The 144,179-nt window shown below is 48.5% G+C and overlaps 2 protein-coding genes across 2 annotated transcripts; both read left to right on the top strand.

Moving 5' to 3' along the window:
• Positions 1-65,808: 65,808 nt before the first annotated feature.
• FPGT (fucose-1-phosphate guanylyltransferase) lies at positions 65,809-84,307 on the top strand (the record flags this gene model as incomplete). Its single annotated transcript, XM_080623228.1, has 9 exons — positions 65,809-65,955; positions 66,936-66,984; positions 67,185-67,316; positions 70,620-70,709; positions 78,310-78,445; positions 79,109-79,533; positions 79,666-79,833; positions 80,988-81,080; positions 82,033-84,307. The coding sequence occupies 9 exons, from the start codon at positions 65,809-65,811 to the stop codon at positions 83,475-83,477; spliced, it is 2,685 nt and encodes an 894-aa protein (XP_080479354.1). The 3' UTR covers positions 83,478-84,307.
• Positions 84,308-89,606: 5,299 nt separating this feature from the next.
• On the top strand, positions 89,607-133,889 carry TNNI3K (TNNI3 interacting kinase; the record flags this gene model as incomplete). The annotated part of the gene is made up of 25 exons (XM_080624063.1): positions 89,607-89,646; positions 90,251-90,359; positions 94,011-94,096; positions 95,596-95,693; positions 99,377-99,487; positions 106,368-106,466; positions 107,817-107,955; positions 110,149-110,293; positions 110,381-110,485; positions 110,974-111,068; positions 111,714-111,863; positions 112,805-112,891; positions 113,962-114,018; positions 115,005-115,097; positions 115,226-115,283; positions 115,394-115,588; positions 115,944-116,048; positions 122,775-122,827; positions 124,246-124,298; positions 126,018-126,150; positions 126,715-126,824; positions 129,392-129,451; positions 130,793-130,962; positions 131,481-131,560; positions 133,813-133,889. The coding sequence occupies 25 exons, from the start codon at positions 89,607-89,609 to the stop codon at positions 133,887-133,889; spliced, it is 2,508 nt and encodes an 835-aa protein (XP_080480189.1).
• Positions 133,890-144,179: the final 10,290 nt, after the last annotated feature.

Raw genomic sequence — 144,179 nt, 5'->3', positions numbered from 1 at the left:
AACTAGCCAAAGGGGTATTCCATACCACAGCACGTCATGCTTGGGAGACGGTACTGGGAAGGGGCCAATCACTGCTCAGGTCTGCCTGGGTATCGGTCAGCGGGTGGTGAGCAATTGTATTGGGCATCACTTACCTGTCTGGGGTTTTATTTCTTTCTCTACCTCTCCATTTCATTACTATTACTACTATTATTATTACTACTATTATTACTATGATTATTATTAGTATTATTTATTTTATTTCAATTATTAAACTATTCTTATCTTAAAGCATGTGTTTTACCTTTTTCTGATTCTCCTCTCCATCCCACTGAGCAGGAAGAGAGGGAGCCAGAAACACTGGCTCCTTAGTACCAAGTACTGCCTGGTACTTGGTTGCCAGCTGAGGTTAAACCACGGCATTTACAAACCAGCAGATTAACTAGAGATCATTAATTTATTACAATTGCAGGCTTGTTCTAAGCCATACGCTTTGTCTAATCCTACCTCAGGCACTGGCAGTACTCTTCACTCCAGGTGATCTTTCCAACAAGGGGTTTTTGCCTTTTATATGTTGAATATCTTAATTGGAGTCTAAGTACTCAGTTTAAGAAAACCAGTTAAATTTGTGACCCAGGTTTCCTTGGCAGCCCAGACCTCAGGTCACTGAGAATTGTCTGTTCCTGGAGGGTTTTAAGTTCTTAAAACCCCCACAAACAAACAAAACCAAAGCAGCAAATCGCTTGTTAACTGGTGGTGGGATGGAAGGGAAAGAGCTTCCCCAGCTCTCAGGCAACTTAAAAGTCAATGGAGATGCTGACCTAGAGCCTCTGTCCCTGCTAAGCACGGCTTGACACCAGTGTAGCATTCTCCAAGGACTGCTGCTGCATAGACCAGCCTTAGAAGAGTCTGAGTGTTACACACACACAATATAAGGGACTTCTCATTAAGAGAAGAGGCTTCTGCCTTCAGGCAGCCTCCCCAAGAGCAATACCAGACACGAGACCAAAAGCTTTCCATGCATTTTGTTTCCTTCATGAAGTCTGTATCTTTGAGTCACTTCCTGCCCGATGTTAGATCCCACCAGGCTATACATCAGCAAAGCCTTTCCCACACACTCCTCCTGACTGTGGCAGGGGCTGGGACTCCATTGGCATCTGTCACCCCATGGTGTGATGGCATTAACAGCCGTTCATGCGCAGTAGGAAGGGATATTCTCACAGCCTGAGATCCAGCGTTTCCCGAGGAAATCCCACAAGACCAGAGTTATGAATGCTGTGTCAATGAATCAAGCGAGATGCAAATTGAAACGTAAGATTTTCCCCTGTAATGGACAATAAAAATTCAATGCGTAGCAGTTGATACAAAGTATATAAATATGTTTTCAAATAAGTACAGCAGCTATAAAATCAGGAATCAGGAAGTCGTAATGCATCTCAGCACAGTACTGATGAGCCCATTTTTTTGGCACATATGAAATAGCTAGTGCATTTTAATTCCTTATAAATAACAGATAACAGCTTGAGAGGCATTCTTCATGCAATCCATTTTTACAACTGTCTTCTTCACTTGATGCTTCCATGACATTGGGGTTGGGAGGAGAGGGTATATTCTGCATTCTTTCCTGCTTTCCTCTTCTTTGCTCCTTTATAATGTGACTATCATTAAGTAAAAATAAGACAAGGGCAACAGTTTAGTGCCAGCTGACTGATGTGGCCAGAGATCCTGTCATTAGGAGCTCTTCTGCAACTCATTTCATTTCTCTGTGCTCCATAACTCTGCTGTTGCTTTCTAATCATCGCTCCCACTAGGTGTTTTTTGCCTATTGAGGCAGCCACTAAACGAGCTGAGAATTAGATCTGTGTTACATCAGCAGTGGGCACTGCAGATATTGCCAACACGTTCAAAGAGAAATTCAAATGAAACAAGAAGAACATCTTCCCTATGCCAGGAGCTGATCCTGATCCTGCAGTGTAGTGCCTGAACAGTGTTACAGGAGGAAGAGATGGGTTTTGTCACCAACTGAAATAAGATTACTGTCAGTCTGTAATTTCATTTTTCTTTGTTCTAGGAGGTTGACTGAGCTGGAAGAGAATGGGTACTGCATCATGGCAACACTTTCAGCCTCTAAAATGTAGAAGTCTTGCTTGTCAAGAAATTACATTTATGCATATAAGGAAGGCCAGCAAAAACAACCACTGATGCTCCGCTGATGGAGGCAGTCTGAGTTCTTCCTGCAGGCACCATGTACAGTGCCAGTGAAAAGCACGTTCTGCACCTCCTGATCCTGTGGCTGTTTCAGAGGGAGCTGAACACGAGGTGCCTCTGAGCAGCCTGACGTGGGTCTGGAGGGTCTGGAGGGAGGTGGAAGCAGCAGCCACCTGTCTTTTCCCACAGGAATCTGGTACCATAATAACTAAACCAGGTCTCCGGTCAAGTGCCTCATCTCACCTGGGTGGGCTCCTCCTTCGCCAGCAGCAGTGACCCCCACGTACCAGAGCAGTTGCTGCATCACCTCTCACCATTGGTGTGTATCATCCCTTCTGCCCGCTCTGGTGTAACCATGTCTTTCAGAGAGGTCATGCTCCTGCAGACACCTTGTCTGTCACCTCTCCGTAGCCTGAGGAGCAGGAATACGTGGCTACAGCTGACACCTGGAGCACAGTCAGCAGCACGTGGAACAAAAAGCAGTAGAGATGTGCAGCACTGTGCACCTTGGGCTGGAAACAGCCTCTCCCCTGCACCCTGCTGCAGGACCAGCACCGGCCCTAGACCCATCCTGCAGCCAACACCATGGCCCCAGATGGGGACTTCTGGAGCCAGGCTTTGCCAAGACTCCATGCAGACCCTTGGTCACTGCTTATTAAGCCTGAAAACAATTAGCTTGCCCCTCTTTCTTAGAGGGGAATGCACTGCATCAGCAAGGGAAATGCAAAGTGACAGCAACCCAACAGAAACAAGATATGTCTGCAGTATCAGTCACAGTCATGAGAGGTGTGTTTGCTGTGGAGCATTGTGTGTAGCAGTGGAGGGTTCTGTGTAGCTGTGGAGGGTTCTGTGTAGCAGTGGAGGGTTCTGTGTAGCTGTGGAGGGTTCTGTGTAGCAGTGAAGGGTTCTGCGTAGCTGCTGCATGGAAAATGAAGGATGGAAGAATGTGTATTAAAAAGCCGAGTGACACAGCATAAGGGAGACATGCAAGATTCCTCTTTCTTTTCTTTTTTTTCCCCCAGGGAATTGTTTGCTCTGTGACAAAGGCCACCTTGTAGTGCTGAGATTGATCTCTTGTAATGCCAGGATTGATCCTCCATCCCTGTATTGCAGTAGAGAGATAAAGGGTGTGAGATGTGCAGGACCTGGGCTTAACCTTCCTTCCAGCCACCACTGCAGCATTTATGGGTGTCCACCCTAATTTGGCACAGAGCTTGTGCAAAAACTGAACAATCGTACCAAAGTACCATGCTCACAGGGAAGAGCTTCTGCCTAAGAGCTCATCTCAGTCTCCCCTCTGGCAGGTTAAAGCCATCGCCCCTTGGCCTTTTCCCTACAGGCCCTTGTCCCTTCACCATTCCCCTCACGCTGTCCTTCCTCTCCCCATTTGGTGCTCTCTGAGGACTGGAGCCAGGACTATCTTCCTCCCCTCCAGCCTCGGCATCCCCCTCCCTGGCCAGCAGAGCCCTCCACAGTTACTCCTTCACCCAGGAGCTTGTTTTCCCAAGCCTCAGTACATGGCAGCTGGGCAGTGGCTGCAGGTCTGCTCCAAGGGCTGATGGTGTCCGTTTGCAGTGACCGAGGAGCTGAGGGCTGCAGGCAGGAGACACAGCACTCGGGGTGTGCACTCCAGGAACAACCTGCTCCCCGCCACCCTTCTCTGCTCCTCCACACTCCCCCGGGTGCTCTCCGTCCTGCCGTTGCCAGCTGAATGCATGCCCGTGCTCTGTTACTGTGGTTCTGGGAAGCCGTAAACGCTGCAAAGCAAAATCTCTGCAAATATTTGCTTTCCTGTTTAATGAATTCCCTTCAGCTGTGTTTACCCTTGCTTGAATTCCTGTTCTCCAAACACTCCTGCATGAAAGCACCACAAATAGGACTGCAGGCTGGCGCGGGGTTTAAAACAGGAATTCCCTCCCCATTCCACGTGCAGCCCTGCCCCAGCCATGCGTCTCTCCGCTCCCACAACACTTGGGGTTCCGGCTGCACAGGAGTGACCAGTCCCACTGCAAACTGCATCTCCCTCAGACTGGGCTCCTCTGAGCACTCGTGCTTGTCACTGAGGGTCACAGCATCTCCCCAACACGGACTAACCCATGAGGGCACTTAATTATACAGATAACATATTTCCTGTCACAACTAATCAGACTCTGTGTTACAGAAGCATCTCTTCTGAAGTGAGAGGTTAAACACATCCTTTGTGTGAATGATGATGTGCAGCTGCAGAGGGCAAAGCTGTCACAAGTGGGGGTTATTCCCACTCCAGGACCCCTTTTTTAAAGGGAGGATTAAACCAAACCACTGACATTCCCAACCCCACAAGTGCAAAAGAATATATTTTGTGTGTGGATTTGTAAGAAAGGGCAAAACAGAATTCATTGGACTTCAGCATATTCTGCAAGGGTGTCATGGTTTAAACCCAATCAGCCATAAACCAGCCACACAGTCTCTCCTTTTTCACACTCCTCCCCTTTTCTTCCCCTCGCTCCCAGAGGGATGGGAAGGAGAATCAAAAGAATGCAACTCCCATGGGTTGAGATAAGAACAGTTTAGTAGCTAAGGTATAACACAAACCACTGCTGCTACCACCAATAATAATGATAAAGGAAATAACAAGGGAAGAGACTACAACACCTCATGGCCCGTTGACCGATACCTCATCCCCACCCAGCAGTGCACTCGCCCTTCCAGGCAAACTCTCAGTTACATCCTGGGCATGACATGCTATGGTATGGAATACCTCTTTGGCTAGTTTGGATCAGGTGTCCTGTCCCTGCTTCCTCCCGGCTTCTCCTCCTCCCTGGCAGAGCATGAGACTCACAAAGTCCTTGGTCAGGGTAAACATTCTGACCAGCAACTGAACACATCGGTGTTATCAGTACTGTCCCCAGGCCGAAAGTCAAAAACACAGCACTGCACCAGCTACTAAGAAGGCGAAAAAGTGACTGCTGCTGCTGAGCCCAGGACAAAGGGCCTGTAGGGACAGGACAAGGGGAATGGCTTTAACCTGCCAAAGAGGAGATTGAGATGAGCTCTTATGCAGAAGCTCTTCCCTGTGAGGGTGGTGAGGTGCTGGCAATTGGAATGCAGTGGGGAAAATCACAGCTGAACCCTGGATCATGGTGTGTGCATCCCTGCTACAGAAGAAGAGCAGACCTGGAGCCATGGGACACTGAAAGCTGCTTTTGGAGCTCTCATGCTGTATGTCAACTGAATTGCAGGGAGCCTGTACACCAGCAGCTGAAGGGAAATATAATTCCTGCTTGTGAGAGGAGGGAAAGAAGCATTTTACATTGGCAAGGACTGTTCTCAGTATGGAATAACCCTTGTGTTCCCACAGCAATCCTGCCATGAATTCTGAGCCATTGGTCCCCTGTGGTCACACAGATGCAAGCAATGGATGACACAATGGAGAGCAATGAGTGATAGAGAACCCAGGGGATCCTTCACTGGTACCTGATGGCAAAGGGTACGCACCAAGGGCACTTTCCTTTCCAGAAGCTCAGGTGCAGAGGATGAATTTCTCAGCCAGTTTCACTTCTGCATGAGCGTGGAACAGCCTGATTTCACTGGGATCAGCCAAGGTGCTGACTGCTCATAGGAATTTGTTACTCCATACAAATGGAGAAGGAATGCATTTGGGAGACCTTGCACAGACACAGGGTGAGCCTGCACTGAAAGGCAGGATGGGATGAGTAGAAAACGTTCCCAGCCCGCAGCTCTAATGGCTAATTAAAACAGATTCAGAGAAGCACCAACACATTTACAACGTGTGTATGTGCCAGACATGACAGAGTGCTCGGGAGAGCGCTGCAGATATTTACATGCATTCTCCCCTTCACACGGGTGATGTTTGCAGCACTCGAGGCTTAAAACTTTGAGGTTTAGGGGGAAGGGAGATTGCAAATCTGTCTTTGTTGCCAGCTGTGCCTTCCTGGCTGCTCACCTCGGAGACAGTGTGAACAGCCACGGCTGCTTGGTGCTGCAGTGCTGCAGGCACTGTACATCGGTCCTGCATCACCACGGGCTGACCTACTGGGGGGGAGAAAGGACTTTCTAGGTTATCAGTCCCAGTAAAAGCTTCAGTTCTGTTATAAACTCTGAACTGGTGACTAATCTGATGGGGAAGTACCAACCAGCACAGACGAGAGGCTGATGGCTGAATACAGCCTCCTGACTCAGGTCTGTCCTGTTCCCACCCAAGGACATCAGCTTTCAAAATATACATTACATTTGTACCTCTGTAGTTGTATGTCAGGTGTAACCCCAGCTGGCAACTAAGTACCAGGCACCAGCTCACTCACACCGCTTCACAGTGGGATGGAGGAGAGAATCAGAAGAAGGTAAAATACATGGGTTGGGATAAGAACGGTACAATAATTGAAGTGAAACATTATTATTATTATTATTATTATTATTGCTACCATTATGATTATTAAAAGAAAAATAACAAAAAAAAAGAGAAATAAAAAATAAATAACAGTGATGCAGTGATGCCCAGTGCAACTGCTCAGCACCCGCTGACCGATCCCCAGACAGACCCAAGCAGCGATTGGTCCCTTCCAGGTGACTTCCCGCAGTTTCTATACTGGGCATGATGTGCTGTAGGATGGAATACCCCTTCAGCTAGTTCAGGTCAGGTGTCCTGGCTCTGCTTCCTCCCGGTTTCCTGTGCCCCTCCTTCACTGGCAGAGCATGAGACTGAAAAGTTCTTGATCAGGGTAAGCGCTACTGAGCAGCAACTGAAACATCAGTGCATTATCAGTGTTATCCTCAGACTGAAGGCCAAACCCAGCCCTGCACCAGCTAGTGGGAAGAGAATTAACTCTGCTGCAGCTGAACCCAGGGCACTGTAAGAACAGGAATGATAAGAAGTGCATAGCTTCACTTGCCTGTGGAGCAGGAATTTTATAACCTGTAAAAAAAAGGCCATTGCCCACAGAAGCTGATGTCAGGCAAGTCCACGGGCAGGATGGTGGATCTCAGTTCTGCAGCTGATCCAGTGTCATTGTGCCTATCCAGAGTGTCCCCACAGCCCTGGCTCGTGGCCACCACCACCCAGTCTCTTCTCCATGCTGCCGCTGGTGACAGGCACATTACTGAGGTGGTGACAGGCACGTTGCTGAGGTGCTCACAGCAGGGTCCCGCTGACCCCACTGCGCACACTAAGCTGGCTGCAGGAGGCTGCTTCCAGCAGAACACATCCCTGTCCTCTGCTTCATCTTACCTCCAACCAGCTCTCACTGTGCAAACCCATGCTCCCAATCTCCTGTTTTCCCGTTAATTCCCACAGCATCAGCACGTTGGCAATTCAATTAACCAATTATTTAATGTGTTTGCTTCCTTTAAAATATCCCCACTAATAATCATTAGCTCTGCTGTTATAAAAGATGCCAGACTCTATTTCAATTATTATTACTTTTAAAGCACAAATGACGTTTTTAATATCCTCCTGGATGCTTATTACCGTAGGAAATTGCCACAGGAGTCCAGTAACTTGTCCTACTGTGACTGGTATTTATATTCTCCTCATTCCTTCCCTAGGCTCACTGAGCGCTTACCCAGCAGCAATCACATATGATCAGGGATGTTAACCTGCACCCGTTCTACCCCATTACAAGGCAATGACAAGAACAAGACTTTTCTGCAGGACTAAATTTGTGACACACTGCAAAAAACAATGTAAGAAATAATGTATGATGGCAGACAGCAATGGAGCTGTTCAGTACAGACAGATGGGCATCCGGAGCTGATCCCTGCTTCCCTGAGCTCTGACCCTGCTTTCCATGGCACCTGGCAGGAAATAACCCAGTACTTGGCATTCACAAACACCTGAGAACCTGCTACAGGGGCAGGAATTACTTTGCATGTGCAGAAGCAGAGGGCTTGCAAGGCAAAGGCCTTTGGCATTGTGGAGTCTGAGCAACAATGGGGCCCTGGGGCAATGCAGCATCAGTGAGAGGCTCAGGTTCCAGCTCCCATGTCCATGTGACTCATCCCCACTCTCAGAGAGGCAGAGAAGTCCGGGTTGTCCACCCTGAGCATCCCTGTATTGGACAGGAAGCAAGAAAAATGCACTTTCAGATACTGATTTGAATTACACCTTGAAATGTCTTTCCTTTTTGGGCAGAGGGACTGCGAGGCGATTGCTCTCTGGAAAGCTGGAGTATGGATCCGCACCTAATAGCCTCTTTAGTTACCCTTTAGTTTCTGGATTTATCCAGAAATGGACCTTCACAGTGCACTGAGGAGAGGAGCAGAGAGCAGCCTGCCCCCTCTCTTTGCTCTTTCAGGCCAATGCTGAATGCAAGTTTTGGTGATTTTGCCCAAAATTCTGTTTTACCCAATTAGCAGAGAATCACAGAGTCGTGTTTGAATTGGAAGGGAGCTTAAAGCTCATTGAGCTGCAACCCCTGCCATGGGCAGGGACACCTTCCACTGGAGCAGCTTGCTCCAAGCCCCTGTGTCCAACCTGGCCTTGAACACTGCCAGGGATGGGGCAGCCACAGCTTCTCTGGGCACCCTGTGCCAGGGCCTCAGCACCCTCACAGGGAAGAGCTTCTGCCTAAGAGCTCATCTCAGTCTCCCCATTAACATTTCATAGGAAAACCAGGCCAACAACATGTGAATCATGAAGCTGCTGATGTCCTCAGGTACATGTCTGCCTCCACCTCAAATTAGTACTACTCAGGCCACACTGGTGTTTAACATGGATAGGTTCAATGAAGGTGACTGGCTCCAGCCTCTGCCTGTACCATGCTCACCATGCTGCACCGTGGGCAGCCAGATGCAAGTTTGCCAAGCCAGGACCATGAGGCTCATCCGTGGTGCCCATCAATGCCCTGTGTTTTCTCCAGGGGTGTTGAGCTTGAGAAATAAACACTGAAAGGACAAGAGGAACTTGGATCCTGTTGAAACAACAGCCTTTCATTAAGTCAGTGGCACAAACCTGCCTTGCTCCACTGGCTTCCCCCAGCAAACATGAGACCAGGTCGGTGGAGTAGGAAGTGTCCCCCCCTCTCTCAGTTAAACCACACTGAAATCTGGATCTGTCAGATGTTGGTCCAGTCAGAGCATCCCCTCAGGTCAGGAACTAAAACCAGAATCCACCACCACGTTAGGGATAAATGTACAAAAATGTCACACTGAAGATAGGCATTGGAAAGCCTCACAGAAAAAAAGTATCTTTTAGTCCCTGCTTTGCCTGGGCAATGGGTGGAAGATTGGATGCTCAGTGCTCGGACTGGAATTCTTTCTGTGAAGTGAAAAGAGTGGAGCTCAGTGCTTGTGTTATTGTTGCACTGCTCAGCCCAACTTCTGACTTCACCACCCAAACTGCTTTCTAAGGACCTGATCCAAGGCTTGCTGAAATAAACAGGGGTTTTCCCATTCACTGCAGTGGACTCTGGATGGAGCCCTGCCTCTTGCAGGGGCTGCTGCCAACAACCATTGCTGTAAAGGGACTGGGTCATGTTAGGAATTGCTTCAGTAACCTTCTCAGGCTGAACCTCAAAGAGCAGCGCATGAAGGAGATGGTTTTACACAGTTTTAATCATAAGTCCCAGTACATCTGACCTGAGAGTAACATTCTCTCACCCACATCCGTCACAGCCCCATCACTGCAGCACAAGCTCACACCAGTCTTGGCTCCCTCCTGACCTCTTGCAGCTCTGGCTGCCCCAGGTTAGCTGCAGCATCTCCCTACACAGGCTGTGAGAGACATCCAGAAGGATAAATACTGAGATTCCCATGGGGCTGCTCCCTATCTGGGACTCCTGAGGGGTGAGTGCTCTTCCCATCACTCCACAGTCTCCACTCTCCCAAATGGCTCCGGTACACAGAATACACACACTACTCCTATTGTCTACCCGAAATAACTAATGATTTATTCACTTTCCACCAGCATTTGCTGAGCCTGCTTTTCAAACACAGTCCTGCTTGCAGGGTCCATGACCGGCTGCTGCACATCAAAAAGAGTCAAACCATTGTGGAGTTGAGCTCAATAATTAAACAAGTGAGACAGCATTAAAAGAAAAGAATTTCAAGTGAACCTGGCCTAGATTCAGCATCAGAATATCGATTTGAAAGCACAAGACCAAACCCTGTGTCCTACAAGGCCTTACAGCCATCAAGATGCATCTCTGAGTCCCTGCAGAGGAGATCAGCTTTCTACTTAAACTTTGTCACATCCTCCTCACAGGAGATCCACTTTTAACTTGGAGATGTCTCTGACTTCCCCTGTAAATTACTGCAGCTGCACAGGGGAAAAGGAGCAATTGCAATGCCAGACCTGGGCAGTCTGAAGAACTGCATCCAATGCTGACAAATAGGTCACTCTTCTCCCTGCATCAGTGGGGCACATTCAGTAATCAAAGCTAATTGTGCAGATAAACAGATGCCAGGATGCTTGTCTGTCCATGGGATGTGCCAGCAGACTTGTGTGATCAGCCTCACAGACTGCAGCCTGACCTCCTCCTCTTTCCCTTGCATGGCACTTGTTGGCAGTAACCAGCATCAGTCTGGATTCCAGAGTTATGTACTTACTAAATCAAACCTGCTGATCTCGGTGAATTGGCTTTAATAGCTCTCTTTCTCAACATCCTTAGGAATAAGGTTGCACCTGCCTAAGTAGTACTGGAGCTGCTTCCAGAGGAGAAAGGCCTCTTGCAGGGAACCAGAAATGTGCTCTTACTGACAGAGCCAGAGGCAGTGGAGGAACAGAAGGAGGAACATGGCTGCGTCCATTCCCTCCAGTCTGCAAATCCTACTGGGTTTTCCTCCAGAGAAACAGCGGCAACTTCCAGCCAGACCTGGAGTTCCATCGGTGAATTCACAGTGAATTCAATAGTGAAATCATAGCGAAGTCCTTCCCTGTGATGAACTGGATGAGCTTTAAGGTCCCTTCCAACCCAAAGCAGTCTGTGGTTCTGTAATTGATCTGAACCTCACCACAACGCACAGGGCACATGGTAACTGCATCAGTCTCTCAGGAATGAGGCTGAACAGGATTGGCCAGAGAAAGCAAAACAGCCAGCTCCGATAGAAGTGTATTCTACCCTGTAAATATTTATATATCAATACACCAGAGCATTAAAGGGAACATGAAACTCCCTGGACAATGGGGGCAATATTTTAAACACTTCCAAATGAATGAGAACTAATAATGATCTAAAGCTTCCTCCTGCCTGTTGAAATCTCCTATTTTCTGGGGCACACATCCCATGTGGATTTCTCTTACCTATCAAATGCATTTATCAGGAAACTGGTTCCTTGGCAGGAACCACTCCAATTTACCAGCTCCAGGTTTGGGGAATTTCCCCCTCTATGTTGGGAAGGCGGCTGCCTCAGAGTAGGGAAAAGGCCATGGAGGAGAGGAATCCAGGACTGATGAATCCCATGGGGAATCACTGACATTCACAGCACAGCTGTGCAGGGCCTGGATTTACTCTCTGGGACCCAAGAAGCTACTTCATCAATGAGTACATTGATCAAGCCTTTGCTAACAGCAGTCCCCAACATGATATGTGCTTTTCTGGTGAATGTACTGCAGTATTGTCCTGCATGGCAAACAGGCCCTCCGCTCTGCACCATCCTCACACATAAACAACCTCAGCCTCATCTCCTTTTATCCCTCAGTTATAGCTGCAATGTTTTGCTGTGGGAGCATGACTGTGATTCCCTTCGGCTCAGCTCATAACTGCTTCAGACCCGCTTGCATTTCTGCTGCCCCTCAAAGGGCGAGCAGGGAGGAGCTCAAACAGGCTGGCTGCAGCGGCTGTTTCTAGTGCCTTTATTCTGCTAATGGCTGCTCTGGTTTATGCCTCATGAATCCCCTTGTTCTGCACCATCTCCCCAAAGACAGCTCCAGGTGCTGGCAGCCAAAAAGCCACAACTGAAAACAGCCACCAGTGCTGATGCTTTGCACCACCACCACCACTCAGCCACCCTACCTTCCATCAGACGCCTCCTTCGTGGGCTTATCCCAGTGCAGATTAGCTGAAATCTCCCCAGAAAGCACTTCATCTGTCCCCTAAAACTGGGGATAAACAGCACCTTTTCCAAAGGGATCTGGCTAACCTGTTCTGTACAGCCTTCACCTAGAAGATGCCAGTGCCATGGGGATAAATCAATAGGAAGACCACAGCTTCACCAGCTCAGCCTGCCAGGCACCCTGCCTTGGTGTGGTTTAGACCCAATAGTAACTAAGTACCACCCAGACACTCACTCATCCCCTTCCTTCCCTATTCCCTGGACAGGACAGGGAGGAGAATCAGAAGAATGTAAAATCCATGGGTTGAGATGAGAACAGTGTAATACCTAGAATAAAGTACAATACAATACTAATACTAATAACAATAAGAGAAATAACAAGGAGAGATACAAAACTAAAGGAATTGAAGAAGAGGGAAGTTTCAAGATATGCGCCTTTGATTCCCATCCCTCTGACAGGTTTGCATCAGCAGCATCCCGTTTCCAGCACTACCAGTGAACTCTGCACCTTGAGTGCACCCTCAGCATGTGCCTCGCAGGGAACAGGGAGCGGGAAAATCAGGGAGCTGGTTTTCAGCATCTTCATGCCTACAGAGAGATTAAACCAACCAAAAGCAATTCCAAGCCCTTAGCTGTCACTATCTCCAGGAAAAGCTGTTTGTGTGGCGAGCCCAAGCAGTCACCACTCCTCACACTGTGTCCTTCTGCTGCTCGCTTAAACGAAGAGCAGTGGTTTGATCCGGTTTGCAACAGGATAGTTAGCCTTACAGACATAATGCTTGCAGAGTTCAAACGCTTGTCCTCCAGCTGTACTTCTTAGATTTATCATTCCAAAAGCAGCTGATTGTGGTCTCTGCTGAAGCTCAGGATCTGGGGGTTTGGGCTTGATGATGGTATTCAAAACCTTATCAAAACACAGGCACGCAGAAAGCTGCAGTGCATGTTTCATAGAATCACAGCCTGGTTTGGGATGGAAGGGACTTCAAAGCTCATCCAGCTCCAACCCCTGCCACAGGCAGGGACACCTTCCACTAGAGCAGCTTGCTCAAAGCCCCTGTGTCCAACCTGACCTGGAACACTGTTGCCATAGGACCCCGTGTTGTCCATTATAATCCTCCTCTTGCAGATGCAGCCCACTGCAGTGTGCTTCTTTCCAAACACAGGAAGGTTAGCTTGACTTTAAGGTTTATTTCCCAATTGACTAACCAATTGACTAAAGGAGCTCTCCCTGTGCACGCTGACTGCTGTTGCTGGGCTTTAGGAGCAGGGAAGGCTCTGCTCAGGCTGCAGTGAAACAGTAACTTATTTGTTTTAGTCTCTTAAAATGTCAGGATTTAACACAGCTTCAGCCTCAGCTCTGCTGTGGTGGTGCAAGGGCTCCATAACTGTGTGCTGACTTTGTGACAGCCCTGGCATGACCCACCTGTGAGGACACAGTGTCTGTCCCAGCACCAGGACCGGTGCTCATGGTGCTGCTGCACCCCTCAGGATCCAAATGAGCTTCTCTCAGAGCTGAACAACAGCAGTGGGATGGAGCCTTTCAAGACGCACAACTGCATTTCTATGCTGCTCTGTTCAGTTCAGTTTTAGAACCAGGCACAACCTGTGCACTCGAAGGGGTAAAACAACACAGTAAATGAAGTCAGGTTAGCCCTAAACCACCTGCGTTCTCTGACACTGCTGCTGCTGGCAGTGAGAGTGCAGCTCCCTCCCGGTGCTGGCACAGCAGCACAGGTCACCACATCTGCCCCTGTGGCAGGAGTGTCCTGGGTTCAGCTGTAGCAGAGTTAATTCTCTTCCCAGTTGTTGTGGTTTAAGCCCAGGCTGTAAATTAGAACAATGCAGTCTACTTCCACCCCCCACCCTTTCTTCCCCCCCACTCCTGGAGGGATGAGGAGGAGAATTGAAATAATACAACTCCCACGGGTTGAGATAAGGACAGTTTAGTAACTAAGGTATAACACAAATCACTGCTGCTACCACCAATAATAATAATGATAAGGGAAATAACAAGGGAAGAGAATACAACCGCTCACCACCCGCCAACCAATACCTCACCCCCACCCAGCAGTGATCTAGCCCTTACGGGTAACTCCCAGTTACATCCCCGGGCATGACGTGCTGTGGTATGGAATACCTCTTTGGCTAGTTTGGGTCAGGTGTCCTGTCTCTGCTTCCTCCCGGCTTCTCCTCCTCCCTGGCAGAGCATGAGACTCACAAAGTCCTTGCTCAGGGTAAACATTCTGACCAGCAACTGAAAACATCGGCTTTATCAGTATTATTCCCAGGCTAAAAGTCAAAACCACAGCACTGCACCAGCTACTAAGAAGGAGAAAAAGTGACTGCTGCTGCTGAACCCAGGACACCAGTATCTGGTGCAGAGCTGGGTTTGGGCTTTAATCTGAGAGTAATGCTGGTAACGCACTGATGGTTTAGTTGTTGTTCAGTAGCACTTACCTCAATCAAGGACTTTCCAGTCCCATGCTCTGCAGTGAGGAGGGGCACAAGAAGCCCCTGCAGAGCCAGGACACCTGACCTGAACTAGCCAAAGGGGTATTCCATACCACAGCACATCATGCCCAGTATAGAAACTGGGGGGAGTCACCTGGAAAGGACTGATCGCTGCTCGGGTCGGGCTGGGGATCGGTCAGCAGGTGCTGAGCAATTGTATTGAGTATCACTCGGGTTTTCTGAGCTTTCATTCCTCCTTTTCTGTTGTTCCCTATTATTATTATTATCAGCATTGTTATTGCTGGTATTGTTATTATCATTACATTTTACTTAATTTCAGTTATTAAACTGTTCTTATCTCAACCCTCAGGTTTTACATGCTGCTGATTCTTCTCTCCATCCCACAGGGGGAGATGAAAGCAGGGAGTGAACAAGCTGCTCCATGATACTTAATTGCTGCTGGGTTTAAACCATGACATGGAGCTGCAGAATCCACAACCCCAGCACATGGTGTATCCCTGTGAGAAGGGACAGAACCCGAGCACAGACCAGCCAGGGCCCCACAAATGTTTCCTGCCTCCAGGGCAACTCAGGAGAACTGACTCTGACTTTATTGCAGTCTCAGTGGTACTGCTTTTATGGCCTTTCCTGCCCTGCAGAACATCAGGGGAGTAATCCTCACCATTACACAACACTGCTTGGACACCCGGAATATTCCGGTCATACTGGAATAGCAATGCCTGGGATTCCATTATCCTGCATAGAAGGTGATATTACACATTCCAAAGCAGCTGTCCCTGATGAGGGTGTTCGGGGCTGCGGTGCACCAGGTTACACCAAAGTTGGTGTCTGCCTCTGACAGGGCAGAGATCCCTGGGTTTGAAGTCCTCCCTGGGAAAACACAGTTTCTGTTGGGTTTGTTTGCTGTTGGGTTTGGTTTCCATTGGGTTTGTTTTCCGTGGGGTTTGTTTGCCATTGGGATTGTTTTTGTTGGGTTCCTGCACTGCCACAGGCAGCTCCCTGCGCTGTTGGGCTGCTGGGCAGTGTTGGAACCGCCCTTTGATTTCATTTAACGTCAGCCTTACAGTGCATTACCTTGACTGAACCTGAACAGACATTTCTCTATACGTTCACCAGCTTATTTCTTTCTACAAAATTATAGCAATTTGGGTTATAGTAATTTACTGTGTTGGGAGTTCTATGTGTGTCTCAGATGCAAGCTCTGGCTTTATCTGTGCCTACTGGGTTTTGCTTTTTTAACTCAAGCAGGGACCATTAGCCCTACCTTACCCTTAGTTCAAGCAAGCAGCTGCTTTCCAGAGCAAACAACAGTGTTTTGCCCAGGTTTATTTCCTGCACAAGCCAACATAAACAGCAATTACTCCTGAAAGCCAGGCACTTGCTTGTATTTGTATGTGAAAGCGATGGCTGTTTGCTTTGTTCCGGCCACAGGACAGCTCCCTGGAAAGGCAGAGCTCTGGAAGGATTGACAGCAAACACATGGAAAGGTGCTACAGCAGCAAGGGAGAGACCCTGTGCATGAGCATCCAGAGCAGTAAAGCTTGGAGAAAGCAGAAGCCTCAACAGATGTTTGTTAACCTGAAGCAGAAGTGCAGCAGCTTCCAGCCTGCATAAGCCATGCTTGCCCTCCTCTAGCTTTGATCCAGCTATAATCTAACAAATAAAACATCAAAATTGCTCCGCAGGTATTGCACTGATGTACTCATGAGCAAGTGAGGATGCACAAGATGTAGTCATCATAGCTTTGAGGTCTTACAGGTCATACCTAACATCTATCCCCATTCCTACACTATAAATGCCAATAATTTGGGAACAGTTTAGCCAGCTTATCATAGAATCATAGAATAGTTAGGGTTGGAAAGGACCTTAAGATCAGCCAGTTCCAACCCCCTGCCATGGGCAGGGACATCTCACACTAAACCATGGCACCCAAGGCTCTGTCCAACCTGGCCTTGAACACTGCCAGGGATGGAGCACTCACAGCCTCCCTGGGCAACCCATTCCAGTGCCTCACCACCCTCACAGTAAAGAATTTCTTCCTTAGATCCAATCTAAACTTCCCCTGTTTCAGTTTGAACCCGTTACCCCTTGTCCTGTCACTACAGTCCCTGATGAAGAGTCCCTCCCCAGCATCCTTGTAGGCCCCCTTCAGATACTGGAAGCTGCTCTGAGGTCTCCACGCAGCCTTCTCTTCTCCAGGCTGAACAGCCCCAACTTTCTCAGCCTGTCTCCATACAGGAGGTGCTCCAGTCCCCTGATCATCCTCGTGGCCTCCTCTGGATTTGTTCCAACAGTTCCATGTCCTTTTTATGTTGAGGACACCAGAACTGCACACAATGCTCCAAGTGAGGTCTCACGAGAGCAGAGCAGAGGGGCAGGATCACCTCCTTCGACCTGCTGGTCACACTCCTCTTGATGCAGCCCAGGACACGGTTGCTTTCTGGGCTGCGAGCACACACTGCAGCCGGCTCATGTTCATTTTCTCATCGACCAGCACCCCCAAGTCCTTCTCTGCAGGGCTGCTCTGAATCTCTTCTCTGCCCAACCTGTAGCTGTGCCTGGGATTGCTCCGACCCAGGTGTAGGACCTTGCACTTGGCATGGTTAAACTTCATAAGGTTGGCATCAGCCCACCTCACAAGCGTGTCGAAGTCCCTCTGGATGGCATCCCTTCCCTCCAGCGTATCAACCGAACCACACAGCTTGGTGTCATCGGCAAACTTGCTGAGGGCACACTCAATCCCACTGTCCATGTCACCGACAAAGATGTTGAACAAGACCGGTCCCAACACTGATCCCTGAGGGACACCACTCGTTACCGGTCTCCAGCCGGACATCGAGCCATTGACCACAGCCCTTTGCGTGCGGCCATCCAGCCAGTTCTTCAGCAGAACTGGAGAGAATGAAGGGCTGGGGACAAAGGAGCCTTAACAAACCACAGAGCTGGCAAAGCTGGTGGAGTCAGAGGTTAGTTCTGCTCCTTCATTTGCTATAGCAATGGGGACATCCACGGCAGTGCCTGCGATGTCGCATGATTTTCCTCCCCTTTTTTCCCCTGTAACCTCTCAGATGGCCTGGAAGTCTGTCAGCATCTCCTAATAGACTCCTGTTAGGAAAATGCCTTCCTGGGAAGCAACTAGAGATGAGGATCTTCCACTCAGGCAAAAACAAAACTGGAATGGGCTTTCTCTGGCATAAAGCAGTTGGCCATGCAGTTAGTCAGAAAGAGATTCTGTTCCTGTTGATTGTTTGAGCAGGCGAAGGAGAATCCGGTGAATGCTTTTTTGTATTCCAAACATTTTGAACAGCAAATTCCAAGCATTTCAAACAGCAGTTCATAACGCTGGAGCAACGGGAGAGGGACATTCATGGACACTGCTGAGCCTGTGGCAGAGGAGCTGCTGGTGGCTGTGAGCACATGGAAGTTCATAACTGCACAGGATCTGGACATTATTTTTAATGGAAATGACTGCCTAAATTGTGGTTTATGGAGATATTTATTGGCAGCAATTATTTCAACGGAGAAATAAAGTGGGTAAATTTGGTTCTTCAGAAAACGTGCACTGATTTGCAGCGCTAATAAACACAGACACCAAGTAGCACCTCAAGTGCAATCTGAAATCCCTTCTTCCATTTTTCATTCTCATTGGTTTGACAGACTTCAGAACCCTAATCTGCAGTATTGTGGTAAATCATGTTATAAATCACCTCTGCCTGATACTCATTTCATAAAGACTCAGATAGACAGGAGGGCTTGTGATCAGCTCGAAATCAAGGGAAAGAAAGACAAAAAATAAAGTCCTTAAAGCCAGATTTTCAGGAGATCAAATTAACTGTCTGAATTGGAAAAAACACTTGAAAAATGCTTGAGGTTGACTTGGAATGAAGTATTCACTGCTGTCAGCAAAGTTAAATACACCTTCTGTAACAGAAATGTGGGAAATGTCTAAAGAAAACATGTTTGAAAGAAGAAAGAGTCTGAAGAGAAGTTCTGAGACTGCCTGGATTTGTGCACTGCGCACTTGACAGACTATTGACGATGAACACGTTATTTTGGTTAAAACTTTTTGTTCTTTTAAAGCTGAAAATTACAAGTTGGAAATCGTTATCCACCTCCACTGTGGGATTTGCAGTGGAATTACCGAGCTTTGTGCAGTCATGGAATCACAGAATCCCAGACTGGTTCGGGTTGAAATGGACCTTAAAGCTCCTCCAGCTCCAACCCCTGCCACGGGCAGGGACACCTTCCACTGGAGCAGCTTGCTCCAAGCCCCTGTGTCCAACCTGGCCTTGAGCACTGCCAGGGATGGGGCAGCCACAGCTTCTCTGGGCACCCTGGGCCAGCGCCTCAGCACCCTCACAGGGAAGAGCTTCTGCCTAAGAGCTCATCTCAGTCTCCCCTCTGGCAGGTTCAAGCCATTCCCCTTGGCCTGTCCCCATAGACCCTTGTCCAAAGCCCCTCTCAATTTTTGGGAATGGGTCTTCCTTTCTTGGGCTGCAAGCACACACTGAAGCCAGGTCATGGGCAGCTTCTCCCCAGCCAGCACTCCCAAGTCCTTCTCCTCAGGACTGCTCTCCATCCCTGTATTGATACTGGGGGTCATCAGTACAAAAAAGTGAGCTGAAACATTAGAAGCGGCACAGAGAACACCTACAAGAACAGCTTGCATCTGGAAGCCTTCTTGGAGTAAAACATTTGAGAAGACCAATTGACACAGGTCTGATTCAGTGTTGATGACCTGGAGCTGGTCTTTGACCTGCACTGGTAAATAGAAGTGTCTCCTGCCTTCTCTTACCATCAGAACTGACACAGAAGTAACCCTGGACACTGTGAAGGTTCCAGCCCTGCCACCAGCCCAGCTGCTCAATAGGCACCACAGGGTCTCAAATGGATCATTAATGGGAACGCGATGTGTTTCACACTTCAATAATAAAACAGTGTAAAAAGGAGCTGAACTCTTCTGTTCCACAGGCACTTAAGGAGCTTAGAGGAAATTAAGGGATATTATAAAAATATGAATGATAAAGCAGGAAACACTAAAGGATTTTTCCTCCATTATGTCCCACAATTACTTTAATTCCCCTCTAAAGACAAGGGGCTTAGTGCGATTCCAGTAAATCACCAAGGAGTGTTTGTAGGGAGCACCAAAGCGGGGGCTCTTCTAACTCTCTAGAAAACAATTCCAAGCCCAGCATGGACTCCTGCTACCCTTGGGCTGGTGGCGATGCCATCAAAGGATGGTCACCAGCATCTGCACACCCGAGACACCAGAAACACAAACTCACCCTGGTCAGAAGCTCTTGTCTCAATCCATGTAGCACCATTGTGGGACAAAGGCACAAAATTAGATGTGTTTCTCCTCCGATTCATACCTTCCCATTTCCTACACATTAAAGGCCATTGTTTAATTCTGTACACAGGAGAAATTCAGCATCTAAAAGGAGAGTGTTGAAGAGAAACGCATGCAACAGGAAGGTCTTGAATCTATTAACTAAAATACCAGTATAAAATCCCAGCCTGGTTTGTGTCGGAAGAGACCTTAGAGCCATGGGCAGGGACACCTTCCACTAGAGCAGGTTGCTCCAAGCCCCGTCCAACCTGGCCTTGAACACTGCCAGGGATGGTATAAAACTATAAACATCTTCTTTTAACAACAACAGCTCTCAGTGCTCCCATGCAGGACAGGTATCACAGGAGCACCATATCCTCACCAAAGAGCTTGCCTGTATTGAGAATAAAACCAAAAGGCACCAACCTTGGTGGGAGCTGGGACTGTTCCCCAGGGCCCGCAGGATTCCAGGTGCTCCAGACCTGGAAGACACTAAACAGCCCCAGGGCAGGGCTCAGGCATGTGTGTGCAAAGCAAAGTATTGCCTCAGTGTTGCCTCCTGTGACTAATGGGAGAAATAAGCCCGTGCTGTAGATTCCCAGTTGGAAATTTATTTCCAAGTAAACGGTAAGAGAAACTTGTGACTCTGGACTCATCAGGATGTGCTGATCTGGCAGCCTCGATAATGAAGATTAATTTCTGAGCACGTCAAAACATTTATGAAGAGGAGTCAAAGCACTAAAAAATGCACAGTGATTCCTTGGGTGCCCAGACTGGAGTTCAGGCGAGTGTCCCATCTGGAAGATTTACTTTCATTTCAGTTTCAATTATAAGATTTTATTCTTCCCATTAATTCCGACTGTCATGTGAAATCCAAAGATTTGTCGTAGTAAGACTCAATTGTGGTGGGAAATGGAAGCTTCTCTACTGTTTGCTGTATGCAAGATATGAGGAGGAAGCTCTTCCCTGTGAGGGTGCTGAGGCGCTGGCACAGGGTGCCCAGAGAAGCTGTGGCTGCCCCATCCCTGGCAGTGTTCAAGGCCAGGTTGGACACAGGGGCTTGGAGCAAGCTGCTCCAGTGGAAGGTGTCCCTGCCCGCGGCAGGGGTTGGAGCTGGATGAGCTTTAAGGGCCCTTACAACCTGAACCATTCCAGGATTCTATGATTCTAAGAAGGGCATATTTTTAGCTTTAAAGCAATGGTAAAAGTAGCAAATATTATGCAAAGATGGGTAGAAATTGTAAAAATACTGCTCTCTCTATATATATCAGTTAATGTGTTTGATTTAGATAAAATTCCGCTCACATTGCTGACAGTTTTCTACTACCTTTAAATCCACTTTTAGTTGCTGCTGTGGCTGGATTCCTGCTCACCTCACCTCGCTGTTCCATGCCAGCAGTGGCCTATCTGGCCAATCTGGGCATAAGGACTACACACACCAGAGGGTGCCCAAAGCAAGCTGTGCCATAATCTACCTTTGCACTCTCTCATCCTCCTCTCTAGGCTCCTGAAGTCATTGTCAATGCAGAGCTAAATGAACTCCAAAGCCTTAGAAGCCAAAAAATAAGAGAAGGAATCAGAAAGTGGAGCCCCTTTCAAGTGCAGACATAAACAAAAGATAACTCCAGACTCAGCTCCCTGCAAGAAACTTTGAGATAAGATCCATCTTTCCCTCTATTCCCTTGCCCAGCACCAAAATACACACTTCAGTTTTCACCTTACCTCCACAAGAATGCAGAATTGGGGGGATAATGCTTTACAAACATGAGCTCATCCAAGAGAAGGATGATTGCCAGGCTACAGATGTTGTATGGGGATGGAAGCACCAAACCACAGGCAAACCCCTGCCCCAAGCTGGGCACATGCCTGCTGTTGCTTGTCCACCATTGCCACTGATGGAGAGCCTGCCCAGGGTTGTCCATCAGCAGCACTGATGGGAGCCCACCCGGGGTTGCTTGGGGAAGCCCTGGATACAGGGAGGTTGGACACAGGGAGTAATAACCACATGCAGTGGATTAGAGAAACATGAAATCTGAAGCTGAAGTTCTGCTGTTTATTATATTGGTTATTCTCTGAAGGCAGATGGAAAATCTAGACAACCAATAGGGCCACATGCCTCTGACATTGCCAAGAGAATATGAGAATCTGTGCGGTTTCATCCTCTGCAGATGAACAATGAATTTCTTCCTTTGTAGCTCAATTGCCTTTGTGGTAATTATCACTGAGCTGCGCTGCAGCCGCGGCAGGAATCCCTCTATCGACCAGGGCTGCCTTTGCACAAACCTAACTACAACAGAGATTCCTCCTGAATTCACAGTCAGAACCTGACGTTTTCATTCCCTTGGGAGCTCAGGGGGGTTTTGATGGTGCTTTTATGGGGTTAATCTGCAGCTCAGGATGGATTACACCAGGGCATGGTAACAAACAACACTACCTGTTATCAGAGGTCACAGGCTATGTTTGGGATTGACAGGCTGAGTGCTCAGCAGCGCTCATGGCTGTACCCCCACAAGTGTAAGGACTGTACTGCATTTGTACCACCACCTTGACAAACCTCGTTCCGGCTCCTCCTGGCCACAGCACGAATGACTTGTTGCAGTCAATGCCTCTCATTGCTCCCAGTTTGATTCCCTGGGGAAGTGCCTGTTTCTCAGGGACAAAGCTGGACCTGCCCTTGGTTGCTCTGTTTCGCATCCTCACTGTGGGTCCCTTCCTGCTGGACAAGACCAGCCGTCAGGTTACTTCCACACAGGAAACCTGGGCAATTATCACAGAATCACAGCATCCCAGACTGCTTTGGGTTGGAAGGGACCTTAAAGCTCATCCAGTTCCAACCCCTGCCGCGGGCAGGGACACCTTCCACTGGAGCAGCTTGCTCCAAGCCCCTGTGTCCAACCTGCCCTTGAACACTGCCAGGGATGGGGCAGCCACAGCTTCTCTGGGCACCCTGGGCCAGCGCCTCAGCACCCTCACAGGGAAGAGCTTCTGCCTAAGAGCTCATCTCAGTCTCTCCTCTGGCAGGTTCAAGCCATTCCCCTTGGCCTGTCCCTACAGGCCCTTGTCCAAAGTCAGTTGTGTCAATAACAGTTTTAATCCAACAAATCATGAGCCTCCCCTCACACCACCACGGACGAAACCACCCGTGATGCTCCTGTAGGCAAAGATCTTTATGGACCCACATCCACAACTCACACACACAAGAACTGCCCCATTGTCGTGGTTTAAGCCCAGGCCATAAATTAGACCCACGCAGTCTGCTTCCCCCCCCTTTCTTCCCCCCACTCCTGGAGGGACAGGGAGGAGAATCGAAAGAATGTAACTCCCACTTGTTGAGATAAGAACAGTCCAGTAACTAAGGTATAACACAAATCACTGCTGCTATCACCAATAATAATGATGATAAGGGAAACAATAAGGGAAGAGAATACAACACCTCACGACCCCTCGACCTATACCTCGCCCCCACCCAGCAGTGATCTGTCCCTTCCGGGTAACTCTCAGTTCCATCCTGGCCATGACGTGCTGTGGTATGGAATACCTCTTTGGCTAATTTGGGTCAGGTGTCCTGTCCCTGCTTCCTCCCGGCTTCCCCTCCTCCCTGGCAGAGCATGAGACTCACAAAGTCCTTGGTCAGGGTAAACATTGGTTTTATCAGTGCTGCTCCCAGGCCGAAAGTCAAAACCACAGCGCTGCACCAGCAACTAAGGAGGAGAAAAAGTGACTGCTGCTGCTGAACCCAGGACACCCATGTGCTGCCAAACCAAACATAAAAAAGCAAACTGCTATTAAGCTGTGGACTCAAACAAAATCTTAAACTTTTAAGGTATTTGCAGCAACATAAACCTCTTCTGCAAGTGCAGGGTTTTTCCATGCTTTTTGTCCTGTTGTATAGGAGATTCTGCTTCACTAGGAAAACAAACATCCAGCAGAACGCACCCATTCAGTCGCTACTGGCAAAGCACATTCCAGGGGCAGTTTTAAAGCCTACACCAGGGCTTTTTTGTTCTTAAGGAGCACTGTGAGGTGTTAAACCCCCGAACAGTTGATTCCTGCAGTGCCAGGCAGCCCCCGCCAGCCAGCCCAGCTCTGGAACAGGGGTTTTAACAAAGTCATCAGTTCTGGGTTTGCCACTGGAGATGTGGTTCTGAGACCAGCACACACACACACCGGGTTACACAAACACTCAGAATTTCATATCTACATGGCAACCGGCTTATTGTATTTACATGAACATCTGCTGCAGGTTCACTAAAATCTTAAAAACAGATGGACACGAAGGAAGAGCGAGCCATTAACAAAGCTATATGTTGATTAAACCAGCATGTGGTTAATTTTAATGATTACTGATCTTTACTGGGGTCCATAAGGCTTCTCAAAAGCAAATCCACTTTAGATGCTGTGCTGGTGAGCCGCAGAGCCAGGAACCAGAGCTGCTCACCATGTGCTGCAGGGCCACAGTGGCCATCAGCTGCCAGCACCCTCAGCTCATCCACGGATCAGGGCCTGGTCCTGCTCCCAGAGACATTAAGTGGGGCAAGTAATCTTGGGTCCACAGCCAGGAAGGGCTGTTGTGAGCATCCATTGTGTCTTGGACATAGGACTTTCCAGGGTTCTTCCCTGTGAGGGTGCTGAGGCGCTGGCACAGGGTGCCCAGAGAAGCTGTGGCTGCCCCATCCCTGGCAGTGTTCAAGGCCAGGTTGGACACAGGGGCTTGGAGCAAGCTGCTCCAGTGGAAGGGGTCCCTGCCCGTGGCAGGGGTTGGGACTGGATGAGCTCTAAGGTCCCTTCCAACACAAACCAGTCTGTGGTTCTATGATTCTATGAACAGTTTCCCTCCAAGTACAGCATCCTTTCAGGAAACCAAAACCCAATCTCCACTAAGACGTTTCAGCAACAAGGAGTCAGCCAGCAGTTCTGGAAGGATGCTCCAGCTGCCAAATTCTCCCCACCATCCAAAAAACATACATATATCTCAGCTTCCAGCTTCAGATTCACTTACAGCCCTGTGCACCAACTTGAAAAGTTTTCCTGCTATCAAGCTTCTGCTCTTCATGTTCATACTCACAGGCTGAGAGCAAACCATGCCTTGTGCATCTCATTCCTAAATTCAGCAGACTGGCTCCTTCCAGCCTCTTGATGCCCAGCTTCTCCCAGCCCTGATCCCTCTGCTATCCATCACCATTCACCACCCCTCTGTGTGTCCCTCTTCCCCCGCACATCCATCACAGCCCAGGTCAGGGTATCAGCATTCTCCTCATCCACTGCACTTGCCTCTCATGGAACAATAAAGTCAGTATTATCTCCTGGCCCTATTTTGCACCCCCACAAGATGATTGACACTAATTGGAACACATTGTAAATAATTATTCATTAATCAAGTCTCATATCACCATGCTGCTGCTGTGCCTGGGATCAGTGATGTACTGACAGGCCTGGGCTTACTCGCAGGGCCCTGAGCAGTCCCCTGGTATAAGAACACATCTGTGCTCCTCCTGCTCCTGCCTGCACAGAGCCTTGCCCCTCTCAGCCATCACTTGACCACTTCTTCAGGGCCAGTTCCACTGGTGAGGAAAAAACAGCAGGAAGATGCTTATTTTAGAACTTTGAATTAGTGTGATTCAAGAATTAGTGTGATTCAAGACTTCGTGTGGTTCAAAACTATACACAGACAAGAGTACCAGTATAACTTCGTGGTACCCACAAGAGAAAAAGTGGCCCCAGTTTAATGGTCTGAAGCAAAGCATCACCCAGTTCTTTAGGCCATCACTTAAATGCCACCATAACCAAGAAAACCAACTGTGTTAGTGCCAGCTGCTTAAGGAAAGGAGGGAGGACAATGACCTTGTGGACTATGTTGGAGATGAGAGGGGCTTAGCTACTCTGGAATAAATCTTCCCTTTAATATGAAGGAATCAATGAGCATGAGCTCACAATTTCTGATGATGCCCAGGAAAAGACAACTCTGCAGTGCAAACCAGCTGCCCAGTGCAAGGGACCAGCACTGTCAACGGGAGCTATCAGCCAAGCCACCCTGCTCCTTCTCTAAGAGCACACTGAGGGGGTAGGAGAGTTTCATCCCCCTTCTGGTCACTTATTTGAGGTGAACAAGGGCAAAAACTACTTCTGGAGGAAAAACAAATGACATTTAACAGGGACCAGGAGCTGCAAAAAGCCCTTCTCTTCCTGCTCTCTGACTGCGATTCCAGTGACCAAACTGCCAAGGGAAGGCCATATCCCAGGGCTCATTTCTACCTAGGCAATATAATTTTCTATGGAAACCAAAACAAAACACCTCTCCTATGCTGCCTGGATCTTCTCCAGGGCATCTATCTGCTTCACCCCGGCAAACTCACTGGTAGGTCTGTCCCTCATCCCACACTCACAGGACATCTCTCTAAGTGATGGCAGAGTGCTGAGCAGCCGTGTGAGCAGTCTGGGAGAGAGCATGCAAGGGAATCCTCCTGAGGCTGCTTCTGCCACACGATGTCTCTGGACAGCACTGCAGAGCTTTTTGCACACCAGAGAAGAGATGGAGACTAAATCCGACCCATCCCTCGGGAATGCTATTAAAATCATGCGGAGCGATTCTCTGATTTGAAAGTGAAAAATAAACCACATCTCGGATTCCGTCTGCGATGTGGTCAGGCCCTTGGTCCACAAGTCCAAGGAACCTCCAGGATTTGCATTGAATAACCCTTGAGTTACTCACAGTCCTTTCAGTGGAGCTGGAAGAACATGTGAAATAACCCAAACAGAATCAATGATTGTGTTGTGGATGTTCTAAAGTCCGATGTTTCGGAAGGTGAACGGCTTCAGCAGACTTGCAAACCCAGCCTGGTGTTAGACTCATTACTCCAAACAGATCCTCAAACTGTGCAAACTCCTGAGCCCGTACTATAAAAACCTTCCATCAACACCAGGTGCTGGGATCCAAAACACTTTGGTGCATCCTTGGAAGTGGGATCCTTGTGGCAACTCCCAGCTCACCGGCAACTTGTAAGTAAAGGAACATTCCTGTGTAACACTGCTGCTGGTACAAGCACTGAGGGGCTGAGGCTGTACCACGGCCATCCGTGGGAGCAGTCCTTGGTTAATAGCCACGTACTTACCTAAAAACCACTGTTCTTTCTGTGAACACTTCAAAATGAACAAACACATTTGAACATTTAAGCCCCCCCAGCCCATAACACTTCTGTGCCTTCCACTGTAGAAGCACCCTGTGATTTTGGGTAAGAAGATTGCTCCTGCAAAAGTCTGTGGAACACAATAGGATTTCACAGAGCATTAAAAAGCATAGTTTTATCAATGAGGAAACACACAAAAATGGCCTCTGAGCAAAGAGACAACTCTGGCAGAAAAAGGACTGAAAACCCCTCAAAATGCTGTCACGGATAAGGAATACTTTTGTATGCTGCCATAGAGCTTCACTCGCTCATTCAGCAATCACAGGGATCAACAAAACACTGTCAGGAATTATTGCAGTTAGCAGGTATGACACTGCAGAGATTAGATTAATGAAACTGATAAATCCCAAGCATGGATCAGAGGCAACAGGGAGGAAGGAAGCTGAGGGAAAGATGGGAAGTGCCGCCAGGAAGGTGTGCAAAGGCCCCAGCAGTGGAATACTCAGAGGCAACGGCAGAAGCAAAGTGGAAAGATGCAGAAAGTGGTTTAATGCGGATACTTTCCTCTTAGCAAGCCAGCTACTTACCAAAATGCAGGAGAGCTGCCAGGAAGAAAGAGGTCAGAGATTCTAACCACAGATTTTAGAGAAAAGCCTCTAAAACACACTTCAAAATACACTCTACACAAATACGAATTAAAAACTAGAGGGAGAATGTGCATTGTAATTCATCCTACGTAGCCACCTCCTTGCCGCTGGAAAGGAAGTGACATTTAGCGCCTTAATGACAATCACAAGTGACATTACTCTGGGAAATTAGCAAACCAGAAGAAAAGAGAAAGAACACCGATGTCATCAGAGGAAATATGAGTGCAGCAGACACGGCCAATACACCTCCAGAGTAAACTGTGGGGCTCATGGCCAACGGATAAAACTGAGTGAACATGTAATGGCATTCAGAAGATAGATATGTATATGGATGCTGAGATAAAACACTTATTTCAGCTGGGTATTATGGAAGAGGATTTAAACTCTTCTATATCAGCCCAGAAATACACTATGGATTTTTCCTATGGACAAAGTTTTCCATAATGATCCATTATGGGCTTTTTTGTTCCTTTTGAAGCATCTAAACCTGGCAAATTATAGAAGAAAGAATAACAGATGGATTGCCAGTCTAATCCCATACATCCATCCCAAAATGTTTGAGTAATAGGATGAGACTTAACTGGAAAAAAGCCCAAAACCTATTAAGCAATGGGAAAAAGCACATAGTGAATCGGAAATGGAAACCTAGAAAGGCAGCAAAAGCTGGAGAGCTTGGGGCTGGATTGGACAGTAAATTAGAAATGAAAATGCAACTGAATTTGGCAGTAAAAAGGTCAATGTGATTTGGAAGTGAATGTGCCAAGACTTCCCGTCACCGGGCAGGCAGGATAGAGCCTGCGACCAGTTTTCAAGATTTAAGCAGCTTGAATAAGTTTCAAACAAATACACAGCCATTTGGGTGCTTAACCAAATCACACCTCAAAACCCTGCTGGATTGTCCTTTGATTTCTAACATCTTTATGTTTGGCCTCTTTGCTGAGAATTCAATCTGCTGTAAAAGTGAATCTCTCAAGATAAGCATCTGCAGTTGCCAAGAGACTATTGTGCTAAGCCTGAGGATGATTTAGCATCCTTGCAAACTGGGATTTTGGAATTAGGAAAAATCACTCTGCTCTTAGCAGTAGATACATTTCACATCGCTGAGAACTTGCCACTGCTTCTCAGAACCTCTGATTCAGTTATTCCCCCCAAACCACAGCTATTTCACTTAAGCAGCACTTTCTTCTGAGGCCCATTACCCCTGCCACTGGATAACACACTCCAATAAATAAAGAGAAGTCTCTAAATGAGACACAAAATAGTCCTTTCATTTCCAAATGCCCTGCAGCAACGTCCCCATTGCCAGAGCTACATTTACCGTCTGTAACACAATGAAGAACAAGATTTCCAGCACAGCTTTTCCTCTGAAACCCAAGGATCTGACAGACTGAGTGGGGACCAAGCTTCAGAGCCATCAGCTGCCTCTATAAATAAGCCTTGCTGATATTTAATCCTCTAAGTATTTAAATAGTATGGTGCAGTGAACAGTAAGAACTATTATGCCTTTGAATGTGTAGTTGCCGCACTCTTTCATAACCAATATTACATCTTTTAGCTGTTCATTATTGTTTGATGCAACTGAGTCTCTCATGTCAAGGAAGTTGAAATCACTCCAGCCTCAACATTCACTGGCAATTTCCTTTGAAGGAGGCAGAAATTTATTCGGCTTGACCTAATGATTGGACTAAGAAGGTTTTCCTCAAGCCACCTGCAAGATAGACATATTTATATGATAGACATATTTACTGTGTGTGCTCAGAAGATGCTTCAGGAAAGTAAGTGTCCTTGTAAGTATGAACAGCTCAGGAAGCTTTCAAATGACTGTGCATTGCTGAGATAAGTCCAGTGCTAAACCCTGGGTATCTGTGGAGAACTGTCTTGAACCCGGAGGGATGGACTTCCCATTACTTCCCTGAAGCCCACAGAAACACCTTCTTCCAGGCATTTCACTTAAAGACTATGAGGCAAATGCAGCCATTTAGGAAATGCACTTGTCTGTAAGCAGCACATCTCCTGAGAGGATGGGGAAACCTGAACAGTACCATTTACTGAAGAGATCATTCATAACATTGCAGGTTAGATGGGCGGTAAATGCAGTTCACGCTCTGAAGCAGGGAGCCCTGAGAGAGCCAGGTGGTCAGCAGAGCTGCGTGCCCAAGACCAGTGGTGGTGGTCCAGACCTCGGGCTACCAGTTACCTTGCTGCTGCTCTGGAACAAAGCAGCATTGCACTGCGAGAACTTAGGCAAAGGGTTCTGAGCCAGGAATGGGTTTGCAGGAGAGGTCTGAGCTGGATGGAGAGCAGAAACTGGTGGGATGCGCACTACAGCCTGTGGTGCATGGTGAGCCTGGGATGTGGCAGGAATGATGTGAGGTTTTCCCTGACAACCCACAGGCTTTGAGCGTGTGAGGTCCATGGGTTGCAAAGCTCCTTCAAGCCCCCGCAGCCTGACCCCATGGCTCCAGCTCTTGCTCACTTTTGTCTGCTCTGAGTAAGAAACTCACAATTATTTCTTGCTGGTTGAACTCTTCATTTTCCTGTTGCTCCTGACCTAAACTAGAGGTTAACAGAGACCCAGCTTCTGTGTGGTGGATACAGCAAAGCACGTAGCAAGTAGCCTTAAAAACCAGGGGGGGTTTAAAGCTCAGAAAGGCTGCATGCTGCCAGTTACCCTCAGTCTTTAATTCTTGGTCATTACACAAATAAATTATAGGTTCAGATAAATGTACTCCTTGCTGGGTTCTTGGAAGCTACCAGCAAAACCCTGAGCAATGTATTATCCTGCTCAGCACAATAATAGATGCAAATACACATTTGGCATCAAACCCCTGGAAAAGCAGCCGATGCTGAAGGAATTCTTGCTCGGAATTGCCCCAAAGTGTTGCCTTGACCCCGCACCAGCTGCGGAGGCAGCGAGTGAGGATGCTGGAACAGTTTCCTGACTATTACAGAGCAGTCTGAAGTACCTTAAATTGTCCAAAATGGCAACGTTTGCTCTGATGCGAACAGAAAGGTCAGAGATGATGGAACCTGGCTGCTAAGCTGCTCGCAGCGAGCCGGGGGCAGCTCCTCTTCTGCAGTGGGACAAGGAGGCTCTGCTGCACCCCCTGCTTGGCTCTTGCACAGGCTATGGAGCTTCCTGCACCCAGCACTGCACATGGGCCAGGCTGGTTACTGCAAGGTGCAAAAGTTGTAGGAGAATTCTGCCCATGAAAGACTCCACATTCATCACAACGCGGAGCAGTTGGTGAAAATCAGAGCAATGATGCATTAAATGAGGACATCAATCTAAAACCCAGAAATTAAATTAAAAGAGCATTATTGCTCTGTAGGCAGGATTGACTGGGGGGTGCTCCAAGTTGATGTTCAGAGCTGCTCTGAAGGGATGCTGGCTGCCACACACAGCAAACTAAAAACTACAGTTTGTACCTGAGCTTCTCTCGTGCCCGTGAAATGTCTGTTCGCTGCAGCATCAAACCCACAGGCACGTCAGGCTGTCAGGTGTCAGTCAGGAGCGCTTCCACTTGTTTCAGTGCAATGAGACCTGTTTACATCAACAGAGCAACCGTGGTTTGACGTCCTGCCCTTTGTGTTTAACTGCTTGGCCTTTGCTAAGCTACCACGAGATGTTCTTACACAAAACTCCTTTCACGGGGCTGCTGCAGAGGCCTGCAGCACCGAGCCTCACGTGTGCCTTGGTTAGTGTGGCAGAATCCAGGAGCCATGTGCTGCTCTGGTGGCCACAGCTACCCGAGCTTCTGCACAGCAGCAGCAATGGTCCCCTGACAGCCCCCCAGAGCTTCTCCTCCAGCTGAAGCCCACACTCATACCAATGGAGGGCGAGTGCTTCTGGCTGCCTTCACACTGAAAAACCAGCGAGCAGCTCCCAGTGCCTGAAGGGGCTGCAGGAAACCTGGAGAGGGGCTTTGGACAAGGGCCTGTAGGGCCAGGCCAAGGGGAATGGCTTGAACCTGCCAGAGGGGAGACTGAGATGAGCTCTCAGGCAGAAGCTCTTCCCTGTGAGGGTGCTGAGGCGCTGGCACAGGGTGCCCAGAGCAGCTGTGGCTGCCCCATCCCTGGCAGTGTTCAAGGCCAGGTTGGACACAGGGGCTTGGAGCAAGCTGCTCCAGTGGAAGGGGTCCCTGCCTGTGGCAGGGGTTGGAGCTGGAGGAGCTTTAAGGTCCCTTCCAACACAAACCAGTCTGGGATGCTGTGATTCTGGTGGGTCCAGCCCTGCTCTTTTCCCCTGGACCCTAAACCAATAACTTTTCTCTGCAAAACTTCAGAGTGGGACCAGTCTGTCCATCGCAGACTTGACTGAACATACACCCTTCACATAAACCTCAGAACAAGACTTTCTAAATCCCACATTTACAACAGAGGGAACTTGGTTCTTTTCTTGCATTTAAAACTCTAATCCACCAGTCACCCATTTATTCATCCCATTATCTCTCCCATGTAAGCCCCTGAGCAGTCGTGTAGCTCTTCAAACAGAATTTTAATCACACTGTTTTAATGCTTGAGCACAATGCTGGTGCCTGACTTGCCCACGAGTGCGGTGCTCCTGCTTCGTCTAGCTGGTAATCAAGCAGCAATAGATGGTGTGTAGGAATGTCTGTATACACTGGGCCAGAAGCCCTCTGTAATGCAGCAGCAGGAGACACTTGGTGATGGCATCAGTCAGAGCAACAAGAGTGACAATATAATGCTGGAGACCCAGCAAGCACTGGGTGTGCAATGGGGATTGCAGAAGAGAGATTAATTGGAATGTAGATGAGTTAGGGGAATCACAACCCTATTTAAAAGATGCTTATCATACACAAATGCGAAGTGCTGTCTACTCCACCAGTCTATGGTTACACTGTGGGGTTCGGAGTAGCGCCACAGAGACACAACTCTGCCACCCTGGAGCATTTCCATCTGCTCTGGAACTGAAACCTCACTGAAGCACATGCTATGGAAACTCAGCATATCGTTACCCTCCATCCGAACCAGCTACGCTGTACAGCGAGCAGGAGCTCCATCCGTAGCCAGCAGAACAAACTCAGAGACAAATGCACTCTGGTCCCAGTCTCCTTTCATTCAGCCGTTGGCAGGGTGAAGCTGCGCGGTGTCTGCAGTGTGCGATGGAAGACCTGCCCCAGCGCTCATCATTGCAGCCCTGACAGCCCATCCATGCTGCCCAGTGCAGGCAGGTCCAGCTCCAACACATCCAGCTGTGGAGCCTGCCCTGGTGCTGATGGGATAAGGTGGGTTTAAGGCAGTGGCAGCAATTTTCCCACAGGTGCTTCCCAGGCCAGGCCTGCTCTGCCAAACGCCATCTACATTTACAGCAGCGGCTGCTCTTCCCTTCTGCTCTTCAGCCCTCCTGTCCTGCAGCCATGCCCGTCACATCCCCAGCATCACCTTCAAGTGGTTCTTGAGATACACAACACACGTAATTTTCTCTCCCAGAGTTCCGATGGCTCTGCAAGTTAATTCAAACAGAACTTCAATGGCTTTTTGTAATAGATCATGATAAAGTTCCATGACATCTGTTAAAATTTACAACCAAAGATGTCATTTTGGGGGAAAAACATGTTCTTTTATACCCAGCCCATTTATTTGTGTATTTATTTAGTGACAGAGCATGTCATTTATAAGAAACACACGAAAGCAATCATTAATCATACTTTTGTCACAAAGCAGCTTCCCCAGCAGTTCACTGAAAACCCACAGACAAGCTGCTCAAATGTGGGTGTTGTGAGAACAGCCAATGAAACCTCGCCAATAAAGCTGTAGAGTCACCTCATCTCTTCAAAGTCCAGTGGAGATTGGGTAGAAAACACCAAAGAATTGGCAAATTAGCCATTGGCTATCTGGGAAGTACACAGCACTACGGACAGGAGGAAAAGTAAATCAAAGCAGTTGCTGCTGTCAGGATTTTTGTTGCATCAGAATCAGAATTACCAGGTTGGAAGGGACCTTCAAGATCATCGAATCCAAATCATCAGAACCATTTCAGGATAAATTAAACAGTTTCTACATCACTTACACAACTCAGAGGCTGCATCATAGCAGCACCTTGACACATCCTTACTCGAGTGGTTAGCAAGTGATCTCAGCACAAACAGCCCCTTTGACAATGTCTCAGACTCACAGACCGGTTTGTGTTGGAAGGGACCTTAAAGATCATCCAGTTCCAACCCCTGCCATGGGCAGGGACACCTTCCACTGGAGCAGCTTGCTCCAAGCCCCTGTGTCCAGTCTGGCCTTGAACATCCCCCAGACCATCTCTCCACATGACATGTGCCTTGGGTCTGGGTCCCCACTGAGACTCTGTCCTGCCCACCCCTTCCTGATGCCCACGCTCCCTGAGGCATGTGAGGTGCATCCCCCTGCAACAAGAAACTCAAGCCAAACGTTGCTGCATAAAGCTGTGAGGCAGGGGATGAAATCGCTCTGTGAACATCAGGCAGAGGGTCCCCGAGGTTGTGCAGATGATGGTTTGGCAGCGACAATGGGCCACAGCCTCTTCTCCCTGAGATCCCCCCGTGCTCCAGCAGCCACTGCAGCGGGGCAAAGGCACCAGCACAAACAGAAGGTTCACCCAAGCAGCACATCTGCTGAGGGCTGTTGTCCTGTTCCTGCACTCTGACTTGCACTCCACTACCAGAACAGTGGCAGAAAAGGTTTCAAGCTCTTGTACATAATTCCTTTCACAGAGAGATGTTCTGCCTCATTCTGTGCTGTAACCACAGCTTTTAAATGCTGCCATAATCAGTGAAAGTGGCAATGTGGCTGCTCATTTGATTTCCAATTTGCCTTAATGACCATTTTGAGCCATAGGAAAAGACTCTGGGCACGGAACAGACTGTGCAAACAAGCTGTGAGCCATCAGTACAGGAGTTCATTTCAGAATGGCAAAATGCAGCGCTCCTCGCCCTGGGGAGATGGGCAGTTTGAAGAACAGCACCATCTTCTCCTGTTGGTGAAGGCCCCTCAGCGCTGCATCACCCCCAGGCACCTTTACATCCCTGTTGGCTTTGGATGTACTCTTCATGCTCTGTGATGATCCTTTTGCACCTCACCCTGCTCCTCACAGGACACTGCTCCTCCTGTGGCCACCTCCACAGGGGACAAGGTCCTGCTTCTCGCCTGGGCTGGCAATGAAAGTGGTGTGGCGTTGCCACTCAGGGTGATGTGACTGGCACGAAGGTCATTGTATGTGCAAGTGGTTAATGATCTGATGTCTTTACTGAGTCCTTTTCCATGCTCTAATGACTCCAGTCGGTATCCGGCATGAGCCCAGAAGGTGTGCAGCTCAGCTGATAAAACCCATCTCGTGAAAATCAATGAAAGATGAAAAGACCAGTGTCCATTACCAGGAGGGTCAGATGCAGTGCATCATCTTCACAGCAACACAGCAGTACTAGTCTGTAAAGTAGGATCTTACACCTGCAGGTTGCTGCTTACAAACATTAACAAACAATAACAAACAACTCTGTCTGCACTGTGCAGCAGTGAGCCAGAAATTGTCCTTTTCAGTCATTGATTTAAAGGTAAAAGAACTCAACTAACCCAAAATCCTTCATTATTGTGATCTTTTCCTTAAACATTACCTCTGCATTTTGGAGAACACAGATGCTGAAACACAAAACCCGGCTGGTTACAGAGATTGCAGGGAGCTCGGTGTCCAGGAAGCAGAGCTGGGTGGCGAGTCCACAAGATCAATCTGCTGAAGTGTGTGATCAACAGCAGAGATGGTTCCCAAAGCCCTTGGGATTCTGAGTGAACACCCTGGAGTGAGGAACAGCACTGAATCACAGAACCCCAGACTGGTTTGGGTTGGAAGGGACCTTAAAGCTCCTCCAGCTCCAACCCCTGCCACGGGCAGGGACCCCTTCCACTGGAGCAGCTTGCTCCAAGCCCCTGTGTCCAACCTGGCCTTGAACACTGCCAGGGATGGGGCAGCCACAGCTTCTCTGGGCACCCTGGGCCAGCGCCTCAGCACCCTCACAGGGAAGAGCTTCTGCCTAAGAGCTCATCTCAGTCTCCCCTCTGGCAGGTTCAAGCCATTCCCCTTGGCCTGTCCCCATAGACCCTTTTCCAAAGCCCCTCTCCAGGCACTGGAAGCTGCTATAAGCAAACCAAACCTCCCCTGTGGATGGCTGATTCCTTTATCACAGGCTATGGACCTGTGTGAAAGTGCAGAGGAAGAATTCAGAGCAGACTCAAAAAAGCCCCATTAGGAAATGTCCCTGTTGGGTTTTGTGGCAACCCTTGCAGCAGCGCTACCAAAGGAGCTGTTGTGAGAGGACAACAGCAGAGTCCCAGGCTGTGGTCAGGTGCTGGTGGGTGATTCAGACCTTAACCAAGGTGGAGGAGGAAGAGCTTAAGCCATCTTCCTGCCCTGGCCTAACCCTGCCTTCAGCCACCGAGTACAGACCACATAGTGTGAGGCTGCAGTCGTCACCCTTTTCATAAAGAGCTGTGTTACAAGTGAACCTCTGAGAAGTAGTAAAGATTCACACTAGTGCTGTAAAAATGCCTGCACCCCCCTATTTTAAAAGGCTGCCTTCAACCTCTCACCCGTGGATGTCCGAACTTTGGTGCTTTTTAATTACGTAGAGGTGAGAAAGCAGCAAAGGCCACCGTAAAAAAAGGGTTTAAAACTGAAAATAGGTTAAATCACTGCTATTCTGAACTACAAAAATAGACAGCACCAGATTGCCTACGCTACCTACACCACCTCCGAGCATCACAGAGCTCAGATGGCCTCAGACTAGCCAGATCTCATTAAAACACATTATAAAAGCATAATTCCACTTTAGCTATTTTTTGCCAGACTGGCTGGGATATTCACAGCCTCAAACACTCTCAGCCCGTTGGAGATAAGGGACTTTTTGCATTATGACATGGGGTGATTTGATATGTAACTTTCCCTGACTGTCTCTCCACGCTCTGCACAATCCTGCAAATGCAAGATATGGTAAGCAGCACACAGCTACAGCAATGTTCTGGAGTCTCTCTGCACACCACTGTGAAGTGAATTGCAACATCTTTTGATATAAAACCCTCTTGCAGAAATCAAGCAGGCTCCTCAAGAAGAAGGACGGTGGGATTACATTAGTTCAGTGTGGCTGGCACACTATTCTGTCCTAGAAAATGCCATTTAGCAAACCTTGTATTGGCTTTATCTTATTAGAGAAGACAGAAATCCAATACCGTTCACACATTTTCATAATCTGTTGTGAAGTGCATATACCTGTGTGATATCAGCATGGGTTAGAAACAAGTATCTCAACATCTGGAAGTGTGATGGAAATGAACACTGCTGAATGTGAATGAGGATTGTTGTCAGACTGCAGCAATAACAGAGGTCTTGAGTTATCATCATCGCAAACATATCAATACCTTCTGTAAAAGAGTGAGTATCCCAGCTCATGCCTGCATTAACCATTAGCACAAGGATGACCAAACACCACCCCTTTTGCGTTATTCCTACAAAACTCACTCCCTCTCAACACTAGGTACGAAGGCCAGAGGTACAGCTACAGTCATTGCTCAAGCTGTCCGCCATCAGCAACCTGTTTCAGTCACATGTACATTGGGTTCTTCATATAACACATGACTTAAAACATTCCCGGTGACCTTCACCAGCTGCATGTAACCAGAGTAAGGAATTAGGAATCCCAGGCTGGTTTGGGTTTGAAGGGAGCTTAAATCTCATCCAGCTCCAACCCCTGCCACGGGCAGGGACCCCTTCCACTGGAGCAGCTTGCTCCAAGCCCCTGTGTCCAACCTGGCCTTGAACACTGCCAGGGATGGGGCAGCCACAGCTTCTCTGGGCACCCTGGGCCAGCGCCTCAGCACCCTCACAGGGAAGAGCTTCTGCCTAACAAAGAAGTGAGGCTTCATCTTTTGAGCAGGCCTTTGTCAGATCCTCCCTCATCTGCAACGCTCAGAACCAGAGACCTTCCCCACAGCGTTCTTAAAGCAGCTCTTCAGTGATCAAACATACTATCAGAAGAAGGACAATCTCCTAATGTAACTTGATGGGGCAAAGAACCTCTCTTAGGTAGTGCTCTGAAAGTGCCAACAATCACAGTAGCCTCAGCAGCAGCACTCAATGTAGGTTATTTTGCTTTCAGCTTGTCCCTAATACATCTATCCCAAAGCAGAATCCTGGTGAATTAAGGGCTTTCACTCAGTCTTCCTATAAAAACAGCTTTTGTCACACCTACTGAAGGTGGTGACGCATTCCTAAGTGTGGAGATGTGTCACTGAGAGGAGGTGCCTTGGTGAAAAGTCACTCACTAAATGCAGGCAGTGAACCACAGAGGCCATAGTGCAAGGCTTGCCAGGACACCCTTACCTTCACCTTCCTCCTTCCACAGCGTGCTCCAGGGGCCGGGCAGTCACCACACTTTGCTGGATCAAAGCCCCACATCTGCAGTCCAGGGCAAAACGCCTGTGAACCAAAGGCCATCTGTAGCAGTAATTCCAAAGATGACAAGGCGAGCGCAAACCGGCTCTAACAGCTAAAGGGTTTCTGACTTCTGAAGATGTTCAACCGAAAATTTAAAAGGTTCAGTCTCATCTCAGGTCTAGAAAGCACCCTGGGGGCAGGCTTAAGTAACTGCGCCATTAGGCAGTGAGCTGCAAATTGCCTATTAAGTCTGACTGAAACTGTAAAATTGCTTTTCACAATGCAAATTAATGTAAATAAGAACAATTGGTTACACATATCATAGACTATCAAACCGAGGACAGATGATGCACACTGGTTTTTCCCCCTGAATTAGCATTGCTTTAAAGTTAAATTTAGTTTGTGTTTAAGAGGCCTGGATGCTGCTATGATAAATTCTACCAATGCATTACGAGCAGCATGCACATCAGGATGTATATTCTCTATTACATGAAATATAAACATCTTAGGAGAGTCAGTGATACTTGCTTTCAAGCCTAATGGAAACACCACACAGCAAGCCTTTTCCTCAGCAATGTATCCAGCCAGATCTTAACCTTGCTCAGAAGAGCTAGATGATATGATCTATAACTCTATGTTTCTGAATCAGTTGTAAAGCCATTAGGAAGGAAGCAGAAAAGCTGCGCTCCTTAAAAGAACCCACAAGTGATGAAGGTCCCCCGTAGCTCCCTTTGGTACTCTGTGTGCAGCCCCTCACACCATCACCCAGCTCTGACTGGGCAGCCTGAACTTTACATGTGGTTCCCAAAGACTCAGTATGATGCCAAACAGAAAGGTCCCCTTCTGGGCCTTGTCTTAGATGAAACACTCGCCATACACAGGCACAACCAACTGAACTGCTTGGGCAGAACAAGGCCCATGTCAAGCGATGGACCCTTTCAGTCCTGGCAGTCTCTTTCATTCCACAAATCCATCCCTGAGGGGAGTTCTGGCAGCAAGGGGCAGAGGCACTGCAGCGCTCAGAGCAGAGCTTTCCTATCTTCCTATTCAGTGGTGGGGGGTGTTCTTATCAGAGATTTTCCTTATCATTATTAACACGTTATCTGAATTTTTACATTCCCATTAGCTACAGAAATAACTGTCAGCAGTTTATCAGGGACTCCCGCATAAATCAGAGATCCTGATGGCTCCCCAAAGGCTGCAGCTTACCTTGGTGAGGGCTGGAAAGCAGTAAATGGAGCAGGGGTAAGCTCAGCAGTTGCTACCAACCACCACATCCCCATGGGCGAGCGGCGAGGTGCCGCTGATGCTGCTTTGTGCAAGGATGAGCGCAGAGGTTGGCAGCCCCTCTCCATTATCTGCCTGCAGAGCACCCTGGGGTGCCGTAGCCATGCCTGACCCCTTGGGAGAAGGCAGCAGAGTCACCTCATAGAGGAAAGCTGAGGCCATCCTTTAACAACCCACTTGCAGGCCTGGGGTCTCATGATGAAAACAGCAAAGGTCCTGAGACCCATGAGGAAACGCAGCAGCGCTGGATACACATCCCACATCTTGCATGGCTACCGACGACCGGGATGAATATCTGGATGCTGCAACTGCTGTAACTCCAACCCGTGTTCATCTCCTCTCTTCTTTGTTGTGCTGCTGTGGTTTCTGCAGCATTTTCTTCTCTTTTCCTGTCATTTTAATTGCTGTTTTAAAGAACAGTGTTTGGAATGGAGTCTGGTACAAGGTGCAGGGGTCAGGTAAACATCATTTTTGCTTATCTTCCACACTAATAGATTTTAAGGGAAAAGATAATTAGCAGCAAGCTGAGAGTGTTTCCTGCAGGCTCAGAACCCGGGGGTGGCACTCAGCTCCCCCTGCCTCCTCCAGCAATGTACAGGAGATAGAGATTAATTAGGCAGAAAGAGCCTACACCAAGTCTGAACACACTGACCTGTGTTTGGGGTTGGCTGTCTTGGTGTTCTCTGGGGTTTGCTCAGCTCTGGTCTTGTTTGGCTTTGCTGAATCCATTAGAATCTCTTTATATCACACTACGCGTTGCCTGGGACATTACACTGAAAGATGTTAATCCTGGATCAGCCCAGCCACCCTCCCTTTCCATAACATTATGGCTTTAAGTGATATGTTACAAATAAAGGCTTAATTACATAAACTACAGCTCACAAGCACTCAGCAGGAAGACAAAATGACATCGACCAGGCTGCATCCACAGCCCCCTGCCTAGGACAGCCCACTGGGGCCAGCTGGAAGCTTGGTGGAGCAGCAGGAACCCTTACACAGGGGCACGGTGGGACCCGAGACACGAAGCTACCCCATGGCCCCTCAACAGCTTCCAAACACCAGCACATCTGCAGCCTGGCTCCACCTGGCCTCCAGTCATAGAACCGCAGAATCCCCACCTGGTTTGTGTTGGAAGGGACCTTAAAGCCCATCCAGCTCCAACCCCTGCCACGGGCAGGGACCCCTTCCACTACAGCAGCTTGCTCCAAGCCCCTGCGTCCAACCTGGCCTTGAACACTGCCAGGGATGGGGCAGCCACAGCTTCTCTGGGCACCCTGTGCCAGCGCCTCAGCACCCTCACAGGGAAGACTTCCTCCTCCTGAACTTGCACGGTTGGATCCTCATGGAACGACACCATCCATTGGGTGAAGATCTGATCACCACCAGCATCCCCACAGCCTCCAGCTCCCTGCAGCAGCATCTCAGCAGTGCCTGGTCTCACTGTACTAAAACACTAAAACTGCCTGGATCCACAGCGCTTCCATTGCCCCGGGTCTCAGCTGTGATCTTTACAGTCAAGCAATGATTTGATGGAAACTGTTGCTCTTCTCTGTATCTGAATATATGTCCTGATAACAGTGTTCACCAGATGCACCTGGTCTGGAAACTGGTATTACCTGACAGCAAAGTACAGAATGAATTCTGGAAACCACCAAATCTGTTATAAGGCCATTTTTCAAGCACCATGGCACTCGCTGTGAACCACTAATGATAAGATACAAGACTGGAAGATACTGTTACTAAGAGGCACAGTTGTTTATTAGTGTTTGAAATGCACGGAACACAATCCCTGTGCCACATTGATTTATTTTAATGCATTTTGTAAGTAAATTCTTAGCAGATGGATGGAGCAACAGAAGGGTCACACAAGGGAGCCAGCAGGTGGACAGAGCAGCCAAGAATGGACTGGCACTGATCAGATTATCAAATCCAAATACCTTGAGACAAGCACAAGCTGCCCACAAAATAGGCTGGCACTGACCAGATAAACAGGCACAAAGAGCACTGAGCCGCAGAGCTCCCGCAGCATCCTTCTGCATTCCCAGGCTCCTTCCCAGAGTGAAGGCATCACCACAGACACTTCCAACCACCACTCCCCATGTGCTGATGAGGCTGCGTGGTGGGAGACCAAGTGCTGCTGACTGTCCAGACTCATGGCAGGGATCTGCTGCCCCACACACAGGCACCAGCACAAGCCCAGGCCCTTTGGCACCACTGTACACATACATACATAGATGCGTGTTTTGAGAGCTCCCCATTGCTGACACGTCCTCATGAATGCTCTTGCCAGAGCAAACCCAGACTGAACCCTCAGCTGTCATTCAGCGGTTACAAATCACCCTTGTAATTCTGTCCAAATATAAAATGGGTTTAGAGCCGTCACAAAGGCAATGAGCAGATTTGCCTGCAGCTTCTCCTGCTTTCCAGCATTACCTGCCCTGGTTCAACCTTGTGCTGGCTTCAACTGCCCATGGCTGGCACGCAGCTCATACCAGCCCTGCTGTCACTCCAGATGTGCAGCTTCACCAAGCCCGTACCAGCATCACCACAGGAAGGCAATTTCACTTTGGCATGAAGGGCTGGCCAGGAGCCAGGTCTGTACTGCTGGATGGCTGAATGATTTGAAGTATGTCCCTGACCCTCAGCCTCCACTCAGAACAACCGACTTTGGCATGCTCAGATCAGGTTATTCCATGCACACATTACACCGCGATTTGTAACAGGTCTCGTCACTACTTGTATTGCCTTATCATCACATTTCCCTGCTGAAAAAATAACCTTCAACTCCCTGTAACATTAAAAATGGAAGGAACACTAACTGCAGACCAGCAGAGCTCTCACCCACACTCTCAGCCCTTGTCAGGGATGCTGGCCTGTGGGATACAGGGAGGGATTCAATGTGCACAAAGCATAGCAACAGCCTTACTGAGAAACAGAGAGACAGAAAAGTCACAGTGTTAAGTGCTCAAAATAAGGAGGCTCAAAACCTGCAGCAGAAATCAATCCTCTGGGGTTACTTACTGCGGGAATGATCGTAGGTGTTGATGTAACCATTACCAAAAAATCCTCTCCATAAAAGCTTGTAACACGTACATCAGCAGAACCTCTTACTGAGATCAGCCCGAGGGACAGTCACTGCCTGCCCTTCCACTTGTTACTCTTCATCTTTAGATGGCTCTTGACAGCCCTTCTACAGGTGACAAGGCTGTTTATGAATCACAGCCTGGTTTGTGTTGGAAGGGACCTTAAAGCTCCTCCAGCTCCAACCCCTGCCACGGGCAGGGACCCCTTCCACTGGAGCAGCTTGCTCCAAGCCCCTGTGTCCAACCTGGCCTTGAACACTGCCAGGGATGGGGCAGCCACAGCTTCTCTGGGCACCCTGTGCCAGGGCCTCAGCACCCTCACAGGGATGTTTTAGGAGAAGAGGGGCTTTGACCAATCAAACCAGAATGTTAACCATACCTGAAGCTTTGGTTTCTTTCTCTTGCCTTTGAAAAACAATCATTTACTCAAAACACATTTCCAGGGATTATTATTTCCATGTTGCAGATCTGCAAAAAGCCAAGGGTTGTGCTTGTCAAAAGAGAGGCAAGAGCCTCACGTATTAAAATGTAACTGAAACAACCTTTTACTATCTTACAAACGTCTCCTGGATTAACTCTTGCCTGGTCCCTCGCTGTTCTGAGAGCACCTGCACGGCCTGATAACATCCCCATGGGGCTGCTGTAGCTCCTTGCCTGCTGTCCTACCACCATCACCACTGCAGAACCTGCCCCTTGTGCTCAGCGCCGCAGCTCAAACCATCTCAGAGCAGATCCATCGTGAGGCTTCACCCCTGCACCCTGCCCTCACCACAGCACAACCTCAATCTCCAGCCATGAGACAGGAGGAGGCTTGAGAGCAGATGACTGAATTCTTAGCTACACACTAAGATCGTTACGGTCTCATCTTGTAGTTGGATGAGAATCAATAAATACAAGTGAAGTCAGCTAAAGACCAAGTGCCTTGTTTCACTAGCACTTAACTATCGTGCACCATAAATCTGGAGCAACGTATTTTTGACAGTGCCTTTCCCTTCTGTTTTGCAGATTTACTGCTCTCCTGTGCCTCCTTCTCCCAGGCCTCTCCTGGAGTTGCTTTATTTTACTTTTTAACATAAAAACATGCCTCAGCTGCCTAAAACATCATTTTCAGCCCCAACTCATTTAATGCTTTAACTGTGATTGTGGTAGCATTTTTTGCCTGACAATACAAATAAACCAACACCTCGTGACGCTTGCTGGAAGAACTGGTTCTTCCCCTTAGCTGAGTCTTCTACACATTTGTGTATTGACTTGATTCTCAGTGCTCAGTGCACCTTCACCACAAAACACCTCAGTAGTGCTGCTGTGGCAATGGTGCTGGAGAAAGGATGTAAAGGAGGCAAGACCTGCAGGAGGAATGACGTGGTTTAGTCCATGAATAATTGACTGAAAATAGACACAACTCCCACCTCAGAACTGAGGCAGAAGCTGTCAGTGGTGTTCGTTGTCACCATTTATGGGAGAAAGGGAAGTTCTATTGAAGACCTGGAGTCAGTCTCATTCTGTTGTTGGTATGTGTAAGCAAGAGGATGCCTCACACTGCTGTACTGCTGCTCAGTGTTTCAGTAGCACTCAGCTGAAACACTCAATACGCAGTTAACGTCCACACATCAGGTATTCTGCTGCCGGAAGCTTTACCCGTGAACTGAGAAACCAAGGCTTAATTCACTGGAAATCCACTTAATCCCCTCATGGCCATAACAGAAACAGGTCCTAGATGCGTGGACTTGCCACTGGCTGTGGTACAGCCAATGCTCAGCAGCCACACACATACCATGCTAAATGATCTTATCCAAGCCTGAGATTACCAACACCAACTTAACTCTACAATGAGCATTTGTTCCTGGATTATACCCACCTAACTAGGATTACAGTCTGGCCAGAGAACTTGGATGAGCATGGTGGGAGGAAAACAACTCCTCAGGATGTAGCCATATTTGTAATCTCTTGGCCAAGATCTCCAATTTCCTTTCATGTCTGGTGGAAATGAGCATGAGATCCAATGCGATGCTGGTGTAACTGCACCTGTCACATCGCGTTACGTGCACCTCCCTTTTCAAACTCACCTTATATTTCTTTGAAAATCCCCCAGAAGTAAGTTTTCTGGCAGCTGCTGTAACCCTGTTTTAGCACAGGACACCCCCCCCCCCCCATCCTGTGCTAAAGGTCTCATTACTCCTGGGCTGGACAGACAGGAATCTCAGTCCCAAGCAATGTGAAAGCTGTGGCTCCATTCCCAATTTTTCCTTTCAATCCCTGTGTTAATTTGCCAGCATGGCGTTCCAGAGGTGATGGAGCAGGAATGCTGCACTCCAGTCTGAGGCACCATATTCACACCGCTGTGTCACAGGGGCAGTGGGAGCAGGGCGACAGCTCAGAACCCAAGCTGGAGTCAAGGGAAGAGCTGCAACCAAAGGCGATGGGCAGAAGTAAGGACAAGGTGAGCTCTTGCATCTAATTAAACCAAAATCATAGAACCACAGACTGGTTTGTGTTGGAAGGGACCTTAGAGCTCCTCCAGCTCCAACCCCTGCCACGGGCAGGGACCCCTTCCACTGGAGCAGCTTGCTCCAAGCCCCTGTGTCCAACCTGGCCTTGAACACTGCCAGGGATGGGGCAGCCACAGCTTCTCTGGGCACCCTGTGCCAGCGCCTCAGCACCCTCACAGGGAAGAGCTTCTGCCTAACATCTAACCCTTCCCCAGCAGCTTGTGGCCCAGGGCACTGATCCAGAGGTTGGTCCCCTTCTAAAGCACCATAGCAGTGACATTAGGTGTGCACTTCAGTGCTTTGCTGATCACAGCCTGATTCCTGTGCAGCTCCGTGGTGCATATGGTCAGGTAACATGCAACTCTATCAGTCAGAGCTCAGGAATGGTGACAGAAAATAACATTCAGCTTGTGTACGTGGGATGCTGCATGGCATAAAGGGAAGAGTACATCACTTGTGCTAAGTTGCTTATCACTTGTGATAAGATGCCAGGAGAAAGGCTCACCCTGACAGACGTGGTGGACTTGGAGTGAAGCAGGGAACTCTTGAAGGAGGGCTGGAATACATGTCTTTGAGATGACAAGCCTCACCCCTTCCAGCCTCAGACATGTATCTCCTGGGAGTACAGCCAGAGCTGCCATTAATGGATTAGAGTTAAACATGTTAATAATGGGCACCCCAGGGAGCCAACCCCTACTGGAGAAAGCAAGGCAAAATGAAAGGGAAGGAACCTCTGTAGCCACTGTTAACAGGCCGAAGAACACCAAAAACCAGCATGGAAGCAATTTTCACATGAGTGCTGTCGCCGCACCTCCTCTGTGTTCTGCAACAGAGCATGTAAAAGGTCAAGTAACAGACTTTGTTTGCAATGCACAAGTCAATGGCTTGAAAACACGTTAATCTGCCCATGCCGAGCGGTGCCTCTCCCACCCCTCGTCGCAGTGATTGCAGCACAGTTCCTATGGCTGGGCAGGCCCGTGGAGGCAAACATCCTCTCAGAAGGTTCCCAAGGAACACGATGTTAACACCAGTCACCACCCAGAGCGGGGGGCTGCAGGTACAGGGAGATAAATACAGGTTTAGCTGAAGTGCAGGACACTCAGTAACCATCTAATCACGGCAAACGTGTCTTGAGAGCTGCCTCACGCACACAGGGAGCCAGGCACCCTGTTCAGCACAGAGCTTTGAACATCCCTTGGGCTGGTGACAGTGGAACAGCTTTACCAAGGCTGTGCTGAATGTAACCTGCAGCGAGCAGCACGCTCGGGTTTTACTGCTGCCAACTGGCACCCAGCAGTACCAGGGGAATGGTTGGATTTGAAGGCAAGCTGGAGTCTTGGGCTGTTAGGGACATGGGGATTTCTCTTCTGTACTTCTCCCTCTGCCTACCAGGACAGCTCTAAGTACCACAGTGCTGTACAGATACCAAGGAAATACTATCCCCACTTAGCACAGGCTTGCAGTGTGCCTGTGATAAGGTAGAACATGAACAGACTGAAGAGAGAAGCTAAACTGGCTGAATTTATACACAAGCCAGCAGCATCAGGTTGCCACTCTCTGGCCTTCTTAAGACCTATCGCTCCTATTGGACACACAGCATTTAAACACTCCACCAAAATCTAGACTGGATAAATACACCTGCTTGCTCAGTCACTACCAAGAAGCATTCCTCAGGTTGCTCAGACAGCAGTATCAGACAACATCTTAGCATCATTCACAAAGCTATGGCAAAGATTTAATGTTATATGGGTACCGATGAGTCCAGTAAAATAAAGCAAAGACTTAACAAGGCACCTGCTTCGTGACACCAGCTCCCATAAACGTCATGGAATTTTATGTTCTCATAAACTGGTGCAGAGACAAACCCCCTCCGTTATTTCCCTGCAAGGGGCAGGAGCTCTTACGGTGCTTGCCAGGGCTGTTCAGAGGGACACAAACCACAACCGTATGGTGAGGAGGGACGAGGCAGAAACATTCCCCGGGAACCAGGCTATGACTGAGGCTCTCCAAGGTGTCACTGATGACGGTGCCCTCACGTCAGAGGCTGGGATTGCAGGATGCAGGGACCCTGCCATGCTCTCTCCTAGTAACTGTTTGTGGGTTTCACCACCCGGCCTGAGCAGGAGTCATGGATCACACGTGTGAGGAGGAGATAAAACAGTGATGTGGTTCTATGGCAGGCACAGGAGCTGAAGCCAAGCTGGGGCACCGTGAGGAGCAAACCCCAGCCCCTGGTCCCCTTTGTCCTGGTACTGATTTGACACAACTCTTGACACAGACACAGCTCAGAGTACTCACCATCTTCTCTATCCACATCTCTGCACATGGATGTGCACCACCCTCACAGGGAAGAGCTTCTGCCTAAGAGCTCATCTCAGTCTCTCCTCTGGCAGGTTAAAGCCATTCCCCTTGTCCTGTCGCAATGCTTTACTGGAACTGCTATGGAGGGATCTGCTGCTGCTGGCTCCTGAGCTTCACCAGAACTGGTTCCCTGAGCGAGTGACTGAAGGATGGCCAAGGGAGCTCCCAGCCCTGCCCAGGGGAGGTGGCAGCATCACACGTCCCAAACCCTTCCATCTACTTCTGACTTTAACTTCACATGCAGCAAGCATTCGGACACTTCAATGTACCTGAGAAGGGGAACAGACAAGTGGCAAATTCCCTGTGCACACACAGTCGGGAGGTGCCTCAGTCTGTACCTAATATTTACCCCGGGTCCAGCATCCTGCGTCAGCCGTGACTGAACCTAGTGAAAGTCATTAAAGAGCTTCCTAATCAGTCTCCTAACTGAGGCTCTCTGTTTCTCATTACACTGAGGCAAACGGAGCAGGTTCAAATGGTTCCCAGCAAACATCTGTTGAAGCAGCTCAAAATTAATGCTGAAGAAACCTGGTTCCCGTCGTGGCTGGTTCTTCCCATCTGCACCCATCCATGTGCCATCAATGCTTGTCAGTCCAAAACAAGTCTGAAGAACCCTCCCATCTTCTCACAACACCTTCCCAGAGTCTGTCAGCCAAAGGTGAATGTCAGCTGCAGCAGCCTCACCCCACTTGAACACGGTCACTGGCCCCTTGCAGACAGCATGGAGCCTCCCTGCCTGCAACACAGCGCTGAGCTGCATTGCCAGTGCTGGCCATCAGGATGGGCATGTTCTGTGGGGCACCTCATGGTGACAGAGTCAAAGAGGGACACCGGAGCGTGGCCAGCTCTCTCAGCCTGGCTCCAGCCCTCGCAGCATCCCCATGGACTCACTCCAACAGCTCCAGGTCACTCTTGTATACAGCCCCAGAGCTGGATCAGGACTGCTCATCCAGTCTCCCCCAGCCTGTGTTTGTGCTGGGGATTGCCCTGACCCAGGGGCAGGACCTTGCACTTGGCCTGTTCATGTCCCACGAGGTTCACATGGTCCTGCCTCCCCAGCCTGTGCAAGTCCCTCTGGATCCCATCCCTTCCTTCCCATGTGTCGACTGCACCGCAGAGCTCAGTGTCATCATAGATGTGCTGAAGGTGCTCAGTTCCACTGTCCATGTCGCTGATAAGGACATTGAACAGCAACAAAGCTGTTCCTGCAGCCAGTCCATCACCCTCAGTTCTGCTCCGTGCGCCAGCAGCATCCACTGACACCAGTGCTGGATTTTGCTCTTCCAATCATTTTTTAAATGGAAGCAGCAAAATCCCAGCACCAAACCCACAGAGGAAGCGCAGTCACCATCCACATGGCCTGCTCCAACACTAATTGGTACCCTGGAGAAATAGCTGCAGCGCACCAGCTGCACACAGCTCGCTGTGGAGCAGGGGATGCTGAGCACTCCATGTTCCAGGCAAGGCTGCTCCATGCACTCGTGTTGCTGTGGCCACACAGTGCCAGCTCCCAAACTGCCCCCAACAGCAGCTATTTTGACAGTAAAATATTCAAAAGGGCACCAAGATCCAAGACATTCTACAACAGCTTCCTGGCCCTGCAGACAGTGACACCAGTGATGGTCTCAGCTGGGCAGCACTGGGAGATGAACGATCCATGTGAGACCCTACCCTGTCATCCATCACCACTGTGTTTAAAGACCTGACTCCAAAGGGATTTGTGGTATAAACACATGCTCACAGCCACTCGGGTGGATTTTCATATTAGCTAGATGCCCAGTTTAAACCCAAGTTGATGAAAATACTGATACTAATAAGAATGTTTCCAGGAAAACGAGCTTTGAGACAACCCTCGTGGGCACGGAGCTGCACTGTTAGGAGCCCATCACCTTTGAAATAGCATCTCTCAGTGACAAGACATGTCTGCCTTCATTAACACACCCAGCCAAGAGCTCAGACACAATTCCGCAGAGGGTGGTCAGGGAAAAGCTGCAACCAAAGCTGAGCAGCTTCAGTGAGCACAAGCACTTGGAAGGTCACCGGCACCTCTCGGCTGCCAGCCCAGAGCCGGGGTTGGAGGTGAGGAGCCCAGGCCCCGTGCACAGGGCAGCCCACGAGCGCTGCCAGAGCTCCCCACCACTGAATGAGATGGATTTATTGTGCACATAGACCGGGAAATGGGGAATCTATGGCTGGTCATTGCTGAACCAAGGTCATCCGAATCTCCTGTCTACTACAGAATTCTGACATTTGCATTTTAATAACAGTTCTCACCTCCCTGTTGTGTTTTACACATGCAGACCGGTCTGACACGTGCTACCAAATGGTTTTTTTGTGAATTTAGGTTTTTAGGGTTTGTCTTTTTTCCTTTTCAAATGAGGAATCTAATGCACGAGTTGTCTGTCCTCCAACTTCATCAGTGTCAAGCTTCCAAGCAGAGCCATCAGGAAGCTTTCAACCATGTACATTCAAGACAGAGCTTTTACATATGAAATGCAACTGAACTGCCAGGGATGCCCTGGAGCCAGCAGGCAGAAGTGAGCTTGCAGGCATGGCCAAAGGCATCCGCAGCACCTCTGGTGGGAGAGGGAGCAGGAGGAGTTGAGGCAGGAGAGCACACTCAGTGCTGCTTTTAATTGTGTGTCCTTGTGTAGCTCAGCAGCAAAGACACTCCTACTGGTGAGCTGCAGCCCAATGGTCCTTCTCAAACTATGGATTTCATGTCAGAGACATCCCAGTGAAAGGCACCTTCCTCTCCCACCATGGCACCTGAACCCAGAGATCACTGCTTCCAGTGAATTGTCTCACCTCAACAAAACCAGCAGCCCACAGAGGATGAGAGGACCTGCAAACCCACCATCAGCTCTTGCAAACTCAACAATCCATAGCAGGAAAGTCCTCAGCAGCCTTGTCCCAATGCGCCTATGGCAGAGCAGTAACAGAGGTTTTGACTCCTTGCAGCCATCCCATTGGAATGCAATGGACAGCTGTGATGTATCTGGACCCAATGCTTTTGATGGTTAAAGAAGGTTACTTAGAACTTCTGAAACCATGAGACATCACATTTCCCACGTATGATCCATGTGGTGTCCGAACTGACCTCCCGAGGGTCATCCTCCCAGTAAATTAATCTTCCTAATGTCAGCCTTAAATTATGGGCAGTGGCACCACGACCACAGTGCCAGCAGCAGCACTAGCCTCGCTGCAGGCAGGCGTGCTGGGGACACTGATGAGAGCAAGCCTGACAACATAAAATATTAGCTTACAATTAAAACAACTCCAATGACAGCAAAGGCAATGGAGGCTCATTCAGACCCTGGCCATGCCGCCTCCAGCCACAGGCTCTGGTGTTCCATTTCTCCCATCAGGAATGAGCTGTAGACGGGCACCCCGCTGACTGACACATCCCTGCAGGACATGCACCGGTCACATTGGCCTCAAGTCACTCAGGCATGGAGCAGATGGGCCTTCATGATCATCAAACTGCATCAAGCTGCTATGATCAAACAAGATCTTCTTTAGCTTGCCTCCAAGCACCCGGTGTTGCAGCAGAAGCTCCTGAGCTATGTTCACTTGTGAAATTCCAGGGGGTCACAATGCACACTGGGAGGCAGGCAAATAAAATACAGCAAGTAACTGTTCTAACTGGTCACCAGCCCTTGCTCAGAGACCACCCTTCTCTTTTACAGACCTTTAAGCCCTTCACTGAATACATCCTGGAAGCAATTTCACCTGCTGCCTGTTTGCAAGCAAGTCAGATCTGCTTCATGTTTCTCTTGGCAGGATGAAGCTGGAACTGGGCACTAGCAAATAGACTCTGGGATCTAAACCCTCATTTCACGCCATCAGAATTCTACATTTGACCAAAATTCTGGTTTTTGGCAAGCGCTCCTGCCAGGAATTTCACCAGCCAGGACCTGCAGGAAGTGAAGGGAGCAAATCAATATTAGCACAGGCAGAGCAAATTCATTTGCTGATTAATGCAGGTATTGCCTGTATTTTCTTGTACAGTCTCAGTTATCATTGGCAGTACACAGGATGCAGCAACTGTTCCACTGCACAGCCTTCAGCATCACTTACAAACCAGCTTAACTCATGGCCAGAGTCGGTTTGCTGCCGAATCCAATAGTAACACTCCTTAACAAACCATGACAGTTACAATGAGATGTGTGAGTTTCCCTTCTGCATTCCCCATGAGCACCAGGCTGGATTCCCCCTTCCACCCCGGCACCCACTGCTCCCCATGGCACCAGCACTGGCTGCCTTTGGCTTGCATCTGCTGTGCCTTGGCCAAGGAGGTGACCCAGCTTCTCGTGAGCTCACCTGCCTGCTGTCACCCATCCATCACCATGGGCACGGAGCCCACAGCCCTGCTTTGGCACCATGTCCCGGGGAGGGATGATGCTCCTCTCAGCCTGTAAGCATGGCATTATGGACACAGCAACTGAGGTGAGTACAGAGTAGAGGAAGATGTCAGGGGGTTGGAGGCAGCACATCCAACCAGTTCCCCTGCCTTCAGCAACCACCCCTTGGTAATTACAAGAAAACCCACACACAATACATGAGTTTGGTCATTTGCTATTGTTTCACTGCCCTGTATGTGAGCCAAAAACTGTGAATCGGGGACTCTATTAAAAAATACAGAAGCACATTGGATCCTGCACTGAGAGAGTGGTTTTACTCAGCTGCTGTCAGCATCTGCAGACTGGGTGGATGGAAGTGGCAATGCAGGATGCCAAGAGGTAGCTACACAAGTAGATAACACTCAGAAACAGAAATCACTTATTACGAAATGATTACCATGGTTGCCATGGGATCCACCCCGAGCTCCACCTCAGCTATCAGGAGAGCAGCCCTGAGCCATCCCCAGCATAGTGTATCCCCTCTCTGAAGGCACAGAAGTACCTGGAGCAAGGGCAGGAGGAGCACAGAAATCGGCGCTTGCAGTTGGAGATCCATCCTCTGCATGGGCACCAGGGCCAGGATCCCCCAGCACCTGCAAAGGAGAACATGAGCACAGAGAAGGTGAACAAAGGGACAAAACCCTGGCATGCCAGGAGGATGGAAGCTGGGCTGGGTCAGCCTGTAGAAGAGAAGGCTCCTGAAGGGGAGACCTGAGAGCAGCTCCAGTGCCTAAAGGGGCTGCAGGAAACCTGGAGAGGGGCTTGGGACAAGGGCCTGTAGGGACAGGCCAAGGGAAATGGCTTGAACCTGCCAGAGGGGAGACTGAGCTGAGCTCTTAGGCAGAAGCTCTTCCCTGTGAGGAGCTGGAACTGGATGAGCTTTAAGGTCCCTTCTGACATAAACCATTGTGTGATTCAATGATTTGGCCAGTTCTGCAGCCCTGAAGTCTTCATGCCTTGCTCTGCACTGAGACACTTCTTGTCTCCCAAGGGGTGAATTTTATTGGTTACTATTGAGCTCCCCTGTAAAAGCATGCATGTTACTCTAAAGGAGTAACTTATTATTCTTACTGATGGACACTGCTGAAGAGCAAGTGTGGTGGGAGCCCAGCCACCAGGATGTTTTCTTCTATTTAATCCGATAACAGACAACGCATTTCAGAAACGATGCCTCTCCCTCAAGAACCATTTGTTGCAGGTGTCGGGCTCTGTTTCTCAATGACCTTTTTTTCAGAGTGCATTTCTGACGTTGATTGATCTCCAGTTGTTATTAATGCCTTCCTGGCTGTTTGATCCAGAAACAAGAGCTATAAATTCCTATCTCTGCATGTGATCGCACTTGCATTACAGGCCCATCACAGAAATCCAAATAGAGCAAAGGCATCTTTACAACTCAGTAGTACTCAGATGAGCTCTTATTTTCTTTTATAATGCGTACCTGGTTTGGGGATAGTCAGCTTATGGTGTAGTTAATCACACCTAAATATTACCTTCTTGCTTTGCACTTAGGCTCACTTAAGGTAATTGCAAAGCTAGTTTTAATGACACTGTTGGTAATGAACTGCGTCGGCAACCCAGGCCAGTTGTCCCGATGTTATCAGTCAGCTGCTGAGATGCTCACAAGGGAAATCTTATCATTATTCACAGAGCCACAGAAACAAACATTAAATTTAATTGCACTGCCGAGCACCAGAGTTGTAATCTTTACATGACAGTTAATGCTTTCATTGCTTATCAATTCACTCCTTGTGTTACTCTGTCAAAAAGCTAAGCATCTACCAAATAGAAGTAGATCTTGCTTTTTTACGTATGTGAGGACAGCTAAATGACAGAGTGTGGTTGAGTAGGTATACTGGATATTTTATATGAGCAGTTTTACTAACTCCGGTTGACATCTTTACACGTCTTGTTAAATACATTCCCCTTTCCAATTCAGAAAGAAGTTTTCATCCACTGTACATGTGCCTTTTTTCAGCAAAGCTCGTGGCACCCATGAGAGGCAGGCAGGTCCCACAGCACATCCTTTTGCAGGAGCATTGGTAGGAACAGAGTTACTCCACACAGCTGGATTCACAGTGTGGCTCTCTGATCCCGCGGGAATCCTGGATGCACGATTGGCATTCCGTATGGGAGTAGTCCCGTGTATGTCAGTGGGGTTTCTGCATGTCGAGCATTAATCATGTCCTTCAGTACCCTCATGATTGTTTTCCTTGAATGCACTTTGTTAAACACCTGTTGAACTGTTTGGAAGAATATGGTCTGCAAGAGAATCATGGAACAACAAGGAAGCACTAAGTCAGATTGAAATTTGGATACTATTTTAATGAATCATGGAATGGTTTGTGTTGGAAGGGACCTTAAAGCTCCTCCAGCTCCAACCCCTGCCACGGGCAGGGACACCTTCCACTGGAGCAGCTTGCTCCAAGCCCCTGTGTCCAACCTGGCCTTGAACACTGCCAGGGATGGGGCAGCCACAGCTTCTCTGGGCACCCTGTGCCAGCGCCTCAGCAACCTCATAGGGGAGAACTTCTGCCTTATATATAACTTAAGATATCATAGAATCATAGACCTTCAAAGCTCATCTAGTCAAACCCCCCCACAATGAGCAGGGACATCTTCCACTAGATCAGGTTTATCTCACCCATGTTGGAACTTGGCAAGGAATACATTCCTCACTGTTTCCTCCTTTTTCTTGACCAGCCTCAGTGATGCCTTAGATGCCTGGATGAAATACTCAGTCCTCACTAATGACAGTGATGCTCACCCTGTGTTCTGCTCATCCAAACTAAGCTTCTTCATCTCACACAGCACTGCCAGGACAGCCCTGGCTGCAGCTGGTGCTAGTGAGACATTAGTGATGCCTAACAAAAGGCAGGACCTGAACGAGTTTAGGTCAGCTCTAGTCGCACTGGTTAATCTCTGGGTCATCCACCCAGCAAAGCTGGGTTTTGCCAGTCCTGCACCACGCACAGCTGAGTGGCTCTGGAAGCCAGGCAGCCACAACGCTATTCCTGTCTGGATTTCCAAGTCCAGGATTCTCATGTTCCTCTCCCTTCATTTTCACCACTACGTGCATCCCTGTTCAACCAGGTCCAAAGCACTGTTCAGCACCCAAATACCTGTCAAATTTATTGAACGCTTCCTTGATACTGAAATTCCTTGTGATCTGAACTTAACACCCCTGGGAGATGCGGGGAGTCAGGGTGGCACGGAATGTGATGTACAGGATGTGACTGATGATAAATTGATTACAAGATAATGAGATGCTAATGTCACCTTTGTGTCAGGATGACACGAATGTCACTGTCTAACATACCTGTGTGATTTCTGAGTGACTGCGGTGTCACCTTGAAGCTTGTCTGAGGCACCTGATGACATGATTGCAGCATTGCCCCACATGTAGGCGTGCTGTTTGGGTGCAGGCAGGTGCCACCATCGCTGCAATGGCATAACACTGTTCCACCTACAGACATCAAAAATCCCGCAAGCAAAGAAAAGCCAGCAACAAAAATCGTAAAATCCCAGCCTGGTTTGGGTTGGAAGGGACCTTAAAGCTCCTCCAGTCCCAACCCCTGCCACAGACAGGGACCCCTTCCACTGGAGCAGCTTGCTCCAAGCCCGTGTCTCCAGCCTGGCCTTGGACACTGCCAAGGATGGAGCAACACAGTGATAAAAGCCTTCTAGTGGCCTCTGCAGTGTCAGCACCCAGCACTGCCTTCCCCTCCAGGTGATGGAATGTGGGTGAATGAGAGCCCAGCACCCACCATGCACACATCCCTCCTGCTTTTATGAGATCTCATATGTAAAAACTGTTCTATTCCTTACCACAAAACTGAATTAATTTCAATCTCAGCTGGATCCTATCAGACAGGCTGTTCCTATAAGCTCTCTGAAACAAGAATCAAGGAAAACACTCAAAAGAAAAAGGGCATGAAGTGAAAAAGGAAGAGGGTATCTGTAAAAATATTATGAACTTCAAATGCACAAAGATATTGCAAAAGCCCCATGTTTTTCAACTAGCTGTTGCAGCCAGATATCCAATTCAGAAGAAAGAGCATGAGGAGCAGTCCCATTGCTTACAGCAAAGCCCTTCTTACCTGTTGTGGCCTTGAATTCAGTTGAGAAATCAATGTTGAGCTTTGCCAGTACCCTGAAAACTTGCCTAGTTGTGGGCATGCAGAACTGCAGACAGCAACGTGTGCCTGTGATACATAAGACCCATACACGTACATCTGGAGTTCAAATGCCTTGTACTGGGAACCCCAGCGCTGAAGGCTCAGCACAGGAGGCATCAAATCATTGAGTACCACCCAAAAGCACTGCTGCATCATCCACATCTGCCAGCTCCTGCTCCAACACCACAGCCCCATGGGACATGTCTTGTGCCAGCAGTGTTTAAACATGCGAGAGACCAGTCTGGGGTATAACTGCTCCTTCATATTCACTCTCAGTTGGAGCTTTTGAGCGCTGGGCATGTTCAGAGGCTTGACACTAAAACATGCAGAGCAGCACATTAAGGCATCAAAAAGGGTAACTTAAAAGTCATTGCTATGGCTACGTGACAACTTATTTTGCAGTATAATATGATCTATGAAATATGTATGATGCTGTTTGATACACACCATTTTTTTTTAGCATTTCATTTCTGAAAATAGCCTTTTAATGATAACCATGGTCTTCTAATGATTGTAATAGACTCTGATAAATCAACATGGTTTATGTTAAATATGCTGAAACCCTTTAAAAACATTTATTTTACCCCACGCTTCAGAAGCTGCTTTGCTCTTTTGCAGTGTCTGGAATCTCTTTAGAGATGCATTCAAGAGTCTTCTGGGACCTCATTTCCCTCCCTTGCTGTGACAGACACCTCACACCTCTTCCTTCTTCTCTTAAGGATGTGCTGGAGAGGGCAAAATCAAGCATCCATTGTTTGCATCTAAGATGCCATCGATAACGTTCTTCACCCTTTCATTATCCAGAAACCATCACAGGACTAAATCTTGGCAATGAACTTGCAAACAAAGGGCTGGGAACAACAACAACACACACAAGCTGTACTGCGTTCAGTTAGCCAAGGACATCTCCCGGGCTCAGGCATCAATACAGCCAAGAACAGTTCTTTATAGACCTCTTCTTTTCCCTTTCAGAGCTAATATTGAACAGCTACAGAGCTTACAACTTCCCTCTTCTTTGAAAAACCCACATCCTCCCAGTCTTTCTTGTTAAGAACTATTGACAGCTTTCAGAAAGGTAATATATCCAGAAGGGAAATCTCGTAATTCATTTGATCCTGCAGTACCCCATATTACACAGGAAGGTTTAATTATACATCTAACAGTTACTCACCCATTTTGACACAGTTTCATTAGACTTTTATTAAAGAAAAGGCTACGAAAAGAGAATTATTTGTAATTCCTTTTGCTTATTTCTTAGTTTGAAGGGAGAAGTAGCTGCCGTGAGAGTGTCCAATGGCCACTGGCACAGAGCAGGCACACCAGAGGCAGGGGTGATTCTTTAATCAAATAAAGTGGAGATCCACAAGAGTTTGAAATGGGCTTGACTGAGCCCAGGCACTTGTTTGCATCGCAGACAGGGTCTAGTTTCAGCAGAAGCTAAACACCCCAGCACTGGCTGAGCAGAGGTCGTGTCCCACCCAGCCAGCTTCCCACCTGCCCCTGAACACAGGCGCTTGGTTACCTTACACATTTCCATCCTTCTTTCAGGATTACTTTAGCCTGGCCAAGAGCTCCCAAAGATCTCGGGGGGAAACTGGGACGAACAGAGCATAATGTCACTGTTTAAGTCTCATTTTCTCAGAGTCCATTTTACAGATGTGAATGCAGAGTCATCCTGCTAAACCCCAGGTGCTCAAAGCAGCACACACAAAGGCTGCTGAGCTGCAACACAGACTGTGCTGCAGCAAGTCTCAGATCAACAGGTCCCACATGTGCCCTGGCTTCTGTGCCTTTCTCTGCTCCAGCCCTCCTCCTGCAGCCTCCTCAGATCAGTGATCTGGCTGCCTTAACAGCATCACCTTCTCTCTACTGCTGCCTCCCACTCCTGGCTGTGTTTCCTGACCACATCCACAACTGCTCATGGCATTCCAGCTGGCACAGGAGCTGACATAAGCCCTGTCCAGGCTGGCAGTGAGCTAACACAGTTTTAAGGACAGTTGTATTTAAGCCAGACAGTAGTAAGCCAATCTGAAAGCTGATAGTGCTCCTGATAGCACCGTGTCAGCAGGGCCTGAGATGAACAAACCTCGCATGCATCAAAGCTGAGCTGTGGCCCTGTACAGCACTGAAACAAGTGCTCATGACACAGTCTGATTGTCAGCAGCCAGCATCGGTTTAAATCCCATGATGCCAACAAGCACAAGCTCCGGGATAGCTTTATCTGGGTGATGGCTCAGCCACTGAGCAGTGTCCTGGGTTCAGTCGGGATAGAGCTATTTTCCTTCCCAGTATCTGATGCAGGGCTGGGTTTGGGCTTTAGTTTGAGAGCAACACTGGTAATGCACTGATGGATTAGTTGTTGCTCAGTACCATTTACCCTGATCAAGGACTTTTCAGTCCCATGCTCTGCAGTGAGGAGGGACACAAGCAGCCATGAGAGAGCAGAGCCAGGACACCTGACCCAAACTAGCTGAAGGGGTATTCCATCCTGCAGCACATTGTGTCCAGTATAGAAACTGGGGGGAGTCACCCAGAAGGGACCAACCGCTGCTTGGGTCAGGTTGGGTATTGGTCAGCGGGTGGTGAGCAATTGTATTGGGCATCACTTGAGTTTTCTGAGCTTTCATTGCTTCTTTTGTTGTTGTTTCCTATCATTATTATTATCAGTATTGTTATTGCTGATATTATTTCTATGATCATTATAGTGTACTTTATTTTAGTCATTAAACTGTTCTTCCCTCAAAGGATGGAACATTGCTGCCTGGCCTGAAAATGGCGCATGAGGTGGATGTGAGAATCCATCATCACACATCCTCAGATATTTTAACATTTTCTATGAAGAAAAACCCAATTTAAGCAACAATTACAGCAGAACCCCTCTCTGCGGTAATAATAGAGAGAGAACATTATCACCACTGCTTGTGGCAACAACTTGAACAACAATGGGTTAGAGGGGAAAAAAATAATTAGGCTGAGCCGTGCATGCCTGGCTCTAAAGAAAGGCTGTTCGTGCCTGATGCATTAGAGAAATTGCTCAGGAAGAGTTCAGCGAGAACCTGGCTTATCTGCGGGGTCCAGCACACTGCTGCACGGGCTGAGGCAGCCCCAGGGCTCGGAGCCAGCGCTGACAGCACAGGAGACATCCCCACGGACAGGGATGTAACACACACCACAGCACGGGCCTCGAGAGGCTCTTGGGAAAAACAGAGCTGGAGAGATGTGTCCTGCCCATCTGCGCTGCCTCTGGGCACATCAAATCCCTTAGCACAGGCATTACAGCACCAAACCAGACCTCTCCTTTCATTCTGCTCACACAGAGGCAAGAGGGCAGAACATACTGCAATGCCTGGGCTCCTTCCAAGTAGTGGGACATTGGCATCCTATCAGAAGAACCTCACATGGGGGAGGCAGATACAGTGTGTGTGCACAAAGAGGTACAAGTACCTACATATGTGTGTGTGCAATATGTTACCTGTTTGTTTAGAATCATCATAGAATCACAGGCTGGTTTTGGTTTGAAGGGACCTTAAAGCTCACCTGGTTCCAACCCCTGCCACGGGCAGGGACACCTTCCACTGGAGCAGGGTGCTCCAAGCCCCTGTGTCCAACCTGGCCTTGAACACTGCCAGGGATGGGGCAGCCACAGCTTCTCTGGGCACCCTGTGCCAGCGCCTCAGCACCCTCACAGGGAAGAGCTTCTGCCTAAGAGCTCATCTCAGTCTCCCCTCGGGCAGGTTAAAGCCATTCCCCTTGGCCTGTCCCTACAGGCCCTTTTCCCAAGCCCCTCTCCAGGTTTCCTGCAGCCCCTTTAGGCACTGGAGCTGCTCTCAGGTCTCCCCTTCAGGAGCCTTCTCTTCTCCAGGCTGCCCCAGCCCAGCTCTCTCAGCCTGGCTCCAGAGCAGAGCTGCTCCAGCCCTCGCAGCATCTCCATGGCCTCCTCTGCACTCGCTCCAACAGCTCCACGTCCCTGTTCTGCTGCCCCGGGACTGCAGTAAGTTGTGCATGGCCATGTTTCACACACACAGAGGATTTCCCAAAGGCCCCAGCCCACAGGGACCCCTCTGCCCCCGAGCACGGCTGCAGATGGAAACAGTTAACATTGCCGCCTGGGCCTTGGTGACATCTGTGGTACCCACATTGCAACCATGCTGGCTTCCAGCAAGGGAGGAACTGGCACCTCAATGGCACAGTTCACTGCCACCTCCCTTCAGGTCTCTTGGTCTAAAAGTCTGCTTTAGGAGTCTTGAATTCAATCCTTGGATGAAAATAAGTTAAGAAAACCAGAGTCCTCTGCTTCATTTACAACAGTCACAAGCCTCTAGAGCTCAGCTGGGGCAGACACCTGACACTGTGCATTACAAACCAACACTGTAGACATTTACTGGTCTAAAGGCACGTGAGAACCTGTAACTGGGAAATGTCTTGACAATGTTGAGATTATCTGGGCTGCACTGCTCATGGAATCCTGGTGGTTTATGAGGGAATGCAAGTTCATGGAAACAGGATACAGAGACGCCAGTTAAACCATGCAGAGCCACGCACCTTGTGCAGGGTGCATTGGCTGTGTCTGCCCACTGTGCTCTCCAATTCCATAACAAACACACCAGGGAGATGGTTGTGGATAACAAACCGGACTGAGACGTGGGATGCCGACCCCCTGGGACGTTCCTCCCACTCCTGCTCCATAGGCACAGCCCAGTGTCTCCAGGGGGAAGCACAAGAGCCAGAACATCTGGGGGTTTGGCCCAACTGATGCACAGGGGACGGCAGCACCTCCGGGAGAAGGGCACAGCATTCCCACAGGCACAGCCCCGTGGCAGGGGTGTTCTCCATGCCTGCATGCTCAGTGGTGCTCGGCATCACGTTGTGGGGTTGAGTTTGTAACAGCATTAAAGCAGGGACTCGTTCTCTGGGTATCTGCCAAGAGCCATAAACCAAAAACAAGCAATAAAGACACAAGCTGCTCCCAGCTCCCCAGGCCAGGTATTAAGCAGCCGCAGTATATCAGCCCTAACCACCGCGCCCTGCCAACGCAGGCATTTGTCCCTACCTCATTCCTCCATCCTCTCCAATCCCAGCAGCCCCACATGACCTGTAAGCACATATCCAGGGAAGGAAGAGCAAGATGTGGAGCATGGAGAGCAGGCAGGGCTCTAAGGCACAGGAGGAGAACAGGGTGCAGTGATCACACAGCTCCATGTGAAAGCTGCACAGGGCAGGAGAGCTGCTGCTGCACCCCTCTGGCTGCCACCACCCCAGTGGGACACGCTGGGCAGTTGGGAAGTGCAGGGATGAACTTACATACACGGGATCTGGCAGGTGAGGCAGGGACCTTTCTCCAAGTGCTGTGCCACCGTCTGTGAGCACATCACAGCTTGCACATCCCCCGCCGACACCAGTGACCAGCCCTATGAGCATGGGCTTACATCAGAGTAAGAACCCACCTGGGTCTGCAGGTAGCAGGGTCTTCTCTAGCCCTAGAAGTCAGTCACTGCAAGGCAGCAGCATGAACCGTGGGGTTCTTGAAGGAGCCCCTCAAAAACCGCCACCAATCAGCCCATTCTATGGGCAGCAGTGGCCAACCCCAAGATCAGGAGAAAACCTCTTCTCTTTCTCTTTTTCCTTCCCTGTCTTTGAATAGAAAAGTCCCCAAAAGACATTAGTGCAACCAGGACCAGAATAATCATGGAATCCCAGGCTGGTTTGTGTTGGGAGGGACCTTAAAGCTCATCCAGCTCCAACTCCTGCCACGGGCAGGGACCCCTTCCACTAGAGCAGCTTGCTCCAAGCCCCTGTGTCCAACCTGGCCTTGAACACTGCCAGGGATGGGGCATAATGTATTTACAATAAATAAGTGCAATAGAAACAAAACGGAGCGCAGTACTGAAAGGGGAAAAGAAAAGTGCTGGCAATAAAGAGAAAATAAGAATATTGAAACTCCTGCCAAGAGCAATACAACGTAATCATTTGTGTCTTCCTGCATTAGCATCACTTTGCAGGGCTACAGCTACAGAATGCAAAGCACACGAGGTGTGGTTACAAACCCTCTCACTCCCATACAGCACGGGACTAGGAAAACACACCGCTGGTGAAAAACTAATCCACAAAACTCAAACAACAACAGACCCCAAAGTAAGCCAGAACCAATTCCTTCCTGTACCATCACTGGGAGACCAAAGCCTGGGTCACAGGCCTTTGTTTTCCTGCAGGAAAATCCAGCCCCTCTCTGTATCATTTGTGTATCAGGCCCAAAACATACCCCGTGGTCAGAAACAGACGCTCCCCTTGCTGCATTTGCAGCATGGAGCTCTGCACACAGCCACTGCATTTGCAGTGTGGAGCTCCCAGTGGGCTGCCTCTCAATGTCAGTTTCTAAAACGGTCAATCGAGACCAATGGCTATCAAATATTCGGTGATTATATCAAATATAGATACTGGTAAACAACATGGCAGGGATCATATTTTGGACTTCTGTGAGCGTTTCCTTCTTACTTCCAAAGGTTCGGCTTTCTTCGCTGTTTGGGGCCGTTTTTAAGCCAAGCCTGGATGGATGCTGCCATCTACTGACAAGTAGAACTTGGGCGAGCAAAATTGAAGGGTTTTTCTCCCTATCGTGGTTTAAGCCCAGCCGGCAACCCAGAACCACGCAGCTGCTCGCTCACGCCCCCCCTTTCCTTCCCCCACTCCTGGAGGGATGGGGATGAGAATCCAAAGCATGCAACTCCCACGAGTTGAGATAAGAACAGTCCAGTAACTAAGGTATAACACAAATCACTGCTGCTATCACCAATAATAATAATGATAAGGGAAATAACAAGAGAAGAGAATACAACCGCTCACCACGCGCCGACCGATATCCAGCCCAACCCCAGCAGTGATCTAACCCTTCCAGGTAACTGCCCCCAGTTTATATAGTGGCCATGACGTGCTGTGGTATGGAATACCCCTTTGGCTAGTTTGGGTCAGGTCCTGTCTCTGCTTCCTCCCGGCTTCCCCTCCTTCCTGGCAGAGCATGGGACTCACAAAGTCCTTGGTCAGAGTAAACATTATTGAGCAGTAACTAAAACCATCGGTGTTATCAACACTGTTCCCAGGCTGAGAGTCAAAAACACAGCACTGCACCAGCTACTAAGGAGAAAAATGACTGCTACTGCTGAACCCAGGACACCCCAAAAACCTTGAGGGGATCAACGTTCCTTTCCCTGCAGTTGCTTCATTCAAAAGGACTAATGCTATTGCTTGGCATTGGGCATATATAGAAAGAACAGATTTAAACCAGTGAAAAATAAGCTAAAACAGTAAAAGAGAAATGACCTGACAGCCTCAGGGTGCGTTCACTCCATACCAGAAGCAGAGCTACACCAGTGGCTCCCGCTCACTGCACCTCCTGCACATCCTCACTTGTTGCTACTGAAGACAAATGGTTGGAACTGAATGAGCTTTAAGCTTCCTTCCAACACAAACCAGGCTGGGGTTCTGTGATGATATGGTTATTTCTGCAAGGTTTGGCAGGGCACATCCCAAGCATCCCTTGTCCTTTGAAGGTGAAACCTCCAACACTCCTACCTGGCATTCCTCATTACAGTCTCTGAAGCGTGCCCTGGTGGCTCAGGAGACTCACACAGCTGTTCTGCAGTTCCACTTACTGCCATGTTAGTGAGACAGTGAGAAATGGTTGTTTCTCCATTTTCTCCCTTGTTTTTTCCCCCAGGTTAGCAGAGGCTGTACCTGCCAACACAACAGGATGCCAGACAGGAGCAGTGAAGCGAATCAGACTGGTTTGGGTTGGAAGGGACCTCAAAGCTCACCCACCACAGAGGACTCTTTCTGTTGTTGGGTACTTTTAATTTACAGCCGGCATTACTGTACATTTAATGTACAGATGCTGCCCCGTGGGACTCAGTTTAACAAAGCACCTCAGGAAAAAGCCTATAAAAAGACAGAATATTCTGTGCCTGCACAAAAAAACTCAGTGAATGGGGGGGGGGGGGTGTCAGGGGCGTGCTCAGCCACATCACACAGGGACAACACTCTTGGAGATGGGCTATTTAAATATTAAATCAATACCAGAATTTCTGTAAATGCTGAACGGGGGATATGATGGAAAGTTATTTTTCTGATCTGTTCACACTGCAATTACAGCCTCCGTGCTCCAGCTAAGCACATCATCTGTCTTATGCTGTACTTCATTATATTATTCAGTGTATTTCAGTCTAAAGAGTATTTCAATTGCCTTGTCTTCAATAGATCACTGGTGTTACATTCCACTGGTAACTGAGCATAGCAAGGAAGTTCAGGCACAGCTGACATGCTTGTAAAACATTTCCCATTAGTCTAACAACACTTTTATGGAACATTTTATCTATTGTCATGAACTTTTTTCTAACCAAATGATGTACTGCTAAAAAAATAATAGCTTCTACTCAGGAAGATTATTTTTTGGGGGAGAGGGAAAGGCTATTTAGAAGGCTTTCTGAACCCTATTCCCTTTGTTCTAATGTCACCACTGGTTTTAGTACCAATACCAACAGATAGAATCGATTTCTCCATGCCCTGGCCTGGGGCTGGAAGTGGGTTTCTGCAGCACATCAGGTGCATTTCCCCAGTGACACAGATACACAAATAATTCCTGCAAACAAAGCGTAAGCAATTTCATAACACCTGTATGAAAGCAGGGAAACTGATCCAGCAGGACGTGCTCCAAAACACACAGTGACACACTGCACTCCTTTGGTTTTGCACCCAAAAGGGCTTAGCTTAGAAAACACAGTTTTGCATCACTAATTTCAGCTCAGTGTGCAAGCCGACAGTGCACAGTGCAACACATAGAGATTCAAATGCTCGTGTCCAGCCTGAGCAAGGTGTCACTAAGGAAGTGTTTCTGGTGGCAGCATGGCAGGTTATAAACACCCACTGTTAGCTCCTGCTGTCCAAGGAGCCAAGGGAAGAACGAGCCTCTGTGTTATGGCTGGGCAAAGCCCCAGCCCTGCAGTGTCCCCTGCAGCAAGGGCAGAGGGTGAAGGACCCTTCAAGCACATAAATGTATTTCAGTCTACAAAACTCATCTCCTTTTGTGCAGCACATTCACATTCAAAGCATGGAGTGTTGAGACAAACCTCTCATCCAGAGAGCTTGGGAACAACTGTTAATACTTCTCCATTTGTTCTCTGCTCTCCTCAGCAATACTCTGGGTTTTCTTTGTGGCATCTTCATGTTCCTTCCAACCACCAAGCCATAACCAAGAACATGTCCAAGCAACACACCACGCACTGAAGCCTTCACCTAAGGAACACTGGGTTTTGTTTCTTGCTTCCCAAAAGCCCACATCTCCAGTAATTCTGAAGGTTCCATTTGATGCTGTTGTAAAGTTCTTTCAGCTCTCAGACCTCTTCTTCCTGTTTTCTGGATTCCACGTTTTTCCTAACTGTGGGAGCAGCCTGGCACTGCTGGAAAGGACAACTCCATTCTGTTCATTGCTCTACATCAATGGGGACCCATGAAGAAAACAGTCCAGCATCAGATCAGTCTTGGAATAGAAATAGGTAAGATTACAAAATTTCTCAATTTTTATTGTAATTTAGTGTTTGCTGACAACAGATTTACTGGGTAAGACAAGTCACTGACTGCTGTGTTGGGCTAAACATCACAGCCCTTTGAAATGCTCCATCCCTGGCAGTGTTCAAGGCCACGTTGGACACAGGGGCTTGGAGCAAGCTGCTCTAGTGGAAGGTGTCCCTGCCCATGGCAGGAGTTGGAACTGGGTGAGCTTTAAGCTCCCTCCCAACACAAACCAGCCTGGGACTCTGTGATTGTAGCAAACAGGACTTCAGCAGGCTGCCCTCGACACCCGATGCCACCACCCCCCAGAATTGCCCATTCCAACACGCTGGTGAGTCCCCACAATGGCCCAAAGCCCGGAGCCAAGATGAACTTCCCTGGAGGCAGCACAAGTGCTCCCCGGGATGCCAAGACCAAGCTCATCACGGTCCCCTCTGAAGTCAGACCAAGCCTTCCCAGAAGCCATTGCTGGACCCTAAACTGTATAACCAAATTCCAGTGAGTGATTCTTGACAGACCCACAGCTTCCTACAGCAGCTGCTTCTTGGAATAGATTTAAAACCTGAAACTTCTGACAATGCAGAAATCACTGCATGAAACTATACAAGTAGGAGATAATAATACAACTTACATCTCTGCATGTCCCTATTTGAAATGTATTCCTGTCTCCTACCAGCAGTTCTGCTATTTCCCTGAAAATTATGCATCAGATTTATGTGAAGTCATATATTTCATCTACTATTTCATACTTAAAATCTTATTTTCCTGCTTGTATAATCCAAATATAAACCAGATTGAAACAGCATCTCTGTCACTTTATTGATGAGGAGAATTTCAACAGCATGGCCACGTGCAAGACTAGGAATTGTTTTTGCAGGGATTCGTTTGCAAAACAAGTGTTGTTTTAACACAGCTATAAGGCCTTGGCTCTTCTCCTTGTGTGCCATAACAAAAAGCAACGCAAAAGAATCCAGCTCTCCAAAAGTTCCAACACATCCTTCCTCTGCTAAACTTCTTGTAGTTTCAAGTAGAGTGAATAAGGGCTCCATCAAACAGGGTGAGCCTTTCCCCTCTTGGCACAGGATCCCTGCTGGGATCCCTTCTCTGGGCACCCTGTGTCAGCGCCTCAGCACCCTCACAGGGAAGAGCTTCTGCCTAAGAGCTCAGCTCAGTTTCCCCTCTGGCAGGTTAAAGCCATTCCCCTTGGCCTGTCCCTACAGGCCCTTGTCCCAAGCCCCTCTCCAGCTTTCCTGCAGCCCCTTTAGGCACTGGAGCTGCTCTAAGGGCTCCCCTTCAGGAGCCTTCTCTTCTCCAGGCTGCCCCAGCCCAGCTCTCTCTGCGTGGAAGATCCCCGAGGGAAGGACTAGCTGGCACTGGTACTCCAGATTCATCAACTCCTGACTGCTGCATCCTCACCAGCCTATCTTCACTAACTGGCATTTGCAGTACATGTCCAAGTGCCACCCCAGTATGGAATAAGTTTTATAGCACCTTGGAAGATGATGCACGATGCGACACACATCGGGCATGAACATGAGGGTGGGTGTTAAGAAGAACTAAACAATTAGAAAGCCATTTATTTTGCAACTGAAAGCCAATCATTACCAGCATTTGTGTGACTGGAGCTGCTTGTTTTACAGCCCAATTGTCATTTCTGTATCCAAATAGTTTCCTTTTCACTAAGGGAACAAAAGAACACTGAACTGCCGCCGGGAAGCCTCAGACACATGCTCAGAGCCTCGTCTGCTGCAGTCAGTGACCAAGCTGGAGGTAGCATGAACCAGGGCTCCATCAAACAGGGTGAGCCTTTCTCCCCTCGGCTCAGGATCCCTGCTGGGATCCTTTCTAATCCCATTGTTCGTAAGAACAATGCACAGACCTCCTCCTCTCAGCATACACTTGTTAAAATACATGACATGAATCCAGGGAAAAAAAGCACAGTCCTAATAAAAAGCTTCTTATACTCAAGCCAGACATTTCATAAGTTACCAAAGATTCAGAAGAAATGCTCTATGGACTTCTCTGCTCTCCTTGGAGCAGTGGAAAGCAATGGAACTTCCTTTGGAAAGACACATGACAAGAAAACCCCCAAACTTTAAGGACCACATAAATGGTTATTTCATTGTGCCTGTGACTGAACACTCGCTTCCCAGTGAAAGAAATGAGGCTAAACCCGCCCGTGCAGCAGGGCTTGCTTTTCAGGTCCAAATCAGCAGCATTGATAGCCCAAAATTAATCATCTCGCTCCCCATTATGGCAGGGATCTTCCATAGAAAGTCATTATGAAATTAAAATTGTCAAGTATAAACCCATTTAAAGGCAGCAGAGAGTGATGCTGGAGATAAAGCACCTGCAGAAAAGGACCAAATCCAGCAATCCCTCCAGCCCTCTTCCTCTGAACATCCCTTTATCTCTCTCACCTCCTTTTCCTGCCATCTGGCCTGCAGGGTGTAATTTGTTATTTTAAAACTTAAAAGGAAAAAATCCCACTTCTGTTCTCTGAGGTGGAAATTACCATTAACTGAGAAGAGTGGGACAAGATCATCCTACCTTGAAACTGTAAAGGGCAAAAAGGTGCTGGAAAGACAGCAAAGCGGGAAAGTTAGATCTAAAAAGGAGGCAAACTTTTTTCTTCTATTCATAAAAGTGGTTTTTCTAATGCTCTTTACACCTGATTGCACTCAGGCAGAGGCGCAGTTGTTATTTAAGCACCACTAAAGACAGCTCATCTGAACACGTGCCTAGAGCTTGGTGTCAGGGAGCTCATGCAGCAACACACCAGACACATGGACACGAGCTCGAGGTGACTGCAGTAAACATGTAGAGCACGCAGCACATGGCTGCGCTTCAGCTGCAGCACCAGTGGAATCACACTGCAGTGACACCACAACAGAAACTGCACCAAAACCACCCCTGTGGCACCCCCCTGTGCCCCATCTCTCTGCTTCCAATCCCCTCTGCTCTTCAAGAACTTGCTCTCCAGCTCCAGGGCACTTAAAGGCCAGTGAATTATCAAGGTGGTGTGGTTTAAGCCAGCCAGCAAGTCAGCCACAGAGGGATGGGAAGGAGAATCAAAAGAATGTAACTCCCACAGGTTGAGATAAGAACAGTCCAGTAACTAAGATATAACACAAATCACTGCTGGTACCACCAATAATAATGATGATAAGGGAAATCACAAGGGAAGAGAATAAGATACCACTCACCGAAAACAAGTCCGACTGAGCAAAGCGTGCCCTTCCGGGTAACTCCCCTTTACATCCCTGGGCATGACGTGCTGTGGTACGGAATACCTCTTTGACCAAGAGGTCTACCTGCACCTCGCCGTTGTGCCGTATGTATGGATAGGAGCAGTGGCATCCCAGGATATACCGGGAGGCGGGGGCCGGCAGGTGGAGGTGGTCCCTCTCCTTCACCCAGGACTGGAGCACAGGGTCTGGTTCCCCAGCACAAGAGAGATGGGGCAGGCTGCAGAGAGCCCAGCGAGAGGCCACCAAGGTGCTGCAGGACATGGAGCATCTCTGGTATGAGGAGAGGCTGGGGGAGCTGGGGCTGCTCAGCTGGAGCAGATCAGGCTCAAGGGGATGGAATCCACATCCAAATCCCTGCAGGGAGGGAATGAGGAGGATTCCAGAGGTGCCCAGGCACAGAACCAAAGGCACACGCTGACACGCAGGAGGGTCCCTCTGGACATCAGGAGACACTTTGTCACTGCGAGGGTGACCAAGTACAAGCAGGGGGTGGTGGAGACTCCATCCCTAGAGACATCAGAACCAGTCTGGACACAGCTCTGGGTGGCCCTGCCTGAGCAGGGGGCTGGACCTGGTCACATACAGAGGTCTCTTCCAGCTTCAGCCAGCCTGTGATTCTGTGACAGTTCCCTATATGCAGCCTGTGTTTGATCAGACTAAGCCAGAATTCTTGGATTGGTGCTTTCCTTGGCTGCAAAGTTCATCTTTCTTAGACAAAAATATCGTGACCACTGGCAGGGATTCATTTCCCAGCCAAACTCTTTCTACCCCGAATGTGCTGCTCCTGGTTAGTGATGTGGTACATGAGGTTTTCCCTATCACACACTGAGGGTGTGCTTTGACAGTCAATTAATTTATCTTCATCTCTGACACGATGCCTCTGCAGTGGAAGTTCAGGCAAAGCAATTCTACCGTAAAAACAACCAAACCACCTTAGTGACTCCTTCACAGTGCATAAAGAAGCAGGTGGTGCTCAGGACTGGAATAAAGCAGAGTTAATTCGTTTGATGCAGCTGAAATTCAGTGAGCCACCACACAAAAATGTTCATTTAATGAAATATCTACTCTGAAATTTTAGACAAAACTAACAAAATGCATATTTCCAGTGCTTGTTAAACACACCCTCAGGGAGGTGGGTGACTAATGAGGGGGGTTTCACATGCAGCGTGCAGGAGGTCACACAGAGCCAATACAAACACAAACACCTTCAGGCCCTTTGGACATGAATGCTGCAAACCAGGGGGGCACTGACTTGGGGGCACTGATTGCCTGCCAGCAGGAACAAGGAAAACAGGCTACAGAAAGCTCTGCTTGGGTCAGTCAGAGCCAGACCCATCCAGTGTAAGACATGTGCAGCTCCTCATATGGTGAGCCTGAGATAGGGAACACATCCCAGCGCTCCTGCTTGCCTGCTCCTACAGTTTCCCTCCTTTCCATGGATGTTAACAAGAGTAATGCAGCATTCTGTAAGCATGACTGAGCCTTCCCTCTCTTCAGCTATTTACAGTCAAGGGTCCTACCTGGGTTTCACGAGTTATGTATTTATTCTCCCTTGAACAGCATTACACATGACCAAGCAGTGGTCATGTCATACATGTCACGCAGCCCAAGCAGTAACAACCAGAACCAAACCCATGACGTACCACCAACAGGAGCAGGTTTTCCTCATTAGGTATTAGGAGAAGATTGATCTTCCAGATTACATGTTAGGAAAACCAAGATTTTTCCAGATGAGTTCTTAGGCAGAAGTTCTTCCCTGGGAGGTGCTGAGGCACTGGCACAGGTTCTTAGATCTACAGCATTAAACATGGGTTTCCATATGTCTCATGGTCACAATGTTCCATACGTTCAGCATATGAAAATGAGTTCAAGTCTAAAATCACCAGTTTCTGTGACTTCCGTTACTCCTCACACATCTGCACTCCAAAACTAAAACCACACGGTACGGGTTCACCTGCTGCTTAATTTAAATGTGGGGCTGCTACTGAAGGAGCATCAGTCTTTCTCAATTCATTTACACAGCTATCCCCTGCTTACAAGTAGGGACTGATTTCAATGTACCAGAAATAAGAAATAGGATGGTTTTAATAAAATACATTTTTTGTCCTGAAAGCTTTGACTCTGTTATGAAAACAAAAGTTTAATCAAATGAAACACGGTCTGGAAGAGATGTTCAATTCCCAAGGAAGCCCCGGCCAGGCACGGTTACTGCTCTGGAAGTATAAAGAGTAAGTGTATCGTTCTTTGAATGTGATGTACCATACTTCAAAAAAATGGACAAAATATTATCTGCAAAGGACTCGATATTAACATAATAATGAACCGGGTTTGAGCCTTTATGGAGACACAGAGGGTTTTATGGAAATGGGTAATATGGCAATAAAACACTGCAGAACGCACAAGCATGAAGAATAAAAACGCTAAAGGTTCCTGCGCTGAGTAGATTTGCTCCAAGTACAGCAGTGGTGAGGAACTGCAGCTATGTGCCTCAGCCTGAAAGCGATCGGGGCAGCGGCACCATTCCCCTGCTCACCCAGAACAGGAGCACAAGACTGGAACAGAACACAGAGGGCAACCTGTTTAAGTCCTATTTCTCAGGACCATAGAACCATGGAATGGTTTGTGTTGGGAGGGACCTCAAAGCCCATCCAGCTCCAACCCCTGCCACGGGCAGGGACCCCTTCCACTGGAGCAGCTTGCTCCAAGCCCCTGTGTCCAACCTGGCCTTGAACACTGCCAGGGATGGGGCAGCCACAGCTTCTCTGGGCACCCTGGGCCAGCGCCTCAGCACCCTCACAGGGAAGAGCTTCTGCCTAAGAGCTCAGCTCAGTCTCCCCTCTGGCAGGTTAAAGCCATTCCCCTTGGCCTGCCCCTACAGGCCCTTGCCCAAAGCCCCTCTCCAGGTTTCTTCTTTGTACCTTCCTAAATAATTTTTTCCTAATATCTAATCTAAACCTACCCTCTCATTACACAAACTAATGAGTACCAGCAGCCCACTACAGAGGAACAGAGCATTCCGAAGATGTTATTTCTCCATTTTAACCCTTTTCCCCTCAGACACCCAGAGACACATTTAAGAGCTGTAGCGATTCGTGTTCTGATGAGGTGGTCCCTGCTGCCAGGCCCTTCAGACACCACCTACCAAACAGCACGATCCATCACTTCCAACACAGCTTCTGAGACACTGAAGGCACCCTGGGTCCTCCAGGTCCCCACACCACATCCCACCATGGCATGGTATTTAGCAACCTGCCCCACCAGCCTCCTCCAGCCTCCCCCTTGGAGACACACAGCATTCCTGCTCTGAGGCTTTAATTGTGTATCTGGAGTGAGAAAATGGCACTCTCCCAGTGAGAAAACCTGAGCTTTTGAAACAGCACCAATGCCATCACCCTCCAGGCTCAGTGGTTCAAGGACACTGTCACTGGGAACTCATGGCTCTAATCTCTTTTATTTATCTACTAAGGAAAATAGAGGAAAACATCACTGCAGCAAATCGAAATCAGAAGGATCAATGAGCAAAAAAAGTAGCGTCATGATCCACGGTTTGTCCTGATGAAAACATCAGGACAGAACACACATAAAAATGATCCTTAGGACAGGAATATGAGCTGAGGGAATACAAGAACCCCAGAGCAATCCAATTGCAGCACCAATAGAGAACGTGTCACAAGACCACTCAAACAGCGAGTCTTGCCCTGCAAAAAACAACCCCAAGAGCTTCTCACCAGGCACCATCTGAAGACAGGACAGCCCCTCCACAGGGCAAAGTCCATGGACCTTGGCTGACACCACGGGAAGGAGGGGGCCAGAACTGTCTCTGCTGCACTTGAAAATACAGTTCTGCAAGCAATGGGTACCCAAAGCTGAGGCTGCACCTAAAACACCACCTATTTTGGGAAGTGAAGGCGTAACCTAACCTCAAACCCAACCTTTTATCGTCTGTGGTGCACAATGCTGAGTGACTGTATGTTCCAGATCCTCCAATCAAGGCCTTTTAACAGTCTCCCAGTGCTGGGGAGGGGCTTTGGACAACAACTGTATGTTCAAACATCAAACTGCAGAGAGCCTCCAGGCCCAGGACATTGCTCCAGTCCAAGTGCAACACTGATGGTGGGGAACCAGTATCTGGTAAAAAGCACAGTTAAACACACAAGCTGGCAAGAAAAGCACACCAAATAAACCATGTCACCCAGACAGCCCGGATGCATCACACTGAGTGATCAGAGGAGGCTTCAATAAGGAAATGTTTTGACCAACAGAGCTGCAGCTATAACATCCATTTGCTTCAAGCAGTAAAACCCCACAAAGTGGGGTAACGTCTGTGAACAGCTCCAGCCCAGACAAAACGCTAAAATCCTCATGTACAAACTTCCTGATACAGTTATCCAATGGAATAAAGACAGATATCACGTGCTTCCTGCTTTTTAATACTATTACGGCAGTGACTGCTCCTGTAGTTACAAAGTAGGAGCAGGTTTACATGCAAGTGAAGTTATTTCACATCTTCCCCATGAAACAGAATCAAGTTCTTAGCAATGTAAGCGAGGAAATGAAAAGGCAGTAATGATTCCATGTGCAGCAGAGATGCTCTTTGCAGCGCTTCTTTTCTGCCATTCACCTGACTTTAACAAATTGAACTCATTATTTTAGTACACAAGCGCTGAGTCCACAAGTTCACCCTCAGTGGCAAAGGCAGTATCTTGTGAACGCAGCATGCACGTCATTCCAATGCCTACAGCTCCAACGTCCTTGAGTGCATCAGCATGAAAGACGCCAAGCCCAGAGCTGTGTAGATCCAATGTTCTGCCTCACAGCGCAGTCACTGAGTATTTCCGATTTGAGCTGCTTTCTCATGTCTGTTGGGAAAAGCAAGTAACACAGATTTACATATCGCATAACACTGGTGGATTCACACAGCCTATAAAACCACGTTACGCTGCATTAAGATGCTCCGCTCTATACACAGAATTTTTCATACTACTGTTTTTACTTCTAAAAGTATTTTTTAAATGAATAGCATGTTTCAAAGTAGGGATTAAACAAGGATTGGCTGTCAACGGGCCCCCGCAATTATCTCCATAAGCAGTAGTTTTGTTCCATCAAAGGGGACCTGGGTGAAGCTGAGTGATCATTCACAAAAGCAGGGTCAGAAATTTCAGAAGGCAGTTTCAGTGTTTCTGGTGGTGGCTTTGCTGTCCTCAGCCACCACCCAGTTACAAATAGCGCACAGAAAACCACTGTCCTGGCCAGTCAGTCAGGTGGGAGCCCGGCTGTATTTAAGTCATGGCTTTTGATGAACATTTGTAACGAAAACCAACTTTACCAAGAAATGCCTCCGGGCAGCCAGTTCTGATGAAAGATTTATCATATACCACTGGTCTGGCAAATGGAAAACATTCCACAGTTATTATAGGCTTAGAGAACGGTCAGAAGCAGGAGAAGGAGCTGCTCCCTATCTGCTTTCAGGTAAAGGACATGGGGTCCCAAAGACAAAGCAACAGAAATGACAATGAAAATGCTTAAAAGGACTCACATAAAGGACAAACGGGGAGGTTTTGGAAAGCCCAAGGCAAAGCCTGGAGTAAAAGCGGACGTAAGCATTAAATAAGATTTCTTCTGTGCGTGCCACCACAGAGAGCCAAGGAAGGGCCAGTTCCTGGCATGTACAGAGGACCCCATACTGGAACCCAATGTGAGTTCTGTAAATGTTCTGTATCTCAAACTGGGAAATTCAATGGGTTGAACATGTACAGAGGGATCATATGTGATCTCTGTATTCAGCCACAGGATACAGCCAGAGGTGCTGACAAACACGAATGGCAAGAGAATTCAGAACTCGGTGTGAGCCAAGTGGGCTGAACATTTTCAGTGAAGCATTGCTCTCAATGCTTCATTCTGAAGGACACCACACAGCTCCACTACATCACCTCAAAAACATTGTCAGGCAGCCACAATAAATACCCATTTTCAGCAACAGCTCCCCAGTCCTATCAGACTGAACACAGTTCCATCAAATACTGTACTAATGACTAGTCAAAGCCAGGCAACTAGAAAAACTGCTCTCATGACCAAACCCATCAGATAACAGCATTCCATGAGCTGGCCACCTCTCTAGCACCAGCAGAGACCTCAAGGAGATGACAATGGCAAAACCATTTCTATTTGACAGATAGTTTCCACCTTCCATCAATTCCCTCCTCAGAAACAGCCAGTGCTTGGATGGAGCAGATGCTGCCCCCCACAACGTGCCTACAGGCTGCCTGCAGGCTCAGTGCGGCATCAGACGAAGCATGGTCTGTCACATTGGGACTGAAAGACGAATGCACAAGTCATGTCTCCTCTTTCATTATCACAAGGATACAGTACACTGAATCCCTTCATGCTTCCCAACACACTGGACTTTGAAGGTGCCTTATCTGAAATAATGATGAAAATTTATCCTCTGGGAAATTACAATTTATTAACACCTAAGATTATAAACCATCCCACAGGCCAGCTCAATACTGGAATTATGTATCAACTAGACGAGGGCTGAGCCTGGCCTTCAGGATGGTCACACCAACTTAAACCAGGCATTCTTGGAGCCATTCAGTGCAGCACCATTGTTTTAGACATCTAACAGATCTGGACCTGCTGCAATCCACCCACAAACCTGGAGATTTCTGGAGCAGGTTGTTCCAAGCAGCGCTGCAGCAGTTTTCTGTTTCTGGCTTGTTCTGTCTCATTCCCCCCCAGTACATACAGAGCTCAGAAGGGCTAATGTGAAGCTGCTGATTGAAGTTCCCCTTCCACTTCCAGAACTGAAGGACTAAATAGTAGATCAGTAGGAGATGAAAACTGAGACCTGGAGAACATAAATACCTGTGGAAAATCCTTCCCAGTACGTGTGGGACAGGGGAAGCAGCAGATGCCATCCTGGTTTAACCATTTGCAGAGACTAGTGAAGCATTTTATCAGCAGTAGGAACAAGAACCCACCACCCTGCACCATGCAAGCAGTGACACCACTCATCTACTGCTTATTTGTTCCATTTAAAACATGCACAAGACACTCACAGGCAGCTGAGTCACCATTTTCTCTGTACAGCAAACATTTGGTTTTTTCAAGCTACAGCCCTTAAGCCAAATCCATTTCAATGCCAAAACCTCTGGAATTCACACGTAACAAACCACACTGTTATCACTCATCCTCTTCACTCCTTCATAAAGGACTCCAAGGACATAAAGACCCCAAGCATTGTTTCAGCTGGTTCCAGCCTCCCCCAGAGAGCAGGGAGGCAGGGAAAAGCACTTGCCTTTTTAGCACAAATGGCAAAAACTCTGCCAGCCCAGGACGTAACCGCCTGTTCCGAGGGGAAGGAATGAACGCACCGAGTCAGAGGAGCTTCCTCTCTGAAGAAATCAGCTTTATTCAGAACATACAGTGCTCCCCAGGAACACAGTTACACAGGCCTAAAGATCAATAGACTTGGGGTTTTGCACCTTCACAAAGTATTATTGTTTACCTGAGGTGTGTGGACCTCCAGCAGGCCACCAAGGGAACCAGCACTGATAATGGGATTATGTGAGAGGATGAAGTGGAAAAACAGTACTGCAAATACCCCAGATTCTTCAGGCACAGCCCATTTAACTGAGCTGACCAGCCCCTCCAAGGTTCATATAACAGACTCTGAACAGTAGCTTGTTGACATTCAAGTGTCAGATCTCTTGGATTAGAAACAAGATACTCAGTATTCGGTTAACTTCTCCATGATCAATCTCTTCTTTGATTCACCCCTCAGAGATCCAGGGAAAGCATACAAAGACTGTGTAAAGGGCTGTGTGCTCGGCTTCAAAAGAAGCATTTCAGACAACTGAAGAAAACATCCAGGTATTTGTTTTAACACTACTTACAAAATACCATACACCCACAGGGTAGAAAACCCTCCTGTGGCACTAACTGTTGCAGCAAGAAAGCATTAACAGCACATAAAAGGGTCACGGAAAGGAACCTACTACTGCTGGCATGATCCCATAGTACTCACCTTTCACTGACTCAGCCAACTGCTCCTCACAGGTGTACTCACCACAATTCCCATGGAAAACTGCAGTTTCAAAGAACCACAGAATTACAGGATGGTTTGGGTTGGAAGAGACCTTAAAGCCCATCCACTTCTAATCCCCTACCATGGGCCGGGACACCTTCCACTAGAGCAGGTTGCTCCAAGCCCCGTCCAACCTGGCCTTGAATACTGCCAGGGATGAGCTTTAAGGTCCCTTCCAACCCAAAGCACTCTATGAGTCCATCATTGTAAAATACTACTGATAAAAGTATGAGTAACCATCCAGTGGCAGTATTTTTAAAAGAAGTGATTACCAGGAATAGTTGGATAAAGAATTACTCCTGACTTGGAAGATCTTGCAGAGTGCATTGGGATGCCTGACTACAGATTAAAAGCTCCAAGCAAAACTTGTGTTGAACTGCAGCAATATCTCATTGCATGCATTGGGGTCCCAATTACAGCTTCAAAGGCTTGCTGCAGTTACAAAGAAGTAAGTATTATTGGCAGTAAACATTAACTACTTTGTACCTCCAGCAGCTCCCTCTGTGACTTGTAAATTAGCACAGATTTTTGATCCCACTGTGAAAACTGTCTCCCTGTTGAAGGGAACGTGTGAGTTACAACAGATACCTCTCCCAAACTGTATTTATTGTATACAGTGACTCAAAGAGACAAGCTGTATACATTACGTACACAACTCAGAGACAGATCAAGACACACACACAGTCAATAAGCGGAACCTACCACTGCACCATTAAAGGATTTCCCAATCTCAATTCCTCTTTTCCAAATCAGAAAGCTAAGTTCTTCCTTTGCAAATAAATCACTCATAAGGGATAGGACAGGGAAAAACATGCTGGCCAAGATGTGAGGGCTCCCAGCTCTGCTAAAACCCCCTCATTCCTCTGACTTGAAACAGAAAACATTCGCTTAGTATGCAGTGCCTTTTTTAAGGTGAGACTCTCATCAGGTTCATGAAACCCAGCTAACTGATGGGATTCACCATTCACTAATCAGCCATAAGGTAAAAGGGAAACGCAGTGGTGTAACAAACCTTACACCACTAAAGCTGGGCTTGGGAGACAGAAGCTTTTCTCATCAAGATCAGAGTTGTCAACAATGAACACTCAAGGCAAAGAGAAGAGCAAACATACAGCTCCAACCACACAGACCATATCCATCCCTGAGTAAGCTGAGAACACACGGCAGAATCAAACACATCTGTGGTGGGCACTGCCCCAACTACAGCAGTTATCACCTGCACCACAGGGAAGCCGCAAACCTGAAGCAGCGAAGTATTCATCTTTTTTTCTTCAGTCTCCCCTGTCAGTGGCTTACAATCATGAAAAACTATTTTGTGACTTTTTAACTTCCTGAATTCTCTTTTTCAGTAGCTCCTGCGCTGCTTTTACAGCTACTTTTTATTGTGAGATTTATGCATAACAGGATAGTATCAAGACAAACCCTCCTCATTTCCATCTGTATTTGGCATCTGCAGTCTCAGCAGACTCTCAGTTCAGGAAGACAGACGAAGCCCACAGATCAGAAATCACCACGTCCAGGGCAAAGAACGGCAGTGGGAAGGACTCTCAGCAGGGTGAATACTGCCAGCAGACCTCAGGCAGTGACACACAGTGAAAGAGCTGCAGTGAGCCCGTGCAGGATGGGGTAACCACATCAAACCCTGCTGGGCTCAGCGAGTGAATGCCAGGTACAGTCAGGGAGTACAAACACAAACGGGTCAGGTACAGAAGAGGAAGACTTCAGCGGGCTAATTCAGGTGCAGTGAGGATGCTGCTCCTAATTAGATTACCAAACCAGCAACTAAATTTGCCCTGCTCACTCCTGTGACTATCACGGAGTTGAGATGTGCCCCAAGCCTCAAAACGGAGATCTATTCCACAAACGCAGCCCAGAGACACCAGCAGACCCTGCACTCCACGTAGAACCAGCGTTTTGAGGCAGCAAAGTACTCCCAAATGGAGCCTACACGCAATTTCTACAGGTTGAGGTACAGAGAACAGGGAAGAAGCTTCTTTAATCCCCGCTTGCAGCACGCGGCCTCTTGAGCATATGTGAAGACACACCGGCAGGCGCGACCAGAGCCCCCTGTCCTCTGCCCGAACAAAACACCACTTGAAACAGCTTTAACCTAGAACTCAGAGCACAGGGACTATTGCAAGTAACAGAGAACGGAGGAAGAAAAGGAAGCAAAGCACAGCGCGCAGGTAACACCAGTGGCAGGAAAGGAGAGCCTTTTTCCAGCCCAGACCTCCATGTCCATGCGCTTTCGCCAGAACAAAGACCCTGGTGCAGCATCACCCCACGGGGGAGCCGGGCCATGAAGAACTTCCAATAGACGGAAAAGGAACAGGCGCTGCTGGTACCCGCAGCCTGAGCTCACGGTGCCTCCTAAGGCGAACGCACCCCACTCGCCCCAACACGTTCAAGCACCAAGCTCTGCGCCGGCGCCGGCCCCGGGTTAAGAGCTCCCGACCGCCGGCCCCGCCTCTCCCCGCCCGGCTCTTCCGGGTCGGGCGCACGGGGGCCGCCTCAGGCTGCGGTTATAGGAGCGGCAGCGGTGTCAGCACCGCCACCAGCACCACCGGGTCCCGGTCCCTGCTCCAGCCGGGCTCTGCGGCTATGCTGGTGCCGGGCGAGCGGAGCGCGGCGCGGCGGGAGGCCACGGGACGACGGCTGGCGCGGTTCGCGGCGCTCCGAGGTGGGAAGGGGCAGGGGCAGGGGCCCGGCCCGCGGCGGGGGACCGCGGGTGGGGGCGCCGAGGGTCGGTGCTCCCCGGGGCGGTGCTCCCGGCCCGGCCGCGCTGGCTGAGGCACTGCCGCTCTGCCCGCAGGGAAGCCCGCCCGCCCCGGCGAGTTCTGGGACGTGGTGGCGCTGACGGCCGCGGACGGGGGGCAGGCGCTCGCCTACCGGGAGCAGCTGGAGGCGAAGCTGCGCAGGAAGGAGCTGCCGCTCGGGCCGCGGTACCTCGTGTTCGCCGACCCGCCCGGACACAAGGCCGGTGGGTACCGGTCACTGCCGTGGGGACGGCGGGGCGAGCCGCGGGGTGAGCCCGGCGTGACACCAGCGCTGGTGCGGGGCATGGCGGGGTGCGGCCGAAGGATCCGGCTGCGCAGTGCAGCGCCTTGTGGGGCTGCTGCGCGGGTTTGCAATCGCCCGATGCACTGGTTTGATGCACTAGTACCCATGTAATACAATGCTGTGCTTACTTTCAGTTAGCTAGGAGCAGGCTTTGTGCTGATGTCCTGTGTCAGCTGCTTCCTGCAGAGCAAGGACTCCAAAGTGCTGCACAAGTATTCATTAAACCACAAGTGTAGGGTCTAACACCATTAAATAGGGTGTAGCTTTGATTCAGTTGGGCAGCTGCTGTCACCAGGGGTGGCTGCATTTGTCACTTTCATTTTGGCTATGGCACTTCCCAGTGTAATACAGGGGGGCCCTGTCAGGGTGGTGTGAATGTTGATGCACTGCCTGGCTCTGCCATATGGATCATATGGAATATGAATAACGCTAACTCATGCTTTTTATAAATTAGCACTGTTTACTTTAACCTCACTGCTTAAATAATTTGAATATCACAGCGTCCCAGCCTGGTTTGGGTTGAAGGGACCTTGAAGCTCATCCAGCTCCAACCCTGCCACAGGCAGGGACACCTTCCACTGGAGCAGCTTGCTCCAAGCCCCTGTGTCCAACCTGGCCTTGAACACTGCCAGGGATGGGGCAGCCACAGCTTCTCTGGGCACCCTGTGCCAGCACCTCAGCACCCTCACAGGGAAGAACATGTTTTAGTATTTTACCTGATGTGCAGCCAAAGCCTAGAAGAAAGTATCCTGAGTGTCCATAACATCACCCTGTAGTTCTTCATTCTTGCTCACTTTGCTGTAGAAAGTAACTGATCTCAGCAGTCTTTCCGTGCTGTACAGTAACAGGCAGAGATTGATTTTCAGAAATCTAGCAATATTAAGTTCTAAGAGGACATAAAAATATCCCAAACCATTTCCTTATGTCCAAAACATTTTTCCTCATACCCCTATTGCAAAAGTCAGCAGTGCGGGAGTTGTGTTTGGGTTGTGCCCAGTGCTGGAGGAGCTCAGAGGGTGGCTGGCAGGGAAAGCCTCAAGCTTTCTGGCAGATACTAAACTATTTTTTCTGTAGGAAATGGTGGATCAACTCTTCATGTTCTTCAGTGCCTGGAACACCTGTGTGGTGACAACTGGACATCCTTTATTGTGCTGCTCATTCACTCTGGTAAATTCTAGTTTACATTTCTCACTACAGTGGTACACGATTTGGTTACTATATTAACACATGCTCTTCCCTGTGAGGGTGCTGAGGCGCTGGCACAGGGTGCCCAGAGGAGCTGTGGCTGCCCCATCCCTGGCAGTGTTCAAGGCCAGGTTGGACACAGGGGCTTGGAGCAAGTTGCTCCAGTGGAAGGTGTCCCTGCCCATGGCAGGGGTTGGAGCTGGATGAGCTTTGAGGTCCCTTCCAAACCAAACCAGTCTGGGATTCTGTGATCTGGTTGTTTGAGTTTAGGTTGGCAGTTGGGAGGTACTGCTGTCATCTGAGCATTTCTTCTCAGCACTTGTGTTGTTCTGTCAAACTGTGGAGGAAGGAGTGTAATTCCAAGTGTCTGAATGCAGCTGCTGCCCTGAAATACTCTGTAAGGAACATGTGGCCCCCTTGGGAGGGACCTAGAGGCCCTCGGTACTAAGGGCAGGTGGAGCACTCCGTGCCTTATCCAACTGGAACACTTCCAAAGGGGGCATCAGTTTTGCAGAGTGGAAAGGAGCCAGGTAACAATGTGTCCTCTGCTCAAACCGCTGCTGCTTTGCCTCAGCTCTGGCTTAAAATTCCCAGGGAGTGTGGGGGTTCTCCTTATTCTCAAGCTAAAATTAAGCATCTGCTTGCTTCACTTGAGTTACAAACAAGGGGTCCATGTTCCAAAGTAAAGGCAAAATGACACACCTCACCATTTTAACATAAGTTATTTAAGGCACGTTAAATTGTGGGCATCATGTCACATCTGCTTTGAGAAATGCTTGAAGAATGACGTATTTGTACATCTGTCATTGTTTGGTGCATACTCAGTATATGACCAAGCTGGGTTTTGAACCTTTGTGCACTCATAAAATAGCTGCGAAGGTTTAGCTCACGTATGCAGTGTCTCTGTATAACTAAAACTGTGCTTTTCCTTAAGGCGGTTACAGTCAGCGCTTGCCTAATGCAAGTGCCCTGGGAAAGGCTTTCACAGCTCTGCCGCTGGGTGATCCCATGTACCAGATGCTGGACCTGAAGCTGGCCATGTACATCGATTTCCCCAGCCACATGAAGCCGGGCGTTCTCGTTACGTGTGCGGACGACATCGAGCTGTACAGCACTGGAGTTACAGAGACAGTCACCTTTGATAAGCCTGGATTCACTGCCTTGGCTCACCCTTCGGACCTGGTGGTGGGGACCACTCATGGAGTGTTTGTTTTAGATCCAGCCAGTTTCTCAGGAAAGGGAGGACTGGAATACACATCTTGCCATCGCTTCCTGCACAAACCTGCTCTTGAGACCATGCGGCAGTGCGGGGCCGTGTGCGTGAGAGGGAATGGTTCTCTGCCAGCTGCCCCCGGAGACCGCGGGGACTCGGAAATGGGCTCTGAGTGTGTGTACACAGACAGTATATTTTACATGGACCATAGCACTGCGAAGCGACTGCTGGCGTTTTATAAGCAGATGGGCACTCTTTGCTGTGAAATAGATGCTTATGGCGACTTCCTGCAGGCCCTGGGACCTGGAGCCACGCAAGACTACACAACAAACACAAGTAGCATCACAAAAGAGGGATCAGGGTTGGCAGAGGTGCGGCAGAAGCTGTACTCTCTCCTCAAAGGAACTGCACTTAATGTTGTAGTCTTGAACAACTCCAAGTTCTACCACATTGGAACTACTGAGGAGTATTTGTTCCATTTTACATCTGACAGCAAACTGAAGTCTGAGCTTGGCTTGCTGCCTGTGGCCTTCAGCATCTTTCCTGACAGGGCCTTGGCTCAATCAGCAAGTGTCATGCACAGCATTCTGGAGCCAGGGTGTCTTGTAGGACCTGGATCCATCATCGAGTACTCCAGGATTGGGCCTGAGGTCTCTGTAGGGGAGGGCAGCATTATCAGTGGGTCGGATATAAGTGGGAAAGTAGATGTTCCTTCACGCTGCTTTCTGAGCTCACTGAGTGTAGAAGCTGACGGTGAGGTGCAGTATGTGAGCATGGTGTTCGGTGTGGAGGACGACTTGAAGAAGAGCGTGAAGGTGCTGTCCGACATCGGTGCACTGCGGTTTTGTGGGGTCAGCTTGCCGGAGTGCCTGGAGCTCTGGGGGGTGCAGGTGTCGGAGCAGCTCTTCTCCAGCGAGAGCACAGGCTTGAGCTTGTGGACCGCGAGGCTCTTCCCTGTCTGCTCCACGCTGGGGGAATCAGTCCGCGTGTCACTGCAGATGGTGCGTTCCGTGCAGCACACGTCGCATCTCACGCTGCACGGGTTCAGGTGTTTGTCTGTGCAGGAAATGCTCAGGTGCAAAGAGGTCGGGGACATGATGAAGTTCAGGAAGCGAATTTATGATGAAATCCATCTACGAAGGCGAAAAGAGAAGTCTGATCTGTAGAGCGAGCAGTGCTTGAACAGATGCCCTGTGTTGGTTTGAGGGTTGTTGGTACTGCCCAGCTTGTGATAATCATAAGAGAAAAGCACACAGATCTTGTCTGTGGTTTATTTAGAGGAGGAATAATGAACCTGCATTAGCAGCGTTGCTGTAGCATGACACGAATGATGCAGCAAATGCAGATGAACTGTTCTTTTGATGAGAGAAGTACTGAGCTATTTCAGATCTCTGCAAACGCTGATGGGTGACTTTTCCTGGTTGCTGTGTTCTGTGGCCTTTGTCAGAAGGGATGTGATACAGAGCAGATTCGTGGAAATTTCACTGGCAACTGCTGTAGAGATTTTTCAGCATAGACTTAGCTGCAGCAGCACAGCGTGATGTAGCAATAACTTGAGTTTCTCTCCTTTCACCTGCCTTTTTACAGTGACATGTCAAATGGGTACAGGTACACTTATTAAAAGTACTTTTTAAATCCAGGCATTCTGTCTTTAGCATTAATCATTTTCTTTCTCTGTTTTGTAATTTTTTTTTTACTTTGGTTTCATGAGAGGAAAAAGCTTTGCATGGGGCATGGTTCTTTCCTTTGGGACTGGTAATATTGGGGTCAAAACTGTTGGAGTCCTTGGAGAAGAACTTCCACAAATTTCCATGGAGCCACAGGTAGCGCAGGTTTGCCCGTTGATGCTCAGTGCTCACACAGACCAGTGGAGCAGGGGACAGAGCTCAATGATGTGATGGTACCACAACACACCTGCAGAGAGCACAGTGGGTCTATTCTCTCAGCCACTTCTCCACCCCTCACTAACAAAATGTCCTCTTGCTCCTGGTTGAGGTGCCAGAGATCCAGCTCCAGACCAGTGAGTGTGGTTTTTGTGCTCACTGTCCTGGCCACTTCACGCTGGGTTTCAGAATGTGCCGTGTGTTCCATTGATGCAATCTGACTGCAAACACAGCAGATCTTCCTCTTGCATTCATGTGTGGGCTTTCATGTTTTACTGAAGCACTGTTTGTGTGTACCAGTGCTTGTCTCCCTGTGGACTGAACTCCCAAATGGCACCTGTCATATGCCACCTGCCAGGTAGCAGTGTAGTGTCTGCTGAATCTTACCCAAGCTGGTTTAGCCTTCATCAGGTTCCTTCCTCACTAGTGAAAAGAGGAAGACGAGTGCAAGAAGGAGTACAAAGGAGCAAGTCGTGGAGGTTGGGAATTGCTGAGGTTGACCTCAAAGGGATAAGGAGAGTTTCTGAGCAAACAGAGGTTTTAGAAGTCATTCTAAAGTATTAGTTTAACAGTGGGAAGAGCAGCAGGTTTGAGAACACTGAGGTTCGAGGCAAATGCCGAAAGTCAGAAAGTAAAAACAGCCACAGAACCCAGAGCGTGAAATTGTGATTTGTTTATTATCCCGTCTGCAGAACCTGTGTTAACGCATGCAGCACATCTTGGAGCAAGCAGATGTTTGGTACAGACTTTGCATCTTCAGCTGGAGACCAGACTGCTCTGAGATCACTTCCCTGGTGATGGCATTGCTGCCTGGGAAGCTTTCTGGATGTTCAGTGCCAATGCATCCATTTAACATGATTATTCACTTTAACTGTTACAGTTGCATTTACTCCGCATTCCCTGAGTCCCACGTGTGGGTTTCAGAGCTGCAGGCAGTCTGGTGTAAGGAGAAAATGGGTTTGGTTCTGAGACCTAAGTAATGGGGAAAAAGGATGAAGAAAAGCAGGCTGGCTGAACAGCCTGTGAAGGGGTTTTTGCTAGATGCGATTGAATGGCAGCTGCTATGGTCTTGGGAGTGGTGTTCCTTCCAGAAAGAGGAAGGATCAGGAATGGAGTCCTGGTCTTGGCAGGCTGCCCAGGCTCCATCAGTCCATGGAGGGCACAAGGAGAGGGAACAGATATGTGTGGAGTGTTTCAGAGTTCCTGGTGTGCTGCTTCCCTGCCTGTCCTGCCCAGGGCAGTGCCATCCTGCAGACCCAGCTGCATCTGGGATGGGTCAGAAGCAGGGCCTCGTGCCCCTACAGAAAGTGGTGTCCTCTGGGATGTTCTGCTCTTTGTGTCATTCCTTAGCCCTGCCCTGGTGCTGGAATGACCCAAGTTCCTGTGCAGTGGTGAGTGTTGCACCAGCATTCTTCCCTGTGAGGGTGCTGAGGTGCTGGCACAGGGTGCCCAGAGAAGCTGTGGCTGCCCCATCCCTGGCAGTGTTCAAGGCCAGGTTGGACACAGGGGCTTGGAGCAAGCTGCTCCAGTGGAAGGGGTCCCTGCCCGAGGCAGGGGTTGGAGCTGGAGGAGCTTTAAGGTCCCTTCCAGCCAGAACCAGGCTGGGATTTTGTGATTTGTATGTATCCTTGATGACACATTTGAAAAACAATGTCTATTTAGGCAGTGGGTAAATCTTTTGCCGTGATTTATGAAGTGTGTGTGGTGTTCAGCTATAGCAAATTTAGCCCTTTGCAAGAAGGGCTATGTTATAGTGTGATCAAATCTTACTAAGACCAGACAGAATTCAGCCTGGACGCTTCCTGACAGCAATGATCTCAGTTGATGTACACAGTATCTGTATGTATTCTATTCATGTACATTGTACGAACTTCAGCCCATCTTTTTCACAGTGTGCTGTAAAGGTAGGTGATAACAATTTTCTCATGCAACCAGCCGGGATAAACTTGTTCCAGGGGAGTTGAGAGACTTGTGTGAGGCCACGCTGTGAAATCTAGCAGCAGGGTAATAGTAATTATAGGGCTACTGGTTTCTGGTATCAGATTCTGATTCATGGCGTTCTGGTCCAGGGTTTCCCTCTGGCCTCAGCGATAAAGGATGCAGTGCTCGAAGGGCCCATCAGGCTGGAGCAGGAGGAAGGGGAGCACCTGTTGAAATCTGGAGTCTGACTGCGAAGGCTCCTGAGGTTCCTGCCTGGACACAGTTCCCATACAGGCCTCTAGGTCACTGCCTGGCTCCGTCTCTCCTGAAATGTGTCTCAGGCTGATACAATCTCAAATAAACCAAGATGAGTGTTTCACGATTTTATTCATGTCAGCTTCCTTTATGTAATTAGGTTTGCGGTGTAGTGCAGTAATGGGCCTCATCATGAACATTGTCAGATGATTTCCCTGAATGCTTTGGCAGCATGCTCTAAAGAACAGGGATGTAGCCCTTCTGCGTGTGTTACACTGTGCAGCTGGGGAGGATTCTTGGGCAGGAAACAAATCTGAGAATTGAGGCCCTTAAAGAAGAGTGGGAGGGAGGTGTCTGGGATCAGAGTGAGCAGCTGGGAGCATCTGTGCCAGCAGGACCTGGGGAACTGATGGAGGGAGGTGAGTGCCAACAACCACCCGAATCCGCCCGGGAGCATCCCTGTCCTGGACACGGGCAGTTTGCCTGGGCTGAGCTCCCTGGTTCAGCCTCTGCTTGTTCCTAAATCCCTGGTGCAGCAGCTTCATGCTCTGCTCCCTGCATGTGCGGAACATGAGTCCCTGTGCAAACGCCCCTGCAGCGTTGTGAGAGCAGAACCAGCAGCACTGCTCTGTGCACTCCTTTTAACCCTCTCCCAGAGAAGCCATGGAACCACCTGCTCCTTATCCGGGGTACAGAATTCCTCAAACTTCATTTCCATAAAGGTGTGTTTTAATGCCTTTTTCATTTTCTGTGACAGGTCAGAATGTCACCAGAATGACATGGAAATGTATAGGAGCAGCTTCCAGCCTCCCAAAGGGAATGTCAGGTATGGAGATCTTCTAACCAACCTGGCATAAAGACCACTGAAAAAGGCTTGATCCTGTAAAGCCTTCCTGCGGAGGATGCTGGAAATCAGAGGTGGAAGGGAGCCCTTCACACGTTCCTCTTGCAGGGTTGGAAGTGTCAGCGGCACGTGCTGGGCACTTGTACTGCTCAGTGCTGCGTGACCGCTGCAGCTGAGGGTTCTGCTCACTGAGGAGCGCTGCTCTGACGTTGCAGTGCTGCCAGTGCAGTTGTGAACTAGAACTATCCCAACAGAGCAGTTGCTCCGTTCCTCTCTGTTTGCAGACACTCTGCAAACAGGCTCTGCAATTGCTCCTTTTGTCCTCTTTTCCCCCTGGTCTCCGTTATTCCGCAGCTGCCTCACAGCTGGGATGTGGATGTGCAGAATTCACCTGGAAGCTGCTTTCGTGGTGTTGCATTGGCTCTGGTGACTGACCAGACAATCCTCCGGTGCTGTAGCTTCCAGAGCTCTCCCTGAGTGTCCATAGGAATGAATCTTCACCCACACAAATGTGTGCAAAGAGTGAGAAAAATACAGCATAAAACTGACGACTTTTTTGATGTTCATGAAGCAGATGGAACTAGAAACAATATGCCAGGTATTTGCTGCTTTTAAAGCATACCATTTTATCTCTATCTCATGGAAGCTTAATGCACTTACATTATAAAGTTGCTGTATTAAAATGTGTTTTCTGTGCAAAAGTGAACAGAACTTTTCCTGGGGTTTGGGGCCTGTCCTGTCCCTGTTGTGATCGCCTTTTTCTGAATGGAAGAAAATTCTGTTCCTCAGGCATCCAGGAGCACCACAAACTGTTTTGTTGCTTCCAGGTTGGTTTTCTTTCCTGGCATTTCACAGAATCCCAGCCTGGTTCTGGCTGGAAGGGAGCTTAAAGCTCCTCCAGCTCCAACCCCTGCCACGGGCAGGGACCCCTTCCACTGGAGCAGCTTGCTCCAAGCCCCTGTGTCCAACCTGGCCTTGAACACTGCCAGGGATGGGGCAGCCACAGCTTCTCTGGGCACCCTGTGCCAGCGCCTCAGCACCCTCACAGGGAAGAGCTTCTGCCTAAGAGCTCATCTCAGTCTCCCCTCTGGCAGGTTAAAGCCATTCCCCTTGGCCTGTCCCTACAGGCCCTTGCCCAAAGCCCCTCTCCAGGTTTCCTGTAGCGCCTTTAGGCACTGAAAGGAAAACAAGCAGCGTTTGGCTAATGGCAGCAGTGGGAGAGGAGATACCTGCCTGGGTGCTGCATCTGTTGCTTGGGTGCGCATCACCAGCGCAGTTGGTTGCTTGGCAACTGGATGTGGAGGATCCATTGCCAAGCTGGTTCCTTCTTGCAAATATTTGGTTGAATATCACAGGGTGTGTTGTCAAAGCGGGTCAAAGTCTTCTGAAACACGTCCTGGCTTAATGTGCCGATCAGTGCAAATAAAGGGATGAGCTCGTGCTGTGTCAGGAGTTCTCAGGGTGCAGATTTGTTTGCAGGGGGATGCAGCGTGGTGAGGATGTGTGTGTGTGTGTGTGAGTTACATTGAGTTGTCTTCTTGCCTGAAATCCTTCACTGAGAAAACTACCAACTTGAACACAGAGCAGCTGCCAAGGTCAGTTAACACATGTTAAATATAGAATAGATATATGCACAAATGCAAATATATAGATGTTTACAAATCTATGGATCTATTTGTGTCTATTTGTACATATATAGGTGTACGAAATAAGTTTTTAAAAGCAATGGAAGGAGGAAAAGAGGCACCTACAGAGACCAGCATGAACCCCACAGCTGACTGGGACAATAGGTGTGATGTAGTTCATTCCATTTGGTGGAAAAGGGAAGGAAAAGGATGCGAAGAGGTCAGGCTGTGGCTGAGCAGACCTGTGCTGACCACGTTACTGAGGGCATTCAGTTTGTGAGGGTGACAAACAGGTTATTTCACTATTAAACAACCTTTCACCATTCTGAAGCACAGACTTTTGATGGTAGGAGTTGAGATCATCTCTGGCCTCCCCAGAGTGGGGGCCCAGCACCCCTTGGGTATCCTGAAAGCACTCTTGGGAGTCAGCTTCCCAAATTCCTCTTCCTTTACAAAGCTGGTAGCAAGCTGCTGGATTACCCACCTGCACCAGCACTGGGTGCTGAGCAGATGGAAGGAGATGGTGGTTTCTGTTGAAACAGGCGTGGGTTGTGAGGGAAGCTGAGCAGGTACCAGCGTTGTTCTGTGCAGCTGACCGCACAGGCTGTGTCTCTCCCTGTCATTGTTGCATGACATTCCAGTTGGCACAGGGTTTATTTTTAGCCAGAGACTATCAAAAGCATTTTTCAGGAGGACTGTCCCTGCTCCTGACCAAGGAATCACGTTACTGCGGGAGCTTTGCTGAAACAAAGAAGATACATTGGACAAATGGGAAATTACAAGTCCAGACCAACCCAAACTTGCACCGGTAACGAATGCTGCTTTTTTAATGCCGTTTACCAAACACCCATCTGCGAGAGGCAAATGGTATTTCAGGAAATACCTTTTACTGTTGGGTTCAAGGCTGCGGTGTTGTATTGTTCTTGGTTTACAAGAGAAAGGCTTAACCCAAATCGCATGTACAGCCTGGGAAAGAAGGCAGAAAGCCAGTAAAGTAGATTTCTTTATGGAGATATCATATTAACATAGATATTGTTGCTTTAGCTTGTACTTCATTAGAAAACCTTTAAACTTCCAACTTTTTATGCTGTGTGTCTATGTTCATATTTAGGAACTAAGAACTAACAAATACACCCTAAGGTTTGAGTTTGCTCTTGCTCCAGTTAGAATATTCCTGGTAAGGATTCAGATGTAGTACTTGTCAGTGAAATTGGTGTATGTGTGTCTATATTGGTGCAGCAAGAACAGCTTACTAGCTGCAGTATTTGAACTTCCATACTTGAGTAGAAAACTGTATGAAACTGTGCAACTGGATGTTTAAACACCAAGTGCTTTGGTTACTGGGACATTATGCTTCATGGTTTTGATGTGTTTTGAAATGTTTTATGAATTAGGGTTTTTCTTGTTGGCAGATGAATGGAAGAAAAAGGTGAGTGAATCTTATGCTATCATCATAGAGCGGTTAGAGGATGACCTGCAAATCAAAGAGAAGGAGCTGGCGGAACTGAAGCACGTTTTTAGGTAAAATACTCTGGAAACCTGCTTACTAATTTCTGTCACAGAAGTATCTGCCCCTAAACAGCAATTTCAGTTTCAGGTGTTTGCTCATGGAAGGACTTTGTCATGTACAAATGCATGGTCTTTAATGTCTATTTCTGGGACTATGTCACAGCTCTGGGCCAGAGCCTCGCAGCACAGTGCCAGAGGTAGTGACTGTTAACTACTGATGCCAGTGTCTCACAGCAAATGCCTATATAGTTGTGTAAGTTCGTCAGCTCTAACAGGCTGTCCAACTGTGCTGGGTACTTCCCTGCTCTGCTGATGAGTTTCTTCAAGCAGGAACACTGCTGAAGTCACAGATTTTCAACAAACACAAGCAGGTTATCTTCTGAAAGTGCATTTCAAGTTCATGTTTGTAATTGCTTTCTGTGGGCAGCGCTTGCCACCAACCAAGGTCACCCAAAGAGGTGTAATATATATTTATATGCTCACTATCAGAAAAGCTCGAATGCAGAAGCCACGCAGTTCAGTGACTGTCAGTATGTGAAGATCAGGTGAATAATTCCAGGCATCAAACCCCCTTGGAAAACCAGGGGCTTCTAATCAGAAATAAATCACAAGCTCAAAAAAGCCCAACTGGTCTCATAAATCATTCACCATGCCACTGCCAGCACAATTGGCACTGATTGAACCTGAGAAGTGAAAGAGGACATTGGGCTTTCATGGACCACTTTGGCTGTGATCCACTAAAGTACTTCACTACTTGCCTCATTTTAAGCCTGTTTAGTAGTAAAACTAATATCTTCACAAAGTGGAGCCAGAGTTCTCTTTGTTTTAGACAGGCAGAACAACTGAGTGTATGGTTACGCACTCAGCTCCTGCATTAGGCATAAGGATGAAGAAAACCCAAACTTTGGGTTTGGCAGACTTTGGCAGCTCAGCTTATCAGTTTGTTGTAGGGCCCATCTAAGTCTCAGTAACATGCCAGCCAAAATCTGCTTCTTAGATAAAGAGCACTGCTCTTTCCCACAGAAAGGGTGAAAATTAATGATACTGGTTAATACTGCATTGGAAAGACTTGGTTTTGTTGTCAGGCTTGAGGAATCAGGCAGTGATCTCCTTTCAAAATGCTTTTACCCACGGGTATGAAATCAGGGCTTGTGGGTATCTGACATCCAAACATGGCTAGTGTTAGAAATCAATCTTGACTATATGAGACCTGTTCTGCAGCAGCAGTGGCTATTTCGGGAGCTCTGCTCATCACTGAAGCAGCAGAGGAGTTCGCAGTTTTTCCCCATTGTTAAACCAAATTCATTTATTTAAAAGATTCAGGACTGAGAACCCGGGTGGTTGTTGGGGAGAAGGCAAAGCTGGGAGTTCACCTGGGGGAGAGGAAATCAGAAGCTGCTCAAGCTCCTGCTCTGGAAGGCTTAGAACATAAGCAGGGTAAAAGTGACCCAGCCTGGCAGAGAGCTGCCAGCATCCCCCATCATCCTCACTGCACTCAGTGGGCATCTGTCCAGTGCCACTGAAAACCCAGCAGTTGCAGTAGAGAGAAGCACATGTGTAAGTAGCACAGCGCGTGTCAGAGCCTGGGTAAAGGCTGTCCCTGTTCTGTTCCTGGAGCTCAGAGCTCTGAGTGCCATGGTTTAACTAAAAATACACCCTAAAAATGAAAAGTTGGGACTTTGTTTCCCTGAATTATGCAATTAACTCTTAAAGGAATGAACTAGGAGGGCACTGAGGTAAAACCAGCCCTCTGTGGAGTCATTTGAGCTAGTTTTCATTTTCGATATGGACCTTTTAATCACAGTTTCTAACATATAAAACTGTCCTTGCAATATTTTCCCACAAAACCATTATCATTTTACCAGCTTGTAGGAACTCAAATTCAAATTGTACAGCATTAAAAAAGCAAACTGAAACTTTTCATTATACTTCAGTCCAGGAGAAGAGGAAGATTTCAGTATCCAGCTTAAGGAACTTGCACATTCTGGAAGTTAAAACTGGTTCTTTCAACGTAAACCCCAGAAAAATTAGGTGGTTTAACATTTCCAAATCAACCTCATCACACTTCATGCATGAATAGGAAAACACAGGGTTTATTCCTGGTTTAGAATGACCGTGCACACTGAACAAGGAGGATTTCCTTTACGATGGACTTAACTACGAGAAGTAAAGGGAAGTCTCTGGCTTTGTCTGCGCTTGAAATTCTGCTTCAAGAATAAATTATTTAAACATTTTTTGCAATTCCCTTGGCTGCTGGGTCTTCTACCTCTATTCTATGAAACACTTCATTTCTGAGCTGTGGCGAGTTGTATGACAGGACTTTGATTTGACAAGGGCCTGTAGGGACAGGCCAAGGGGAATGGCTTTAACCTGCCAGAGGGGAGACTGAGATGAGCTCTTAGGCAGAAGCTCTTCCCTGTGACGGTGCTGAGGCGCTGGCACAGGGTGCCCAGAGAAGCTGTGGCTGCCCCATCCCTGGCAGTGTTCAAGGCCAGGTTGGACACAGGGGCTTGGAGCAAGCTGGTCCAGTGGAAGGTGTCCCTGCCCGTGGCAGGGGTTGGAACTGGATGGGCTTTAAGGTCCCTTCCAACCCAATCCAGGCTGGGATTCTATGACAAGAAGCATGGGAATTGATGAACTATAAAATCAGAGAGTTTAACATTTTATGTATGTTTTTTTCTTTGTAAAAAAGAACAGAGCATCAAATACAGAATCTGAGTGCCTTTTTCAATGAGTCAGGCTTGACACGGATCCTGTTTAAGAGTTATTCTATTGGAAATGTGTTAATAACAATGACTTCATTTTAACTATTCACTTCATCTTTGTGTGGCCTGGGAAGCACTACGAAATCACGAAGCTGTATTCAAATGTAACACTTTGCCAATAATGTGGAAGAAAATTAAACAATAAATGGAGCTTCCCTTTGTTAGTGTCACAAGTTGTGATGTTCAGTTGTTTGAGAACTGTAAATGCAGATTTACCTTTCCATAGTCCCCACAGGTCTCAGACACTCGTGGATCTTCTTAGGAGCTGGTGTGCCACTGGAACTGCAAATCCTCCACCAGAAACGTGGCTCTGGAAAGACTCCTTCATTCCTTTTGCCTTTAATCATTACCAGGTTTTGGTCTGAGCTTGGCCTACCCTCGTTCCATGTACATGCTCCCTTAGTGTTCCCATAGAACAGCTTCCATGTGTTGATGGTGTTTCTGTGGCCTCATTTGGAGAACATCAACTTCTGAAAGGCCTTTTCTGGGTGTTCTTGTTACTCAGCTCTTTTGCCTCCAGCTCTGTGTTTGCCCAGCGCCATCGCTTCAGACCAAACACACAGCTTTTAAACTGTTCCTTGTTTATTATTGCATCAATACAGAAGCTGGCTCTGCACAGATCATTGATATTGCTAAGGAGTCTTTCCTCTTTTTTCTCTAATGGATCTGAATGCAGGCTCTGCTGTGACTGAACTGCAGGGTTGTTCAGAAAACAGTAAATCTGGACTCTTGCTTGATGTCTGTCAAGTGTTTCCAGACTTACTGAGTGCACACAGAGTATAAATTGAGCCCCAGGTCTCAAAAGCTGCACTGAGAATTCTGTTTGAAAGCCTTTCCAAATGGCAGGAGATGTGCGAGAGATGAAAACAGTGATCATCTGTAAACCCTCTTTTTGCAGCTCTGATGAAGCCTTCTGCAAAGTCAATCTGAATTACCGCACAGAAAATGGGCTCTCTCTGCTCCATTTATGCTGCATCTGTGGGGGTAGGTATTTGAAATCCAATGTTCTTTACACAGCTCCTGGTTTGGGGTCTGACAACTGTCAGGAAGTGGACACTTTCAGGGAGCTTCCTTCCGTGCTGTGCTTGCTGACAGCTGGGTAAGCACCTCGCAGCATCACTCTAAGCCCTGCTGCCAAAAGGGGTGAATCGAGCTACACTGAACCATGTTGTGGCTGATGCTTCGGTCCAGCAAAAGTTTTTCTTGCTAATATAGTGTGTTTTGCTGCATGTGTTCAACTGATTCACAGCTTGCTGTACTCACTGGGTTCATCAATCCACTCTCATTCAGTATTGCTCTACAGTGCTGTGTTCTGCACATGGCACAGACTCCAGGATAGGTACCTACTTTAGCAATCCTTTGCCATACCTACAACACTTATTTTTCCATGGCAATGGAAATACCTGTGTTTCATTTCACAGTGGTTAAAAGAAGAACAACCCAAATGCTTCAGTGACAAGTACCACCCGGTAAGAGTTTTGCAGGCAGCAATTGAGGGTACGCGAGGAAAGAATGCAGGATATCGCTGGATGGTCATAAAAATACACTGATGATGGAATTTTCCACTCCTATCCACACTGCTGCTCTGTTACCCACAGTGGGTCATTTGTTCATGCATGCACTTTGCTCTTGTTATACAAGAGCCAAAATCAGCTGAGAGGCAAAGAGAATTTTACCCTTGGGTTTCAGCTCTGCAAACACTAATAACACACATAAAGGATTTGCTCCGTCTCAGTTCGATGCCGTCATGAAGGAGGGCCTGATCCTGCACTGCTGAAAACCCAGTGGATCTTTACTCTCAGAGTACAAGGTCATACCCAGATGTGACATCAGTGCCTGGTAACATTGGAGCCATTGGGGACTGCTGAGAGGACATGTAAGAAAGCAGGCACAGCTCATTAACTCCATATGGTGTGTGAGCACTGGAAGGAAGGAGAGAATATAACAGGACTGACCTTGTCTTTGATTACTGTCAACAGAAGGCAGGTATGGGTTTTGAGGTCACCACTGTGCATCAGGAAGGTCAGAGGAAGGCCAATGCCCATGGTGACATTCAGCACCGTCCCCAGACCGACTGTCCCTGTGACAATGTCATGTGGGGGGGGAGAGTGATGCTTCAGTTCTGAAGGGGCAAAGGAGGGCAGTGGCTGAGAAGCCAGAGTCCGGCAGCATCTGCTGCTCTGTGCAGTGCGGCATGGTCAGGATGTGGCACAGGGGTTTGCTCCTGTAGAGGTTCACTTGTCCTTAACAAATCCCCATTGAAGTGTGAGCAAACGGCCAGGCCGTGGCCAGGTCTGCAGCTGCCCCGGTGGGCCAGGACGTGGTGCCCAATGCCATTGGGAGATATCAGATCTACCTCATGACTTGCCTCAGGTCAGCAGCTGAGCCACTGCTGCTCTGTGCCTCAGGCTCACACGAAGTTTCTGACTTCATCTGCACGTTCTTCTCTGTACATGACTTTGTTTGCCTTTTTCTTTCTGAAGGTAACAAGTCCCACATCAGAACTCTCATGCTGAAAGGACTGCGCCCCTCCAGATTAACCAGAAATGGGTTTACAGCTCTGCACTTGGCAGCTTATAAGGTAAACTAACTGGTGAAAAGAAATCAGAACCAAGCAGTTCATCTGTGTGAACCACCCGGTTGGAGTCTCTGGTTGCTATTTCTGGTGAAAACACAGATTTCACATTTACAGTGCATGGGAAAATGCCCTATAAAGAGCTCAGCACAGGGAATCAGCAGGTGCTTTTGCAGTGTCATCCATGAGGATATTAGCCTGCTCTGGAAATATTGATTAAATCATGCACTGCAACTCAAGATAGAGAAGTGTTCTTTTATTATCATAGCTGGTAATAGAAGCAGTCTCAAAAGAATTCATTTTGCAATTTTTGTTGTTTGCTGCTTCTTTGTTGTTCCCCCTCAGGTTCCTCATTCAGCTTCAGTATTAATTTTCTTCACTATTACATTTATCTTTTGAGACTCAGCAATAACAGCAGCAAGGAATAAAGTGGACAAAGACAGCATTTTCTGAAAGAATTGTTATGATCCTTATTTTGAGATGGAGCAACTTAGAAACTGAATCCATGTATGGACCAGCCCCAAAAGCACCTGGCTTTTTAGGGGGCACTCAAATTAAATTTAGGAGCTTTTCTAGACTGTAATGGCCACACTTAGATGTCCCACAGGTGCCATCAGCTCATACAGCCTCTTTCCTCTGCAGCTCTCATGGCAGATGCAGTTCTCATTTGCTGTGTGTTCAAAGCTGGTTAAGCAGGATGGCACCTGTGGGCCACTCCTGATCCATAAGTGGTGTTTCCAGAGGACATGGGAGTGATAGATGGTCTTTAATCCAAACACCCAATTCCAGAGGCAGCAGGAATCATCGCAGTCTCTATCAATCCTCTCCAAAAGCTCATCTGTGCAGGAGGAGATGTTTTGCCTTCTGTTGGGAGATAATCTGGTGATTAGAATATTTGTCCAGAAAGAAGACAACCGAAGTCTCTCCTGGAAAGAATTCAACTCATATTGCCAGTCAGCACCTATGGCTGTCCCAGCGTGAGCATGCAGTCAGCTTCCCCATGGGGAGAGCGAAGGGAAAGCCTAACACAAGGCAGTGTAGGGACAGTGTTGCCTACAAGGCAATATGCAGGGCACATGGCACACAGTCCTCAGTATTATCTGTGCAAGGTAGACACTGGACCCCTAAAGCAGCAATGGTTTTGCTGCTTCGAGGGCAGTAGGAAGGGAAGGAAAGAGATGCAAGCAGCAGCATTTGTGTCTGAAGGTGGGAAGAAAGACGCTGCGCTATCATCTCCAGTGTTTCTTGTGGACCAGCTGAGCCCATTTCCTGCTTCAGTCACTGGATTTCATGAATCCCATCCTGGAACAATAACCTTGCCCCAGGTGTGTTCAGAGAGGTGGTCATTAAATAGAGTGAGGACTCCATCATGGAGCTGGACACCTGAAACTCACTATGTGCTGTGGATGCTGAGGATGCTCTGCAGCTCCATGTTTAACTCTGTATTTGTCCATGAGCCACTGTCTCTCCTAGTTACTGTGCTATGAGCACTTCCTGGATCTTGCATTATGTCTTGGAATTCCTATGTTAATTTTACAGCCACTGCTACCCATTAGCAATGCAGGCTATAAAGTGATGACAATCAGCCAGTTTTATACATCATGGGATGAGGTGTTTTACAGCAGTCAAAAAAGAAACTTCCCCCATGCTCAGTATTTCATTATTGGCCAATTGCCTGGAAGAATTTCTGTGCTTTCTTTAATGTCAGTCTCAGTGAATGGTTTCCAATCAATAATTTAGCTGAAAAACCATTCCTTTGTTTAAAAGGAATTTTATATCAGATTTCCCAGGTGTTTTCATTACTTGGGAATAGTTTTGATTTTGCTATCAAATCTTCTTTTGTCTGGTTGCCCTGCACTGTATAGTTGATAAATCTCTTCTATCCACTTAGGCACAAAACTATATCAGAAAGTCATTTGGTGTAATGTAATATCCAATATCTTTTGCAGGTACCATGAAGCTAAGCAAACTAGTGTGAATTTGGGGATGTAAATTAGAATGCAATATAACATTCCTCCCAAATGTGACATTTTGAGACTTCAAATGACAGATTTTGTTGTATTCTAGTTCTTTTCCAAGTAAAATATAAAGGAGCCGACAGATACCTCATAACAACAGTGATGTGCTTTGAGGCAAGGCAACTTCTTGTGAAAATCCCTGCCTGCTGCTTACCTGCATTCTGGGTGTTTTTGTGGCATTGCCTCTGGGTAAAACAGAAGTGGGAAACTGGGATGAGTCACTAACCAGAACAGAACATTCCAAGGTAATTCAGACTCAGCCTGTCTTCCCAGGCTGCAACAGCATCCCACCCATTAGCCACCCAAGCACCATGTTTCAAGGTCTAAAACTATTTGATAGGGAAAATGATGTAAACCTTAACATTGTTATCAAAGAGAAATTGCAGATATTTCCTGAAAGCAGGAAAACCATTTCACTATGAGCAAACGCTTTCACAGACATATTTCAGCTGCTGCTTGTCTGGCATTGGTTCCTTCTTGCCCTTCTTCTAGTGACTACTTCAAAGAGGCAGAGAACAATGAGGAAGTTTGGAGCCTTTAGCACCTCTTTCACTCTTGAGCTGTGTGCGCTTCCTCTCAAGGGACAATGAAAACGGATTGGAAAAGGCTCATCTCTGGGCAGATCTCCAAGAAGGTGGAATTATTGTAGCTGTAGTTAGTGCAGTTAGAACAAGTGATGGTGAGCAAGATGGTCTGGTTTCTCCTACCAGCTCTGTCACTGCACCCATCATTTCAGTTCTCTGTGTTCAGTGTCACTATTTGTGAAGCAGAGTTTATTGTTGGTCACATTGCCTGTGCATTGTGACTCTTAACATGTTTGTCAACTTGATTTTTGTTACTACCATTTGATAGCATCCATTGCTGCTGTTATACCTGCAAGAAGTCATAGCTAAAACTGTGCATGACAAGAGAGGAGTGAAATAGTATGGAAAACAAGCCTGCAGTTGAGAATGTGGCACTCATGCTATCCTGGGAGCTCCTCAGGTGCCCTTCTGCCATGTTAGCTGCTGCAATGTCCCAAACCCAGGACAAACATGGAGAACAGTTTGTGTCAGCACCTAACAATGGCTTGGAGACAGAGATCTTTAACGACATCGTGTCATCAGAATAAAAACTTTAGATGCAGGCTTTAGTTTAGCAAAGGAGAGACTTTTTGTGCCCAGGACAAATCCTCCCTCCACCCTTTCCATGCACCCCATGCTCCTGGCATCGCAGTCAGTCCCTTTGCTTGAAATAGAATCACAGCCTGGTTTGGGTTGGAAGGAACCTTAAAACTCATCCAGTTCCAGCCCCCTGCAATGAGCAGGGACATCTTCAACTAGAGCAGGTTGCCCGGAACCACATCCAGCCTGGCCTTGCGTGTCTCCAGGGATGGTACATCCGCCACCTCTCTGGGCAACCTGTGTCAGTGCTTTACCACCCTCATTGTAAAGAACTTTTTCCTTGTGTCCAGCCTGAATCTCCCTCTTTTAGTTTAAACCCATCACCCCCCATCCTGTCACAACAGGCTGAAAAGTCTCTCCCCATCGTTCTTACAGACCCCTTTTAAGTACTGAAAGACCCCAGTAAGGTCTCCCGGGGTCTTGGAGGCCTCAACACACAGATACAGCTTCTGGGGCTCCCTGCGAGAGCCGTGCCCAGCACTAATGTGTCGGACTCGCTGCCTTCCAGGACAACACGGAGCTGCTGACGGCGCTGCTGCACGGCGGAGCTGACATCCAGCAGGTCGGGTACGGAGCCCTGACAGCCCTGCACATCGCCACCATCGCCGGCCACCACAAGGTACGCTGCCCCTCTGCTACTGGAAGCCACCTCTGTGAGTGCAGATAGCAGCAGGTCACTGTGCTTCAGGTTGATGCTGTGCCAGACAAAACTCAAGCTGATTGAGTACAGCTGAGTTGTATTGAATGTTCTGTACCTTTGAGGAAACCCAAGCGTGTGCTTTTACACTGAACAAGCATGCACAGAGGACTCAGGTCTGTTTGTACACCTCTTACCTTTATATGAGTGCTTTAAAGTCTTGGCAATAAATGGCACTGCTTTCTAAATATCAGAAGTGTTAACCAACGGATAGCTGATGGAACGCACTCACTCAAACACAGGGATTTCTGAGCCTGGATATGGAGCGAGGCTTCCAAATGCTGCCTCTGAGTGTGAAGGAAGCACAGTAGAAGTCTCATTTCCTCTTCTGGGTGTCACGGGCTCTGCTGCAGAGCTCTGTGATTTTCACTTCGGAAGGGGACAAAGGTTCTCCGTGCAGAGCTATTTTATACTTTGGATTAGTGCAGAGAAAGCTGTTGTCAGGGCAGGTCTAGTGTGAATCTCAAACATCCATAGTGATAAGCCTCCTTTGGAGACTTATACTGTGGGGAGCAGAGGGAGGAAAAGGGATGAGATTCCCTAGATACCTGTAATCAGGCCCTTCCCTTTCTAGACCTGCTGTCAGTCATGAATCTGTTTCCTTATCACTCACCACCCCAGCTCAGGCATTTCACACTTCATCTCATTTCTGTCACCCTGGCAACAGTTCACTTGGTGCAATTTATTTATTACTTTAATCTCTTCAAGCACTGGGTGTGCACAGTTACCTTGGTGCTGGGAGGTTCATGGCTGTAAATGGGCTCGCCAGTTCAGGCACTTCACTTTTTATCTCCTTTGGGTCCATTAAGCAAGCAAAGATTTTGTCCTCTGCTTCAGTAAAAGTTTAAACTTACACAGGGGCTGGACTGATGTTTGGAGACAGAGACAGCAAGTTCTTTAAAGAGACAGAAGCAGCAAGGGAAGAATAACTAAGGACAAAGAAGGAAAAGCAGGTGACGCCAATACCTGCCTTTACACTGTGAATTTATTTGTGTGTTTTAGACTTAGACATTCCCCTCAAGTAGAAGAGTGTGTCTGGGCTAGAACAAAATGTGTGTGCATTTGCAGCAGAGAAGAACCACCTCTATCTATGTGCATGGTGAGAAAGAAGACGTCTTAGGACCTCCCAAGCTGCAGCAGTCACTGATATAAAGACATCCAGCGCTGCTGCTGCTGCGCTCTCAGTCACCCATGCTGTTTACTATACATGTGCATATACACATACAGAAATAGTTACACAGTATATGTGGAAAGAGAGAAAAGGTATTTCTCTTCAAAGAGGCACTTTTGTTGGGGAATTGGTGACCTCGAAATCCTCTGTGCTATCTCAGAAATCTGCTACCACTCACATCCCTGCTCTGAGGACTGATGCGGCCGGACACTGAGGTTCAGCTGAGGCAAAGTGACAGTTCCTCATTTGTGCTGTTCAGATTGTCCTTAACTCCCTGTTTCTGATTAGTCTGAGGATCTGTCAGATCTCTTCACAGGTAGCAATATACTACATTTCCTGTTTTATTTAGGCTTTCAAAGAGGCCAATAGATCTCTGCTGGAATTTGCAGCCAGGTTTTCGTTTCCAGTAAAGATAATCCCATAACTGATTTACTCGGAAGACTTTGGAAATTACACAAGGCACCCGTTGCAATCTTTTGCACTGAATACCTCCTAGTATTGCACCCTGTGCCCTAACTGCACGTGTATGTGCGTAGGGACGTCAGTATGTGCATAGAGACAGTACTCGAGTCACTGCAGGGCTCAGGACGCTCTAGACGCTGTGGACACTGATGAAGCAACAATACCAGCAAACAGCAGAGTGGTCACTGTGGGACAGAAGCTGTGATTTGCAAACACAGCTCGGAACAGCCCCATCCCAGCACTTTTGCAAGCACCAGTAAGAGCTGCTTGCCCTTAGTAAATGTTTTGTCAGTGAAGAGTTCCCCCATTTCCAATGGAAATACACATGGTGCTGTTCCACTCTCCTCAGGTTTTCACTCCTCCTAAGGGCTGTATATGTTGTCTATATGTATATGATTATGAATGTGTATATATGTGTGTGGTTATGTACACTTTGCTGAGGACCTTCCCAGGCTCATGGCCACCAGCAAGGCTACCAGTCAATTTAGCTTTGCATTGCAGCCTCCAGAATGGTTTCAAAGTGATTTAAATCCAACAGGAATGTTTGCTGTTGTCAAAGACATGGTGCATCAAGACACAGTTGGTGACAACCTCACGTTACCCTGAAAGGCTGTGTGTGCAGAAGATTAAGCTGGAGGAAGGTTAAAACAATTTACGGGTGGTCACGCCAAGGAGCTCAATTGAAAAGCTGTTAACCTTCAGTGTTTCAGTCAGCAGCTCCAGCAGTGGCCAGGGGACAAGTCAATCTGGTGCATCTGCTGCAGTGGTGAGTGAGGAGAAGCATCAGCAGCGCAAGCCAAAGCCCTTCATTGCGAAGGTCAGATCTCCCGGTGGAAGCAGGAGGTGTGAGCAGGGATGGGGGCCTTGGTGCTGCAGCATTACCTCGCTGAGCTGGCAGGGCACTGTGTCGTTCCCTGCAAGCACACATACAGCTCTTCTTACTAGGGATGGAAATCTTTCCTGGAGTATCCTGTTACCAAAGCCCAGCTCAGGAACCACCACATCTAATTGTTCTGTGCAGGAATGTTAATCAGGGTCGTAGCACTTTAATGATCCTTATCACTTTTATTGGGTGTGTATTTGATGTTTCCTCTGTGGGAAGTACAAAGTACTCTTCTCTGCACTGGGGCTTTTTAAAGTCCCTGGGCCTTGTCCTGCAAATGCCAAGGCAGGCCCTGCTCTTTGTCTCATGTCTCTTATTAATATCTCATCTCAGTCTCCCCTCTGGCAGGTTAAAGCCATTCCCCTTGGCCTGTCCCTACAGGCCCTTGTCCAAAGCCCCTCTCCAGGTTTCCTGCAGCCCCTTTAGGCACTGGAGCTGCTCTAAGTTCTCCCCTTAGGGAGCCTTCTCTTCTCCAGGCTGAACAAGGAGCGTGTTCAAATGATTTTAAAAGCCTTGAAAATTAGAATTCATGCGAGCCTGTTCGAATGGTTCACGAAGTCCCCATTTCCTACCTTCGTTCCCTGCACTTTATGCTCATGCTGCATCTTCACAGCCTGCTTTTCCATCTGGCACTGGTTTTTCAGACCTTTTCAGAACCATTCTAGACTCAGGAACACAGGAATGGCATTCACCCAGCCCCACTGTACGTGACTGCACAAGCTGCAAGGTAATGGGGACTCAGAGATCAGGTAATAGTGCCTGAAGCCATGTAAGAGATTCTGTGTTCAGCAAATACCTCTATCAGCAAAATACTTTCAAAATCCCATTCTTTGCCCACCCTGTGGCAAAAGCAACCCTGGGGAGAGCTTCCTGTGTACACACACCAGTACCTACATCTTCCATTAGCAACCTCTGTGACCTGTGTTTCATCCGGTGGGAACAGCCAGGATAAAAGGACACACACAGGCTCGTCACTGAGCTGATGTCTGAGCCTGTGTCTGACAGAAGAGTGTGCATTAAGTACTAAATCTTTCTTGTCCTAAGACAGACAATTGTGCATTCATCATCAAGTTGTATTGAAAGCATTCAGAACTCCCTTCAACAGTTTCCTCATTCAGTCTGGTAAAGTTTGCTCTGACATGCTTACGATACACAGAGCATTAGGAGTTGTCATTATTTAATGTAAAGCCCCTTTGCAGGACGTGACTGATCACAGCTGCATTCCTCACTTGCCACTAATCATGTTTTGTTATAACAGCTTTATTAATAAAGACTGAAGCTCGTGATAGTGAGTCAATTTGGCTGTCAGTGTAAGGCTATGCAGAGGCTGCTGCTGGAGCAAAGGCCTTAACTGTTGAAGTTGTCTTCTCACTTAAATTTTACCTGCTAAAGAGTCAGTAATCTCTCATATTGTATTTTACAGGATTTCTTACCCCTTGCCCTTGTCCTTACATAGTCTGTCTTAGGTTTCATTTTGTTGACTCCTCCTAACCTTCAGAGCAGCATAATTATCTCTGAAGTGAACATAATGGACTCAAATGTTCAAAGAGCTTCTGAATAAGCTTTTCCTAAGAGAGTTTTGAGAAAGCTCACGAAGTGAGTGCTGTTCGGAGTGCTCAAAGCATCTGTTTGAGTTAGAGACTGCCATACCCCATCACATAGAAGCACTGAAAGCTGGTTGAGAACATCCCCCAGGCTCTGAGTGGCACTGTGAGTCACCAACTGTATCCTGAGAGTGAAAATCATCTTTTTCTGGTCTTTCAATAACAGCTTAAAGCTTTTTTTTGCATCAGAAATTTCCCCCTTACTTCCTGCAGTCATTTTATCCATACACACCCACTTGTACTGGCTATGCCAACTTGCAGTGTTTTCTAAGGTTCCTTTATCCTCTCTTAGAAAGAAAGCTTGTCTGTGAAACTGTGGTGATTGTCTCTGTACCCCTGTCATCATTCACAGCTGAGTGGAGTTTGCTTAATGCAGCTAACAAAATCCCTTTTATCCGGAGATCACAAATTCACTTCCATGGTTGTCATTTCTGCAGCCTGGAAACTCTGTCAAAATTCATCCAGTTTGATGTTCATCATCAGAGCTGGATCCGCATCCCTCAACACGGGTTTTGCAGCTCGAAGATCCGTCTTGGAGCTTGTAGATGAATCTAAATTCTGAATTCCATCTTTGACTGGTCACAGCGCTGAGTGTGTTCCAGCCTCACACGCCTAAATTAAAACCAAACTGATCCAAAGAACTCTCAATCATATTCCTGCAAAAGCTACAGGTCCAAACAGCTCTTTTCAGAGCCAACAGCTACAACTTCAGTTTAGGAAGGGAATTCGCTGAAAAATGTCTAAGATGAATCACTTGAAAGCCACCAAGCCACTAAATCACAGAAGAACTTGCTCTGTGTTCCCCACCTCTGGTCCACCAGGCCACTCGTGTACTGAAAGTTGTCGGGACGCTGGATGCACGGATGGAGTCCAGTGCATTAACCAGTAACTGAGCATGGTCTTTATTTACTCTCTGAGCACATTAACACTCCTTCAGTGAGTGCATGCGCAGAGGCTGCTGCTAAGCTGCTCCTCAGCTGGTAGAAGGGTAAGCAGCTTCTCTAAGCATCTCCATGGATCTTTCATAAGATTTTAGTAATGGAGTCGAAAACTCTTTTCCGAGCTCCATAGCAAGGGAAATTCTGACTCTATAGAAAGGGTCTGGAAAGATCAGAATGAGGATGGTGCAGCACTGAAAGCTTTCCCTAGAGGATGCAGGACCTCCATCCTTGGAAATCATCAAAGTTCAACTGGACAAGGCCCTGAGCAACCTGATCTTTGAAATTGGTCCTTGCTTTGATCAGGAATATGTATGTGTGATCGGGAGTGCCCAGTATGCTCCCAGGATACTTCTAGCTTTGAGAAAATAATATTGGATGTAGAATGCCAACATTGTCCATTATTTGTATTCAGAGAGGTGCTGGAGAAAATTTCATAGTACCACAGCAATCCTCACATCCTCCAGCCTGTCTCCAATTGATGGCTTAGTTCTTGCAACACCCATGTGCCTGGGGCAATGTGCAGGACCTGTTGAAGCCCCCGGGCTCTGAAGAGATAGAACTGGTCCCGCAGTGCTGCTCAAAGGGAGACTTACAGCTGGGGCCATGGGGAATGGTTAAACTGGTGGGAAACGGCCACGTCTGAATATGCCAGAGTAGGGACATTATGCAGAAAGTGTATTCAGGCAGTCACCTGGAAAGAAATTATTTCAATTTAAATTGTGTAAAGAACTAATGCCTGTGTACTGATGTTGCTTGGTAACAGGTTTTCGTTCTCTGAGCACTGGAGAAGGGCATGGATGGGAACGGCTGGCCCTGCTCTTGCATGTTGAAATGATTTGGTGGCTTCAGCTTAGGCAGCAGTTGTCAGAAATGGGCATTATTACCACGAGCAGTAACCACAGGCATCCTCAGAGGAGGTGTCAGCAGGGAGGGCAGGTATCAGTAATGCAGCTTCGAAGCTGGCCATTTCCTCTTTGATTCGTGGGCCAGCATCTTTCACCATCATTAGACTCAAAAATAACATTCATCACATGTAGAAGTAATTGGCAGTCTGTGGTACAAGCCTCTGAGTGTGCCTAAAGGGTCCCTAGTGCTTCCCAAAGCTCAGCAGTCCTTTGGCTCCAGTGCATAATCCACAGCAGTTCCACTCTGACTTCTATCCTGACAGTTACTCAGGAAACCAGTTCTGATAACCCCTCGCTGCCTGGGTAAGCAGCGGCCTCCTGAAAGGCCCAGAAAGTGAAAACTAGAATGCAAATACTCTGAGTTACTTGTTGAAGCCAAAGGGCTGTTATCATCTAAAATACAAAGAAACCATTACCCACCGAAGGATTTACCTTCACACATTTACATTCCAAAGGATCTTTCATTTTGGTTCCTTTTTCTACTTCTGAAACCTGATTTGTTTACTGCTCTCTGTTCGTAATGGCTAAAAGAAAATTAAAGGTGATTCTCAGAAAATCCAGACATTCATTTCTGTGCCTCTTACTTCATAACTCAGGCTTTTCACTGGCAAACAGATTTGCAGGCTTATTTATAAAGCATCAGTGACATTCAGTGTTCAGTGTGAGTACTGTAAGTCAATCACTTCTGCATGTTGGATGCAGTTCTTCACCTTCATGGCTTGCTGGTTTGGGACTTCTTGTTAAGCTGGTGGTGTAAGGTTTGGAAATCTTGTTTTAGGAGCTGCCCACCTGTCTACAGTGCTTCCAACTGGAATTTTCTGCTTGTTTCTTTCCAGGCTGTTGATATTCTTTTGCAGCATGGAGCTTATGTGAATGTCCAGGATGCAGTTTTTTTCACCCCGCTGCATATTGCTGCATATTATGGCCATGAACAGGTAACTAAAGCTATAGGTTTGGTGTTCATTTTGCTTTACATTCCAGAGGGTCCTACCACAAAAAGTCCTCATATACAGAAGTTACACTTCTGAAGTCAATCTCTAGCTGTTCCAACAGTCTGAATATCAACAGGAAATTTCTACACTCAGTGCTAGGCCCCAGCAAAAATAGGTTTGGTAACCTGTGAACAAGCTTGGACCCAGAAGCATGATCCATTTGATGTTTATTCATCCCACATTTCAGAGATTGCATAAGAAATGTGAGTAGATATTCTTAAATCTCTCCAGGGAATAATAATTACATGGCAATTCCATTGGTTTTCCCTGGAACACACAAACTAGCTTGTGGCCACTTTTTGTTAACAGAAAAAAGGATTTAGAGAGCAGGGTTTGCATGGGGTCCATGCATGTAACAAGTCCAACTGTGCTTGCTTCCTTCACACAAACCATGGACTTACTGAAACATAAGCTGAAGTTCTGACCAAAGCTGGCACTGACCCTCCTAATTCTCTTTCTTTCCATAGTGTATAGTTGACATGCCGTTAATGTAGCAGTCCAGCCCTTTGCCCTCAATAGCCCTGGTATGGGAAATGTGACAATGGATCTATTTTGGGTTACGCGCGTCATTCCCCACACCCTTTTTTGGCTAAAAGCATGGATTCTGGGGTATGTTGAAGTTTCAAAGGATGACCTCTAGGCAGAGTGCATTCTTCATTTCATGACACGTTACTTGAGTGCACCGAGGAGGTGTTGCAGGAGAAGCTTTTGAAAGCGCAGAACTCAGATGCATAGATGAGTGAAGATGTTCCGTATCCATGGCTGGGGGCACTAAAGAGGTGAACCAGGAGTGTGTTCCCCAGGTACTGCTTTCCCTATACATGCACCTCGTCATCCAGTCACACTAAGGAACTCCTGGGATGCTGGCTTGAGAGAGGATTGTGTTTATTTGCCATGAGCCACTTCTGAACAAACAGTCATGGCCGTGTGAAATTGTGCGGAAAGCTCCCATGGTGCTCCTGTGAGGAGAGGCTCATATCAGGAAGGAAGCAAAGGCTCTGGCATTTGAGAACTTTGAGGGCATTTGCTTTATTTTGCTGACTGGTCAGTTAAACAAATACATGTGTCTTGTGTTGAGCCTTTTGCCATACACAGCCTTTCAGAGGGTGAATGACTACCTGCTATTGAGAATTTAAATATTTTTATAGATATGTAACTAAAACCAAGTTCTCTATTGAATCTCACCTGATTTAGCTTTAAAGAGATGCCCATGTACAGTACTGCCCAGTGCGATATTCTGTCTGATTGTGCCAAAAGCTTTATTTTCATGTGATAATTTAATGAACTACTCAGGTAACCCACCTCTTACTGAAGTTTGGAGCTGATGTGAATGCGAGCGGTGAAGTTGGAGACAGACCTCTCCATCTGGCTTCTGCCAAAGGCTTTCTCAACATTACAAAACTCTTGGTGGAAGAGGGGAGCAAAGCTGATGGTAAGAAAGGATGTCTTGAGAAACCAACTTGAACAGTGTATTTTATAGACAGAGTCAGGCCTTAAAGCTTGGATTTACCTTCCTGACACGTACTCTGTGTTTGTGTATCACCTTTGGGCAACTGAAACATACAGGTAGGAGCTGGAGAGTTCTCTTCACTTGTTGGTTTGCCACCTCACATGCATTCTGTTTCCATGAGTAACTTAGAGGTGAAAAACAGCAGCAGAAAACAAAGTCAAGATTAACATGCAGAAGTAGCTTACTCCTGAGACCCTCATTGAGACAGAGGACCCGCAGCCGTGTGGTGTGTGCTTGCGATCAGAATGACACAAACCTCCCCAGTGGGGAGGTGCAGATGGGGAATTTCAAGTCAGAATTATACAGCAAGTGATTCGGAATAGTTCAGATGAGAAACTGAAATGGTTCACAAACAGTTCCACTGAAAATGGAGTCTTCTCTGCATGTGCTCTATCATGCTTCACAGGCTGGTGTATAGCCCAATGGGGTAGCGAAGAAACAGACTCTCTGAACTCAGCAAACCAGCTGGTGGCCAGGAAACAAACACTTCCTTTGCTTCACATGAGCCAACTGCTACTTTCTGTTTTCCTTCAAACTGCTGGTCCTGGAGGTTTCTTCCAGGGACCACGGGATATAAAATACATTCTTTGTCTGTGTAATTCCTATGGTCTCTTAATGAAATCTGCTGCTCGCAGGAGCTCTGAGCTGCCTGGACTTGCTCTTCCTCCTCTCCCAAGTGTCTTTGAAAACCACTGTCACCTCTGGCAGATGCAGTCAGTTTTAAATCTAAAGCCAGAGCCTGGTGTTGAGAATCTGCCACGTTCAGTCTGTCTCCCGGTCTTAACCAGTTCCCACTCACTGCATCATGGCAAGTTTCCCTTGGTTGTTTAAACCAGACCTGCAGTGCCCATTCTCCAGCCTTGGAAATGTTCCACTCTGTGCTGTGGTTCATTTAGAAATCAAAAAGCTCTCAATTAAACCAGCCCATCATCCCACGCTGAGCTGTGTGTCCTTCCAGAGGAAGAGGAAATGGCTGCAAGTATTTGACATCCTTTCTAACTGTATAAACAGAGAAGATCCATGTTCCCTTCCCTGCTACACCCCACACCTCACTGTGTTGAAGAAGCTCATGGCCCTGGGACCCCTGATGTCCTTCAGGCCATCCCGTGGGTACATATTCAACACACTGACATTTATTACTATAAAACTCTGACGTTTATTCCCCTCTTGTTTATTGCACCTCAGAATGAATCTGTGTCTGGTTCCACAGCATAATAAAACTCCAAGGCTAACATGTCACATGAATCTATAAAGTGAAGAATTATTTTAGAATAGAGAAATAAAACTGTTTAGTGTTTTTTACTCCCTTTAAAATACAACTGCAAGGAAGGGTGGTGGAAGCAGTTACTGAAATGTGAGGCCTCAAGCTTAATAAAGGAATTCCTTTTTGTTTTCTTCTTTGGCCTGTAACAGAATTCACCTTTGGAGTCATCTGGCACTGGAAATCTGGACATTTGAATGAATTCTCCTCTTCCTTTCTTGCCTTTTATGTATTTGTATTTTAACAGTGACTGTGAAAAACACATCCTTCTTGCATTTCCTTCAGTTTTGTTTCTGTTTTGTCACTGTATAACTACATTGAGAAGCCTTCATGCTGCTGCCCAAGGAAGCTAACATAAATCTTAAAACCAACTGGATTCTCCTTTCTTACGAGCAACAACAAAGTATGTTTCTTAATAGTATTTGTAATCAATAACTATTGTTCCATGCATTTGGAGTAACTCAGTGAATTGCTTTCTTACACATAGTAGCTACATATCTTACTTTTGCTTCACAGCTGCTCTTTCTGAGGGCCACTTGTAACTCGTGAATCATTCATGGAAAGCTACATTAAAACATTCAATCCATCTGCTACTGGAAGAAAGCAATTACACCCCAAGTCCAAAAAACCATCCTGACAGACTACTACAGATGGCATTGAGCAATGTGGGTTTGATACATGAAAGCTCATAGAAATATCCATTTTAAAGAAATAGGACCGTAAATATTTTAGCAGGAGGCTTCAAAACATATAGGTACCTCTAGGCACAACACCTAAAGCATTACTAAATGCTCCAAACAAGCTATGTTAAGTATAAAATACTTCCTCTGTTCTCTTTCTGGGTCCAACGGCAGTGAATGCTCAGGACAATGAAGACCATGTCCCTCTGCACTTCTGTTGTCGATTTGGACACCATGAAATCGTGAAGTTCTTACTGCAGAGCAGCTTTGAAGTTCAGCCCCATGTGGTGAATATCTATGGAGACACCCCTTTACACCTGTGAGCTCTGGGTTACCTGGTTTACCACTGGGGAGTTAGACTGATGGGGAAGCTGGTGGTGTTAACTGCTCTTTACTTCACCTCCAGTGCCTGTTACAACGGGAAGTTCGAGGTAGTGAAGGAAATGATTCAGCTTTCGGGAACAGAAAGTCTCACTAAAGAAAACATATTCAGTGAAACGGCTTTCCACAGGTGAGGTGTTTCAATGCCATTACCAGCAGCATTCCACCTGCACATGGGAACAGCACCCAGAATTACAACTGTCTCACCAGCAGCAGGGTGAGGAACAAAGCAAGCAGTGAGCTCGGCGTGGATGCTAAGATTGCACCTGGAGATACAGGAGAGCACGTGAAGGTAGAACCAGGTGATCCAGAAGCCCTGAATGAGAAACGAGATGGTTGAACAGTTTGATTCTGATGCTCTAAGTTTGTAAAGTGTCATTTAAGAGGCACTTTGCAAAACAGACTTTGTATAACTGTGCAAAATGAATCTACACAATAACTAGGATGTCCCTGAAACAATGGAATGAACGTACTTTGGTGGGTGAACCATGCAATACTAAAGGCCCTTTATTCTATTTCTACAGTTTTATCTCTGTGTAATGATTTGTTAATATTGGGCTAGCTGAGGTATTTGTCCTTTTATGGACTCCAGCATTCACATTTCCCTTTATTTTACAGTGCTTGCACCTATGGGAAGAACATAGAACTTGTAAAATTTCTTCTGGACCAGAACGTTGTAAGCATCAACCACCAAGGAAGAGATGGGCACACAGGTAACATCATCGTCATTATGGGTAGGAGGGTATGTTCCAGTACCGAACAACCAGGAAGCCACACAAAGTGAGGGTTTCCAGGGTAACCCCCACAGTAATTCGATGGTCAGCACCCAGTTACCCTTCAGACAGATCCCAGCTCTTTTGGAATACGTTTGCAGGCGTGCAAAGCAGTGATAAAAGTTCAGTGAGGATGTGCCAGGCTCAAGAGCTTGTATATGAGCAACAAACCCAATGTAAACTGATTCTCCCATAGCTGGGCTTCTAAGTAGGTTCAGGAATTGGGCTCAAGTATAATCCTGCTAGGGACCAGGTATGAAGGATCTGGGGTCTGAAGGGCTTCACACCTCCATGCCCCTGCCACAGGCAACAGCAAAAGAGCCACCTTTGTTTCTGCTTGCTTCTCCTCATGTACAAAGCTGTTCAGTGTGATTTGCAGGTGGGAGAATAAATGCTGACATCTTGTGTGCAGGCAGCAGAGGGGTTCCTGCAGCGTTCCTGTTCCATTTTCACCTAGGGCCTCGGATACTTTCATGATAATATATTCCTTTATGTAGGAAATCAATTCGTGCTTTGTGCTTGTTGCTGCAAGTCCTGTTTGGATGTTCTGGCAGCTGTGCTTACCACACTTCTCTGATATTCTAGGACTACACTGTGCTTGCTACCATGGCCACGTTCGACTGGTACAGTTTTTACTGGATAATGGAGCTGATATGAACCTGGTAGCTTGTGATCCCAGCAGGTCCAGTGGAGAAAAGGATGAGCAGACCTGTTTAATGTGGGCCTATGAGAAAGGTATTTTGGCTTTCTTGTTTCTGCTACAAAATCCATAGGAAGAGCACAAGGAAGAGGGAACAGCAGAGGAAGGAATACTACAGAATAACCCCTCAGTCCCTGTAGAATAAGAGCTCTCACCATCTGCTTTCTGGTGCCTGGCATGAAGGGTTATAAAACCCAGCCCTCTGATTTATCTTCTCAGACACTCTGTTAAGCATTAGTCTGATTCAGCACAGCCTCAAGGACAGGAGTGTGTCTGTGCTGCTAGAATAGAAACCAGGCAGCCTGGTCGGGAAAGGCTGTTTCTCCCTGAGTCTGTGAACAAGTTCTAGTTTTGTTCCTGAAGGAGGCATTGCAAGGAGTGAAACAGAGCCAGTTATCTGAAGTTATTGCAGGTCCAGGTCACAGCAAGGCCGTTTCCATGGTTCCTGTGGTACTGTCCTACATGGACCAGTTTTCTGTCCTGTTTTTGACTCCATGACTTCAGGACACTCCCCTCCTCCAAGAGCAGCACCGTTTCTTACAAGAATGGCTGATAGAGAACTGTGGATTTCAGAAGCCTTTCAAAAACCTGATACTGGCAAAATATTTAGTCCAGTTTAGGACACCAACACTGAAATACTTTCAGGTACTGGTTTCCTTGTAAGGTCGATTGAAGAGCATTGTCAGCTTCCACTGTAGGCTTTCTGTAGCAGGGTTTGTTCTATTGCCATACTTCACAGTTTAGTATTAGGTGAACTAGCGACAATAAGACCCTTGTTTTTCTTGGCAGGTATTTCCTTGTATTTCCACAGTTAAGGATCACAGCATGGCTCCAATGAGCATGGCTGTATCTGTGTCTACATCTTTTATGGACACATTGTGCAATTTTTTAGAAATCCCCTGATTTTGTATAAATCAATTAAGAAAACCCTGTTGAGTTTACCTGCACATCTTTAGACTTCCTCTTCCTTCCTCAGGTCACGATGCCATTGTGACCCTTCTGAAGCATTACAAGAGACCTCAAGATGAATCCCCCTGCAATGAATACTCCCAACCTGGTGGAGGTATGGTCTGAGAAATCACTTTATTCTCTAATTGCAGGGTCTGATCCAATGATCACTGAAGTCACAGAACCACAGAGTGGTTGGGGTGGGAGGGACCATGGGAGATCATCCAGTCCAATCCCCTGCTAAAGCTCACTTGGAGCAGGTTGTACAGCATCACATCCAGCGGGTTTATCTCCAGAGAAGGGGGCTCCTCAGCCTCTCTGGGCAGCCCATCCCAGTGCTCTTGCCACTCCCAAAATAAGGAAGTTTTTCCTCCTGTTCCAATGAAACTTCCCGTGTCTCAGTTTGTGCCTGTTGCTGGGCATCACTGAAAAGAGTGGCCTCATCCTTTTGACACCCACCCCTGTATGCATTTGTGAGATCTCCATCAGTCATTTCTTCTCCAGGCCCAGCTCTCTCTCTATAAGATATATATATATATGTCACTATAAAATCAGTGTCATGAGAATCACCATTTCCCAGGTACTCTATATATGTCAAAAGTCTTCCTTTATCTCAAAATAGAGTTGTCACTTTCTATCACTCACTAGAAAGAAAAGCTAAAGCTGTGAGATGAAGATCAATCCCTTGTAATCATTGCTGCTGCCTTTTCCCATCCTAATACCTTGTCTAGCCATTCTCCTTGTGGTGCTTAGCTCTGATGTTTCTGATTGCTGACACTCGGTAGATTTCTATGCTCAGTCCCCTTTGCATTTTTTAGTATCTATCTGGCTATCTAATTCCCCCTTGGGAAGAATTAATCACCCTTTTTGCTACAAAAATGCTCATTTGTATTGGCAACTGAATGGCAAGTGCCGAGAAGAATGCTAAAGCTAGGAGTTAGATAAATAAACCACTGCAGAGTGTTCTGTTCCCAGCACAAATCCAAACCAGCCTCACAGCAGCAACTGTGAAGATTAACTCCATCCCAGCCCAAACCAGCACACAATCATGTGTCAGTGTGCTTATGTGCATGTCCACCCCTTTATTATTCATTCTTTGAGCAATCACTGCCTCATTAATTTATCGGTACAGATGCTTCTGCTGTCTTTGAGCTCCACAAAACTCATTCTGTTCTTCTGTTTCAGATGGTTCCTATGTGTCAGTTCCATCCCCTCTAGGGAAGATTAAAAGCATGACAAAAGGTATTTTAATGGCAATGGAAAACTTGAACTTTTATGGTCTTTTTACCCAGGATGTTTGTCAGCTTGCACACACTGCACAAGATTCATTACTCCTGGGATTTTAATTCTTCAGAAATGTAATGACGGGCATGAGCAGCAGCGATACTTCCCCAGGGTAACTGTAGGAGATGATATACTCCCCTTTGTTGCTCAACGTCACGATAGTTCCTGTATTCATCTTATTTTAAACAGTACATTTATTTTTATTTCTTTGGAGAAAAGGATGTGATTGTAATTTAGCACCAAACCAATTCACACACATCCATGAAATATCACACTGAAATCCACTGTAAAATGCCTGAATTATCTTTACAAGAAAAATTCTATCCCAAAATAATTGGTGTTAACCTGAACCACAAATAGATAAAACATTCAGATGAATATTTGTACTTTAAAATGTTTCATTTTTTTGTGGAGTTTTCAATTTTCCACTTCAAATATGCACTGCGGGTATAATGAAATCCTGACATCCTGCACACAGCGGAGCTGAAATATTCCATTTAGAAATGTTCTGATAAACTTTATATAATAGACCAAAAAGATCAACAAGGTGCAGCTGTTTGCTAACAAAATGAAGCTGCAAAATTTAGATTCCCCTGACACTAAAGAGTCAGTCAGATCCGGAATTGCATCCGCTGCATTAGCGATGAGCTTTTACAGGAAAACAGGAGCTAAGTCTGTGTATACAGAGTTTTATACAACCATCAGATGAGAAAGCAGAATGTGCCCTGGGATAGTGATCATCAGGGGTAAGGATTGAAAGCCAAGAAAGCCCCAAACAGCTGCAGCATTGCATTGATCTGTTACCGGTTTCTGAAAGAAAAGGGAACAGGATTTAAGGGAGGAAAACCAGCTTCCACAGCACAGGGATGTGTGAGAGTAAGTCCTCATGTTCTGCCCTTCCCCATGACCTGCGCTGTGCAACAGGAAAGTGTTTTCCTTTGCAGAGAAGGCAGACGTCCTCCTGCTCCGTGCTGGTTTGCCATCACACTTCCACCTGCAGCTCTCCGAGCTAGAGTTCCATGAGATCATAGGCTCAGGTACCTGAGGAAGCATGCACCCATTTGTAATGCCTGATGCACCCGTTCGAAAAGCCCGATGCTCCCGTTTAAAACACCTGGTGCTCATGACCGATAACTTTGTGCTTATTTGCTTTAAACCATTTTAGGTTCTTTTGGAAAAGTGTACAAGGGACGATGCAGAAATAAAATCGTGGCAATCAAGCGGTGAGTTCATCAGAGTTCTCCACCTGGCTGGGCCGTGACCCCCCTTGAAGCATTGACACCCCTGTTCTCTGCTGTTTCTGCCTTACTGTGTCCCTCGTGTGAACTCTCAGCTACCGAGCCAACACGTACTGCTCCAAATCGGACGTGGACATGTTCTGCCGGGAAGTTTCCATCCTCTGCCGCCTGAACCACCCATGTGTCATCCAGTTTGTGGGAGCCTGCCTGGACGACCCCAGCCAGTTCGCTATTGTCACTCAGTACATCTCAGGGGGATCGCTCTTCTCCCTGCTCCACGAACAAAAGAGGTATCTGCTCCATCCCTGCTGGGGCTGGCAGTCCAGGTCGGGGTGACTGGTAAACCAGTGCCCATGTAAATGTTGGTTTCAGTACAAAGCAATAGGGGAGGGAACACATGAGAAAAAATGTTAGCTGTGATGCAGATTACTGGATGTACAAGGGAAATTAATAAGTCATCACAAAATCATTATTATCATCATTTCACATTATCTACGTTTACATTCCATGGCTTATGTGACATTATTTCGTACTTAAAGCAATTGTAAAGGTTCCGAGATGTACAGATAAGAATAATTTACAGGTAATTTATGTCTGTTTGTTCATTTTGAGTGATTTCTTTGGGCTTTTTTTTTCAATGTACAGAACTCTGGATCTGCAGTCTAAGTTAATCATTGCTGTAGACGTTGCCAAAGGCATGGAGTACCTCCACAACCTCACCCAACCCATCATACACCGTGATCTGAACAGGTAAGTGTCTTCCTTTACCCCAACCATTCCGGGAATGTGAAGCCTCCAGCAGCAGCAATGCTCTGCAGCCTCCCCTGTACCCACAGGCTCTGGTACCTGAGTGGGACCTCAGTAACACTGATGGAGCTTGGAGGAAGGTCTGCTTGCACCAGCTGGGCTGGGAACTGCAACACGAGGCTTCCACATCCACTGGAGGCTTTAGTACACTGTAGAGGACTGAGCAGCAGCCAGCTTTGTGTGTGTAGTGGTTTCCTTGCCCGGTAGCTTGTCTGAACCCTACCGCTTACACCCAAAAAGCATGAGGGTCCTGTGGTATGGCTCTTCCACGCTCCCTGCTGCTTAGGGTATTTCTTCAGAGTGAGTCTTTGACTCCAAAACATGAATTCATTTCACCTGTCTTCATCAAGTCAGAGAATAGTTTGGGCTGAAAGGGACATTCAAAGCTCATCTAATCCAACCCCCTGCAGTGATCAGGGACATCTTCAATAGATCACTTCTCTGTGCCAGCGCCTCAGCACCCTCAGAGGGAAGAGCTTCTGCCTAAGAGCTCATCTCAGTCTCCCCTCTGGCAGGTTCAAGCCATTCCCCTTGGCCTGTCCCTACCGCCCTTTGTAGAGCTGTTTTTCCCCTTTGCTGAGCTAAGAATTAAAGTGGCTGCTGGCCTGGGCCCAGTTCTGGTGTGGAATTCCGGGGGAATATGAGGCAGCAGCACTTTTGTGGCATGTTGCTGGCACTGTGCGGGGAACAGCAGGGCCCGCAGGAGGGAGGGAGCCCCCAGTGACAAACCAGAGAGCCAGGCATGTGTGTGATGAAATCTTGACTTCTCCTCAGTGCCCAAGATCTTTGGGTTCCAAAGGGTGCTGCAGGAAGAGTTGAACTCTTGAAGAGTTCTTTAAATGAAAGAACAGCTCCATTGTGGTTACGAAAGAAAAACATGCCCCTGCAGGCTGAGGAAGCAAATCACAGCACTGGTGCAAACGAAATGCCACCTTTCTTTATTTTAGGCTGAAAAATGCTGCCTACAAACCCTAATCTGGGATTTATGTGCCCCAGGTTAGTAAGAGTGGCACAAATTCTGCTTTATGCTCTGACTACAGATTTTAGCACACTTTGCTGTGTTTGCCTGCTCCAATGTCCGGGAGCATCCATCAGCTCACACTGAAACTGCCACAAGTAGAGGAATGGCTGCACCCAGCGCTGCGCTGCAGGCCCTGATGCTGTGTTGGGCTGTGCAGCCACATGTATGGCTGTGGTCAACAGGGGGTAAGGAGGATATCGCTGGTGTGTTCCTCTTACAGTCAAGGTTCTCTCCTCCTCCTCCTCACCCTGACTTCACGCATCGTCTGCTTCTCCCTGGGTGTCCCCAAGCACCTCCATCCCTTCACAGCTCCCTTTCAGGCCACCAAACAGTAAGGCTCAGAGGAGGGAGATGCTTTGTTTGAAGCTGTAGCTCCTGCCTCAGTTGTGGTGCAAGACAAGAGCCCATGTCTGAGTGCTGCAGCTGGTGCAACTGGTTTAGGACAGCAAAGACCCAGATGTGCCTTGTCACTGCCGGCTGTTAGGAGAATAGTTCTGCTCTCAAGGGTTTAAATCATGTTTTCACGAAAGAAAAGGCAAAACATTCTCTCCCCAGAGAGCCGACAAGTGCATCATTGCCTCACAGAACTTTTACCAGACCTTACTTATGGGGTCACAAGATAATTTGCTGCAGGGACATCAGTGTGCTGATGTGATCAGTGGTGCTGCGAGTAGCTTAACTGTTGACGGTTTCCAGTGCGAGAGCAGAAGTCGTGTTTGCAGCGTGAGTCCCAGTCAGCCAAGGCACTATTACAGGATGAAAACCTTCAGGACAATTGAAGAGAAACACCAAGAGGGAAACTCTGTGTTAAGTTTTGCCAGTGGATTCACAGGAGCCTCACATTTTGTACCTTAAGGTTCACATAGCTTGTAACCGCCTTTGTGAGTTCTGAAATCCAATGCAATGCACATAATGCATTCAATAAATCTGCAATATGGCTTGAAAGAACCGAGAGAAAATGGATCTTTCATGTCTCTGCCCTGGAAAAGGGGTTATCCTTCCATTTGGAGAATAATTGGGAGTTTTCTTTTGCTTTCCAGTTCTGACAGCTATCAGCAACCGTGACACGTATCAGCTTATTACTACTAACACTGCAGTGAGGGTTGTAGCCACAATGATTATAGCACTTTAATAAAAAAGAGACCATTTTAGTAGCTATTTAATTTAAGCCACAGCAGCTGAACATGGTTGGGCCAAGCCTTTGAGTGACTCACCTTCATTTGATGGCTCCTACTGTCTGCAAAAGCTCCTGAGACCCAGCTTAGTGAGGAAGATGAAAGCAAGGATGGAAGCCTGGCGGTAATGGGGATGGTGTCTGCAACTCCTCTTTGTTATAAACCCCCTTGTGAAACCTTAAAATAGCAGCTGCCTTTCATTAGGCCCACAGCGTGCTAAAGGCAGAAGGATCTTCCAATGGCCTGTTCCCTGGGAAAGGGACATGCAGCCAATGTGCGCTGTGGGCTCTTGCCCCGGGATGGAGCAGCCCCTGCACACGTGAGGCCCGTGGCACTGTACGTGCCTGTGGCAGCCTCATGATCACACACTCCTCTTTCTTTCCTCCTGCTTTCCTTCCACGGTTTCATGAAGAGAGCACTGCTCGGCCCCACCATCGCAAACTGCATGGGGCTTAGCACAAGACAATTAATTTCTAATCCTGCTGAACTCACCATTAACCTTCTGTCAGCTCAGCTCAGGCTTCTCTGGCTGTATTTCTCAAAACAGAGGCTTACAAGTCCCTTTCTCATCTGTGGCTTTCAGATCTCCAAGTGCCATTGAAGCAACAATAGTGTTTTGGAGCTGCACCTCCCAAGCCTTATTTCTGGGGGTTATATTTTTTCCTGTATATAAGCAAACTCAGCAGCTGTAGTGTTCAGTGGTGGGACCAGACCAACAAACCCTTCCAGAGGTCACACCTGCTTTCGGCTATGTCCATGCACGCAGAACCAAGAGAAGCATTCGGCATTGGTTAGGGTATAGAAAGGGTCCATGCACAGAAAGGGTCTATTATTGATTTCTTGGCTTCTCCACAAAAGCTGCCAAGCCAGGACTAGACTGTGTATTGCCAAGCTGGATGTATTCAGGGTCTGCACTACCCCTGAGCAGGTTGAAGTTGAAGTTGGGGCTCAATACATGTATTCACATTGAGAAATGGTGATCATTTCTGTCGCTGCTGACAGAGCTCAAACCTGAACCAAAGCCACAGAGGACTCCAATTCTGTAGGATCCTGTGTTCAGCCCAGGGTTCAGCCTTCAGGAGTCTCTGCTTTAGTCTTGAACTGGATTAACATTTTCATTTGACACCTGGTGGGGGTCTCCAAACAATTCCTCCATCCCTGGCAGTGTTCAAGGCCAGGTTGGACACAGGGGCTTGGAGCAAGCTGCTCTAGTGGAAGGTGTCCCTGCCCGTGGCAGGGGTTGGAACTGGATGAGCTTTAAGGTCCCTTCAACCCAAACCAGTCTGGGATTCTGTGATTCCATGTTGCACTCAAATCACTTAAATATTTTGATGGAAAGTATCTACAAGAGCTAAAGTCAGGTTAACTATAAACTGACAGAGTTGTGGCCATGTTGTATGAACCCATTACACTTCTATGATTTAATTTATCATCCCAAGGTTTGGTTTAGGTGAAACCAGAAACCTTGAAGATTTGTGGGAGTCCTGGTTGGGAGAGCTTCACTTTTTTCTGTCCTAAACACTGTTATCTGGTGAAATCTGTGTTCCTCACTTGGCTGTTCTTGCTCCTATCTACAGCTCTAATATGGGCAGGTTAGACTTTTTGGTTGAGGCCATCAATATTACTTTCATTTCCCCTTCATCATGTAAGCCATTGCCAAGTTTTTCATTTCTTCTTTTCCTACACTCTACACTCTGTTGAATTCACTCTGAACAGCCAGCATTTTGACACATACCATGTCAGCATCAGGGTGTCCACACTCATGCACCTTCCCAGTGTAACCCGCTCAGCCCTTTCCAAAGCCATGTGCCATGAAGTCCTAGTGATTGCTGTAGGAAACCTTCACTCCCAGATCTCCTGGAAGCCTTTGGCCTAGCCAGAGCTTCTTGTGCAGTTTCCCACATCCTCACTTTGTGTGAAAACCAGGGTGCGAGATGCTGATTTCTAAAAGCCTTGCTCTTCATTCTCGCATGGAATCAGTGCTTTTCCGCTTTCTCCTGTGTGCTCTTTGCTGAACATTAAATCAATTGCAGTAGCTTCCTTGGATCAGTAAATCCATTTTCAATGGATTTTATATATGATTTTCCTGCATTTGTTTATGTGAAGGGAACACTTCAGCCCTGGTAACTCTATGCTGTCCAATGTGTCAGCAGTGTAGTAAAATGACACCTTGTTTTCTGTACTCAGTATAGCATGAAGAAGAAGAAGAGCAGGAAATAAGTGCATTTGAAAGGCATTTATGGATCCACAGAAACAAAAGACCGTATGTGTATAAATATGCCTATAGGTAATTTACTCAGTGCTTGGGGAATTACTGAACTGGAATGGGTTGCCCAGGGAGGCTGTGAATGCTCCATCCTTGGCGGTGTTCAAGGCCAGGTTGGATGAGGCCTTGGGTGCCATGGTTTAGTGTGAGGTGTCCCTGTCCATGGCAGGGGGGGTTGGAACTGGATGATCTTAAGGTCCTTTCCAACCCTAACTATTCTATGGTTCTATGATCTGTGAACCCCCTTAGCAACCCTGTAGGTAGTTTGTTGCATGAAGAGCTGCTTGCTGCTGAGAGATTAAAGAGAGGCCACTGGAGAGCTGCAGTTAATAAAATCACAGAGCAGTTAAACTGGGAGAGACCTTCAAGATCATCTGGTCCAAAACCTCCCCCTTCATTTTGGCTGACTTGAAAGGAAATTCTCTGTGAAATCCAGCAGTAACACACGATGCTCCTTCAGACCTTATCTGTGGCTGAATATTTCATCTCACATGGCAAACCCTACTAGCAGATTAGACTGAGCCCCTTACAAAACACACCAGAAAGGACATGTTGGACTAGATTCACTCTGGGTTATTTTGATGGACAATGCTTCTCAACACCTCTGTTAAGAAGTGCCACAGAATGGGAAGGCCTGCTGCCAATGGCTTTATCTTCAGGTGCCACTGCCCAGCCAAAAGCCATGGAATGGGAACTGGGATTAGGAGAAAGATAGATTTTCAGATTAAGGCTTTGTACGACAGCAGAGCTGGCAAAAGGAAGGGATGATCTACTCCACCAGTTCCCTTGTGACTGCTCTTTCTCTCTATACTCTTGGCAAAGTAAATATAATCTGAATCATCTCTCCAGAATTAACTGATGCATCTAAGCTAAAACAAGTGTCGCCAAAGGGTGTAATTGATCCTTATTGCAGAGACCCACCAGGAAAGCAAAAAGCAAACCCAGGAGCAGTCATGCTGCAAACCGTGCATTGCTCCCCTTCTACTGACCAGTCTGCGCATAAACCTGGCTGGGAGGGCTGGAAACTTCTCGTTCTCCCGTATTTGCTGTTTGGGTTTGGTGTCAGCAGGGCTTGAAGGTCACCGAGATTCACCCTGGGAATTCTCCTTTTTACATGCAGCTTTTGGACAGCTGAAGGTTGGCTCCTTTGGATATATAATGGATTTAGTGCCATTATAACTTAGGCCAGTTTAGGGGATGAACTCCAGGGAACACTTCAGGTAGCTCACTCAGTTACTTACAAGGAAAAATATCATTTTCTTTGCACAGCACACAATGAAATGTCTGATTCCATCTTAGTTGAGGACAAAATCAGAAGCTGCCATCTTGAGCATTCCTGGCAATACCTGGGCTTATTCCCAACCTGCTCTGCTAAATGAGTTTGTTGCCAAGAACCCTGGGGCTTACCTTTTCTTGGGACGTTAGCCTAGTCTCTAGTTGTATATTACCCATGTTCTGCAACCTCTGCAATCTCTGTCCCAGCGGCCTTTTTGAATCATTCCAACACTTCTGCATTGCAACTTCTGGATAAATCTGGGCAGGAGGCCCTTGAGCTCCTGCTCATTCCTGCGTGGTTGTGTCCTCAGGTAGCTGATCAATAGCTCATTTTCTATCGGCACATACTGTTCCAAACAGGAATTTCCAAGTCAACAGGTGGTGTTTCCAAATGCCAACCCCATTGGAAGGATTACTGAGCTGGATGTGGGTGAGCGGGTACAGCTGTACCAAACACATACCATAGTCCTGCATGGGATCTGTCCTTCCCTTCCTCCTGTTGGCATCGATTAGGAATTGCCACTATGAATTTACACTTGAAAAAGCTTTAAAAGAGAAAAGAATGTTATTTCATTTAGAGGCCATCACTGCGTTTATATTCAAATGTCACCTTTTTTACTTCATCACTGGGAATCAGTGCACACACTGAATAAAGCTGTTACACTTGATCTATATCTAATTACAGGCATTCTTTTGCTCTAGTATTGATTCAAAACTGACGTTCTCATTTATGAACCTATTGGGTTTGCCTCCTTGCAGTTCATGTGTACTTTATTACAGCAAATAGGAGATGTAGCTCAAAGTGGTTTATCTATAGACATTTATCGACTTAAGCAGGTGATTTGAACCCCTCATGAGCTCAGCTATTAACCAAACCCTGTGATTTTTCACCACCTTTAAGACACTATTAACCATTTCTGTATCCCCCCCAGTCACAACATTCTGCTGTACGAGGACGGCCACGCAGTTGTTGCTGATTTTGGAGGTAAGGAGTTTTTATAAACATTAGAAATGAACCTCAGATTCTCTGTAACTAAACACGTGCCAGCTGAGGAAATGCTGAGGAGTTTTCTCCTTGTTTTGTTATTGTGAGAGGACACAAAAGGCTTGTAGGGACGAGAATACCCCCAGTTTTCATCTCAAATAAGCCATCAGGTCTGTGGGGCACCCCATTTGCCTGAGCAGGAAGCCCGGGTTCTGGTGAGATGATGTGCTCAGTTTGAGCAGGTTCTAGTGGCAGGTTAGAGGAAGAAGTTGAGTGAAAATGCCTGTAAGAGATGTGCCCTCCTCGCTCTCAGCTAGTGCTCAGGATCTGAGGACGGTGTCAGTGCCATGGGTTAGTGGTAGCCTTGGCAGCACTGGGGGAATGGTTGGACTGGATGATCCTAAAGGTCTTTTCCAACTGGGCTGATTCTATGAGTCTATGATGGTGCAGGTCTGCCTGCTGGCACCGAGCCCCTTGGCTACAGGACCGGTATCTGTCATTCTAGTTACCAGAGCAGAATGCAGCTCATCCCTTCAGTCACAGACCCCCAGTAACTTTGTGTCCAAACCCAGAGAAGGCTGCACACTATGAACCTGGACTTTGTGCACTGTCTTGGTGTTTGTCAGCCACTACTGAGTGTGTTAATGCTGGTGCAGGGAGCTGAGTTTGACCTGACTCCTCAGAACTACCTGACTTTAGCCTTGGCCATTGCCACCGTGCATGTCACCACAGATGTGACCAGCAGAGATACATGAACAGCTGCTTAACACAGGAGGAGGGTGGTGGCAGCATCACCATGCCTGTGATGGACCCAGTGCTGACCCAGACCTGCTGTTATCAGCCCTGCCGAGGCAAGGAGGAGCTGCTCATCCGAGCCGATGCTGGCAATACTCTCATCCATGCTCTTGCACGCTGGAGTGCAGTCTTCTGACAGTCCTGCTCAGGGACTGATTCATGCATCACAACATGGGGCATGTGCCACCACCTCCACTACGTTCATGCAGGATCTCTCATTTCCCAGTGGGAAGCTTTTCTGACACTACAAGAGATAGACGGGCATTTGCAGGGTTCATTGTAAAGCAGGGCTCAGTGACAGTCTGTTGTCAGCGTAGGTGCAGTTACAGTGACCCACACAAATAGCCATGAGGTGACACTGAGCTGGACCCTCAGCTGCTGTCAACTGCTGCTAATGCTGATGGAGCCTTGATGGCAGAGCTGAATCTGGCACGCAGGTTGCAGAAGCCTCATTGTGTGTACACAGCCTGGTTGGGAAGCTGCTGTCACAGCTCTCCCGGACAAAACCCCCAGATGGTTACTTAATAAAAACCCACACTTCTTACCAAGGCTTTTGTATCCTACATTGTGTGTCTGCATTGGCTTGACTGTAACTTTTCTTGTTGTTGTTCTGTGTGTTTCAGAATCTAGATTTTTGCAGTCCCTGGATGAAGACAATATGACAAAGCAACCTGGGGTTTGTTTCCTGCTTTGTTCCACATCATTAGTTCAAAACATACAGGCAAACTCAGTTCAGGAGCAAATGATAATAGAAGCATTTGTGCTGGAAAAGATGAACCCGCATTGCATTTTATCTCTCTTAATGTTTCTTTGTGGTTTCTTTTTTCATTTAAACCTCTTTAATAGCAGAGATGAGTGAATAGTGAATATCTGCAAGAGAAAATCATGGGGTTTAGGTTGTCTTTGTAGCTCCACTGCCCCCCAAACCCTTAGCGAAGTGCCATTTGTTATCCACCCTTGCCACGCGCATACACAGGGTGCTGGTAGGTGCTTCCTATTCCTAACAGGGAATTAGTTATTCCACACTGCTTTTCTTTTCTCCATTACAAGCCTATTGCTCAGAGTCAGCTTGACAAGACAGGATGGTTGTTCTCATGAGTTTCAGTCCAGATGCATTCCATGCCTCACCCCAAGGTCACAAAGTTTGCATCATCATAACGACTGATGCTGGAATCTGCTGGTGGTGCCAGACCAAGGGCTGACAATCACCTTTCCACCACTAGTGACAGGAACTGGCTGGGTGAGGAGTGGGCACTGTTGCGGCAGAGCTGGGTGCCACCAGGGTGTGATGGAGCCCAATGAGAAGGGCTGGGCTGTGAGGAGGAACCTGCACCATCACCCTGAGCCCAGCACCCTGAACCCAGCACCCTGAACCCGTCATCCTGAACCCGTCATCCTGAACCCGTCACCCTGAACCTGTCATCCTGAACCCATCACCCTGAACCCGTCACCCTGAACCCATCACCCTGAACTCATCATCCTGAACCCATCACCCTGAACCCGTCACCCTGAACCCATCACCCTGAACCCGTCACCCTGAACCCGTCACCCTGAACCCATCACCCTGAACCCGTCACCCTGAACCCGTCACCCTGAACCCGTCACCCTGAACCCATCACCCTGAACCCGTCACCCTGAACCCATCACCCTGAACTCATCATCCTGAACCCATCACCCTGAACCCGTCACCCTGAACCCATCACCCTGAACCCGTCACCCTGAACCCGTCACCCTGAACCCATCACCCTGAACCCGTCACCCTGAACCCGTCACCCTGAACCCATCACCCTGAACCCGTCACCCTGAACCCGTCACCCTGAACCCGTCACCCTGAACCTGTCACCCTGAACCCATCACCCTGAACCCGTCATCCTGAACCTGTCACCCTGAACCCAGCACCCTGAACCCAGCACCCTAGTCAGAGGCTGGTTACTTGTAAGAGAGCCTCAGGATGGGGCTTCTGCAGCAAGCAGGGGGATCCCAGGGGAGAAGGCACCAGCCCAATGCAGCTGAGCCAGTTTCTCCATCTCCTAGCTCCTAGCAGTTGATAGGTGCTATATGGCATTGTCAGACCCTACAATGTGGTCTCCAGGCCTCGATTGATAGTGGGTGTCCTGGTTTTAGTCCAGCACTGCTTGCATGTTTAAAGCCTGATCACTCTGGCTTTATGGTTGAGACTGCTGCCATGCTAATGGTGTTCTGTGTGGTGTGCAGTAATGTGCTACCCGGACTTTTCAAGCTGGGTGAAAATGTTTCCTGACAAGTTTACCAGTTATTTTATGGACCAGTGGAGATAAGGAAGTAAAGAAAGGAAAAACCCATACGAATAGAGGCAAAGATGCACACATGAACAAGTAAACACTAACACTTATTATTGATGTTTCCTGATGCGCAGAACCTACGCTGGATGGCCCCTGAGGTGTTCACCCAGTGTACGAGGTACACCATAAAAGCCGATGTTTTCAGCTATGCCTTGTGCCTCTGGGAGCTGTTAACAGGTGAAATCCCATTTGCTCACCTCAAACCAGGTAAGATGCTTTTCCAGCCTAGGTGATTCTGTGATTCTTAGACTGGGGTTGTTTTGGGAGATCTGGGTCTGATACCAGTTTACCCACAACTGCAGTACACCCATCACCCTGGCTTAATAATGAAGATACTTTTTTTTAAGGTGAGATGAACATTAACTCATTTCACTTCCCAAAGGCCTTTTTTTGTGTGGGTTTCTTCCTTTTTCTCTTGGGTCTAAGCACAATCAGGTTCTCTTCACCCATGCCCAGGCTTAATAGCACTATGTTTCCACCCAGGGCTGCCAGCTGCCTCATCTGTCTCTGTACAGTGTGGGCTGGGAAGCCTCTTTAAGCCCTCAGTCTGGTGGCTCCATGTCCCCGTTCCCAGGGGTGAGGTGTTTCAGTGGTACCACTGATGGTGTATGTCCCTGGCTGTGAGTGCTGACCCACGTGTCTGCTGGTGACCGCGGTGTCTGTCAGTGACTGCGGTGTATGTCGGTGACCGCGGTGTCTGTCGGTGACCGCGGTGTCCATCGGTGACCGCGGTGTCCATCGGTGACCGCGGTGTCTGTGTCTGTCCTGCAGCGGCGGCGGCCGCAGACATGGCGTACCACCACATCCGCCCGCCCATCGGGTATTCCATCCCCAAGCCCATCTCCGCGCTGCTGATGAGGGGCTGGAACGCCTGTCCCGAGGTGAGTGCTCGCGGGGGCAGGCTCCCCTGGCTGCCCGGAGCTGGGGAGGGGGCAAGGTCCGTGCAGGGAGCAGGTTATCTCTTGCTGTGACAGGACGTGCTTGTTGGAGCACTGGCAGCCATCGCTCTGTGACCACGCTGCTCTCAGCAGCACTGCTGTTGGTTTGGGATGAGGTTTGCATGGCCCAGGGAAGTGAGAGCACACTGCTAATCCTAACCTGGGCCTCTCCTGTTCCATCCATCTAAACTCTTTATGGCTCTTCCTATTATTTCAATTTTTCCCCATATGATACTGAATTTAATTTCCAAAGGCTTAAACTAGTGAACACAATGAGTACTTTTCCCCAGCTGGGAATTCTCCCCTGGGACTGGTTAATGCTGCTAAAGACAAACTCAGAGATGTGCTGCAATTCATAGTCTCTCCTTTAGGACAGAAAGTAACTGTTCTATGAATGTCAAGACGCATTGGCTGGAATTCCTGTCTTTTGGAGCCCAGCAATGCCTGCAGGACAGGAGTCTGAATTAACCAGGAGTTGTTGCAGTCAGGGTGGTGTTGATGACTGGAGAATACGATCTGATTATCCCAACGAACTCAATAGCAACAGCATTAATAAAATGAAATACACAAGTGCTCCCTTCTAAGGTTATGAAACAGGAGTTAAAGGAAGATTGGTTTGTGTTGGCTTCTGCAGCCTGTTGCTATTTCTGCCCTAAAGGGAACACGAACTAAAGCAAGACTGCAAAAACCTCAGCATCCTCACGGTGGCCACAGCAGGAGTTTATGGTGCTTGAGAGCATTCAGGAAAGAGGTGGGCTATAAAGACCTCTAACAGGTCTTTATACCCTTGTCCTCATAGTGAGGGTCAGATCTCCTAAAGGCAGCACTTTGCTGGTGCTGCATCCCAGCTGTACCTCCTGCCTTGCCGGGTTCTGCACAGGTCTGTCTGCATGCACAGGAAAATGATGCAGATTTTGGACCCTGTGCATTACTGCTCCGACCTTTGTAGAGCACAGGAATGGTGAGGTTGTCCCTAACTCCTGGGCTCTGACAGTGTTCCCTGGGGATGGAAAATAGAAACCAGCCAGACGAATGTCATCTCCATGAAGCATCTCTCACACAGAGGGCTATGGAGATGGGCCGGTCCTTTATATGTTTCTATATGCCAGCCGGGCAGCGGACCCTGAATGGTCCGTCACACCATCCTTGTGTGTGTCCCAGGCATCCCTGCCTGTCGCTCTGAACTGCCTGAGAAATAGCCGGGGATTCAGTTTGCTTAGAAAGCATTCCACAGAGCGGTTGCTGCTCTAGGGAGCACACTGCAGGGAAGGCTTCGGGTTTGGAATCTTCCACTGGCTGCTTGGGTTCTGGTGCTGTTCTGGCACCAGGTTGTTAATGAATTGTTAATTGAACACTGTGGAAGCCTCATTCCTGATGAATGGGAGCGGATTTGGCAACCTGTGTCACTTCCTGGTGTCACAGGAGGCCTTGTTTCATGTTAGAGCTTCATAGACTGAACCAGATACTCAGACTTTGCATTTCCTACTGGAAGCTGAGTCCTGGATTTGGGCCCTAAAGTCCCTTGCCTAGTTAGCCTAGCATGGAAAGATGGGTTATCGTGTGCCTGAACCTGCCCTTGTCTGGTACCTGAGAGCTTTCTTACCTGGTGTAGTGAACTAGAGCATGTGCTCAAGTGACCTACAAAGACAAGGAAAGAGGGAGGTTCATCTGACTTTAGGCAACCAATTGACCACAGAGAGCTCTGCCCCCTTCCTGTATTCCTTACTGGTTATGTACATAATGTATCAGTGTGAGGACTGTGAATTAAATGTGTATCATATCATAGAATCATATCTTGGACTGGTTTGGGCTAGGAGTGAGCTTAAAGCTGATCCAGTTCCAATCCCCTGCCATGGGCAGGGACACTTCCACTAGAGCAGGTTGCTCCAAGCCCCATCCAATGTACCTGCAGCTCAGGACACAGCTGGTTTGTCTCATCACTGGGTTATTTATTATCATTAGTGTTTCCTGGGTTCTTGGATACGCTCTTGTCTGTGCGCTGCAGGAGCTCATGTTATGGCAGGGGGTGTTGGTTTGTTTTCCGTAACTATAAAGTAGTTGCTAATACTCATAAGCATGTAACTCACATTCTGTTTAAATGTAGTAATAAGATCTCATATTAAATTGTTGACTTAAGCAAGTGCAATGTAATGGATACAGTCACTGTATCTTGTTAGCATCTCCACAGATCGTTTAGCCCCAATGAAAGAAACTCTTTTCAGAATCCTAATGCCCTTTGTTACTCATCAGTGTCACTCCAGCACCACTTAATCTTGCTAATGTCTTAGAGCTGTGTGATAGAGCTATAAGGCAGTTGATGGTTCAGTCAGCTTGAACTTTCCACAAGATGTGGGCAAACACTTACTAAAATGAGCTTTATTAAAGGTGTTTTGCTCCTGCTCTCAGCAACAAAGGGGCAGTTACTTCTGAGGGCCATGGAACTCAGGGGAAGGGGAATGGGGCCACTGTAATCTGCTTTAACACAGCTCTGCCTCCTCTTGTGTTCGCAGGGGAGACCTGAGTTCTCAGAAGTAGTCACAAAACTAGAGGAATGTCTGTGCAACATTGAGGTAAGGGTGAGTCTGTGTGCGCTGCGGGCTACAAGTGGGGACTGCAGCAGGCGAGGGCAGAGCCTGCAGCCCCTTCACCCATCACTAACCAGTGTGCTGGGTGACGAAGGCACATTGTGAGGAGTGGTTTATACAGGTGCCGGGAGGAGGAGGCAGGACCCACCTATTGCTGTGAGCACCAGGAGCTGCCCACAGAGGTACACTGAAGGAACAGCCCTCAGTGCTGGGGCCATGCAGGGTTTTATGGCCCCATTCCTCCCATCCCAGACTGCTCAGGTTAAAAAGAATCAAAGACAAACTGACCAAGACTCTTGGGAGAAAGCTAAAACTCAGACAATGTCAGAGGCAATGCAAAGGCAATTCCTGCTCTGGGCTGTGGCTATGACACAGATGAATGTATCAGCCTTCAGCCCGGTGTAAGACGAGTGGTCAAAGCGGATGACTCAGAGCTGCAGTTCCTGAAGTGGTATTTTCTGTGTGTATTTGTGCATGTCAGTCTTAAGGAACAAACCAAACCAAAGAACTCCTTGTAAAATGGAGTTTTTGAGCTTAGAGGTCAGAGGAGACACACATAACCTGCTGCCTTCCTTCATGCTCTGACTGCAGCAGGTTACTCCAGGTGAGGCGGAAGCTTTTCAGTGCAGAAAAGCAGGTGAAGCACTATCACAAGGAGCCGCGTCACCTCACGGGAGGCCGGGTTGCTATGGTACACGGGCAGCAGTGTGTGCTGGAAGATATCTGGGGCAAAAGGTTATACATGAAAAGAAAAAGGGAAAGCATTACTTAGCTGGGGAGTTAGAGCTGAGCTGTGCTACAGCCAGGGCACAGCCTTGTTTGAGGAGAGCCTTAAGGAACAAGATCTCTGGTAAGTTAAGCACCGCAGCTGATAATGAGTTTTCTCCCTCCACCTCCTCTATTTCCTCCCTTTTTTCCTCTCCTCAGCTGGTCAAAGCCAGGAGGTTTTTTGTGCACCAAACTCTGAAGGAAATGTAAGGACAGGCCAAGGGGAATGGCTTTAACCTGCCAGAGGGGAGACTGAGATGAGCTCTTAGGCAGAAGCTCTTCCCTGTGAGGGTGCTGAGGCGCTGGCACAGGGTGCCCAGAGAAGCTGTGGCTGCCCCATCCCTGGCAGTGTTCAAGGCCAGGTTGGACACAGGGGCTTGGAGCAAGCTGCTCCAGTGGAAGGGGTCCCTGCCCGTGGCAGGGGTTGGAGCTGGATGAGCTTTAAGGGCCCTTCCAATCCAAACCAGGCTGGGGTTCTGTGACATGCAGGATGCAATGAAGACGAGGGAAGGTTTGTAAATGCGTAACAACAGTGCCTGGTTTTGTCTTTAAACCCAGCTGATGTCCCCAGCCTCCAGCAACAGCAGCGGCTCCCTGTCCCCCTCCTCATCCTCAGACTGCCTCGCTGCTCGGGGAGGCCCTGGCCGCAGCCACGTCGCAGCGCTGCGGAGCCGCTTCGAGCTGGAGTATGCCTTGAACGCGCGGGCGTACGCGGTGTGGTCACAGAGGTAGGTACCGCCCCCGGAGCGCTGAGCGGGGCCCTGCCGGGAGCCGGCCGTGTCCGGCTCTGATCTGAGGAGGGGAGGTGGGGGACAGTCCTGCACATGGCAGCTCCTTGGGATCAGGCATGAGCAGCCTCTTGGCGGGACAGGGGGGTTTGGTCAGGGACTGGAAGGCAATTCAATGAACTTACTTGCAGGGATCTGTTAACAGTGATGCATAGAACACACTACACTGATCTGGGGTTGATGCCTAGAACTGCTTCTGGAATAGCAACATACAAACAGTTGTAAAGCCCCAGACACTCTATTTGAGGGACGTTATGCTGAGAGTGGATGCAGTGTGAGCATGTGAGACATGTTCTTGCTTCATAACTTCTTGCTTTTTGGTTACTGCCAAGGCAGTGGCTGGGCATCAAGCTGAGAGACTTCGTGTTATTTCCTTCCACCTCTGTAGAAGAAGTTCTGATGATCTGAGATGTGACCTGATCACTTATCTAACCTGACCCCTCCTGCTTCATTTGCAGCACGGGGCAACACCCTTCTCAGGGCCTGTCTTTGGATGACATGAGACGAAACTTCCAGTACCCCCCGATCGACAAGAACGGTGAGTTGGTGCAGAACAGCCCTCGGCATGGTTAACCCACAATGCTGCCCCTCCGGAGGCACCAGAACACCCCCCGAGAGAACAGTGCAGGGGCTGGATGGGGTCGGCCGGGGCTGAGGAGGTCACTCACTGCAGCACTGACACATAGGGATCAATCCACTGTGCCTGCTGCTCTTGCTGAGCCCAATGGCAGCACCCCGGACTCACCTTGTGCCTGCCCCATGCAGTGTGCTGGAGCTCAGGGGGAAGGCAGGCAGCCTGCCGATGGAGCAGTGCAAGACTCATCTTCTGAAGCCACTGCTGGAGGCACCACCATACAGAGTACTGCAGTTCACCGACGCAAAACCAGCTCTGATGCCCTCTTACAAAAGCACCACAGAGGAGACAGGAGCCGAGTCTTTGGCCCTGCCTGTGCCACCCACCTCTGTTCTGACAGCTGGGTACAGGTTTTGTCATAAATCATGTATCAGCCTTCAGGATGTGGTGGACAAAGGGGGCAAACAGTGGCAGGAGCCATGAGCCTTACGTGGCAGAGAACAGCAGCAGCATCCTCAGCACCGAGAGCGGGGCTGGGCTCTGACTGGCAGCATGCACGGGCGGGGACACGCACAGCACGGGAGCAGCAGCAGGAAGGTGCCGGTGCTGCTGCAGGCAGGGGGGCTGCTCAACGTCTGCTCCTCCCAGGCACTGCTGCGGAGCATGTACAAGGAGACACCTTTCCCTGTGTGTTCCAATGGCAGCTGTGTGGAGCGACTCCACCATCCTCACTGAGAGCTTGCTGCCATCCCCTGCCCTGGGGCCTCCTCACTTCCTCTCCTGGCATCCGTTCCCTTTTCTGCCACTTCCCAACCTGTTCTGTCACCAGAATTCAGTGGTTTGTTCTGCCTGAAGCATCTGTTCGACACTTGGCATCTTTGCAGCTCTGCACAGGCCTCAGCATGGCCCTTGTGCTCCCTATCTTCACATGAGGTGAGAAGAAGAGAAAATCTCCCCATGTGCTGTGTACACCAGGAGCAGCACTGCTGTCATGAGTGATGAGGTGCTGACCTCTGAAACAGAACAGAAGCTCTGCTGTTATTACTCTGTATGTGACTGCAGAGCTGCAGGGAGCACGCAGGGAGCAGCTCCTAGCACACAGCTTTCATCAGGTACCCGGCACCTGGGAAACTCGGGGAGGAAGAAAACAAGAAACAGGAATGTTCAGTGAACCCCTCTGGTGAGAGCATCCAGGCAAGGCTGGAGCAGGATTCTCAGCTCTGTGTTAGAGAGGAACAAAAGGGAACGAAGGGCTGGGGGAGAAGAGACTCTCCATGTTGGTCCAGTAAAATCAGAGGAGCGGGAGCAGGTGACCAGTGACACCGTGCAAAGGAAGAACTGGTTTCTTTGGCACTGTTGGAGTGTGCATTGGAGATGCAGGGCTGGCATGAGCGGTCACTTTCTGTTTGGTAGTGTCAGGAACTGAAATGCTTCACAAAAACCTCTATCAGAATGCTTCAGCGCAGCACCAGCTGAAAGGACAGAAGGTCATTTCCTGTCGTCGCGCACGGAGGGAACACATGCACAATCAATATGATTGATAAAAGTGATCCGTTTATTGTGCTCAAATAATGGGTATATATAGTGTCAAACTGCCACATACACACAGCTTCCCGTAGTGATTGGTTGGCATATACAGCATTGGGTACATTCCAGGTGCATTTCGGTGACTTTCCCCTGCTCATTTACACATCCTCCTCTCAAGGTCTCTGCTCCTAGTTCACAGACAATTTTTAGCTACAAGGTAGGCCAGCTGGTCTTCTATCTCTATTGGTTAACTTCCAGGGTTTTTACACTGCTGGCAACTGTACACAACTGGTGTTTTTTCTCACTTTCATAGAATCTGTGCTTAATTAAGCTCAGACATGGGAACATGACCTTTGCTTGCTAACCATGTCTCCACAATTTCCAATGGCAAACTTCCACCGTGCCATTAAAACACCGAAATTGGTGTTTTTACGTCGGTAACCGGAGCTGCTTTGTGTTGCTCATTGTGAATTCTTCACACGAGTAACAGGGTCTGTTTACCTCCGAGTTAAACTCCTCGTCAGCAGAGGATATCGAAGGGAAGTTTGCAGCCAGGGAGCAGGTATCAGCATGATCCTGCTCACCCCAAACTGACACACACGTTACCTGGCTGAGGCTTTCACTGCAGGGAAGGCTGGGGGGACCGCTGCGGTGCTGAGCCCCACCAAACCTCTCTCTGTGTCCCGCAGGCTACGTATCGGACCCCATGAGCACCATGAGGTTTCAGTCCTGCAGCAGCAGTGGCAGCTTTGAAGAAAGCAGCTGACAGCGTGAACCGTCCCTCTGCAGAGAGACCCATCACCATGTCAGCATTGACCCAGGCTCCCAGTGCTGCACCGAGGACCCTCAACAGCTCCATGTGCTGGTGGCAAACATCCCTGTCACAAGTCCTGCTTTAGCATCTTTCTCTGCTGACCTGCTTGAGGGTTAGGGGTTTTTGGTGGTGTGCATCTCTTCTTTAGCAAATGAATGTTAATGTAAAATGAGGGATTTAAAAGACATGTAGATGTGGTACTGAGGGACATTGTTAATGATGGACTTGACAGTGCTGGGTTAGTGGTTGGCATTGATGATCTTGAAGGTCTTTTCCTACCTAAATGATTCTGTGATTCTAATGTCCACAAGGAATGCTGCACTTTCACCTGGAGCTTCAATAATATGATGAGGTGAAAGTGAAAATGCATCTGTTGTAGTTTCAGAGCTGTAAAGCAAGATGTTCTTAGCTGGGACTGTCTGGCAGTGAGGGGCTATCGGCCCCGTGCTGACTGGAAGGAGCTGGGAGCCGCTGGTCTGTCCTGGTCAGGAAGAGCAGCAGCCTGTTGCTCCCCACCACCATCCGGACCATGCAGAGCTGAAGATTTTCCTGCTTCCAGCTCCTGAACCAGATCAGTCACAGAATCACAGCCTGGTTTGTGTTGGAAGGGACCTTAAAGCTCCTCCAGCTCCAACCCCTGCCACGGGCAGGGACCCCTTCCACTGGAGCAGCTTGCTCCAAGCCCCTGTGTCCAACCTGGCCTTGAACACTGCCAGGGATGGGGCAGCCACAGCTTCTCTGGGCACCTTGTGCCAGCGCCTCAGCACCCTCACAGGGAAGAGCTTCTGCCTAAGAGCTCATCTCAGTCTCCCCTCTGGCAGGTTAAAGCCATTCCCCTTGTCCAGTTACTTTTTGAGACCCGTTTTCTGTCTGAGCTCCCTCAGTCCCAGACACATCCCATGTCTCATGTTCCGCACCATGGGCTTGCACAGCCCCAGCACAGCAGCCCCCAGCTGCAGCTCACCAAAGCCTGGTCCTTGGATGCTTTGTGCTTGCTGAGAATAAAGGTATTTGGGTGGCCACATTCACTGATCTCTTCCAGCCATCTGTGTTTTCTTACCCACCTGCTTGTTTTGGTTGGAGGGGTTGTTTTTGACAGACACAGTAACCTTCCAGGCCCTTGCTTACAGGAAGCAAGAGGAACTCACAACAAACTCTAAACCACAAGGGAAATATTTAGGACTGTGTCACAAAAAACCTCAGCACAGGGAACAGTTCAGTTTGGCCTCAAAGCAAAGCTGCTGCAGGATGCTCTCTGGAGCCTGCTGAGCACCACACATGGGCTGGGCCACAGCACCTCCGGTCACTGCGCATTCAACATAACTAAATAAACTAAAAGCACCCCGAATAGGTCGGGTGTGTGTGTGGTGAGGGGAGCTGACCGCTGCTTCTAGAGGCAGTGACAGAGTTCATTGCACTGGGGCCTTTTGTCCATAGCGAGGGTTAGCTGGAAGCGCTCCTGCTGTCCTGTTATCCCCTGCCTGGAACACCCCGGTGTCCAAGTGCTGCATTGCAGCAGAGCCGAGCCCGGTGTCCTGGCCGCGAACCTGCTCTGGGGGAGCCCGCTCGGGGCTGGTTCCCTGCAGGGTGGCCCCCACCAGCCCCGGGCAGCGCACGGAGCCGCCGCCAGCGCGGCCACGCAGAGACAGGGCTCGGGCGCTCTCCGTTTCACGGCTGAGCCCACGGGACACGGCGGGAAGCTCCCAGGCACAGCAGCCCCCTCGCAGCAACGCTCCCGTGCGGGACGGAGGCAGCGCCCCAGCATGGAGCCGCCGCGCTCACCCCAGGGCAGCGCTGGCAACGGCTGCACGGCCCCGCTGGTGCTGCCGCCGGCGGCCGCCGCGTCCCCAAGCCGAACGCTGAGGCCGTGCCCGCGCCGCGCCGCCGGGACCCTTGCCCAGCGCTGCCCCGCAGCCTGCGCGCAGCGGGTGCCGTGCCCAGGGTGCGCTCCCACCCGCAGCCAGGGACGAGCTGCGGGGAGCCCCCGACCGCCGGGGCGGCTCCAGCCGCCGCTCTGCCGAGCCAAGCCTCGGAGCGCGCTTGTGTCCTCACCCGTGGTCAGTGCCGTGAATGGCTGGGGGCTGGTGCACATCCTGACGTTCCCCAAGTGCCACCTCCATCTCCTCACGCTGACGTTAGTCAGTGACTAGCAAGGAGCAGAACCACCGCGTGTAGTAGGTCTAAAAGCTGTGGGTTTAGACCTTTTGGCTAGGTCTAAAAGCTCGATGGATTTGCTTACCATAATTCCATCATCTCCAATGACAAGCGAGCTCCCATTTGAAAGTGCACAAATCGCCCATCTTTAACAGCCAGCCCAGCAGCAGCAGGGCCAGTCACTGAAATTGCCAAATTCAGCTCAATTCGGTAGCTGGTTCCAGCCCTCTGACCATGTTAGAAATCAGCTCCATTGAACGACCTGGACACATGAATATGCTCCAGCACAGCTCCAGTTCATGGCCCTCAGTGAGCTGCAAGTGGCTTCATCAGCATGGGGATGAAGAAGGTGAGCATGAGAGTGGGAGAACTGTCTGGTCCATGTCAGGGGAAAAGGTGAGATGGGGCAGGAGCTGCTTCGTACCACAGATCAAAGCTCAACCACACCTGCCCTGTATGTGAGAGAAGAGAAAGAAGCACGACAGAGAAGAGCTCATCCTGTCAAGACGAGCTCAGAAATTACGGCGTGTTCTTGGGAAACCTGATTTTTTTTTTCTCCCAGTCTATAAAACCAGAGTATTTTCAGGGTGGGTTTAGAGCAACACAAGAAGTCGTGCATTTGGCATGTTTCAAGCCAAAGGGTTCATTCCTATAATAGTTAAAATCACACACACAAGTGTCAGTATTTTAAATAATGAATTGTCAGCTTCCTTCCCCAATCACTGCTGCACCGTTCGCCTTGGGCTTCCCTGGTGCCTACCACCAACAAATCACACCTCTTGTGTTTTCATCCTGCACTCAGTAAAGCAGCTGAATGTCAAACAGACCAGTATGAGTCACAACATCCCCAAGTACAGCCTTAGTTTTAGTCCTGACCCTTCCAGGCAACCCCTGCAAAGGCAAATCCCTGCCCTCCTCCTGCCCTTGCTCAGCTCCAACACTTGAATTGCAACCACGTGTACTAACGTGCAGTTGTAAATGGCGCTGGTGCAACCATGCTTACAAGCCACAGGCCTTTGCTCTGCATGAGTGCAGGCATGATGTAGTTACAGCATTCAACTGAGCATTAGTCATTTGGTTAGAAAGAAGAGATCAGTATTGAAGACCAGGCCCTGCTTAACTGGCACGAGTTACTCTTGAACAAGATTCATCATTCTATGAATTCATTTGCAAAGAACTAAGAAACTGCACAGACTGGCCCAGGGGCTTTGATACCTCGGGTGGATGTGCAGTGCCCACCCTTGGAGAAGCTCCTTAGCATGGCTTTCCATTCTGTGCCCTTCACACACCAGGAGATGCAGCAGAGTTGGAATGCAGACTCCAGCAGTGTAGATCTGCAGGCAGCTTCATCCTACTGACCACCCAGCACAGCCCCATGCGCCAGGGAATCACTCCTGACTGGCACCAGCAGAAGCAAAAGGCTTTATTCATTCACAAACACGTTACAGCTGCTCTGATACAATGATCTTCAACATTGCCAAGTGCCAAGAACACCCTGAAGCGTGGCCAGCAGCAAGCCTGGACCCCAAGGACAGAGAACCCCCCTCACAGCAGCCCAGCACCCCCCAAGCAAACATCCCATCCCGTGACCCTGCCGAGCACCCCCAGCTGCTCTATGGGAATCAGAGCATCACTGGATGCCCATGGCTGCTGTAGGGGCACAGCCCCAGCTCACAGTGAAGAGCCTGCAGCTCAGAATAGGAAATGACACACAGGGAAGAGCAGTCAGGACATGGACACAGCCACCACCGTGGACACTGGGTGCAGACACCTCCTGTCCTGTGAGCACACACAGCACAGCCACCCTCAGCCTGCAGCAGCAGTGCTGGGGGAGGAGGCTCAGCCGGTCCAGTATTTCCCTGGGTTTGGGGAAAAACAAGCAGTGGAACATCCCTTGTGATTGTCCTCTTCGTCATTCTGAGTATGCTGCTCCCTGGGCTGGCACGTTCAGGCTTGCTTTGGATGTCTGTTGCACACGGAGCAGCTGCTCTGGTAAAACGTGACAGACAATTGTGGTACTCGTGGAGTGAAATAAAGGAGGGAACACTGCACTCAGCACAAATCTACAGCAACTTGTGTCAGTGTTGCAGGAAGGAGCTGCAGAAAAAGCTTAGAGGCAGCTTTCTTTCCCAAGCTGGGGCTGTACCGGGGGCACGACAGCGGTGTCTGGGACTGCAGGCTCCTACGGAACAGAGAGAAAAACGTCAGCTTACGCAAAACATGCTGAAGTTTGAGCTACTGCAATGCTGCTGCAACAGGTTCCTACAAGCTGATGCCGGAGTAACCAGAAAAGTCAAGTGCTGCTGCTGCGGTAGAGGAGCCAGGCAAGGGAGCGGGATGCTGGGCATCGGGAGCTGCTCCACATGGCAATGGCTGGGGGGCTGCAAGTGTTAGTGCCAGAGCAAATATGTTTGCTGTGAGATTTTGTGAGCAAGGAAGAATGCAGAAGCTGACACCCAAAAGGATTCATCATCCTATGGAGACAGGCTGAGAGAGCTGGGCTTGTCCAGCCTTAAGAAGGCATCGGAGAGACCTTAGAGCAGCTCCAGTGCCTAAAGGGGCTGCAGGAAACCTGGAGATGGGCTTGGGACAAGGGCCTGTAGGGACAGGCCAAGGGGAATGGCTTTAACCTGCCAGAGGGGAGACTGAGATGAGCTCTTAGGCAGAAGCTCTTCCCTGTGGGGGTGCTGAGGCGCTGGCACAGGGTGCCCAGAGAAGCTGTGGCTGCCCCATCCCTGGCAGTGTTCAAGGCCAGGTTGGATACAGGGGCTTGGAGCAAGCTGCTGTAGTGGAAGGGGTCCCTGCCTGTGGCAGGGGTTGGACCTGGATGGGCTTTAAGGTCCCTTCCAACACAAACCATTCCATGATTCTGTGGCTCTATGACCCCTCACCCCAATAACCAGCTGCAGACATTCCACTTATAACAAACGGGATGAAGCGGAGCATCCTCTGCTCGTGACAGGGACAGCATGGGGACAGTGTGTGGGACAGGGGCTGACCCGCACAGGATTCACCTCACAGGGACTGTGGCTCCTCTCGCCTGCATCAGCAGCTCCTGGGGTGTCCGGGCTCCCTCCGACGGGACTGTCCGTCCCCTGCTCCCCGGCCCCAGCAGGGCTCTGTGCACTCGCCGGGACAGGGGCTGCTGCTCCCTCTGCAGTGTCCCCATGGAGGCCGCTCTCCTCCCGCTGTGCTCCCCCCGCCGCCTGCTCTGCCCCGTCCTTGCTGTCCGCTGCCCCCGTGCCCGGATGTCCCCGCTGCTGCCGTGGGGAGCTCAGTGCCTCGGCCCCGGCGGCCCCATCCGCGTTCCCCTCCTGCCCCGCCGCGCTCACCCCCCGCCCCGGGGCAGACAGCGCTGCCCCCTCCACTGCCCCATCGCCGGCAGGCTGCGCCTTCCCAGTTACCTCAGCACACCCCGGAGGTCCCTCCACCCCATCTGCCCGTTCCTCCGGACCTGCTGCTCCCCCCGTGCCCTCTTCTCCAGCCCTGGGCTCTGCTCTGGTCACCTGCACACACGCCGTCCCCTCCCCTCCATCCGCTTTCCCTTCCACTGCTCCCTCCGTCTTTGCCTTGCTGCCTGGAGATGGGTTTCCACACAAGACTGCTTCTGCTGAGCCCTCCTCCTCTTCTGCTGCTGAGGTCTCCTCCAGCCTAAGTGATCCTTCACTTAAGGGATCCCCTCCAGCACCCACCAATGCCTCCAGTTCAGGTGCCTCTTGCAGCAGGGGACCCTTGCCAGGCTCCACAGACTCCTCCACTGTGTCTTCTACTCTCAGGAAAGAACTCCCCTTCACCTCCAATGCCTCGCCAACCTCAGGTGTTGCTGCTTTCCATTTCTGCTCCAACTCTTCCCCTGACGCTTTCAGCTGGGAAAACACATTTGGCTTTACAAAGTCTTCTCCTCCAGGCACTGCCTCTCCTGTGTGCACATCCCGATTCCCCAAGGCCTCCAAGAGAGCCCCAGGCTTCTCCACACCCTCCACACATCCAGAAATGGTTTCCCTGACAGCCTCTTCCCCATAAGGGCCAGCTGCCCCAGCAAACCCTGCTTCTCCCAAGCTAGCGTCCTCCACAACCTCCTCTGCCTCACACACAGCTCCTACCACAACACCCTGAACTGCAGATCCTCCCTCCTGCATGGCCTCAGACACCATCTCACCCATATCCACAACAACCTGACCTGCAGAACCTCCCTCCTGCAAGTCCTCAGACACCATCTCACTCACAACAACACCCTTATCTGCAGAACCTCCCTCCTTCGTGACTTCAGCAGCTACCTCACTCACAACAACACCCTGCCCTGCAGAACCTCCCTCCTGCAAGTCCTCAGACACAATCTCACTCACAAAAGCACCCTGATCTGCAGAATCTCCCTCCTGCAGGGCCTCAGACACCATCTCAACCACCTCCACAACACCCTGACCTGCAGAATGTCCCTCCTGCACAGCCTCAGACATCATCTCACTCACAACACCACCCTGACCTACAGAACCTCCCTCCTCCACTGCCTCAGACACCATTTCATGTACAACAACATCCTGACCTGCAGAACCTCCCTTCCGCACAGAATCAGACGACATCTCACTCACATCTACAACACCGTGATATGCAGAATGTCCCTCCTGCACAGCCTCAAACACCATCTCACCCACATCCACAACACCCTGACCTGCAGAATGTCCCTCCTGTACAGCATCAGACACCATCTCAGCCACCTCCACAACACACTGATCTGCAGAAAGTACCCCCTGCACAGCCTCAGACACCAACTCACACACAAAAACACAACCTGCAGAAACTCCCTCCTGCAAGTCCTCAGACACCATCTCACACACAACACTCTGACCTGCAGAACCTCTCCCTTGCACAGCATCAGACACCACCTCACTCACAACACCTTGACCTGGAGAAACTCTGTCCTGCACAGCATCAGACACCATCTCACTTACAAAACCTTGACCTACAGAAACTATGTCCTGCACAGCATCAGACACCATCTCACTCACAACAACACCCTGACCTGCAGAACCCCCGTCCTGCAAGGCCAGAGACACCATCTCACTCACAACAACACCTTGACCTGCAGGAACTCTGTCCTGCACAGCCTCAGACACCGTCTCACTCACAACAACACCCTGACCTGCAGAACCCCCGTCCTGCAAGGCCAGAGACACCATCTCACTCACAACAACACCTTGACCTGCAGAAACTCTGTCCTGCACAGCCTCAGACACCGTCTCACTCACAACAACACCCTGATCTGCAGAACCTCCATCCTGCACAGTCTCAGGCACCATCTCAACCACCTCCACAACACCCTGACCTACAGAACTTCCGTCCTGCAGGGCTTCAGACAGAATCTCACTCACAACAAAAACCTGATCAGCAGAACCTCTCCTTTGCATGAACTCAGACACTGTCTCACTCACAAGAACACCCTGACGTGCAGAATCTCCCTCCTGCAAGGACTCAGACACCATCTCACTCTCAACAACACCATTACCTGCCGAACCTCCCTCCTGCGTGACCTCAGACACCATCTCACTCACAACAACACCCTGACCTGCAGCACCCATGTCCTGCACAGCCTCAGACACCATCTCAACCACATCTACAACACCCTGAACTGCAGAACCTCTCTCCTGCACGGCCTCAGACGCCATCTGACTCACAACAACACCCTGACATGCAGAACCTCCCTCCTGCATGTCCTCAGACACCATCTCACTCACAAAAACATCATGCCCTGGAGAAACTCCCTCCTGCACGATCTCAGGCACCATCTCACTCACAACAACACCCTGACATGCAGAACCTCCTTCCTGCACAGACTCAGACACGATCTCACTCACATCTACAACACCCTGACCTGCAGAACCTCCGACCTCCAAGGCCTCAGACACAATCTCACTCAGAACAACACCCTGGCCTGCAGAACCTCCCTCCTGCATAGCCTCAGACACCATCTCACTCTCAACAACACTGTGCTCTGCAGAACTTCCCTCCTGTACAGCCTCAGACACCATCTGACTCACAACAACACCCTGATGTGCAGAACGTCCCTCCTGCATGGCCTCAGACACCATCTCACACACACTAACACCCTCAATTGCAGGACCTCCATCCTGCAAGTCCTCAGACACCATCTCACTCACAACACCCTGACCTGCAGAACCTCCCTCCTTCAAGTCCTCAGACACCGTTGCACTCACAATAACACCCTGACCTGCAGAACCTCCCTCCTTCAAGTCCTCAGACACCGTTGCACTCACAACAACACCCTGACCTGCAGAACCTCCCTCCTTCAAGTCCTCAGACACCGTCGCACTCACAACAACACCCTGACCTGCAGAACCTCCCTCCTGCACGGCCTCAGACAACATCTCACTCACAACAGCACCCTGACCTGCAGAACCACTCTCCTGCATGGCCTCAGACAACATCTCACTCACAACAGCACCCTGACCTGCAGAACCTTCTCCTTGCACAGTTTCAGACACAGTTTCACTCACAGCAACACCTTGACCTGCAGAACCACTCTCCTGCACAGCCTCAGACAACATCTCACTCACAACAGCACCCTGACCTGCAGAACCTTCTCCTTGCACAGTTTCAGACACAGTTTCACTCACAGCAACACCTTGACCTGCAGAACCACTCTCCTGCAAGTCCTCAGATGCCATCTCACTCACAACAACAATACCCTGACCTGCAGAACCTCTCTCCTGCAAGTCCTCTGACACCATCTCACTCACAACAATACTCTGACCTGCAGAACCTCCCTCCTGCGTGCTCTCTGACACCATCTCACCCACATCCACAACAAATTTCTCCACAGAAGCTCCCTCCTCAAATTCTCCAGACACCATCTCACTCACATCTCCAACACCCTGACCTGCAGAACCTCCCTCCTTCATGGCCTCAGACGCCATCTCACTAACAACAAAACCCGGACCTGCAAAACCTCCCTTTTGTAAGGCCTCAGATGTCATCTCACTCACAACACCCTGACCTGCAGAACCTTCCCCTTGCACAGCATCAGAAAGTATCTCACACACAACAACACCCTGACCTGCAGAACTTCCCTCCTGCATGACCTCAGACACTACCTCACTCACAACACCACCCTGATCTGCAGAACATGACTCCTGCACAGCCTCAGACACCACGTCACTCACAAGAACCCCCTGATCTGCAGAACCTGACTCCTGTACAGCCTCAGACACCACGTCACTCACAACAACCCCCTGACCTGTAGAGACTCCCTCCTGCGTGTCCTCCGACACCATCTCACTCAAAACACCCTGACCTGCAGAACCGCCCTCCTTTGTGACCTCAGACACCACCTCACTCACAACACCCTGACCTGCAGAACCGCCCTCCTTTGTGACCTCAGACACCACCACACTCACAACACCCTGACCTGTAGAACCTCCCTCCTGCACAGCCTCAGGCAACATCTCACTCACAACAACACCCTGACCTGTAGAACCTCCCTCCTGCACAGCCTCAGACAACATCTCACTCACAAAAACACCTTGAACTGTGGAACATCCCTCTTGCATGACCTCAGACACCGTCACACTCACACCACTACCCTGACCTGCAGAACCTCCCTCCTGCACGGACTCAGACACCATCTCACGCACAACACTCTGACATGCAGAACCTCCCTCCTGGGTGGCCTCAGACACCATCTTTCCCATTTCCACAACACCCTGATTTTCAGAACCTCCCTCCTGCATGGCCTCAGACACAATCTCACTAACAACACCCTGGCCTGCAGAACCTCCCTCCTGCACAGCCTCAGACAACATCACACTCACAACAACCCTCTGACCTGCAGAACCTTCCCCTTGCACAGTTTCAGACACAATTTCACTCACAACAACACCCTGACCGTCAGAACCTCTCCCCTGCATAGCCTCAGACACCACCTCACTCACAACATCCTGACCTGCAGAACCTCCCTCCTGCACAGCCTCAGACACCATCTCACTCACAACAACACCCTGACCTTTGGAACCTTTCTCCTGCAAGGCCTCAGACACCATCCCACACACACCACCACCCTGACATGCAGAACCT

Source organism: Psittacula echo, assembly GCF_963264785.1.
Source record: "Psittacula echo genome assembly, chromosome: 7".
Taxonomy (NCBI): Eukaryota; Metazoa; Chordata; class Aves; order Psittaciformes; family Psittacidae; genus Psittacula; species Psittacula echo.
This window is presented reverse-complemented; position numbering and strand designations above follow the sequence as displayed.